The sequence below is a fragment of the Canis lupus genome, chromosome 6 (genome assembly GCF_011100685.1).
Source record: "Canis lupus familiaris isolate Mischka breed German Shepherd chromosome 6, alternate assembly UU_Cfam_GSD_1.0, whole genome shotgun sequence".
NCBI classification, from domain to species: Eukaryota; Metazoa; Chordata; class Mammalia; order Carnivora; family Canidae; genus Canis; species Canis lupus.
The window spans coordinates 14793015-14932551 of NC_049227.1; the positions used below are offsets into that span (position 1 = coordinate 14793015).

General features: G+C 55.4%; 4 protein-coding genes and 3 long non-coding RNA genes across 32 annotated transcripts in view; 3 read left to right on the top strand and 4 right to left on the bottom strand.

The window, feature by feature from the left end:
- Positions 1-8619: 8619 nt before the first annotated feature.
- On the top strand, positions 8620-21499 carry LOC119876360. Its single transcript, XR_005360672.1, has 3 exons — positions 8620-8857; positions 14552-14650; positions 20915-21499. It is a non-coding gene; the product is annotated as an uncharacterized LOC119876360 (long non-coding RNA).
- Positions 21500-24903: 3404 nt separating this feature from the next.
- GRIFIN (galectin-related inter-fiber protein) lies at positions 24904-26108 on the top strand. Its single transcript, XM_038539621.1, has 4 exons — positions 24904-25008; positions 25105-25264; positions 25581-25747; positions 25967-26108. Exons 1-4 carry the CDS (start codon positions 24923-24925, stop codon positions 25980-25982), a joined length of 429 nt encoding a protein of 142 aa, XP_038395549.1. The 5' UTR covers positions 24904-24922; the 3' UTR covers positions 25983-26108.
- A 1032-nt stretch (positions 26109-27140) lies between these two features.
- Positions 27141-33312, bottom strand: LOC111096237. Of its 6 annotated transcripts, none has more exons than XR_005360337.1 (5): positions 33163-33312; positions 32242-32370; positions 30383-30461; positions 29982-30042; positions 27141-28641 (listed from the first exon to the last, which is right to left on the bottom strand). It is a non-coding gene; the product is annotated as an uncharacterized LOC111096237 (long non-coding RNA). The 6 variants fall into 6 exon arrangements; XR_005360333.1 differs by having other exon boundaries at positions 29982-30098; XR_005360334.1 differs by having other exon boundaries at positions 29982-30157.
- A 69-nt stretch (positions 33313-33381) lies between these two features.
- On the top strand, positions 33382-44357 carry LOC102155053. The gene is made up of 3 exons (XR_005360673.1): positions 33382-33518; positions 41848-41923; positions 44152-44357. It is a non-coding gene; the product is annotated as an uncharacterized LOC102155053 (long non-coding RNA).
- Positions 44358-56383: 12026 nt separating this feature from the next.
- On the bottom strand, positions 56384-77874 carry CHST12 (carbohydrate sulfotransferase 12). 19 transcript variants are annotated; one of them, XM_038539624.1, is made up of 5 exons: positions 70749-71115; positions 64172-64199; positions 60923-61052; positions 60511-60583; positions 56384-58104 (listed from the first exon to the last, which is right to left on the bottom strand). In XM_038539624.1, the coding sequence occupies exon 5, from the start codon at positions 58019-58021 to the stop codon at positions 56762-56764; it is 1260 nt and encodes a 419-aa protein (XP_038395552.1). In that variant the 5' UTR covers positions 58022-58104; positions 60511-60583; positions 60923-61052; positions 64172-64199; positions 70749-71115; the 3' UTR covers positions 56384-56761. The 19 variants fall into 19 exon arrangements, with proteins under 19 accessions (XP_038395552.1, XP_038395551.1, XP_038395553.1 ...); XM_038539623.1 differs by having other exon boundaries at positions 64145-64199; XM_038539625.1 differs by having other exon boundaries at positions 60507-60583; positions 64145-64199.
- A 7785-nt stretch (positions 77875-85659) lies between these two features.
- On the bottom strand, positions 85660-130150 carry LOC489893 (kinesin-like protein KIF19). Of its 2 annotated transcripts, XM_038539642.1 has the most exons (20): positions 130034-130150; positions 129541-129621; positions 125588-125698; positions 123395-123482; positions 122381-122517; positions 122059-122184; positions 121230-121424; positions 118187-118339; positions 117492-117614; positions 115419-115542; positions 110532-110709; positions 108980-109163; positions 106699-106969; positions 106148-106269; positions 104450-104577; positions 100921-101026; positions 99953-100345; positions 98061-98190; positions 91855-91962; positions 85660-90531 (listed from the first exon to the last, which is right to left on the bottom strand). In XM_038539642.1, the coding sequence occupies exons 1-20, from the start codon at positions 130118-130120 to the stop codon at positions 90434-90436; spliced, it is 2943 nt and encodes a 980-aa protein (XP_038395570.1). In that variant the 5' UTR covers positions 130121-130150; the 3' UTR covers positions 85660-90433. The 2 variants fall into 2 exon arrangements, with proteins under 2 accessions (XP_038395570.1, XP_038395571.1); XM_038539643.1 differs by lacking the exons at positions 85660-90531; positions 99953-100345; positions 100921-101026 and having other exon boundaries at positions 91854-91962.
- Positions 130151-131341: 1191 nt separating this feature from the next.
- Positions 131342-139537, bottom strand: part of EIF3B (eukaryotic translation initiation factor 3 subunit B) — a 22568-nt gene continuing 14372 nt past the window's right edge. Inside the window, exons 12-20 of one of the 2 annotated variants that reach the window (XR_005360674.1) lie at positions 138711-138833; positions 137216-137294; positions 136318-136456; positions 134319-134444; positions 134140-134217; positions 133680-133788; positions 133316-133432; positions 132905-133007; positions 131342-132686 (exon numbers count right to left, since the gene is read on the bottom strand). Coding sequence is in view for 1 of the 2 variants with exons in the window: in XM_038539644.1 (XP_038395572.1) it covers positions 133329-133432; positions 133680-133788; positions 134140-134217; positions 134319-134444; positions 136318-136456; positions 137216-137294; positions 138711-138833 (758 nt within the window). In the remaining variant the exon portion in view is untranslated. The remainder of the gene's footprint in view (positions 132687-132904; positions 133008-133315; positions 133433-133679; positions 133789-134139; positions 134218-134318; positions 134445-136317; positions 136457-137215; positions 137295-138710; positions 138834-139537) is intronic. The other variant, XM_038539644.1, reaches the window with a different exon arrangement.

Below are 139537 nucleotides of genomic sequence, written 5' to 3' on the forward strand. Positions count from 1 at the left end.
GTGGGCATGCCCCAGGCAGCTCTGGGGTCATTCTGGGCAGCCACTTTGGCGACGGCAAAGTCAAGCAGGCAAAGCAAGAGCCTAGCAGCCCCTTTCTCTTCCCTGGGCAGCTCACTCCGTGGGACTAAGGTCCAGCAGGTGGGGCTAAAGCCAGTGGGCCCTCTGGACCATCTTGAAGGCCACAGATTCCCTGGCCGCCGAGGCAGGAGGTGGATCATAATTCCAGGTCCGTTCCGAGCCCAGAGCTAACAACTTGCTGGACCTACAAAGGGGCAGTAAGGGCTGAGATCGTTTCATAGGTAGAAGGCAGGGTCCTGCCCAAGGCCATGCAGCGGTGAGCATGTGTCTCCGGCCACCTGGGAGAGCAAGAATCTGTGGGATCAAACCTCCTGTGGGTCCCCAGCAGCCCAGGGGCTGCTGAGCTCCAGGACCCCCACGCAGGGTCTGCAGGAGGGTGGAGTGCTCAGGCTCAGAGGCAGGGTGGCGATGGTGAACGGGCCGCAGACAGAGAAGTGTTGGGTCTCTGCTCCCAGAAGCCACTCTTGGGCCTGACTCTTCCTGGCTGCCCCAGAATGCTCTTTGAGGGCCAGGAAACCAAGCAGGAGTGGGACATACTCAGGGGGAGGACCTGTGGGCTGGCAGGTCTGCTCCAGGAGGTGAGGGGGACAGGGGGACTTAGGGGCATTTCCCTAGGTGGCGAAGGAGTCTCAGCTCTGTCCCCAATACAGTGTGCTGGGCGAAGGCAGGTAGTTTTTCATCTCAGCTGATCCCCCAAACTGCAGGCCCTCTGTGGGGCTCTGAGGGTACCCTGGAGCAGATATTCAGGCCTGGAGCATCCTCAGGGCCTGGCCCTGCCTGTAGTGGCCGCCCCCACTCCAGTGTCATCCCTGCCGGCCGCTGCTGTCACTCTATCCCAGTGACCCAGTTTCCCTCCTTGTCTATGCCAGTGGGGCGGGGGGCCCTGGGGAGACAGTGTCCCCCTTTGAGGCGAGGGCGGCGGTGGATCAGATGTCCCGGGCAGGGCTGTCTGCTGACTAGGGGCAAGGGCCACGGCTTTCAGGTCTTCAATAGCCCAGGATTAGGTTCCGTCCCTGGGGGCCCTGTTGTGTGGCCATTGTGATGGCGTGGGAACGGAGGCATTCTGGGCCAGACAGGGATGCACCTCCCTGCCCACAGGAGCCCCAGCCTGGGGGCCGGCCCGGCATCCTCCAGGGTTGGAGCACATGCAGGCACGTGTACACATGCACACACAGCTACGCATCAACAGGGGGTCCTGGGGAAGCAGGGACTCGGGCTGGGCAGGCCAGCGTGCACACACACCGGGTCCTCAGGCCCTGCCTGGGGGAAGGCGTCCTTCTCCTCCGAGGCCTGGAAAGCGGGGCGTGGGCCGAGTTCAGGTGCTTCTCCTGGGTCTGTACACACATGCACAGCCATCCTCCCTCGGCCCTCAGCTCCTCCCCACCTCTCTGGAGGCTTTCTTCAGCCTCTTCTACTCCCTTTGGAAAGTCCTCCCCAGCTCCCAGCTCAGATTGCAAGGCTGTCCTCTGCTGTTGCTGCTGCTGCTGCTGCTGCTGCTGCTGCTGCCGCCGGAGCCACAGGCCGGTCCCTGCTGGTGTGATGAGAAAGCAGAGGGGGATGGGGAGGGGCTGCCACTCTCAGGAGCTGAGCGCCAGGCCCGTGGCCTCCCCTGAGAACAGGTGTGGGCACGAGTAGGACCCTGGAGAGAGGGCGGGATGCCTTGGCCACCGGGGCCTGAGCACGCCCCCCTCCCCATCACCCTCACCTTCCCTTGGCAGCGACATGGCATGTGGTTCGGGGGCCACTATGCCCAGCCCTGCAGAGAGGCCCAGCGCTGTCCTGGGGCCCCAGATGCCAGTCCTCAAGTGCACGGGCACGTGCCTACCTTCACACGTGCGGGTGAGCCCATGTGCAGAGCGTGCGGTACTGCCCCGGGGGCGGAGGGCCTGCGTGAGCCTGGGCCAGGGACGCGTGGTGAGCACGTGGGCACACGCAGGCGGAGTGGCCCCCGCGGCCCCGCCCCGGCTCCTTCCCTCCGGCCCAGCTGCCACCTGGAAATTGGGAGACGGCCGGGCTGCCTCAGCCTTGCTCCCTAGAGAGGCAGCCAGGCCAAGGTGGGAGGCTGAGGCCAGGGCGCGGCCCCGCCACGCGCTTCCTGTCCAGCGGTGGCGGCAATTTGGACGGAAGGTTGGCCCCACCAGGAAGGCGCTGCCGGAGAAGTGGGGCTTGTGGAGGCTGAGTCAGCTTCCCCCCGAGTGCATCCCGATCCTCTCCCAGGTCTTCCTCCGGAGCCTTCCCTGACCTCTGCTGCTCCTGCTATTCCCCAGACCCAGCTGATGGTATGGAGCCACCTCCACCTGCCCCCGGGCCTGCGTGGGGCCCGCAGCACCCCCAGGCTGGATCCCTACTTCCCCCAGAGACATACTCCCCATGTTCTCATTGCCCTACGGAGGGGCTGGGGGCGAGACAGCAGGCTGTGCTTAGGGGCGCCCAGCCAGCCCTGGGGAGATAGGGCTGGACGCCGGGGAACTTTCCTCCTGTTCAGGGGACCTCGTGACTGTGGCAGCCACAAACCCTTGCTAGACCGTGGATTCCACAACGTCCTTCTGTCTGGGCAGTGACTCCGGGCCCTGCTGAGTTTGGTTCTGGGAACGGAGGGGATTTGGGGCTGGGTGTCCCCTCCAGGATGGGCCTGGCCTGGCCACCCCCTCCAGATACAAAGAGAGAGGTTAGGGGCCCAGAGCTAGCCCATACTGAGGTTTGTGCAGGTGGCTGGGGAATCCTCAGGTCACCCTGCCTTCAGAGCCCTCCTGAGCAGCCACCAAACCTTCCCCTCATGTAGCTGGCAGCATATGGAGGCTGCAGGCCCTATGGTGGACCCTGGAGATGGAACTGGGAGCACAACAGCTCATGGTATCCTGGGGACCAGCAGACTGTAAGCAAACAGATGTAGCTCAGGTCAGGATCGACAGGGTAAAATAAAGGATGGGGACGGAGACTGAGCTGACCAGGGAACACAGTCAGCCTGTGTTCTGGACACACAAGGAGAAAATGAGGGAGGCAACATGTGGGCAGGGTGCAAAGGCACTGGGGTCGGCCAAGGCTCCCTGAACACTTGCTCGCCCATCACAGAACATTCACACGGCATGTCCCATGAGCCAGGGCTGTGTGGGCAATGGATGGGATCTCAGAGGAAGGTTGCCTTAGGCAGAGCCTGTTTGGGGTGGATGGGTGAGGCCTGGGCTGGCCACAGGGGGATGTCCTTCCTGGACGAGCTGGATCCTGAGGAGAGAGGGAAGAAGGCTCCCTATCAGGGGACCAGTTGGCAGGAAGGTGGCCACTAGGAGGGACCCGTGGTCAGGCTGCAGGAGAAGCTGGTAGCTGGTCCTGTGGGTTCCAGAGGCCTGGGCTGCTGTGAGCTCACCCCTACAACTCACCTGGACCAATGGGCTATGGGCCCAAGCTGGGACAGGAGTCTGTGGGACTTGTATCCCCGGAGGTTGTGGGGGGAGGGCCGGCCCAAACTGTCCCCTCTCCCAGGCCCCTGCTTCTCCCCGAGCCACCCAGGTTTGGGAGATGAACCTTTTCAGATCCCCCTGCCCCCAAGTTAGTGTCCTGGGGCTGCTGTAACAAATTACTGCAAACTTGCCTTAAAACTGATATTTATTGTCTTCCAGTTCTGGAGGCCGGAAGTCTCAGATCAAGGTGTGGGCAGGGGTGCTCCCCCTGGAGGCCCCCCTCCCAGGCTCTGGTGGCTGCTGGCCACTGCTGGTGTTCCCTGGCTCGCGCCTGCACCGCCTGCCCCTGCCTTCTGCTCACGCAGCCACATTCCCTCATGTCTCTGTGTCTACCCCTCTTCTTAGAAGGACACCTGCCATTGCTTTTAGGACCCACCCTCAACCCAGCATGACCCCATTTCGAGATCCTTCACTTAATTACGTCTGCAAAGATCCCTTTTCCAAAGATGATCCATTCACAGGTTCTAGGGGGGTAGGACTGGAGCTTATCTTTTTTGGGGGCCACCATTCAACCCAGGACCCCTTAAATGCCAAGAGCCTGGGAGGCTGCACCTTTCTTCACTGCCAAGCCCAAGCCTCTGCCGTTCACCAGAGAGCCTCAGACCACGGGGACCCCCTGACACAGGTGAGTTAGGAGGGGCAGAGAGCCTGCTTGATGGTGGAGGCAGTGGGCAGGCAGCCCGTGGTCCTCTCCTCTGCACAGGTGGACATTCAGGTGGCCTGCCTCTCTGCCCATTCCGGGGGCCCCAGGTACCTGCCTGGCACAAAGATGGGGGTCTGGCAAGCCCTCAACACCCAGTGCTCTGCTGGGCCTTCTCACTAGTAGCACATTTCTGTCTCAGCCTCAGGTCTGGGCATGAGCGCCGGGCAAGTGGCCACCAGGCCCCAGGCCAGCAGGGCCCAGTACCTGCCCCCTGTGATTGCCCCAACGACCGGAAGGCGCCTTCTGTCTGGCAATCACCTGTGCCAAGCACAGGCTCAGCTGATCCTCCAACGCATCTTTTACACTATGTGGAAGGCTGGAGTGACCTCAGCCGCCCGGTAGCAGAGACAAGACCAAAGCAGGGTCTGCAGGCCCCACACAGAGGGTGGCCTCCTTGGCCCTGAGCACTGGCCCCACAGCAGTGAGCCGGGACCACCACTGTCTCTTGTGAGCGCTGCTCCCAATTTCAGCTGCCCATGTGTGAAGTGGGGTGATGGTCCTGCACGCCCACCTTGCTCCCAGGAGCTGGGGAGGGGACCGTGTCCCTGGTCACAGATTGAGAAACTGAGGCCAGAAGGTGCTGGGCCTAGTCTCCGTGCCTAGCAAAAGCAGGTCGGGGCTGACCCAGGCTCCAGCTGGCCTACCACCTGCTGACCTGCTTCCTCCCAGGCCCTCTGGGGGCAGGCGGTGGGAACCGGCCTCGGCTCTGCCTCCCAGCCCCCAGGCGGCTGCCCCCTGGGAGACCTGGTCATTGGGCTCAGGTGTCCCGCACAGCCGGTTCCTCTGCCTCTTCCCGTCCTCACCTCTGTGGAGCCAGAGGGAGGGTCACTCCCCAGGGGCCACCAGTGAGGATGGCGGGCAGGCAGGGTGGCCATCTGGCTGCAGGTGGGCCGGGCCAGCTCTGATGCCATCTCCTGCATCTCCCAGGAGGCTGGGCTGCAGTGTGTCCGCAGTGACCCCTCCACTGCTCCTTCCCAGGACCCCTGGGCCCACCCCCTCCCCCCGGCCAGCCCTGCAGCCCCCAGCCTTCTGTGGTTCGGGTCCACTGGCTCAGGCAAGGGCTGTAGGCTGCAGACTGCAGCTGGCCAGATGCATGCTGGAAACACCCCCCTGTGAGGGGCCTGCCCTCCTCAGCTGCTGGGTCTTTTCTGGGGGGTTAGAATCCAGACCCCATTTTGCAGGAACTGGAAGGGAGGCTCCATGAGGTGGGGGCTGCCGCAGCCCACTCAATGCTCCACCTGTCACTTCCCAAGTCCATCTACATCATACCTGCTCCAGCTTACCTCAGGCTGCCTGGTTTGGGGAAACTGAGGCTGAGTGGGACTAGGTTGCTTTGTTCAAGGTGACTCAGCTTGTTCATCAGCGCCTGGGAGCCAGCTACAAGGGGTTTAAATCTTGGCTGTGCTGGTTATTAGCTGGGTGACCTGTGGTGAGTCACATGACCTCTCTGCACCTCAGTTTTTCCTGCTGTAAATGGGAATGATCAGAAGGCCCGCTCCACAGGGTGTTGTGAGGACCACATGAGCCACTGCACCCAGCCTGGCGTCCTTGCCACGATGGCCACCGTCACTGCCGGCCTTTCCTGCTGTGCCATGGACTCCAGCGCCCCAATCGTGTCTTGTTCAGCACCAGATCGCTGGGCCCAGGCCTGGAGTTAATGCTCAGGGAAAGTTCCTAAGTCGTGAGCGGAAGTTTGAGCCCAGACCTGCCTCGTTCCAGAGCTGTGGCCTCTCCAACTCTGGTTCTCCAGCGAGATCCCCTCCACCAGCCCTGCACCCCTGGTGGGCTTTCTCTCTGGGTCCGCAGGGGTGCTCTAAGGGGGTTGCCTGGACCTGCAGGATGGCAGTCAGGACACTGAGGCCAGGGAGGGCAAACCCTCAGAACAGAGGCACCCCAGGTTCGGTTGGTGCCAAGGAGCTTGGTGGGCTGGGTGGGGAGGCTGAAGCTGGGGTTTGGAAGACAGGAAGAAAGAGTGGGGGCGGGGGGCCTCCAGCCCCTGCAGGCGGGAGCTGAACCTGCTCCCAGGTGGGCGGGCCTGCCCCGACTCGCGCCAACCGGCACTGCTCCGGGCCCAGGCGCCCACACAACGGCAGACCCGTGTGCCCCCCGAGGGGCCCGTGCCAGCCTCCATGAGAGGCCCCACAGGGCGGGGACAGATGGAAGGGCCTTCTGTGCCACCTCCGCCCAAGCCTGGACTTGGTGGGGGGGAGGCCACCGCAGCTGGTGCCTGCACCCCCCAGCACAGCCGCCAGGGCAGCAGGAAAGCCTGCTCATGCCCGCCCCTTGCCCTCCATCAGGGCTCTCCTGCTTGGAAGAGGCCGCTTCCATGGCGCTCCAGCAGGACCTTCATTCATTCCCGCACTCACTCATTCATTCTGCAGACAGTCACAGGTTCTCTCTGGATGGCACTGGGCAAGTTTCTTGCCCTCTCTGGGCTGTGATGTGTCGCAGAGGGCCAGAGGTGCCCGACCCTCACGCGGGTCAGCTGAAGGCCTCTGGGAGGAGTGGGGGCCAGGAAGTACAGGGTGGGGACAGCCACAGTCCCTGACAGTCCAGCCAATGGCAGCTGCAAGGTTGGATCTTCCTCAGCCTCCCTGGGGAGTTCTGGAATCTTGCTCTCGCCCACGCACATGGTGGAGGGAGGCTTCCCCGCCTGTCCTCCCCCTCCTCTTCCTTTCCTTCTCTCAGGACCCCTGACAGTCCCTCCCCACATTGAGGGGCCCCATGCTGCCCTGTGAGGCAGGGCTGCCCCCCTCCGTCCCCGTGACAGATGAAGAAGCAGGCCGGCAGGGCCCCTGCCCACCCTCTCCCAGCTGGCCTCTCTGGCTGCGCCCCCCAGTGCTCCTCCATGCCCGCCTTTTCAGGGGCCTTGCCCTGCTTCCGCTCACCCCCAGCATGGCTCAGGCCTGCTCCAGATAGCTCCCACCATCAGGGGCTTCCCGGGGCCAGGCCCACGTGGGGCAGGAATCTGGGCAGCCCCCGTGGCCCTGGGAGCCGAGAGCCCTTGCGGTGGGAGTAGGTGGGCTTGGCCTGGGTCACGGGCCCCCCAAGCACCCCTTGCATCCACTCTACTGGGTGCACTGAGACTCAGAAAGCTGTCGTGGCAGTGGTGGGTCCGGCAACCACAGGCGGCAAGGCTTGGCTGTTGCTGCTTTCCCAGGTAACCGGGGGGAGGTCTTGGGATCAGATGTGAGTCTCTGCCTCCCCATAGGAGGCTCCAGCCCGCTCCTCCTAAGATGGTTTCCACAGCTGTAATGTGGAGCCAGTGCCCGGCCTTCCTGCCTCATGCAATTGCAGCTTGCCTCCAGAGAGCACGGTAAGCCTGGGCACCTGTGCGGGGATGGCGAGGAGAGACAGGCCAGGTCTCGCCGTGCACCAGTTTCAAGGGATGCTCGCCCCCAGATCAGGAGCCCCGGGCAGTGTCCATCGGAGCTAAGCTTCCCTTCCATCTGAGCCGGAGCCCACAGCGGGGCACTTTCTCCCGGGCGGCACCCCCAGGTGGTGAGCTCTCCATCGCTGGACGCAGGCAAGCAGGAGAAGAGCAGTGGAGAGCCACTGGAGGCCAGGCTCATGGAGTCCTGGGATTCTGGCTCCTGAGGACACTGCGGTGACATCCTGGGCTCAGTGAAAACCTCAAGTGGAAAGTCAGACCAACCCAGACTTGGGTCCTCCTCTGCCTCTCGATGCTGTGTGTCCTTGGGGGCTCAGGTGCCCCTTCTCTGAACTGAGAGCTGTCTGTGCTTTCATGCAGAGCGCCCGCTGCCTACCACAGGCCACCCGCAGTGTCCCTGGAGGAGCTGGCAGTCTGTCTGCACGGAAGGAGGGCCAGCACACGGGGTCCTCACAGCAGGGAAAACAGAGCCGGGGCAGGAGTGGGAGACGTAGGGCCTGTGTGTGGCCTCGTGGGGAAGGTGACAGGCTAATGGAGATTTGGAAGGGGTCAGCTGGGGTGATGTCTGGGGAAGAATGTTCCAGGCAAGAGCACAAACAGCTAGAGCAAAGGCACTGTGGTGGGAAGAGGCCCATTCCTGGAACAGCACGGAGATCATAGCAGAAGTTGAGGGAACAGGAGAAAGAGCAGAGATGAGGATCCCGCTCGAGGGTGGACAGACAAGCAGAGGACAGGGCCCCCCACTCCACAGGACATGAGCTGACTGACCCCTTGGCAAAGGGTCCCTTCCCGCCACTGGAGCTCCCAGAAGGGGAGTTCTGCGGACCTGGGGACAATGCCGGGCCAAAGGGCCAGGCTGGGGGCTGGATTTACGGCCTCCTCTGACCTCGGCAGAGAAACCAGCCTTGTTGGGCAAGGCCGAGTTACCCGCAACCAGCCTGGGGGTGGGACGGCCAGGATGAAAGCCCCAGAGAAAGGATTAGCCGTGGCCCAAAAGGCCACGCAGGGCGCCATGGCAACCGCGAGGCCACGGAGCCCTGGGAGAAAGGGGCCTGTGTTAACACCGGCACAGCCTCCCCAGTAGGGCTGGGGGCTTGTTAACCAGCTTACCAGGCGGCGCCCGGCCCATTGACATGGAAATCCAGACCTGCCATCCGTCAGCCCTGAAAAGGCCTGTCGGACCCTGAAAAGAGCCAGTGGAGGAGGAGGGGGCCCACTGGACTGCAGGTGCTGGGTCCCACCTTCTTCCCTGCATCCCCCCAGGCCTGCAGAGTGGAGCCTCTGGCCCTGTGGCCCAGGTGTGTGTGGTCCTGGCAGGGGGACACCCCGGCTTGAGAGGGGCTGAGAGTTACCCAGCCAGACACCCACTGGACAGGGGCTGTTACTGGGACCCCAGGGGGAGACCTGCAGGTGCTGGGGGCATGCCACGCCTGAGGGCCACAGAGTGGGGACCGTGGAGCCTGGGCAGAGCACTGGAGGCCGCCCCCACTGCCAGGCCGACCCTTCCTGCTGGTTCCACCTTTGGCTTCGACCCCAAGCCCTAGAAGTGACCTGTCCCTGGCCATGTGGTCGCCCTAGGCAGGGCCTGGGCTACGGGAGCCTTGCCCTCTGGCCTCCCTGGCTCTCTCCCTGGGGCATCCTGCCCGCTGGGCTCCTTCCACAGTGCTCTGGCCTCCCTCCTGCTACCGCATACTGGCTGCTCCCAACACCACAGTGTCTCCAGGCCTCACACATGCCCAGAAAATGTGCCAGAGTTATCTGTGGGGACAGTCCTCAGCTGGACGCAGGGGCAGCAATGTGCCTGGCCTTTGGGACCTGTCTGTGCTTGGGAGTGGTGAAGTGTGGCCCAGGATGGGGTGTGGAGACAGTGCTGCCCACCCCAGAGCAGGAGGCCCAGGCTGTGGCTGAGGAGGGGGAGACCCTTGCAAGCTGAGATGTGCAGAAATGCTTGGGCAGGCGGAGGGGAGGGTGGGAAGAGGCTGGGCAGGTGTCTAAGCCCCGCTGACATGGGATTACAGCCATCTGGAAGCCCCCTCGCTGCAAGTCTCCACCCTCTGGGCTCTGGGCAGGACCCGGGGAGCTGGGGCAGGGGGGTGGGCGGGCAGCTGGCAGCCTGGGCAGAGTGTCAGTGTCCCCGTCTGCGAAGTGGGGTGGTGGCATGCGTGGGCCCTGGTGGGGGGGCATGTGGAGAACCCCGGGCAGGGGATTGGGAGAAGGCAGGCCCAGCGGTCAGCCCCCAGGGGTGAAGCCTGCTCCTCGTGGCTGCGTCTGCAAGCCTCAGTCCCTGATCCTGGACACAGGCAGAGTCCTGGTTTCTGCCCTGTCCACTCTGGGGAGCGGGGAGGCTCCCAAGGGAGCAAGGAGCTGCTAGGGCAGCCAGGGAATATGGGCCCGGGAGGGTGTGGGGCCCCTGGGCAGCTTCTCGCTCCTGCCCCTCATGGGCACCCACCCTGACACCACGTCCTCTGGCTCCTCTGCGGTGCTGTCACACCCAGGCCCCAGCTCGGGTGCTCACACGCATCTCCCTCTGCTGATGAGCAGCACAGCAGGTCACAAGTGGTGGGGGGAAGCCCATGCACAGTGGTCGGGGAACTGGCTGGCGCCCTGGCCCCCACCCCCGCCCCCCCTGCAGTGTTGGGTTTCCTGGAGGCGAGGCTCCAGCTGCACACAGCTGGTGCAGGCCTGGGGGCCAGGAACTTGAGAAGGATGTGCCCCCAGAGCTACCGAGGAGGGGCCATAGGGGCCATAGGCGCCCTCCGGAGTCTCCGGCTGGGCTGGCCGGGCCTCCCCCTTGTCTCCCCCCACAACCCCCGATGCCATCTGCCTCTGTCCCTCCTCAGGGGGAAAAGAGGAGGGGCTGGCTCACATTCCTCTGCACACTGCCCACCCTGCATCTGGCCTTCCCAAACCTTCTTCCCCACCCCCCAACAGCAGGCCCTGTACCTGCTGGGAGGGGTCCCTCAGGCAGGCTGCAGCCCCTCCCTGCACTCAGAGAGGCAGCTGGCTCCACCCCCCGCCACCCCTGCCTGGTCTCCCTGTGAGTCTGTGTGCACCTTCGCCCAGTCTGCGTCCTGGGGTTCCGTCCTGGGCTCCCACCATGCGCTGGCTCAGGTGGCGCCCCTCCACTCCTCACAACCTCAGAGAGACCCTGGAACTGGGAAGGGGGGCAGGAAGGGGGTCAAGGAGGAAGGCCAGCTGGGCAGCAGGGGCACAAGTGCCAGGACAGAGGACTGGGTCAGACGGGCACCCCTGCCCCCAACCTGCACCCTGGGTGGCAGGAAGGCCTTCTGTGAAGAGGCCACAGGTCCTGTGTGTGGGTCCTGAGTGTGATCGCACCAGGAAGGGGATCATGCACTTGCTGGATCAGGGTAACGGTGTGTGTGTGGGGGGGGGGCATGACGGCAGACCATGAGCCAGGGCACAGGGACAGAGAGTGGTTCACACAAGACTACCCCTACTTTCTCCCAAAGAGAGGCTTTTAGCTGCTTGCTGTGAAGCCCAGGGATGACAGGAGAGTGAAAACAAGGACTGAGCCACGCTGGGGCAAGGTTCTTCAAGGGGAAGCTTGCAAGGATGGGGGGAGGGTATGTGCAAAGGTCCTGTGGCCAGAAGGCTAGAGTGTATAAACAGTAGATTAGGGGCTGGTGTGGAACAGAGGGGCAATACCCAGCCTGGGAAGGGTGGGCGGTGACCTGCTGCAGGTGGTGGGAGGTGGTCTTTCCCCTCTGTGTGCACACCCCTGCCCACAACCAGGCACCCATTCTTGACAACCCTGAGCCTGGAGTTGATCCAGGATGGGGGTTGTGAAGGCCACGTTTATATCGGGAACAGACAGCGGCACACATGGACCCAGGGACACACAGTTACATACAAAGTCATGTGACAGAGGCTCACTGGGCCGGGGACACAGCAGAGACACGCAGACATAAGCAGGCTGTGGGCCTCCCACGACCCCTCTCCCGCGTCTCCCAGCACACACCCCAGCCACCAGGCGGACCCCCTTCCCTCATCACCTCTTTCTCTGGCTCTTCAGCAAAGCAGTTGCTCGAAACTAGTTGAATTTTCCGCCTGGGAAGGGCCTGGGGAGGTGAGGAGGGGTGGGGGCTGGGAAGAAGCTTGCTCACAGGTCTGGCCCTCTCCGTCCCACCCCTGCTCCCACACCCGCCCTCCCACACCCCTCCCCTCCGGGCGGCTGGGAACAATGGACAGGCAGAGAGGACGCGGCAGCCCCCACCCTGGGCACAGCCTGAGTGGAAGCCCGGCCTGAGCCCTGGTCCTGCCTCCCAGCCGGACCCCCCTCCCCAGCCCGCCCGGCACTTTGGGCCTCTATCCCCCACCCCCTGCCCCCGCTACAAAGACGATTGGCATCTGAGCATGAACAGGGAGAGCGGATGCAGGGGCCAGCCTTTGAGATTCAGGACCCAACCCCCTGCCCACATGGAAAGGCCGGGGTGGTCGGGTGGCCCACCTGCTGGCCCCTCGTGCGGCAGCCGGGCCCTGGTGGCTGAGTGGGGGCTGCTGTTTGGGGGAGGAAGGAGCTGGTGAGGGCCCATCACGGCCCCAGGGCTTACTCTCACCACACAGGCCGGGCACATGTGTGTGCACGCATGTGCATGCTCACGTGTGTGTGCGCGTGTGTCTGATGGGCAGGGGGCCTAGAAGGAGCAGCCTGGGGACAGAGGGGACCTGTAACCCTCCCTGCCAGCTCCCCCATCCCTACCCACCAGCCTCTCTCCTTTCTGGACCCCAGCCCCCTCCACGGGCCACACTAGACAATGCCCCAGATGTGCGGAGGAGACCCCACCCTCCGCCGCCTCGTAGGTGTGAGGGGTGTGGGGGCTGCTTCGGCATCAGGGAGCGAGACGGGAGGCCCACACTGCTCCCCTGGGAGCTGCAGGCCGGCTGGGGCAGGGGTGCTGGGGCCCGGCCTGGGCACAGGATAGCGCATCACCCCCTTCCTCATTCAACAGCTGTGCCTCTGGCCTCCCCGGGTTCTGGGGGTGCGGTTGATGAGATGGCAGGTGAGGGACCTCAGGCCCTGCACCGAAGGCAGGGGGTGGGGGCCTGGGGAGGGCTAGAACCCCCAGGCTTCATCAGCATCCGCGTGGATGTGGGTGGGGATGTGGGTGGGGATGGAAACGGCAGATTCGCACCCTCTTGACGAGCTTGGGGCAGAGGCGAGGCCCAGGGTCAGGCACACACGGGGCTCAGGGCCAGGGGTCAGATCGCGATGCTGTGTCCTTCCCCCACCAGGTCTGGGGCTGGGCGGCTCCCCTGGAGCAGGACCCCTCAGCCGTGTGACCGGCGTAGACCTGGCTGGGCCCCAGACGCAGGGGTGCCTGGGCCAGGGTTCTTGGGCCGCCGCCCGCCCGCCCTGCCCGCCCCGGCCCCCAGTGACCTCTAGGATGCCCGCCGCCACAGCCCGCCTCCCTTCCTGTCCCTCCGGCAGCCCCGGCCCACGAGGGGGCACACCCGTTCCTGCCTGACTCTCAGAGGCCACGCGCCAGGGCCCGTGGCGGCCTCTCCGGCCTGCGCCGCCGGAGGCCACGTGGGGAGGCTGCAGGGACGCCGCCCTGGCCAGCGGCTGCGGGGCGGGCTCTGGGCACGGGTGACCACCGCTGCCCTGCTGGGACGCCGGGGACGGGGAGCATCTGACTCAGCCCAGCTGAGACTCACACCCACCCACCCACCTGTGCGCAGATCTACGCACCCACCGCTCACCCCACCCCCAGCCATCCACAGACACACACCCCTGGACACACTCACCCACAGCTATCTGCCCGCACACCCACACGCTCAGCACTTCTCCTGGGTGCCAGCGGCTCTGCTGACCCTGGGCGATGCGGAGTCACAGGCCCTATCACAGCGCGTCCTGTGCTAGGACCTCAGCCTGGCCACCCCTCAACCCCCAGGCACACAGAGGGAGGAATGCAGGTCCTGGGGGGCACCCATGGGGGTCACTGCCTGCCCTGAGCTCACTCCAACTGGACACCAGGGTGCCACTTTGGGAAGAGGTCCCTGAGGCCAGGGGAGGGGCATGAGGGCAGCATCCCGGGCTGTCACGCTGCACGGCAGGGGCTCTGTGTCTCTGAGGCTCCGAGAGGGAAGATGTGGCCAGAGAGGGAGTTGAGGGAGCCAGAGATGAAGATAGACAGTGAGACACACAGACACACAGTGAGACACAGAGACACTGAGAGACAGAGACAGTGAGACACAGAGATAGTGAGAGACAGAGACAGCGAGAGATACACAGTGAGAGACAGGGAGACAGTGAGACATGGAAACAGTGAGAGTCAGCGAGAGTGTGTGCCGAGGATCCCAGCCTCTGGTTTGGGGCCCCCTCGAGGAGCCAGGGAGCCTGGAGTCCCCTTGCTCGTCCCACTGGGGAGATAAAGGGGATGAGGCTGTGACAAGCGTGGTTGTCTTGGCAGCTGAGGCGAGATCCTCCTCTTGGGGGCATTTTTTCCTCATCAAATCATCCTGGGCTTGGTCCAGGGCCCTCTCCCCAAGCCCTGATGACCAACACTCCCCCACAAGACGCCCTGAAGCCAGCGAGGGGTCTGCTGGGGCCTTTCCCACAGCCTCCCTCCGGGACCCAGGGCTCGCCCCCGCGCTGAGCTCAGGAGGGGCAAAGAGGGAGCGCGTGCAGGTCAGCCGGCCCGTCATCCGTCCAGCAGGGCAGCCCCTGGGGCTGACGCCGGGTCTGAGCCCACTGAGCAAATGCCTCCGGACCCCACGGGGCAGGGCCAGAGCCTTGCTCTGAACCGAGGAAGCCACTCGTCTGTGTGGGGCGTGGTGACAACTGCGGTTTCAGGAAAGAGGCGAGAGGGACGGGAAGATTGAGCCGGGCAGAGTGGAGGCTCGGCACCCCAGCCTGGGCCCCCCACACCCACCGTGAATTTCTGATCCCCCCTCCCTTAGTGTTCTGCCCGAATGGACAGACAGACGAATGGACAGCTGGGAGGAATGGATGGAAAAGCTATGCCTGGCTGGCTGGACAGAGGGGAAAACAATATACAGGTGGGTCTAAGGCCGGAGAAATGCATGAGCAGACGGACAGACACACAGGAGGAGGATGTGGCAGGCGGACAGAGCCCCCCCCCCAAGATGTCTGGGTCCCCATCCCTGGGACTTGTGATGATGTCCCCTTCCATGGTGAAAGGGAAGTTGAAGATGTGTTTCAGTAACACTAGAGAGGGAGAGATGATTTGGGGTCCTGCAGGTGTCCCCCCAGTGCAATCACAAGGGTCTTTCGAAGGGGAGCCAGGGGACAAGTGCCGCTAGCCGCCAACACGGCAGGCGGGGAGTCGGGGGAGGTTCTTTTGTGGCCTCTGACCCTGTGGCCAGGCCTGAGCTGACAGTGCAGGCGGCTCCTAGAAGCGGGAAAAAGCTGCCTCTCTGGAAGGAACGCAAGCCTGCTGGTGCCTTGATCTCTGCCCGTCAGCCCCCCTACGACCCACAGAGCTATAGAGACCACACCCACGGTGCCTGCGTGCTTTCTGAAGCCACCCCGTGTGTGGTGCTTTAATACAGCAGTGATAGGAAATAGCACAGATGGACAGAAGGATCTAGGACCTACAGACAGGTGGAGGGGTGCCCCTGGGGCTCCTCCTGTGTCTTTACACCCAGATGGACCTCGGTGCTGCAGGCTGGACGGGAGTTTAGACACCCCGACTTCCAAGATAACCATAAGCCCTTGGACCTGTAAGACCCATGACCCAGAAGCTGAGCAGAGGTGTCCAGAGACGTCCAGAGAGAGTCTACAGGGCACCCAGTCTAGGCCTGTGGGGACCCAGGTGGCCCTCATGTGGACGGTGGTCGGGGGTGTTGAGGGCATGGGCATGAAGGGAGCCTCCACCTTCTCCCTCCTGGGACCTAATTCAACCAGCACCTCTGCGCTTGGGAAGGCGGCCTGGTAGGTGGGAAAGTCACAGGCCTCCCCCCAGCCGAGCCAATGCCACAGACCCCACGGGCCTCATTGAGCCCCCTTGAGGGAGCATGCGCACCTGCGTGCGCCCCCGCTCACCCACACATCCAGCTGGACGCCATGCAGGGGAGGGGCTCCGCCCTGCTCTGCCTTGAACCTCTGACCTTGGCCGAGTCCCTGGCCCTCCCTGGCCTTTGTCTCCCCATCTGTGGGCTGAGGAGCTTGGGCCCTTGGAGGGCCAACATGGGGGCGGTGGGCGGGCCCCCGCGGTCGTGGGGAAGGGGAGCTGAGGCCAGGCATGGGGTGGGGGGGGCGTCCGTCCTGGCCCTCGCTCATGTTTCTAACCATCAGGCTTCCTCCCCCGCGCCCCTCTGGGGAGGGACCGTAATTAACTTCTTCCTGTTCAGATCAGGAGTCTGTTTCCAAAAACATATTTCGAAGGATTATTTTGCAAAGGAAATGTTTTTGAAAGAATCTCGTGTCTGTCCCAGGCTGGGGAAGTGGCAGCAGCAGTCAGAGCTCAGAGGGGGCATGGGTAGGGGTGGCCCGGGGGGCCCGAGTGGCCAGAGCGAGCTGGCAAGCTGGCCCTGAGCCTGTGTGGGGTGGGGAGGCCAAGGGCAAGGTGGGCAGAGGGTCTCCACGTCTTCCCGCCCGCTCTTTGCCCTCTGCCTGCCCCAGGCCCCCCACTGCTGAGCCGGGGGCCCTACTGCACCCTTTCACTGGGGGGATTGGCTCCTCTGGTCTGTGTCTGCTCCCTGCTGGCAACACACCCCAATCTTCCCTCTCCACTGGGCCCTCTGCTGCCCCCTGAGGCACCCCAGGCTGTGTCCTCCAACCCTGGCCTTCCTCCAAGACAGGTCCCTGGTCCCCAGGGGTCAGGCGTCCTCCAGCCAGGTGGGGGCCTGCCAGGCCTGCCCTCCCATGTTCCATGGTTCCCTGAGGGCACCTTGCAGGCAGCCCCTCCTTGACCTTGGCCTTCTCCTGGGCATCCCATGGAAGGCCCAGGAGTTATCATGCAAGTGGTTTATGCAAAATTCCCACCATGGCCTGATGGGGGCTGGGGTGAGGGGGTGCGGGTGCTGACCGCCATGGGGCCCTGGAAAGCCGTGCTAGGTCTTCAGTAGGAGAGGCCTCTCTTCTCTGGGACAGACTCTGCAGAGTCCTGGCCCTGACCATGCAGACTCAGCGCCGGTCCGGGGCTGGCCACCTCCCTTCTGCCCAGGTGGCCTTGGTCTTCCCTCTGGATGGTTCCCCGTGTCCACTGTGGCCTCCCAGCGCCCAGCTCGCAGCGAGTTGTCTGGGAAGTGTCTGTTGAATGGATAGGTGGATCACCGGGACCTGGGTGGGGACTTGTAGGACAGACCCTTTCATCTCAAAAGAGCACCCCTTAGTTCCTTGTCCCAGAATCCCAGGTTGGGCCCTGTGTTGAGGAGGGCCAGGCTCCCCAGGCAGCCCCTCTGTGCCTCAGTTTCACCTCCCAACCTCGCCTCTGCAGGTGCCAACCCAGCACATCCCTCCCCGGCCCCAGGGCTCCTTAGGCTGTGGAAATTCCACAGGCCTGGCCAAGGCGAGCCACGCTGGTCGGACGACAGCCCCAGCCCCCTGGGGACCCAGCGCAAGGGAGAACATTGTGTCAGCCTGCTGGCCAGGCGGGAGGGCGGTGGCCAAGCGTGTGAAGGACACGGAGGGGATGGCGCCTGGTCAGCTGAGTCCTCGCCGGCCACTCACGTGCCGGGGTCTCTCTGCAACACCTGGGCAAAGGGGGGGAGGCGCGTGGAGGAGACAAGCCCCGCGGACCTCTGAGCGCTGCAGGGCCCAACCTGGTCACGCGGGGCGGCTGCCTGGTCCCGATCTTCCACCCAGGCCACCTCCCGCCAGACGCCACCTCCGGGCTGCAGCCTCCGTCCTCTGGAGGCCCGCAGGCCAGGGGCGTTGACAGGGCCGGGGCTCGCTGCCCGCGCCCTCCCCGCACCGCCCCTGACCCCACGTCTCCACACCGTCTCTGCGTGTTCCTCTCCTCTCCCCCGTCCTCATTCCCAGCCCCAGCCCGCGGGGGCTCCGTGGTGCTCCCAGCTCTGGGTTCCGGCACTCCGCCCCGCTGCAGATGTCCTGGAACTGGCGGGAGGTTATTTTGGGAGCTGGCGGCTCCCCTGGGCCTTTCCCGAGAGCCTTGGCGGGAGCGCTGGAAGCCAACGGGGGTCAGGCTGAGCGGGAGGGGGCATGTGGCGGCTGGGCTGGCCCGGACTGGGCTGTGAGGACACAGCGCACAGCCCCGACCTCCTGGTGTCTGGGGGAGACGAGGGCAGGCCTCGGGGGCTCCCTGGCTGTGCTCGGCCTGCGCCCACCGGAGAGGGCCCTGGAGTGGGGGCAGACCCAGACCGGCTCATTCTCCACCAGCTGGCCCTGCCCTGGGGGGGACACTGGAGGCTCTTCACGTGGCCCCAGGCTGTCGGTCTCATAGATGTGGACTCAGCTCACCTCCACAACCTCGCCTCACACTACCCCTGCCCCACACTCCCATACTCCAGCCACACCGGCCTGCTGGCTGCTCCCACCTCAGGACCTCCGCACCTGCCTGGCTCATTCTTCCCCGGTCTCCTTTTTCAACATGAGGTCTCAGGGCAGCAGTCACCTCCCCTGAGAGCCCCCTCCAGCTCTGGCCCCAGTGCCCCTACCAGTCCCCGCCTACCGTCTCTGTTCTGCACTGTTCCATAGAAGCAGAACGCAAGCCACAGATTAATTTGACTTTCTAGTGGCCAAGTTTGAAAAAAAAGAAGAGTTTATAAGGGGCACCTGGGGGACTCAGTCAGTCAAGCGTCCAATTGGTCTCAGCTCAGGTCTTGATCTCAGAGTTGTGAGTTCAAGCCCTGTGTGGGGCTCCATGCTGGGTATGCAGCCTACTTAAAAAAAAGGGGGGGGGCGTTTAGAACAGGTGGAATTAATTTTAATATTTTATTTAAATCACTATATCCAAAAATAATTTCATTTAACAAGTAATCAATATAAAAATTATTGATGAGGTTTTTTTTTTTTTTTTCACTGAGTCTTGTAAACCCATTTCAGCTGCTCAGTGGGTACGTGGGGTCAGTAGCTACCAAACTGGACTGCCCAGATCTGTGGGGAAACTTTCTTCCCAGCCTGTACACCATTTAGAATGTTCCATGCATTTGCCGAGCTATTTATTATCCATCTCTCCCGCTGCAACATATGTCTGTCTTGCCCCTAACAAGGCCATGTGGCGAATGGGAGGTGTGTGCAGTCTGCCCCCCTCCCCACGCCTCACCCCCACCCAGGAGGGGCTGAGCCTTCAGGTCACACGGCAGCACGCCGAGGCTCACTCTCTCTACAAAGTAGGGGCTTGAACCCACACCTGGTGTCCCTGACTCTGGCCTGCTGCCGGGGGAGGACCCTGGGGTCCCCAAGGCTCCAGCACCCCATCTTCAGGCCACCTGCAGCCTAGCCCCAGGGGCCCCACCCAGCTGTTTCTGATCTAATCGGATTCCCGCCTCCCCCTTCCTCGAATCCGGGCGGCTGCTGCTGCTGCGTGTTTTTAAACCTGGCGCAGCCTGCATCCCTGGAGGCTGGACAGCCTAGCGCCCATCTGGAGAAATCATCACGGCCCCCCCTCCAGGCCAGATGTCCACCCCCAACCCCGCCCTGCCCTCACAGCTGGCCCCCGGCCCCTGCCCTACCCACGGGCTCCCGTGCCTGGCTGAGGGCCCCAGGACCCAGACAGCCCTGCGGGTGGCCCGTCCGGACAGGTTGAGCCCCCTCGGAGATGGCTGCCATCGTGGTTGACTCGCTGCTGGTGGCCAGCCAAGGCCCAAGAGGTTCCCCCAGTCCCAGTTGGACCCCAACCTGCCCCATCCAGGGCCATCGGGGAGCCCTCGCCCTCACCCTGACCCCGGGGCCTCTGAGCAGCCCACTAGGGGCTCCTATGGCCTCTCAGGCACATCCTTGGGACTAGGCTCCCTCGTGACCCCGGGAAGATTGCTGGCAACAACGACCCACCAGGGACACATGCCCAGTGGTCTCGGTTTCCCCATCCATGAAATGGGAATGGAGATGCTCACCCAGTAGGGCTGTGAACAGATGTGCACGCCCTCTGAAGACCGGGCAGAGCCAAAGAGCGTCACCGTGGGAGCCGGGAAAAGGAGTGGGGGACCCTGTGGGAGGCTCTGTCCAGCCCCCGAGTCCTGGCCCCACCCCTACGGTGCTCTGGCTGCATGGACCTGGGCACATGCACCTTCCTTTGAGCCTCAGTTGTCACATCTACAAAATGGAATGTGACACAGAATAAGGGGGTAGTGCTTCTCTCCCAGGGGTTCATGAGAACTAGGGGGTTAAGGCCTGGTTGGCGGTGGGGGGGCGGCTCTTGGTAGACTTGGGTCCTGCCCCCCCTCCAGGAGAGCCTCTCTATGGGCGGCAGCCTCCACTTGCAGCCAGAGGCTCAGGCTCCACCAGGGAGGGAGAGAGTCCAGCCTCGCCTGCACAGTGTGGCATCCCAGTGGCCCAGACTGCCCAGAGCCTCACCTCTGTGCTCCCCCTTTGGGCCAAGGGCAGCCTTGCTTCTGTCCTCTGGCCGAGCATGTGGGCCATGCTCATTTCCCCACGTGGTAACCCCAGATGGAGAAACTGAGACCCAGAAGGGGGCCTGTCAGAAGCAGGTGGGTCGGCTTTGATTTGTAGGGTGAGGAGGGGAATGGTGTGGTGCAGGAGGGGCAGCCCTGCGGGTCCCTGCTGAAGGAGGCCAGGCCACGTCTGCTGAGTGTCCTTCGGCCGCCACTGGCCAGGCCATGCCAGCAAGAAGGGTGGCGTCACTGCATGGCTTTGGCTCCAATAAAATCTTATCAGCCCCCAAATGCCCCCAGGAGAGCAGATTCTCTGGGTGATAAGAGACTCAAGGGCAAGAGGCAGGAGACACACAGACAATGGCCAGGCACTGGGTGGGCAGCTTGGCCAGGAACAATGCTGGGCCAAATTAGGGGAGGGGTGGGTGGCGCCTGGCAGGGGAGGCTGGGGAGGGCTGGAACCCAGCCAGGCAGCAAAGGTGAGATGGGGACATGCCTTCCTCCGCCCTATCCTGGCCCTTCGTACTCCCACAGCTCTGCCCTCCCCAGGGCCTTTGCACATGCTGTTTCCTTTGCTGGCCACACTCTTCCCCCCACCCCTTCTCCTGGTGAGCCCTTCCTCTCCTTGGTTCAGCTCAAAGTCACCTCCAGGAAGTCTCCCTGATCCCCCGGTATCAGGTCAGGATCCCCTTATACCACTGTCACTCCCCAGATTCAGCTTCAGAACCTGATAATTGGATAATGTGATGTTGGATTTGTCATTTAATGTCTGCCCTCCTCCCTCAGACACTGGGAGCTCTGCAAGGGCACGGACCATGTCTGCCTATCTGCCTGTGAACCCGCTCAGGACCTGCCACATGACCGGTGCACAACAAACACGCGCTGAGCAAGCAGATGAGCAGCGGGTTGCTTCCCTCTCGGCAGAGGCACAAGTGGCAGGCACCCAGAGTGGCGCTAAGCGTGACAGCCATCATAGCCATGATGAGCCGAGCTCCCCAATCAGTCCCCCACCTCCCTGCCCTGGGCAGGGGGCCTCCATCCACATGGAGCCAGAGAAGGGGCCCCGTGGGTCGGGCTCAGACCCGCCTCCTCCCTACTGACCCCAGAGGGAACTGGGCAGCTCCTGGCACACAGCAGGGCCTCCATGAATGGCCTGGGGTTAAAATGACCTCGGCCCGAGTGAGAGGGCATTCAGAGGATGGAGAGAGCCAGGAGCGGTTTCTGGAGCCAGAGCTGAGCTGTGAGTGTGTGGTGGCCGGGCATAGCTGGCTGGGGATTCCAGAGGGCTAGGCGAGGGAGCACCAGGGAGTGGGGGACCCTGCTATGGTCTCCCTGGAGCCCTGGGGTCCTGGTCAGCCCCAAATCAGCCCTTCCTGGCTTTTGCGAGGCCCTACGAGGAGCTTCCATGGGGCAGCTAGGTGCCCACCGCCACCTCCGCTGCTGCCCATGCAGGTCCCTGGGCCTCGGTTTCCCCATCTGTGCAACGGCAGCACGGTGCCTCCTGACTGCCTTCGCTCCCCACGATGGTTTCCCTGCTGACCCAGAATGCACACTCAGGTCACAGCCCCAGCTGGGAGGGAAAGAGCCAGTCACTACGTGCCAAGGGCCAGCGAGTCCATGTGTCCCGGTTCCGGCGCTGCCCCTGCCCCCTTGCCAGACGGGGGCCAAGAATTTCTGTGAGGACCTCACCATCCCAGAGCGGTTCCAGATGTGGGCTGGGGATGGTGGGGGGTCACGGGAGGGCTCTGAGGGCAGCCTGGCCTGGCTCGAGCCCCCCAGCGACCTGGAATCAACCGCCCACTGCAGGGCCCTGCTGGGCGCTGGCGCCGGGGTGGGGGGCGGGACACGAGCAGATGGGGTGCTGAGAAGAGCACTGGGCTGGGCACCCGCATTCGGGCATCACCACGCCTCACCTTGGGCTCTGGTGGCTTCTTTCTGTCCTAGGCAGCTGGTGTCCTGATGCCTGGCTCCAGGGACCCCGGGGACGTTGGGCTGCCTTCCCACAACGGGAGGCCACGGGTCCTCACAAATTGTCCCAAAGATGTGTCAGACCCTTCCTGGGCCCACCTCCCTGCCCCAGGGCTGGGCCAGGCCCCCGTTCATACTGTGACCTCACCCTCCAGCACCATTCCAAGTCCTACTCATTCTTCAAGACCTTAGGTGCCGCCTCCTCCAGGAAGCCAACCCTGACACGCCCTCTCCCCCTGTCCAGCTGGGTGAAGATCCTCAGCCTTCCTGGGTGGAGACCCTGCTGTCTGCTCTCAGCTGCAAAAGTCAACAGCCCAGGGCAAAACCGCACATCCGGGAGGGGGGCAGGGGTGGCACCTGGACAGGCAGGTCTGTTTGCTCCCAGGGTCCAGGCCACGACGCCCAGCCCTGTTCGACCAGCAACCCCAGGGAAGGGGGGCACTGCCCACTGCTGCCCCCGACCCCTGAGGCCTGGCTGGGGTCCAACCTGGATTCCGTGACACTGGGGGGGGGGGGTGCCTGCAGGGCTGGGTCAGCCACACGGGGCCTTACTGTCCTTCTCTCCATTCCCTAGCCCCATCTAGGCCTTTCGGGGCCCTGCCGCTGAGAGCTTTGGCTGCTTCTGGCTCCCACCCCTCGTGGGACAGGTTCCAAAGCCCAGGCAGGGGAAGACCACACCCTGGCCAGGTGCATGCTCGTGCCAGGCACACAGGCGTGTGGAGGCCCAGAGCCCGCTTCATCCAGGTGGGCCTTTCTGGGGTCTCCAGGCTGGTGCTGAAGGGACCAGGGTCACCCCCTGCCCCCTGGAAGCTCCCTCGGCAAACTGCCATTGCCCAACTGGGGAGGCCGAGACTCAGAGACAGGCCTGCCCGAATCAGGGGCCCCTCAGGCCTCCTCACCCCAGACCAAGAAGAAGACTTGGGCCTTCTGTCCGGGAAGTCTGGGGGACAAGCCCCTCTCGCAGGCCCCCTGATGCCTGGCTGGGGCTCTAGGCAGCTGACTCCCAAGATCCCTCCACCAGTGGCCCCTGCTGACTGCAAAACAAGGTTCCTGTGCCCAGCCAGGGCTGTGGCTGCCCTGAGCCACCCTCCCCCACTGAGGGGACAGGCATGGGGGGCAGAGGTCAGCACTGCAGACTGGGACGGCTGAGCCCAGTGCACAGCTGGGAAGACCGAGGTCCAGAGGCTGCTAGTTCAAGCCTTCTCGGGACCCCTTAACTGCCCAGGTCCAGCACCCTGGGGACAGGGGCAGGGCTAAGCATCATCCTCCCGCTGGCCCACCATGGCAGGGCCTCCCTTCCCTGTGCCCTTGTGGGGAGGTAGGTGTGAGGGGTCTGCAGCTCCCGAACTCCAGGACGGCAGGGCTGGGTTGGGACTCTGCTCTGTAAGGCAGGTGCTGGAGCCAAGGCACCACAGCAGGAAGGCTCATGGGGCAGCACCTCTGCTGCTCGGGACTGCCCCCTGCAGGCCCAGGAGGACAGCAGCGCCCTGTAGCACCAAAGGGTGTCCCTTCCCAGCCTTAGCATCATCCCCTGAACCCCACCGCACCCCCCATGCCCGCTCCTCGGCCCAGACTGCCCCGCACTGGGGAAGGCCAAGCAGGATTTGCAGGGGCCGAGGGAATGATGGGGTTACATGCATCTGGGTTACCCCCGAGGCCTGGGCGTCCAGATGAGGGCCCGTCCACCTGAGATGCCCTGGGCAGGGAAACAGCAGGGGTGCCGGAGCCACACACACGTGCACTTGCACACGACACCTCACACACGCATAGGCTCACGTGTCCACAGACACTTGCTTGTCCACAGGATCCCGCACTCACCACATGCCCAGACGCCCACAGCACTCACCACACGTAGCAGCCCTGGTGCTCCACGGGCCCAGACTGGCTCTCCCTTGGGCCAGCTCCCTGGACAGTCCAGCCAGGCAGGACCACAGCTGGCCCCAAAGCCTGGGGAGACCCGGCCCATCTCTCCTACACACTCCACGGGGACCCCAGCCTGGCCTCCTCCCCAGCCCAGCTGAGAGGGGCTGAGGCACCAGGCCAGGAGGGGCGTTGGGGTGTGGGAAAGGCCCTCCCCCACTCCAACAGCCAGAGCCCTGGAATGTGCTGACCACAGCCCCAGCCTAATCCCAGCACAGAGCCCCATGGGGCCAGCTGAGCTGGCTGGAGCAGGGGAGGGGTGTGGGTGTGGGTGTGGGGCTGGGCTGGGGGGACACAGACTTGGCCCCCAGAAGGCCCAGGCAGTGTTGGTAGGCCTGCCCCCGCCACTTGAGCAGCGATGAGGGTTTGGGTCCCTGGGAGCCCAGAGGAAGTGGCTGGCGGTGGGAGGCAATAGTGCTTTCCCAGGACTCGAAAAAGTGAAGTGGGGGTGGGGAAGGGGGCCAGGGCCGGCCCCCCTGTCTCTGGTGCTTGAATGGTGCACCTGCTGATAATGAGGAGAGAAGCGGAGGGGGGGGGGGCGGTTAGGGGTGGGTGGGGGGCGGATCCGCCTGCCCACTGCCCCCGGGGTGGGGCTCCTGAACCCCGCCCAGCCAGCCCGGCCCACCTGCCTATATGCCCTGGCTCAGGCTCCCTGCCCTCAGGAGCTGGCGGGATGGCGCTGCAGGTGGGTGAGAAGGGAGCAGGCCCAGTCGGGGGACTCCCCAAATCCCCAGTGCTCCTTCCCCATACCTGCGGGCTGAGGGGGCATGGGGTGGAGAACCCCTACTGCGCTGGCATCCCTACCACCCTGCTCTGAGGGCTAGGGTCCCGGGGAGGAGCATGCGCTGGGGGTGAGATTGGCTGGGACCCCCTGGACAAGTGGCGTACACTGTGTCCCCCTTTTGAATGCAGTTTGAAGCCTTCTGTGCGGGCGGCCTGGCCCCTGGCTGGAGCCTGTTGGTCCAGGGACACTCTGACTCTGGAGAGGACAAGTAAGGGTCACCGCCCTCCCTGGGGCCCCCTCTCAGCCTTGGGCGGGGTGACTACCCACCCATCTGCTTTCTCACAACCCCCGTGACGCCCCCCAGGTTTGAGATCAACTTCCTGTCCGAGGCGGGGGACATCGCCTTCCACCTCAAGCCCCGGTTCTCCAGCGCCACCGTGGTGGGCAACACCTTCCAGGGTGGCCGCTGGGGCCAGGAGGAGGTGTCCAGCGTCTTCCCACTGGTGCTGGGGGAGCCCTTTGAGGTGATGCGGGCAGGGGAGGGGAGGCCCTTGAGGGTGGGGGGGCTGAGGGGTACCTGCGGAGGCGTCAGGGCTATCCTGCCGCTCTGTGGGAAGGATGCTGTGTCCCCGGCTTTACTGTGCGGGTTTTCAGGTAAAGGCCAGCCTAAAGCCTCCCTGCTGGGTGCGGGTGGGCACACCCCTCAGAGAGAGGGAGGGGACCTCTGGCTGGGGCTCAGACCTCCCATCTGGGGCCGACCTGCATGATGCGGCGGGTTCCACATGGTGAGGGGCCCCGGGCTCCGTGGCGGGCCGTGGGTCACCGGCCTCCCGTCCCCAGATGGAGGTCAGCTCAGACGCAGAGCACTTCCACGTCCACGCCCAGGAGCACAAGGTGCTACAGTTTGCGCACCGCCACAGGCCGCTGGCTGCCATCACCCGGGTGCAGGTGCTGAGTGACCACCGCCTGGCCCAGGTGGAGCTGGCCAGAAGGGACCTGAGCTGGTGGTAATGTATCTGTCCCCCTCCCCCGGCCGCACGGGGGACTTGGCTGGGCATCCTTAACCCCGGGACCCCACAGGCCCAAGCAGCCTGGGAGGGAGACCACAGGCTTGGACCTCTGCAAGCCCAAGGGAGCAGAGCCCACTGCCGGCATCCCACCCCCGAGGCTGGGCTGGGGTCTGGGGCGGGTTCTGGGGCTCAGGCGGGTGTCTTGGATGTTTGCAGGGACGGGGGCCACTGAGCTGTGCCCGAAGTCCCCAGAGGGAGCCTGGGCCATCAACCATTCCTTGTCCAGTGGAGCCCACCAGGGAGCTGAGGGGAGGGGGCTGTGGTTCTCACTCTACCTTCAATAAAGTTTGAGCAGGCTGCAGGGGCTCAGCTGCTATGGGGGGACCGAATGGGGCGAGATGGGGTGATGGATGCAGCCCTAGACCCCCCACCAGAGATGGGGTGGGGTTCTCCCTGAGACCTGCGTGCCCCAAAGGTGGTCTCTTTCCCTGGTTCCATGGGAGGGGAGCAGTGTCAGATGACACTAGATGATGGAGGGCTCCTGGCCAGCGGCCCTTGCAAGATCCTTGGGTACACACCCCTCTGGCTCAGCCCTTGGGGGAGCATCCTGCCCAGTGCAGGACTGTCTGCTGAGAGGTCCCGAAGCCTCCTGGCCCTGCTTCCTGTGGGCTGGAAGGAAGGAGCCTTTCCTGTTTCTCCTTGTCCCACCTGGATGTGAGACGTGCTCCCAGGCCTGCTGTGCGTGTGTGTGTGTGTGCATGTGTGCACGCATGTGTGAGTAGTGGGGGCAGGATGGGTGCAGAGGAAGGGAAGGAGCACTGGAAATGTGGTCTGGGGACAGTGAGCACAGCTGGCAGCCTCGCTGGCTTCACCCCACCCCTGTAACTACCATCCATGCATCTATGTCAGGCATTTGGAGGGCCTGGGTCCCAGCCCTGCTGCCCTGATGTGTGACCTTGGGCTGGTTCCTGAGCTTCTGGGGACACCTGCAGCCCTCAGCTCCTAGGGGACCGTGAGGCTCAGATGAGTGGGTTCAGGCACTTGTCACCTGCTGTAGAATTCCAGAGAGGGATCTCATCCCTGTACAGAAGGGACAGAGGCCAGGGTGGAGAAGTCAATAGCAGGGTGGGGCCCGCGGCCCTCCTGAGCTGAGGGGACATCGCAGCACCCCCACCCCCCCAGGTGAGACAATGGTGGCCCCAGACTCCAGCAGTGCGGCTTCCTTCCTGTCTCCTTGTATTTCCCTGCCTGTGTCCACAGCCCAGCTGGCCCAGGAGCCCCTGCCCCCCCGCCCCCGCCTGTGGGAAGCCTGGCCTTTTGTGTCCACTGGGAGGCTGGGGGCTGACAAGCCGACCTGGACCCTGGGAAGGCCTGGGGTGGCGGGAGGGGGGTCGCCTATGTAGCAGGGGACGGCGGGGGTGGGGCAGTTTCCTTCCACACCCTGGCCTGCGTCTGTGATCCGGCCAGGCTGCCTCTGCTCCCAGGGACTCTGAGCCCGGTGATGGGGGCATCTCTGCTCAAGGTGCCAGGCCCCTGCTCTGTGACCTAAGCTGGCAGCTCACGATCTCTGGGCCTCAGTGTCCCTCAGGCTCCCTCATGGTGAAGTGCTGTCTGCCCCATAGCCATGCAAGGTGGGAGGGCAAAAAAGAGAAGATGCTAGGCGTTCTTTCCCCTGGGGTGGGGAGTGGGCTGCACGGAACGGAGCGCAGGGACGGCCTGAGGCCCAGGGTCACACACTTCTTCTGAGTCTCCTGCGCTCTACGCAAGGGCCAGGCCTGTACCACCTCCAAGAACTCAGCCAGGTATGGAGAGCAGCACGCATCCTACAGATGTGAAGGGGCTCAGGGAGATTAAGTAACTTGAGGAGGCTTGTTCAGCAAATGAGGGAGGGAGCCCAAAATCCCAGGGCTGACAGATCCCACGCACAAGCACGCACCCGCGCACGTGCGGAGCTGAGTCAGCTTCGAATCAGCCCTCGGTCTGCTCTGCTCCGGTTACAAGCTGCCAGGGGCAATTCAGACCACAGGGGCGCCAGACCCACTGCATTCCTGGGCCTCTGTCTCCCCTTCTGTGAAAGGGGGCGCAGGAAGCTTTGAGCTCAGGGGCTCCTGCTGTAGGGGCTGCAGGCCTTGTTAGGACCCCTTCCCTTACTCCCCCTGCCCTCAGCACACCGTGTGGCTGCTTGTCTGGCCTGTCTGGAACTGTGTGCCAGTGCAGCTCTGTTCAGATGATACCTCCTCCAGGAAGCCCTCCCTGACCTCCAGTGGGGCTTTGCACCCTCTGCTTGTCTCTATTCCCCAACCCTATCACACTGCCCCTCCTGGAGGTCGGGGACCAGGTCTTTCCTCACCCAGCCCCCAGCACAGCTGGCTCTGGAGATGTTTGCTGATGAATAAGTGAACTAACGAATGGCTGCCTTGAAGAGAATCACCCAGAGCTTTTAACAAGCTAGAGACATCACCTCCCAACAGGGGCCACAGAATCATAAGGGCTCCAACTCTAATAAGCTGATCCCTGAAATTGAGAGATGGGAATGAGCCCAACCTCCTCCCCGCCTCAGCCCAAAGGCCCTGCACCTTTGGCTTCATCTGTCCCATTGCTTGTCCACCTCCTTCCCAACCCTGGATCTCATGGAGCCATCTCTGCCTCAGGGCCTTGGCACCGGGACCTCCCTGATGCTCTTCCCCAGCACTCAGCCTGGCATGCACCTTCCCACTACGCATCCCAAAGAGCCAGTTGTGGTTTGTGGATTTACCAGGTCACAGGTGTGCCAGACATCTGTCCCCACCGGCGGTCCACTCCAGGACATCGCTGGCTGACCAGGGCGTTCACCGCGGGATTCCTCACACCTGGGACAGGGCCTGGCACATCCTACCACCAATAAATATCTGCTAAATAAATGAATAAATGGCATCAGACCCCGCTTATACCCTTCTAGGGACAAACAGTTCACTACCTACCATAGTAACCCATTTCCCTGGTGATTGGAAGCAAATTCTAGGGCGGCTTAAATCTGCTCTTCCCATCTCTCTCTCTGTGCCATAGCGGCAGCTCCTTGGAAGGAGGCCACACGTTCCTCGATACCCTTCAGAGACCCTGAGACATCAATCAGCAGGATGGGGTGCTCTAGCCAGAGAAGTCCAATGAGGTCCACCAGGACAGCCCCCTGCTCCGGGCAAGTTGAGTCAGTCCATCAGAGGCTGGATTCCCCACTCAGTTATGTGTGTGTGTGTGTGTGTGTGTGTGTGCGCGTGTGCGTGTGTATGTGTGTGTGCACACGTGCACCTGGGCATGCTAGAGGATCCACTGGGCTGGGCCTATCTGGGGAAGCATAGCTGCCTCGGCCAGGAAGCAGTAGCCCTTGCACGGTTAGGTCTGTAGGCTTATGATGCCACCGGGCAGCCGAAGGTACCAGGCCCTCTGGACAGCCGAGGAGGGAGAGCAAATGCCCACGGGGCCACACGACTAAATGAGCCAGGGCGATAGGGACTGGTGCAGTCTGTGGCTAACAGGAAGGTACCTAGCCTACCATGCTCAGCTCCTTCCTCCTATCACAGGGAAGTGTGCAGATCTTCTGATTTTAAGAGATCTGAAGTTAATGCATCTGATATCTCTGTTTTTAAATACTGGCCTCCATGGTGAGACCTGAACCCAATATCAATCTCTAAGCAAACTGCCTCAGGGGCAGTCAGTTCAAGACCTCTGGTCTAAAGCCAACTTTCACCCTGCTTTGTCTCACTTGGACACCCCAGGGTGGGGAGTGCCTTCCTGCCCCCCCCCCCATTCCAGCTCCTTTCTAAAGCCTCTGGGGCCCCATGAGAAACAGACCACCCAGCAGAGGGCGCTCCAGACCAGAGTGCTCCAGAGGGCGCTCCGGGTTTCCCCTCACCCCAAATCCAGGTGGCAAAGACACCCACTCTTCGTTTCCGGGAATGAGAGCCTGGGCCCGAGGTGGAGACGAGGAGCATCAGGAATGGCCAGGCCCCCCACCTAATTGACTGCAGAACCCAGGGCCTGGCGCTGGGCTGAAGGATGGGATGCACCAATGCTGCGTGGGCCTGAACAATTCACCACCTCTCTGAGCCTCAGTTTCCAACTCTGTAGATGGGGCAGCTGTGAGGAGCGTATAGCACCTGCTCAGTGCAGGAGAATGGTGCCCACATGAGCCCCCCTGCTCCCTCCCTGCCAGGCCAGAGCTGCTCCCTGCCAGGATGTCTCCACACCCACCCACCTCCAGTGTCCTGGGCCTCGGCTCATTCATCTCTTCCTGCAGGTTGCCGTGTGTGCAGGGGCTGCGGAGGGAGGCTGATGCCAAGCTCTGACTCCATCTCAGCATGACCCTGGAGGGCTTGGGGCCACCAAGGCAATGTGTGTAGGGCTACAGTGATGCCTCAGTGTGCTTCCTCTCTGTTCAGGGCACAGGTGGCCTTGAGTGGCAAAACTTATCACCATCTCAGGCCCCCAGGGCAGTTTTTGTGACAGGGTGTGGGTCTGCCTGTCATGGGGGCTACCGCAGGTGTCTACGCCGGAGGTCTCACACCAGCTGGGATGTTGCTGCGGTGGTGGGGATGGCAGCCCACAGGCAGCAAGGCCTGCCCCAAGGTGGAACATAAAGAAGAGATGCATACACACCTGACTCTCCACTGCTGACCATCTCTGGAAGGGCTCGGGGAACCTGGCTGCAGGGGTGACTTGGAGCAGCAACTGGGACCTGGGGAGGGGGCGGCAGGCGAAGCGCCCTTCTCAGTAAGTGTGTATTTCTCCCCGGATATTTTCTCATGAAAAACTTCAGACATGCAGAAAGTGGAAATGCCTTTTAGGGAACACCTATTAAGCCGGCTCCCCAGATTCAGGGGGTAACACTTCACTCCATGGTTTCCTCCCTCCAACCTAAGTGGCCGACATCAGAACTGCACCTGGATACTCCAGCAGACATGTCCTTAACTAGCATTCACTGTCCTCTCATGGCTCTTCTCAGAAGCCTATTTTCCTCTTCTATAAAATGGGGTCATAGTTTTCTCCATGAGCCTGAGGGCTGTGGGGCCCTGGTGCTGCCAGGCACAGAGAAGGCCCAGCAGGGCAGTGGTGGGACCTGGATTTTGGCCTCAGCTCCCCCTTCCCACTCCCACCCTGCCCCCAGTCACTGGTCACCCTGCATCCAGAGCCTGGAGCACAGGGCGGTCCTCCCGAGCTCCCTCCAGACTCCGCAGGCTGCTGGCTGGAGCTGTCTTTTCAGCACCACGCAGAGCAGCCCTCCAGTCCAGAGGGCGGGCCAGCATGACCCTGAGGGCCACCCCCATCCCTGACCTGGGCAGGAGCAGCTAGTGCCTGGGGAGCTGGGGGGCCTTGGGCACCTGTGGGGTGGGGCTGGATGGAGAAGGAACCCTGGGCAGGAGGGGCACCCCCTGGAATGAGGGGTTTGGGCAGGGGTTGTGGCTTATACCTAGTGCCTAAGAGAGATCAAAGTGGGACAAGTGGGGACCCCTGGGTGGCTCAGCGGTTTGGCGCCTGCCTTTGGCCCAGGGCGTGATCCTGGAGTCCCAGGATCGAGTCCCACGTCAGGCTTCCGGCATGAAGCCTGCTTCTCCCTCTGCCTGTGTCTCTGCCTCTCTCTCTCTCTCTCTCTCTCTCTCTCTGTCTATCATGAATAAATAAATAAAATCTTAAAAACAAAAACAAAGTGGGACAAGTAAGGTGGGCGTGGAGGTTCTCAACATAGGAGTACCTGCCAGAGGATCATGTTCTCTCTGCACCTGGGCAGTGGGGTCTTTTCCCCTTGAGGGCACTCCTCTTGATGAGACCAAAAGGCTTTCCCTCTCTGCCGTCTCCATGGCCCCAGCAAAGCTAGGGGGTGGGAGTGGGGGCACAAAGGGAAGCATGGAACCCCTGTTTGCACCCTTTCTCTGTAGGGCAACTCAGGTCCAGCTTTGGTGCACTACATATGTCACCAGAGGAACCAAGCACCCTGATCCCCAGCTGACTGGGGGGGAGGGCACAGTCCTCAAGTTGGCATGGATCCCCCAGCCCTGGGTCTTCCTTCAGGAGGTTGAGGTGGCACTGGTGTGGGTGCCTGACCCTGGAGCTGTTCCCTCTGTCCCCCAGTGGCCTGGTGGGTCCTGGGGACGAGGTTTGTCAGGCTAGGGAGGTCCATGTAGGGTGGGCTCCATAGAGGACTGAGCCTGGGGATTCCTGAGTGGCTCAGTGGTTGAGTGTCTGCCTTTGGCTCAGTTTGTGATTCTGGGGTCCTGGGATCGAGTCCTTCATTGGGGTCCTCATGGGAAGCCTGCTTCTCCCTCTGCTTATGTCTCTGCCTCTCTCTGTATGTCTCTCATGAATAAATAAAACCTTAAAAAAAAAAGAGGACTGAGCCCGACTGTCAGGAATGGTGGAAGAGGGGGCGGGGGGCTTCAAGTAGGGGTGAGGATGTCTGGGTGGAGAAGAACACCTCCCTGCCCCTCCTCCTCCCCCTCCAGCTCTCCGTGCCTTCCTACCTCCTCCGGAGGCACTTCTGGAAGTTATGTCCTCCAGAGTCTGGGCCACTCCCACACCCACTTCCCTCTCTGCTCTCTCCCCCTCCTTGGTTGAAGTCTTCATGAGGATTTCAGAGGCTAAAGGCAGACCTGGCAGAGAGGAGGGCAGTCAGGGAACTCTGAGAGCTAGAACAGTGGAGTGGGGAATGGGGCCTGGTCCTTGAAGGCTCAGGAGAGCAGGTGTCCTTTCTAGACACTCAGTGATGACCTCACTTATCCTCACAAGAGCCCTATGGGGATGTCTTCATAGATGAGGGGACTCAGACACAGAGAGGGGAGGCATCTGCCTGAGGTCACACAGCATAACTGTGGCAGAGCTGGGATTGGAACCCAGGCCCTCTGATTCCAGAATCTTTTAGATATCTGGGTGGCTGCTGTTGGAAAAATACATATATTCAGTCCCATTTTTATTGTTTTTCTCCTTATTTAAAAAAATGAGGTCTTAGGTTTGCAAACATGGATTTGCAAACAAAAATTTTGGGGAGACTCTGCCCCCCATCCCTGGAGAGGTGTTGGTCACTCTGAACGTGGCAGAGGTCCCACACTCATGCCCAATGCTTCATGGGAAGTGGGCAAAGCCAGTGGCCGAGCGGCATCCAGGCTGTGAGAGAGCCTGGGGAAGCCCGGAGGGGACCCCATGTACTCTGGCCAGCTGCCTGGAACAGCCCGGAACTTGGAGAGGCAGCCTCTTTCCGGGAGCACTGAGGCCCTGCACCTTGTGGGGCCTTGCACTGAGGGTGGGGGTGTGGCGGGGGTGGAGAGGCTCCTTAATGCCCTATGGGGAAGGCACCACCAGCAGTACAGAGACCCAGGCCGCACTCTGACCCAAACCTGACTGTGCTTTCAGGACCTTGGAAACAGCCCCCCATCCTCATTTCAAACCTCAACCCCTCTCCAGCCAAGAGCTCCATTCCTTTTCGGTAAGCATTGCCCTCCCTGACAGCCAGCCATTCTAAGCCTGCTAGCATGGGACCAGTTCCAGCCCGAGGGACAAAGCCGTAACCAGGGCCGCAGGCCGGGCTGACCCTGGACAGGCAGTTGGCACTGCTGCCTTGCAGGGCCCCTCGCCATGGTTACAGCCCACCCGCAGTTCCACTCAGAGGCAGGCATTGTTTGGGCGCCAGAGTGTGGCAAGCACCCAGGAGACCGGGCTGGCACAATGGCCTTGGAGTGTCTTTGGCCATGGACGTGTCGCTGAGTGCTTTCCCACGCTCTGGCCTCTCAGCAGTCCTGGGAAGGTGAGTGCACCCTGGCTTTGGTAGATGGAGAAACTGAGGCCTGCAGAAGAAGTGTGTTAGGGAGTCAGGGCCAGCCTTGGATAAGTCTGTGAGTCAGGGCTTGCCACAACCAGGTAATGGGTGGGATGCCCAACCTTTGCTGGGCAGCACCAGTGAGATGACAGCATTACTATGACATGGATCACGAACACATGTGAGCCAATACTGGTGGCTTCACCAGTCCTCCCGCCCTCCATGCTCCTGTCCCCAGGGAGACAAGAGCACATGCTGCTTGTGCACTTTGTAGTCTCCAAACCTTTTCCCCCACTGACCACTCCGCCCAAATGCTCTTTTCTTGATTCTCTCCCTATAAACCATCACCTTCCTTAATTCCTTTCCATTTAGTGGGAGGGGACGTTGTTTTATTAGTCCCTTTCCAAGCACATGTCAACTTCCCTTTGAACCCTGTCATGCCCTCTTGTGCAGTGTGTTTCTGGGGTGTGGATGATCCTGGAATATGCCCTCCCATCTCTGGGAGGTACCCTGGAGGTACCTGGAGGGTCTTCTGGCTGGACCCTTCTTCTCACTGATCAAGATCATCAAGGACAGGCTGCTTGACGCATTTGCTTCCCAGACTTGGGTCTTGAACAGAATTTGCAAGGTTGAGGCTATTGCTTAAACCTGCTGGCTTGAAGGTACCACAAGTTCATAATCAAACCAAGGAGAAAAGCATGCGACAGCAAACAACCCTCACATATTCAAGAACAACGGGATCAGCAGCTCACTTCTTATCAGAAACAAGAGAAGCTGGTATAAAGAGTGGAATGAAATGGTCAAAGTGCTAAAGAGAAAAAAAGCCAACTCTCAGAATCCTATATCCAGCAAAACTATCCATCAAAAAGTGAAGATAAAGTAAAACCATTTCCAGGTGCAAAAAGTCTAAGGGAATGTGTTGCTAGCAGACCTGTCTCACAATAAATACTAAAAGAATTCCTTCAAGCTGTGAAGAACTGATACAAAGTGATAAATTGAGTCCATGGAGAGAAATGGAAAGCTCTGGGGATGTTGACTGCATATGTCAATGTACCAGACCACACACACACATCTTGCTGATGCTGTATATTGACAATAACAGCACAGGGCAGTGGGGAGAGACAGAGTTACATAGAAGCAGCAAAGTTTCTATGTTTTCCTGGAATTAAGTCAGTATTAATCAGGAGATTGTGATAAGAGGCATGTGCAATCCCCAGAGCCATTACTACAAGAAAAAACTAACAAAAACAGTTTTTAAAAAATCAACAGAGAAATTTAAGTGGCACACTAAAAAAATATTTATATAACATGAAAGAAGGTAGTGAAGGAGGAACAGAGGAAGAAAATAGATGGGAGACATACAGAAAGCAAATAGCAAAATTAAAGATGTAAACCTACCTGGAATAATCGAGTGTATATATTTGGTCTTTGTCGCTGGCATAGAGCTCCTAAAACCTTTGGAATTTCCTGATTGATGTCTTCTGTAATTCATAATAAGCCCCTATGGCCCACACCTGGGTCTATGCTAATGAGGGGACTCCAGATGGGGGAGTGCCCCGGACACCTCAAGAGGGGTGGTCCCCAGAGGAACCAACCCAGATTAGAGGGCTGGAAATTTCAGCCTTCATGGAAGACAGAGGGCTCAAGACTGAGTTTGTTTGGTTGTTTTGTTTTGTTTTGTTTTGTTTTTGTTTTTTGTTTTACTGAGTTTAATCATTACTGGCCAATGATTTGATTGGTCATGCCTAATTAGTGAAACCCCATCTAAACCCCCTAAACAAGGGGGTCTGGTGCTTCTAGGTGGTGACATAGATGTGCTGGGAGGGTGGTGCATCTAGAGGGGGCATGGAACCTTGGGCTACCCTCCGCCCACTCACACATCTTGCCCCATGCATCACCTCCATTTGGCTGTTCCCAAGTTGTATTCTTTATAATATGACTATAATCCTAAGTATGGTGCTTTCTTGAGTTCTGTGAGTAATTCTAGTGAATTATTGACCTGGAGGGAGATCATGGGAGCCAGTGAATGTGCAGCCAACTTAGATGGGTATGCAGGAAGCCTGGGGACCCTGGATTTGAAGCTAATGTCTGAAGTGGGGGCAGCTTATGGGAATGAGCCCCTCACCCATGGAGCCTGCACTGACTCCAGGTAGTTACTGTCAGAACTGAACTGAATTGTAGTACACTCAGTTGGTGTTGGAGGATCACAGAATTAGGTTGATAGATTCTATGTCAATAATTACGTTAAATGTAAATTGGGGCTTACCCACCCCAATCAAAAGGAGACGTTTTCAGGCTATATTTTCTTAATACTTAAAAAAATTAAGATCCAGTTCTATGCTGTCTAAAGACACAAACAGATGAAGGTAAATGGATATGTAAACAACAGCCACAAACTTGTGATAACAGCTGGGATGACTACATTAACATTGTCCCTGAAATGCAAGTCCAGCCCAGATGGCTTTACAGGTAAATTCTACCAAATACTTAAAGAAGAAATAATATAAAATCCATCACAAGATAAAGAATGAGGGCAACATTACCCTGATTCTCAAGTCAGACAATGACATCACAAGAAAACTGCAGATCTATGTCCTTAGTAACACAGATATAAGAATCCTTAACAAAATATTACAAACTGAATCCAGCAACATGTAAAAAAGATCCTATACCATGACCTGATGGAAATTGTTCCAGGAATGTGAAGTTGGCTTAGTGTTCAAAAGCCAATTCATGTGGGACGCCTGGGTGGCTCAGCGGTTGAGTGTCTGCCTTCCGGCTCGGGGTGTGATCCTGAAGTCCCAGGGTCAAGTCCCACATCAGGCTCCCTGCATGGAGCCTGTGTCTCTGCCTCTCTCTGTGTGTGTGTCTCTCATGAATAAATAAATAACAATTTAAAAATCAATTAATGTGATCACTGCATTAATTGAATAACAGACAAAACCCCAGATGATCATGTCATCTACATTCCTAGATGTAGGAAAAGCATCTGACCAAGATTAACATCATTGATAATAAAAACTCACGACATACTAGAAATAGAAGGGGATTTCCTCAAATGGATATAGGCATCTATGAGAAGCTATAGCTAGTAATTGTAATGATGAAAGACTGAAATTTTCCCCCTCTAACACTAAGGACAAACCAAGGATATCCATCATCCTTGTTGTTCAACATTTTGCTGAAGACGCTAGCCAGTGGAACAAGGAACAAATAAAATGAACTAAAACAAAAGAAACTAAATAAATCTAGATTTCAAAGGAAGAAGTAAAACTATCTTTATTCATGGATGGGATAATCCTTAATGTAGAAAATCCTAAGGAATCCCCCCCCCCAAGAGCTACCAGAACTAATAAACCAGGTTAGCAAGGTAGCAGGATATAAGATTAATATACAAAAATCAATTATAGTTCTATATACAAGCAGTGAACATTCTGAAAATGAAAGTAATTGTTCCATTCACAATAGCACAAGAATAACACAATGCTTAAGAATAAATGTTACAAAAGAAGAGTAAGGCTCCCATACTGAAAAGAACAAAACATCATTGACACAAATTAAATAGTATTTAGGTAAACAGAAAGACATTCTATACTCAGTTCTCTGTGGAGCGACCTATAGATTCAACACAATCTTTATAGAAATCCTAGGAGGCTTTTTGGGGTAGGAATTGAGAAGCTGATCCCAAAGTTTATATGGGAATTTATAGGACCTAGAATAATTGCCAAAACAATTTTGAAAGAGAAGAGCAAAGCTGGAGAACTGGCACTACATAACTTTCAAACTTGTGATAAAACCACAGGAATCAAGACAGTGTCACACCGGCACAAAGACAGGTATATAGGTGAAACAGAACTGAGAATCCAGAAATTAGCCGTTGTATTTATGGTCAGTTGATTTTCTTTTTTTTCTAAAGATTTTATTTATTTATTTGAGAGAGAGAGAGAGAGAGAGAGAGAGAGCATGAGCAAGGTGATGGGGCAGAGGGAGAAGCAGACTCCCCACTGAACAGAGAGCTTGATGCGGGACTTGATCCCAAGACCCTGAGTTCATAACCTGAGCCGAAGTCAGACGGTTAACCAAGTGAGCTACGCAGGTGGCCCTGGTTAGTTGATTTTCAACAAAAGTACCAAGAGAATTCAATGGAGAAAGGATAGTCTTTTCAACAAATGGAGCTAGAACAATTGGGTATTGCAAAAAGAGAGGATAAACCTTACCCCAAGCACAAGAAATCCCCTCAAAATGCTCCATGTAACAGTGAAAACTATAAAACTTCTGTAAGAAAACAGAGGAAATCTCTATTATCCTGGGTCAGACATGCCACCAAAAAAAGCACAGTCCATAAAAGAAAAATCGATAAGCTGTACTTCATCATAAGTTTAAAAAATCACCTCAAATGACACCATTACTAAAAAGAACAGATGAGCTATAAATGGGGAAATATGTATAAAGTGTACATCTGATAAAAGACTCATGTCCACATACACATTTATAAATAGAAAACAAAAGTCAGTAAGAAAATAACCTAATGTAAAAATGGGCAGAAGACCTAAATAGTTCATCAGAGAAGATATATGAATTGACAAGCATAAAAGCAAGATGTTCAGAATAATCAGTTATTAAAGAAAAGCAAATTAAAACCATGATGAGATCCCAGGACACACCAACTGGAAGGGCTATAGTCAAGAAAGACAATAATTCAGTGCAGGATGGGGAGCATTTGGAACCCTCATGCATTGCCAGCATAACATAGACAGTCAGTCACTTTGTGAAGCCTGGCAGCTTCTTTTTTTTTTTTTTTTTTTTTTTTAATTTTTATTTATTTATGATAGTCACAGAGAGAGAGAGAGAGAGAGGCAGAGACACAGGCAGAGGGAGAAGCAGGCTCCATGCACCGGGAGCCCGATGTGGGATTCGATCCCGGGTCTCCAGGATCGCGCCCTGGGCCAAAGGCAGGCACCAAACCGCTGCGCCACCCAGGGATCCCGCCTGGCAGCTTCTTTAAAAAGTTAAACATGAACTAATCATATGACCCAGCAATTCTACCCTCAAGAATCTACCCAAGAGAAATGAAAACATATGTCCACACACCGAGTATATGAATGTTCACAGCAGTATCTATATAACAGCTCCAAGCTGGAAACCGTCTAAATATCCATCACTGGGGAAAGGATGCACCAAATGCAGCCCATCCACACAATGGAATGCTATTCAACAAGAAAAGAATGAAGTATGGATCCTTGTGACATGGATGAGGCTCAAGAATGTGATGCTGAGTGCAGCTGGACATGGAGGACTTCTTATTGTAGGATTCCATATATAAAAATGTTTAGAAAAGGCAGATTTATGGACACAAATGCCAGGGGCTCAAGTGGAAGCAGAGGCTGGCTGTAGATGGGGTGGGGTAAGCTTTTGGTGTGATGGAAATGTTCTGAAACTGGATTATGGTGGTGGTTGCACAATCCTGTAAATTTTGTATAAGTCATGTACAACAGGTACATTTTATGTTGTGTTAATTGCATTTCAACAAAACTGTTTTTAAAGAAGTAAACATTGATTATTTTTGTATTATTATTGTATCTGTTTGTTGTCTCATTTTGTTGTGTTAAAAATACAATACCAGGGGAACCTGGGTGGTTCAGTCAGTTAAGTGCTCGACTTAGGCTCAGGTCATGATCTCAGGGTCATGAGATTGAGCCCTGCGTCAGGCTGCACCCTGAGCATGGAATCTGCTTAAGATTCTCTCTCTCTCTGCCCCTCCCTCCCACTCCTGCTCACACATGTGCTCTCTCTCTCTTTCTCTAAAAATATATATAAATACCATTTACAATCACTCAAAAAAAAAAACCCCTCAAAATGCATAGATGTGAATCTAACAAAACATGTACAGATTTCTATGCTAAAAACTGCAAACTGTGAAGAAATAAATAAAATAAATGGAAAGACATACAATGTTCATGGATTAGAAGGCTCAATGTAGGGAAGATGTCACTTCTCCCAAAACTGATTTAATGCAATTCCTATAAAAAATTCTGGAAATACTATTTTTTTTGTAAATACAGACACAATTATGCTAAAATTGACAGAGAGAGGTAAAGGACTTGAAGAGGTAACACAAATGTCAACAAAAAAAGTGAGACGAGCCCCTTTACCTGATTTTAATCCTTACTAGAGAGTGGCAATGACCAACACTGTGTGGGATTGGCAGAGGGCAGACACAGTGACCGATGGGAGAGGATAGAGAACTCACAAAAAGCCTTGTGTAAGTATGGCCAGCTGACTTGACAAAAGTGCAAGAGCAATTCAGTGGAGGGAACATTGTCTTTTTAATAAACAGTGCTGGAGCAATTGAATACCCACAGGCAAAAAGCAAACTTCAATCCACACATCAAACTTGATTAGAAAACCAACTCAAGGGGATCCCTAGGTGGCTCAGCAGTTTAGTGCCTGCCTTCGGCCCAGGGTGTTATCCTGGAGCCCCGGGATCGAGTCCTGTGACAGGCTCCTTGAGTGGAGCCTGCCTCTCCCTCTGCCTGTGTCTCTGCCTCTCTGTCTCTCTGTCTTTCATGCTGCCCTGCAGAGGACCCGCCTGAAGTTACAGGCTGGAAGCAAACATTTGCAAACCACATATCTGACAAATGACTCATATCTAGAGTATATAAGAACTCACAAAACCCCAAATGAAAAAAATCCAATTACAAAATGGGCAAAAAAAACATGTAGAGATGTGTCACTGAAGAGGATGTGGCAAACGGTGCCAGGATGGCAAGCAAACAGCACCAGCCACTGGGCAAACGCAGATGGAGAGCACCAGAGCATGCTTCTGCACCCACTACAAGAGCTGAAATGCAGCGTGTGACCACAAGCAGCACATCCGCTGTGGGGCATCCCATGGAATAGAGCCTGGGGATAGAAAGGATGAATCTTTTCCTGGCAATATGGCACTATGTGGAGTGAGAAACACTAACCTCAAAAGGCGACATACTGTATGATCCCAGTTAGGTAACATTCTTGAAATGACAAAGCCACAGAAATGGAAGCCAGACTTGTGGTCACCAGGGTGAAGGGTTGGCTGTACAACAGAGTGGCAACACGAAAGAGGTCCGCATGGGGATGGAGTGTCCTGGGTCTTGGTTGTGGTGGTGTCTCCACAGATTTACACGTGTGATCACAGGACATGGAAGGAGACTCACCCATTGTACTAACATCAACCTGCTGGTTTAGATCTGATACTATGATCACATGAGAGGTAGCCATTGGGGGAAAACACAGGACCTCTCTGTGCTGTGTTTGGAGCTTCCCGAGAATCTGTAATTATTTCAAAATAAGAGATCAGAACAACAGTGACAAAGCAATCCCTGATTATCCCAATTTCTGTGGGCCGGGAATTCTAGTGATATCACGTGGTGGCTCTGGCTTGGGGTTTCTCATGAGGCTGCCCTTACAAGGGTGTGAATGTTGGTTGGGGCTGCTGTCATCTGAAGGTCAACTGGGGTAGGAGGCCCTGATTCCCGCTGGCTATTAGTGAAGGTCTCTGGTCCTCAACCGGTGACCCTCCTTAGGGCCACTTGAGTGTCCTGACATATGCCGGCTTCCCCTAGAGTCAGTGACTGGGAGAGAGCAAGGACGAAGCCACTGTCTGGGGGGCTAGCAGGCTGCGGGGTGCTCTGAACCCTGGGAGGGGCTGGAGGGACCAGCTGACTGGGGAGCTCTGTTGTCGGGCTTTTTGCTGGGTCTCTCCTCTGGGGCTACTCTGTTCCCAGAGATGATGCTGGGTGGTGTGGAGGAAGCCTGTTCCTGTCTGTCATCACTGGGGCATGGGGTCCTCAGGAGCACACAGCACTGTTCCTTCCCTCTCAGGACTGGGCTGGGGAAGAGGTTGCATGGGGTTGGGGAGGGGCGTCTGGGGACAATCTCGCCCCCTGCATGCCCTGGCAACACCTCCTGTCGGCCCCTCTGAGGATTTGGGGGACAAGTCAGGCTGGTCTCGACGTTCCCACGGCTGTTGAGGGTTTGCTTCTGTCGAGGGGGCGTGTCATTACCATTTGTCGCCTCTGCTCTGGTTTCTAACATTTGCTTGCTGTCACATCCTCTCCTGTCCCCCTGATACCCGTGGATTTATGCCTGTAAAAATATCTTATTACTGTCATTCATGGGAAGCTGCAAAGGGAGTGAGAACAGGTGCACGTGTTCAATCACCATCTGTACCCCAGACATCAAAAAAAATTTTTTTTAATTAAATTTTGCTACAGTCAGTTTGGGTTGTTTGTAACCTTGATTGATCCAGGCAAAATTCCCACATCTGCTCTTCCAACAGGAGCTCGGAGAGCACTTACTCCACGCCAGGCCCAAGGACACAAGCAGAGATGTCACAGGAGGGGGAGGTCCAGATGGTGAGCTGGGGTGGGTCACACGAGGAAAGGGCTGGTCCCTGGTTCTGGGAGCTGCTCCTGAATGATGAGCTGAACTGGATGTAAGGGGGTGGGCAGACCCCACAGACGGCGGTGTGGTGCCTGGCGCGGTCAGCGTATGCAAGGGATAGCTGGTGTGGGCATAATCTGGCCAGGCCTTGGCAGTCGGGCTGAGGATGTCAGGGGCTCCGCAGGCACCCAAGAGTCTCTGCAAATCTAAAGAACATGTGCTCGGAACCCAGCTATAGGAGAGGCAAGTGAAAAGATCTGTGCAGAGGGGAGAGAAAGGAGGCAGGAGACCCCAGGGGAGACACCCCCACCCAGGAGCTGTGGACGTTCTATATCCTGGTCTGGGTGGCGGTTACACAGTAGACACGTGTGTGAAAACTTATTGGGCTGAGCATTTGGGATTTCTGCACTGAACTGTATGGACATGATCCTTCAATTGGAAAGTAATGACAATACTGCAAATAGCCCCGGGCGAGAGGTGAATTCATGCAGGGTGGGAGAGCCACTGGGCCAGGTTCAAGTGTAGCAGGAGTTTAGAGGTGCTTAGGGAAGGCTGCCTGGAAGAGGGGGCCTGGAGAGGACCCGTGGCTGCGAGAGAGCAAAACAGGTTGGGAGCCAGTGGGCTGAAGCCCCAGGGAAGAAGGACAGAACATTCTAGAAACAAGACACTGCTTACACAGAACTGATAGGTCCACACCAAGACCATAGCTCTGAAGTGCAGCAGGACCTTGCCCCAGAAAGCTGGGACAGGCCTTTGTTCCCCCAACAAAAGGACCCTCTGCTTTATCAAAGGGATCCCCCAAAGGGGGCTTCTAGCAGCAGCTCCTTGGGGTGTGAAAATGGGACTTGAGGGTCAGAGGCCAGGCAGAGGCAGCAACTCGTGGGAAGGTACAATAGCATCTGCCCCTGGGGGTCCCTTAGGTGGACAAGGGTGTGCTGGAGGGTGGACATGAACCCCCCAGCCAGGCTGGGCAGGGGCTGGGTCCTGCCACACTTGGGCGGCGTCGCGGACACAGCACATGTCTGGATCCACATGTGTCCAGGATGACCCAGGGCCACCTCCAGGATATAGAAGGCCCAAAGACAGACTCGGGGTGGTGGTCCAGGGGGCACGTCTGCAGGGCTTCAGAGCCTGGTGGAGGCTGAGCCCCACATCTCCTGGACACCCCCGCATGAGGAGCCCAGGGCAGAGAGTGCCCTTCCTCAGTGATGACAAGTGAGCTGAACCTGGGGTGTGAGCCCCGCACTGCCCTTCACTGTGGGGCTGGCCTGGGGGGAGGCTCCCCCCGCTTGCTTCACACTGTAGGTAAGGGGCCTGGGGCGCCCACTGTGAAGATGGCGGCCAGGGGGGTGTTCCGGGCCCGGGGTGACCGACGCCTTGCCCTCCGTGCGGGCCGTCCTCGCCCAGCCCAGCCACCCAGGGCTCCGGGGCCGGGCTGGGCACCTCTCACTGGCCCCGACAGGCTCTCCGCCCAGAAGGCTGCGGTCTGCTCCTCCAGGGGAGCCTCTAGGCCCTGAGCCCATCATTCCAGAAAGACTCACCAGGAGGTGTGACTGCCCAGCCCTTGACCAGCGAGCCCACACAGCTGTGCTTGCGGAAGCGCCCCTGGGCACCCCAGCAGAGCCGCTGACCGGCCGCATTTCTGACCCGAGGCTGCCCCCTGGTGGGAGCGCCGCCACCGGCCAGCCCAGCTCCGCGAGGCCCCTCCCAGGACCGAGGCCACCGGTCTGCTGACCCCCCATTCAGAGGGCCCCACCTCGTCATGTTCCCTCGTGCACAAGGCCGCAGGGTCCCCAGTGGCCAGCAGGAGGGGGGCATCGGCTCTGTGGAAGCGCTGGGGGTCATTCCCAGGGAAACCAAAGGGACCAGGACTATGTCCCCAGGAAGGGCGGCCCAGCAAAGGACAAGCCCCTGGAGCAGGTGCTGGACAGTGGCCTCACTGTGTGACCCGAGCCTCAGTCTCCACATACAGAACTCAGAGGCACGCAGCCGCTGAGCCCTCGCGGTGTGCTGGTCCCACCCAGCACGGGCTACAAGTGTAAAATGCACCCGGGGCACCCAAACCCCCAACCACCCAGAATATAAAATATCTCACAGATAGTTTTGATATGATTCACAAGTTGAAATGACAATATTTTGGATATACTGGGTCAAGTACATAATCAAAATTAATTTCCCCTCTTGCTTTTTGCTTTTGAAGGCAGCACCCCCCGCCCAAATATGAAATCACCATGTAGCTCAAAGCGTTGTGGAGGATTTGATCCGTAAAGCATGACAAAGGGCGGCCAATCCTGCTGTTACCAGCACAGAGTCATTGCTAAAAGGAGGAATTTTATCTGAAAAACTCATAGTAATTTTGCATTCTCCTCTATAATCTATCTGTGCTCCTTTTCACGAAAAACAAAATGTTTGTGTGTGTGTGTGTGTTTTTTAAGATTTTATTTATCTATTCATGAGAGACAGAGAGAGAGAGAGGCGGAGACGTAGGCAGAGGCAGAATCAGGCTCCATGCGGGGAGCCCGACGTGGAACTCCATCCAGGACGGCGGGATCACGCTCTGAGCCAAAGGCAGACGCCCAACCGCTGAGCCATCCAGGCGTCCCAACAAAATGTTTTTTTAACAAAACTTGGATCAAAGTCACCAGCTGAGAAAGATGTGCCTGCTTTGAATCTGTGGGTCAGTGACAGGGCTAGTGGCCGGGGGCAGTGGGGAGGGTCGGGCACACCTCAAGGCCACATGGCCTCTGTGAGTGCGAGGTCTCAAACCCGTGGGCCCTGCCCAAGCCCCAGCCTTCATCACACACAGGAACATCCCTGCCAAATGTGAGCTCAGCCAGCCTGGTGACAATATCCCCATCCCGGAGAAGGTGACTTGCCCTGGGCCCCCGCTCCCCCACACGCTCCAAGCTTCCACAGACAGGCCTGCATGGTTAAGGCCCTCCTCCCCGGGCACCCTGCCTGTTCCCACTGGCTGAGCCCCCCAGACACTTCAGAGGAGGCCGGGCACCAGGGAAGCCGGAGATGAGCATCCTCCCCAACCAAGGGGCTGAGCCGCAGAGGACACCCAACTGTCCCAGCCCTGGACGCCAGGCCGCTGAGCTCAGCACCCTCAGACACTCCCACCCACAGCGCACAATGGTCCTGGCCCCCACAACACACCCTCGCCCACACCTGCCGGTCCGATGACAGCCATCCTGCTGGGTGAGGGGATGGCTCACTGGGGTCTCGGTTTGCTGGTCCCTGACGAGTCCGTGATGCCGAGCAGCTTTTCTTGTGTTTGTGGACACTCCTGTCTTTGGAGAAATGTCCATTCAAGTCCTGTGCCCATTTTTGAATGGGGTTGTTTGTTTTTCTCTTGAACCTCAGGTCTCTGTTCTGTATACGCCTCCCTTATCAGATCTACGACCTACAAATATTTTCTCCTGTTCTCTAGCTGCCTTTTCACTCTGACAGTGTGTTCGACACTGCACCTCCCCCCTTGGCACACGGTCCACTCCAAGCCTTCATTCATGTGCCTGAGGAAAGGATCTGCTTGCTCTCTCTCTGTTTCCCTGACCACAAGCTGCATAAGGCACCAGCTGCCACCTGGGGTTGTGTTTTCTTGCACTTCCAGGAGTCCGCCAACTAGCCCCCCTCTGTCTAGCTGGAGCACACACACACATGCACACAGGCATGCACGCACACATGCATCATGCATGTACCTGCATGCACACACATGTTCACATGTGCACATCCATGCATGCACCAACACACGTGCACACATGCAGACACACAGGGGTACCCATGTGTATGCAGGGACACACGCACAGATGCACACCATGCAACACTCATGTGCACATTCATGCAGACACGCATGCACACATATGCACATGTGCATGCATGCACATGCATGCACACACTTGCACACACAGGTACACCCATGCATATGCATGCACACACATGCATGCACAGATGCACACCACACACACACACTCATGCGCACACACATACATACTCCTGAGTTTTGTGGCCAGGCTGCATGCCCAGGGGCTGACTTCACACCCTGCTAGAACACAGGGCTCAGGAAAGGCTAGGAAAACTGCTTCCAGTGGCCAATTCTTATATAATACACAAAGTGTCTCGTCAAGACAGAACACATTTTCATTCAAAACATGACCCGTCTGCTGAGCAGAGCAGACTTCAGCGCCTTCAGTGGCTGAGGGACTCCGATGGGCTCAGGCCCCCCGCAGAAAGGCTACCCCTTGTTTGCCCATCTGGAAAGTTCTTCAGGAAGTGGGGGCCGAGGCTGAGGCGTGGGGCTGTCGATCCCCCTAGAGCAGTGATGCATTGGTGGCCAGGCCGTGATTTCCACTCTTGCCAGCTTCGTGCAAGTTTTTCTTGGGGAAATTGAGGGAGACAAGACACAGCCACAGTCTTCAAGATCCAAACGCATCTAATGTGGTTGCGGCCACTGTTTTGTTCTGCGCAGATGCCAACTTCAGTGGAGGCAGATCTGGCTCAGCATTAATCCAAGATTGTAAACAGCCGATTATCCCACCAGGGAGGGGCAGTAAAGTAGTGAGCCCCCTGCCATGGCAAGTGTGCAAGGTGGGGCTGCCATGGACTCCGTGGTGACACCAAAAGCTCCCCCCACCCAAATATTTCCTTCACCTGTATGGATGTTAAATGTGTTTATTCTCTTGACGACTGTTGAGAGGGGCACAGTGGGTATCCCAGAAAAGCAACCTCTCAGAGAAGAGGGGAGCTGGCAGGTGAGGCCAAAGGAAATGACCCACAGAGCTCAGCCCTGCCCACAGGAGCCCACATCCAGTTCCATGAAGGACGTGGCACCAACCTCCATACCCACCAACCTCCCTACTGCCCAGCTGTTACCCCAGATGCTGTTCCGGCCCTTCCAGCTCATCTGGACAGCATGCCAGGAGGCTGGCAGACAGCAAAGGTAGAGAGGCTCCCAACCGGGCCCTAGGAGCCTGCTGGTCCCGGGGAGGCAGGCCCCAGTTCAGGGCCCCAAGCCCTCAGAGTGTCAGGCCAGGGCCAGGAGGCTCCATGGGCACCATCTTGATGGGGCTCAGCCTAGAACCTATGGCTAAAAGCCTGGAGGAGCCGTAAGTCCACCATTCTGGGCCCTCTTAGCTGACTCGCTCAAAGCTTCTGTCTTAGCTCCGTCCAGCACAGGGGCCCGTCTCCAGGCCAGGCCAGGCCAGGTAACGACCCCGCGTGTGAGTCAGCAGCCAGGCAGCAAGCAGTTCCAGCTCTGGGAGGAGAGGGGAGGGCGGGGACGGAGAGCCAGGGCTGTCTGGTTTCTCCTGGGCCGTGGGCATGGGGCTCCCGCTTCCCAGGAAGATGTCAGGATGTGGGGGATCGCAGTGGGCATTCACCCCCCACTGGGCTGATGCTCACAGCTATCTTTGTACCAGGACGGATTCCTCTGGATTATGCCTGTGAGGTCTGTTCCATGAGGGGCATCAGAACCGGCGAAGGAGTTCATGGCCACAGTTAGAGCAGGAGGCCTCAGACATCCTTGGCAGATAAGGACCCAACAGCCTGAAAACAGGCGTGCCCAGCTCTCCTTGGCTGCCGCCCAAGTGGTGTGAGCTCCACTGGACAGGATGTGGCCCCCAAATTAATTGGCACATTTGAGGCAAGACCTTCTTGGCTCCCTGGACGGGCGCTGCGCCCAGGGTGGGGCCATTCCCTGGGTGTGACGGTGCTGGTGTCCCAGCCACTCCCTCGGCTGGCGATGTTTTTCCTAACTGCTGGATTTTTCCTCTCTCCTCCTCTCTGTTCTGGGCCTCTCTGCCAACACTCTGGGTCACCCGCATCACTCCACCCCAGGACATGTGGCTGGCTGTCAGCTATATGCCCTTCCCACCAACTCTCCATGTTCCATCATCAACAGTGTGAGCACCAAGGCACCCGAGGCCATGCCAGTCCCTTCTAGCCAAGGGCTGGGCTTGGGTCGGCAACTCTAGAGGCTGGGCCTGGCACCGCAGACCCGGGGCCGACACGCAGACACAGATGGGCTGGGGGAGGGCCCTGGCTCAAATGCCTCAATGGCAGGCAGGGCTTCTAAGGGGGCCTTTGAAAGGTTTGGGAAACCCTAATGGGTTGGGGGTCAGAACATGTAGATCCTGGAGAGATGGTGGGATCCAAGCAGGTTACACAGCCTCTCTGGGTCTCCATTTCCCTTATCTGAAAACAGGACCAATAGTCCTGGCTCAGCCCATGACTTTACAAGAACCTTGCACAATGCCCTGAGTCCCCCCCACCCCCACCCCCATGCCTTTTTCCCATGCAAGTTGCCTTTCTTGAAAGAAACAGTCAGTCTTCAAGTCAACCTTCTTGGAGTCAGACACCCGTGGACAGGAACCCCGGAGCCAGCATGCAGATGAGGTCGGGTCGAACAAGACCTCTCACAAAGAGCCAAGGACCCATCAGCAGAATGCCCCTCAGGGTGGGCTGGGGGACCAAGGGCAGGAACTGGTGTCTGAGGACACACACTCGCCCAGGCCAGACATGAGTCAAGCTCCCACCTCCTGATGGAGGATGGAGCACACAGACACCCCCCCACCTCCCACCCCCACCCCGGCCAAGACAGGGATGGCCCTGCCTGCTTTGGTCCACCCGCTGCGATTCATTCGGTGCTCCGCCCCAGCCCCTTCCCAGAGCGCTGTGGGTGCTCTGTGCTTAGGGACACATTTTTGGAACATTTTGGAAGCAAAACACTTTTTGACCAAACCTTTTAGGAGCCCGGACCACTTTCAAAGCCAGCCTACTTGGAAACCCAACACTTTCAAATCCATTTTGGGAATCTGTGCCCCAAAGTTCTGAAACCAAAGCATTCTGGAAACCTCCCGAACGCAATATACTCTGGAAGAAAATGAACTGGAATGGCAAAAAATGGTTTCATCTGATTGTTTTCAAGCCCCCAAGCTTTGTCAATGGCAGTTTCCTCTAGAACTGTCCCAGGAAGGAGCCCAGGTTATTTGAACCAGGTGCACAGAAGTGCTCACCCTGCAAGGGCACACGCCATGCAGTAGACAGTGTTGTCCACATTGCAGGAGGAGTCTTGGATCCCACTGCTCTCTCCTAAGCCTCACCCCAGCAGCACCCACTCCTGACTCTCCCCTCATCCACACACTGTTGTCCTCCAGGGGCAGTGGCAGGGGGAACCCACCCAAAAGCCTGCACCAGGCTCTGCCAAAGCCAGGACCACAGCCCTTCTGAGCCTCATAATCCCTCCCTGTGTCCCAGGGCAGTGACATCCCTGTTTACAGAGAGATGGCTGAGGTGCCAGGTACTCCCGGCCCAACAGTGGTGTCACCCAGGACAGGTCTCCCAGGCTGAGGGTCAGATGTGCCTTTTGCCCCACCTGGGAGTGAGGGTGCTGGCTCCTCCTGGGGCACGCACAGCGTGTGATGTGACGGGTGAGAGAGGACATCTCTGCGTGGCCCCTGGTCTGGGATTGGAGGCCCATGTCTCACATCTCTGCCCATGCAGGGCAGTGGGCACAGCGCAAGCCAGGGGCCAGGTGGCGGGTGGGGTGGGGGTGGAGGACAGCAGCTCCGCCCTCGTTACTATAACTGCTTGCAGGGTTAAGGAAGCAAATGCACTAGGGAATAGCTGCTATGTGCACTTTCAAGTATCATCATCCGTAAGCATTTCTGGCAATAAAAAGAACTAAACTTCAGTTGTACAAAAAAATCAAATCCAAAATTACCACATGACCAGCAGCCCCACTCCTGGGTCTGTGCCCAGGAGAACGGCAAGCAGGGTCTTGAACAGTTATTTGTCCCCTGGTGCCCACAATGGACTTATTCACACAGCCAACAGGTAGAAGCCACTGGTGTCCACTGATGAATGAACGGATCAACAAAATGTGACGAGTCTGTTCACTGGACTATCATTCTGCCTTAAAGAGGAAGGGAATCCCAGCACATGCTCCAACACGGATGAAGCCTGAGGATGTGATGCTCGGTGAAAGAAGCCAGACACAGAAGGATGGATACAGGTGACCCTCAAACACCACGGTGGTTGAGCCATCTGGGGATGGACAGCGGTGACAACTGCACCGTATGGATGTTCTCAATGTCACGGATTCATGCACTTAAATGTGGCTGGGGTGGCGAATTTCACCACGTATATTTTACCACCGTTTTAAGGATTTTATTTAATTGAGAGAAAGAGCACATGGGTGGGGAGGAGGGGCAGAGGCAGAGGGAGAAGCAGACACCCCATTGAGCAGGGAGCCAGATGCAGGGCTTGATCTCAGGACCCCGAGATCATGACCTGAGCCAAAGGCAGATGCTTCACCCATGGAGCCACACAGGTGCCCCTATTTTATCACCATTTTATTTTATTTTTATTTTATTTTATTTTATTTTGTTTTTTTTTTATCACCATTTTAAAAGGAACTGAAATGATCACCACCAGGGCCACCCCCGGTTCACCCAAGAGAAAATACCCATGAGGTCAACATTTTTTTTTTTTTTTATTGTGAGAAGCCCATTCTCCTAAGCAGGATGGCCAGCCATCTAATGATGAGCAGCTTGACTGGTTGAAGAAAGGATTTTAAATGTTCCCACCTTAAATTCATGTAAGAAATGGACTCTAGTCCAGGGCAGGAGTCTGAGGCTGAATCCCTGCCCGGCCCACTGACCTGCTCCCCCGTGGCCGATCCACGGGGCCTGGCCCTTGCACCTGGGGAGGTCTGGGTGCCACCCCGGTGACCTGCACCACGAGGCTACCCACCCCGGGTCTCCCTCTGGGGCCTCAGAGAATTCCTGAGCCTCTGCCGACAGACAGGTCAGGGCACTCACCCAGCATGGGCCCTCATACTCTGAAGCTCTTTGAAACATTATAAGCAGAACATTGCCCTGAGACTGGAAAGGGCAGCTGTATCTCTGCTAACTACCCTGATGCTTGTAGAAGGTGCCCAGCCCATACGTCACCATGGCTCATGTGAGGGTTTCAAAATGCGTTTAGACAGACATAGTACCGCCCGTCAGGTGGTGACTGCGTGCAGCTGCAGAAAGAGAGGCACCAGAAACCTTGCTGGGCACCCCAGCTCAAGACCAATCCAGAGCCAGATGCAGAACGGAGCACATTTCCCAGACCTTCATCAGATGACTTATTTTATCAGATCTTCGTGAGTAGCGGTGCTCTTTGGAGTTTCGAGTTTACAGAAACCTTTTTACTCATGTGATGACTTGTACCATGCAGAAACAGAAGGAAACTCTGAGTATGAGAAGCTGACTCACAGACCAGCCTACAGACCCCTTTGCTGTGGGCACCTCTGCAAACCATCTGGGCTGGCACCACCTCCCTGTGCCCCCAGTGAAGATTCTTTCTCTTCACAGCTCAGCGGTGCTGTGCCCCCTCACATCCGCACCCCGCCTAAGTGTGCCCAGGCCCCAAAGTGCCAACAAAGTGTCGGACGCCCAGGCTCTAACTCTGAGTTCAGGTCACACTCCCCCTCTCCTTGAGAGCTATACCTCTCAGCTCCCAGCTCTGCAAACACCATGCACACGCTCACGGTCCTACCTGCCAGAAGCCTCCAAGCTCCAGCACTAAACTCCATGAAGTGCAGCAGGCGGACAGACAGGCTATGTTCATTCATCACCCACAAAGTCACCCAACAGATCCGTGACACACAAGCGTGACGGTGCCATCACCACGAGCAAATGCCATCCAGATGGCGCCCAGGACAGGGAAGTTGAATCATCTCCAGCAGGCCTGAGGATCGACATTCGGAACGCATCAGAGGCACCAGAGGGCAAGCAGAGAGGAGTTCAAACCAGGGGCCGCTCCTCATTAGCTTCCCTCTGGATGATGCGTGAAGAAATGATTCCTGAGGGAAGAAGTATCCCACAGTCCCTGATTAACCTCTCTGCTGGTTTGAACCGGTATCCCAGTAGGGGACCTCTTGTCCCTGGGTCTCGGTGGGGTAAGAGTGGGAACTGCTCATATCCACGTGAACCATAACCCACATGCTCAGAGCTGACGTGGCTTCTCAAACCTGACTTTATGACCCCAGTGTGATTACATAGTGTAGGAGTCAGGATCCTGTACGTTAGATGCCAGAGGTCCGGCTCAAAGGAGACTAGGGGAGCGGAAGCGTTCTGGCCCCACACCTACAGGTGGACCAGGCTTCAGGTGCACACCCTCTAAGGAGGTCCCGTGCTGGCCTCCAGCTCTCGCCGTGTGGTCTCAGTCTCCCTGCAGCTCTTCTAGGAGCAGCAGAGCTGCTCCCATCCCACCAGCCTGGCCAAGCCCCTTCCCAAAGATTTCCAACCACAAGCCCTGGGTCTGATGGGTCCACATTGGAGTGTGGGGTCTGCCTCTATAGAGCATGTGACCAGCCCACCAGAGCTCAGGTGTAGGGCTGGACGGCCCGCCCAACTCTCCTGGGCTAAGAGGGAAGCAGGGAGACGGGCTCTCTGACCAAGAGGAATGTGTGCTGGCAAAAGCACCAGGCATCTACCACAGGTGTCATTCATCTAAATTCATCGACAGATTTATTGTCTAGGCTATCCAAGTGTTATGGGGTGGGCAGAAAAGGATGTGAAGTTTATAAATGGACAATAATTACCACTGGAGAATGTGCTTGGGTGAGCGGACCCCCCTCGGGTCTGTGTGATACCTGCAAATAAACCGCCCCACACTGTCTGCCAGGAGCATCACGCCGCCCCTCTGAGCGGCAGCCCCATCCAAGCCCAAGCTGAGGATTAAAGTCCCTCCAGAGAAACTGAATGAGAAGGCTCTAGAGACGTCCGTGTGGCCCCTGACATCCCACCACCCAGAACCCTCCTTGAACTGCTCCCCATTAGCGGCAGAGACAGGTTAAAGCCCCACCTTCACCAAATTACAGGTACTGTGCACAGGTACACACTGACTTTACCAGGAAGAGGAAAAGAGATCCTGACCCTTGCTAGTTAGAGCCTGCTGAAAAACAGACTCAAAATTCTTCTAATAGCGGAAAATCCTCCCAAATAGATGGTGAAAGCCACACAAGGCTCCCAAAGTGTGCATTAGAAGCCATAAGTGAGTCCTTTGTGTCAATGCATGAAAACATGTATCATTTTTAGAGAAATGAGGACTGAGTGTCTGTCTCACACACACACACACACACACACTCACACATGCCTTGGGTGTTGGGTGAGTCTCCCCCACATCCCTCTCCCCAACTGTAAACAGGCACAGTGCCCTGGTGGCCACTGAGCCAGGGCTCAGTGAGAACGTGGAGAGGATTCTGTATCACGGACCACGGCATTATTAGGACAGTGGGCATATGTGTCGGCAATGGCTGGAGATCAGAGGTAAGAATCAGGTTTATGGAATTGTATGGCTAAATTATCTGCAATAGTTAAATTAACTGCAATATCAACTTATAAATTTTTATAATGTCTTAGCACAAAAAAAATATGGAATCAAATTCCTTTATAGGATGCAAGGAATAAGAGGCACCCCGGAAAGGGATGAGGTGGGGGCACCCCTCGCTCCCCACAGCCCGTGGAAGGAGGATGTTGGTGGCTGATGAGGACCTTCTCTGTCATCACATCCTGAGTCATCCCCCAGGTGGTCCCCAGGTTGGGCCTGGGTGGAGGCGCAGGAATCTGGACAGGTATGCGGATGCCACAGGAACCTGCTCCCACAGTGTCTGCAAACACACCCCTGACACCCACAGAAACTGGCCTGCAGTGTAATTATACACAGAACCAAGAATAAAGAAATGCAGATGTGAGCCCTGCCCTGAGTGAGCCCACCACCCAATGAACCTGACATTCGTCTGAACATTCTCAAAATAAACACATTTTGGTGAGAAACAACCACAAGAGGCAGATGCCACGCACCGTGCGGATGGTGGCTGAAGAGGTATTTCAGAACCGTTGTGTTCTTTAAACATTACAGCTCATTTCAATGAATACCAGTTATTCAAAATTATAGCACATGATTGAAGTCCACAGTGTACTTAATTAATACATGTGAAGGGGATCTGAGACCATCCCAAACATCATCTTGTTTTCCTAGGACGCTCTCTGGCCCTGGGACATGTTATTTCCCAGACACCGGTCCTGGTACAGTTTGCAAGTCTCCCCACCCTGATTCAGTTTATGAAGTTACCAGGTCAGATATGACTCAGCAATCCCACCTCTGGGGATGCACCCAAGAGACGTGAAAGCAGTGAGTCAAACAGATATTCGCACACCCACGTTCATGGCAACAGCACTCGCAACGGCCCAGAGGTAGAAGCAGCTCAAGCGTTCACGAACGGAGGAGCGGAGGAGCGGAGGGCACATCCGCGCGTGGAATGTCACTCAGCCTTAACGCGGAGGAAGTGCTGACACCTGCTACCACGAGGATGGATCTTGAGGACAGTCTGCCGAGTGATAGAAGCCAGAGGCAAAGGGGGAGACCCTGTAGGAGTCCCCGGAGTCATCAAATGCAGACGCAGAAGAGAAGGGTGGGTGCCAGGGGTTGGGGGGCAGGAGGAATGGGTGCAGAGATTCCCTCTGGGGAGATGAGAAAGTTGCGGAGCCCAACAGCCATGGTGGCTGCACAATGCTGTCAACGCCCTTAATGACCCAGAAGCGCACACTTACAAGTGGTTAAGAGGATCAATCTTATGTTCTATGTATTTGAAAACCATACAGCTATCGGTGGGGAGACGTTACCAGGTCAGGAGAAAGGTCTGTGTTGTGCTCTCCTGATTTCTTCCCCTTCTCTTCTGTCACAAGAATAACAGCAGCAGCTCAGGCGGGAGCTTATCTGGATACCGTCATTCCTCCCGTCTGTCCATCACCCCACCAGCCCCCTCAGTGTGGGGAAGCTGCAGTCGCCTGCTGACTGGCCCCCTGGCCACCCCCACTCTTCACCCCAATGCCACATTGACCCCAAAGCACCCAAATTCCTCCGTCCCCAAACCTCCACAGCTCGTTGCTGCCTAAGTGAAATCTCAACTCCCAGGCCTGACAGTCAAGGCCGCTAGACTGCACACTCACAACCCACCCACCGCCCTGGGGTGGCAGCGGTGCGCTCCGGCTCCAGGTCCTGGCTCCATCTGACCTCTACCACACGGTGTCCTCACTAAAGAGGACTGAGGAGACGTGAAATGACACTTGATCATGAAGGGCAATGAATGCCAGCGATGAGTACCTCCCATCCCCGGACACGCCCTGCACTTGTGCTCATGTGGTTTGCTCTACCGCGGATTCCGAGCCACACCCCATCCTTCCCACCACCTTTCTCGGGACGTCGGCCTTCATCTCACTCCTGACGCTTTGTCCTTGGAAGCCTTCAGCCCGCTGGCCTGGGGGTGGGGGGGCCTCTGCTCTCATTTCACACCTCAGGGTCACAAGGTCCCCTGAAGGCAGAGCCACCCCATCTGCCCGGTGACCTGAAGCCCGGGGCTCACAGTGCCAGGGACAACTGCTGGGTAAGCAGGCGTCCCAGAAGGTACCCAATGTGGTGACAGTTCCTCTCAGACTGGACACTTCAAGCCTGAGTACCTTTGCTGCCAGCTGTTTTACAAATAGGGAATCTTACACAATGGAAGGTGGATGGTTTTTTGCACCGTGGGGCCCAAGGCTGGGAGGTGGCACCCAGAGGTCATGGCTCAGACTTCTGTACCATCTGGAAGCCAGAAAGAGCAAGGACACCACACAGCAAGGAGATCTGGCACGAGTACCTCAGTGCTACTAGCTCCTTGAGAATGGGGCCTCGAGAACCAGATCCTACAGATTAAGGAGGCGAGGTCAAACTTGAGGCCACACAGCATGGCATGACCACGCATCTCCCAGCAACTACAGGGTCACCACCAAAATGGCAAATCCACCTAAATCAGATGTTTAGAAAGAGCCTTCCTGGAGCAGCCAACATGACAACCTTTGCCGAGTTGGGACCACCAAACGTGAGGATCTCAGTGTCAGTCACGTACCCGAGGGGGAAGGTCACCAGGGCTGAACCCAGGCCATCAGGCCTATGACAACAATCTCACCCCAGCCCCACCTTGCTGATGTCAGGGAACAGAGTCTCGAGATAGACTCCTACTCAAAGCATCCCTGTTACATCCTTACATCTGTGATTTATGACTTTGTGGTAACATCTGCAGCTAGTGTCCTGCCTCTGTGACTGTGACCTGAAGTATGGTCTCCAGTAGAAAACCCCTCTAACTGCTTTCCCTTCTCAGAAATACCACACGGTCAGAGAGCTTCTGCTCGCCAACGATCTGTCTGCTACCCTTTTAAAAATACAGGTGAGGCCTGATTGCAAGCGCCCTGTAGGGCGTCCTCTTGCAGTCTCAGGAATGTCTTCTTTGCTGAAGAGGACCACGAATATTCCCTGCCTTCACCTGAGAGACGTCTCTGAGGTCCACCTCTCAGAGCCCTGTACCGAGCACCTGCACCTCTAGCAGAATAACCACAAAAGCGGGAGGCAGAAGCAGATGTAACATTTACTCCATCCTCTCCTCCACTTTTCATATTAAATATCTGAAATATATTAATTTAAAAAAACAATATTAACACAGTACTCAAGGGATATAGGCAGTGGAGTAAATAGTAAGTCCAGATTGCAAAATCGTCAAGTGATTTTAAAAACCGGAGTGTGGGGATGGCTGATTCCTGGTGCGTCCAGCTGCCTCGTCAACGGGAGCAGTGTGGGAGGGACACAAAGCCATAAAAAAATATACGCGGCAACCCATCGCCCCATCCCTGGGAGGAAGGCAGCGGTGCGGCAAGCCCTTGGTCCGGGTTTAAAGCAACAACACCACCCCAGTTTGTCGTGCTGTCTGGGTCCGTCCCCTGACGCCTTCAGTCTCTAAGCAGGTGTTCAGGCTTGGGGTAACCAAAGAGGACAAAGTCCGCCTCATAGAGTTTGTAAAGCTGCTGCCTCCAGGCCAGGGGGATGGTGGCAAACCAGTCCTCCTCCCAGCTGCTGGCAGTTCTGTTCCGGTAACTCGGGGGGAAGTGTAGGACCTTGTCTACCTTGAGGAGCCGCAGGAGCTGGGCGGCGTCCTGGTCCAGCGTCTCCAGCTTCCCCACAAAGTCGTAGTCGATCTGGCAGGGGTGGCAGAGGCGGTGCACCTGCCTCCAGTGCTCGTTGAAGGGCGCCAGCTTCTCGGTGCGCGGGTCCAGCAGGTACTGGATGAAGTTGGCGAAGGACACCTTGAGGCCAGCACTGAAGGCCTCGCTGACGGACGCAGGCAGGCCGGTGCGGTTGGCGTACATCTTGAGCATGGGCACCGCGAACTTCCGATAGAACTCCTCGTTTTCCAGCTGGAACTTGCTGCGGAAGGCCGAGATGAGGCGGACGAAGGGGTCCCGCACGAACAGGAACTTGGTGTACTTCTTCAGCTTGATCTTCATCAGGTGGCGGGAGAATTTGCCATAGCGGCGCCAAAACTTGTTGAAAGTCAGGTGGGTGCTGGAGTTGTGCACATACTCCCGGGGGATGTCCAGGGGGTCGCGGTAGGGGGTGCCCCGGTCCAGGAGGCTCTCGCTCAGCACGATCATCACGCGCTTCCAGTTGGTGCAGGCCACCTTGGGCACGTAGCAGTAGATGACCCCGTGGCGGTCGTCCACGATGAGGTGGTTGAGCTCGTAGTTGGGAATGTCGTCGAAGGAGCGCTCCTTGGTGGGGAACACGAAGCTGGCGTTGGCGCACAGCCCCCTGAGCACACTCCTCCTCTCGGCCTGCTGCCCCCCTGGGTCTGGGCCCTGCTGGGTGTCACGGGCAGACCAGTCATAGCCCCTCACGCTCTCCTCCGCGTTGCTCAGCCCAGGCCTGCTGGATGCCGGCACGGAGGGCTGCTCCGGCCTTTTACCAGAAAGGGGGCTCTGCTTCAGGCTGCCGCCAAGCAACTTTTGCAAGAACGCATCCACGTCCGACGTGAATTCCTTCTCTGCCCCGTGCCCGGGGGTGGGCAGCGGCTCCAGGGGGTGCGGCCTGGGGAAGGACGTCTGCAGGTAGAAGTGCGCGGTGCCCACGTTGTCCCAGTACACGATGATCAAGAGGACCATGAAGACAGACCCCAAGACCAGCCACAGGCGGAAGAGCCGGGTTTTGGTCATTCTGTCCGCGGACAGGGCAGAGGCCCTTTCACCTGGATGCTCTCACGTCAGCTTCATGGAGACAGGACACTGCTCTCGGGACCCTGGAAAGGTAACACAGAGCCACATTAAAGACCACCGTCCAGCTAGGGCGTCCTCTTGTGGTCTCAAGATTCCAAAGGAAGGTGCTTGCCGAGGTCTCGGACTCGCTTGGTGCTCAGAGTCCCCGCCCTGCCCCTCACACCGCCATCCTCCTCAACGACTTCGGCTTTGTGAGGCCGCCTGCTGAGCTTCAGCCCCTCCGTGCAATATGACTAATGCTGCTTCTAACACTGCTGGAGGAGCCCAGGAGGATGCGTGTGGCCGGCAAGGTCACTGGAGATCCTTTGTCACTGAAGTGAACTGAGGGGACAGACCCTCATGCGTAAGAGGTGCTGAGGAGGAAGGAGAGGTTGTCAGCAAAACAAAAACACAAGGTTAAAATTGAATGCACGCTACAACTTATAAACATGCTAAAGACACCCCAGCCCTGAGAAAAATCTTTCACTGTGCACATTTAATGCAGATAAACACGTCAGTGACAGGCTGCTGTGTGTCGCTGATGTGTGCTGGGCACTGTGCACTGTCTCTGCGCCCCTCGATATGGAAAGGGCAGAGCACGTGTGAGATCAGAGGGGAGAGAGGGAGGGTCCACTGGGCAGCTAAAAATGGGTCCATGAGAGAGCTTTCCAGGCCTTAAAAGCACTGTCAGTGCCTGTGCAGAGGAGCCAGACAGTGGCAGAGCCATGGCTGAAGATGAGGAAAGGCTGCTTAATCTTCAAAACCAAAGGGCGCTGGGAGGGCAAAGGGAAGGCAAAGGGAGGGCAGGCATGTGTGAATGTCAGCAGGTGCTGGAACCACACCTGACGAGGTCGACCAGCCGGCCTGCTGGCTCAGAGGCAGGTGGCCACCCTTGTATGTGGGGAGATGCAGGCCAGACAAGGGATTTGTGGCTCACTTACAACTTCCACTGAGGGCTGTCCTTGACCACAGTCAAGGTCAATACCAGAAATGCCAGAGGACCCCATCCTTGGGCCAGTCCTGTTTGACAGATATGCTGAGCACCAACTCTGTCCCGAGTACTTCACAGGGAAAATGAGGCAGTGTCTGATCAGGTGCTGGGACAGAGAATGCTGTTTCAGTTGCAGGAAACCCAGGGCCGGGACACTAGCCTGCAGATGAGAGGACATGTAGTCATCACCTCCAGGGCCTCCTCCGGCTCCGCTTCTGGTTCCAACCCCGAGGGGGCAGCTCCATTACAGATCCGCCGACTCACTGCTAAACAACTAGAGAACCACCAGGCATAGGACGGCTCAGAAAGGACAGGCCAGGGACCTGGCTACTTGAGGAGCAACAGGAGGACGAGCTTGTGGGTTATTTACTGCCTGCTGCACGTCCCAGAGGGCACTGCCTCCAACCCTGAAGAGCCAACAAGCACAGGAAAGAAGTTCCAAGAAGAGCCTCCGAAGAGCCCAAGCAAAGGGCAGGCAAGAGTGGCTGCGGTAAAGGGCTGAGCCCACCCAGAGAGGCCTACCCTAACCGCAGCTCCTGGGAGGAGGCTCTGGGCCCCTGGAAGGCCTGCCCAGATGCGATGGTCTCTGTTTACTGGGGACCTAAGGCCACACCACAGCGTCTAACAATGTGATTGGGGGCTGGAGGAGCTCTGGGTTCCATGGTGGCAGCCCAATCTCCAGAGGGGCTGAAGATCGAGGTTAGCCATGTGGGGAGTTGACCCACTTGATGGCAAAGCCCCAGTAGAGACTGTGGACACAGAGACCTGGGGGGCGTACTCCACACACGCTGTCACACATCGATGCCAGGTGGAGCCGGCACTGTCCAGACCTCCACTGGGAGGGGACAACCCTTCCCTGCATCTCTTCCCCTGACCTGTAATCTGAATCCTTTCCTGCGAGAAACCACAATAGTGAGTACAACACTTTCCAGTGAGCTCCATGGGTCCTTGCCATGAATTATCCAACTTGAGGGTAGTCTTGGGACCCCATCCCTATTTACCACTGGTATGAGGACTGAGAGGGGTCTTGGGAACCTCACAGTGATCGAACAACAGAAACATCTTTTTGGAAACCCTTGCTCTACTTAAGCCAAACACCAGTGGAAAAACCTCCCCCACCATCACAGTTCTGCAGGGCCAGGCAGGAAGCCCATCTCCTCCACCTGGCACCAACAGGCAGAAGATGATGGTGCAAAGCAGGGGGGTCACACTGGGATTCCCCTTCCTTTACAACAGAAGGGCCCAGGGGGAAGCTGGGCCTCCCCTTCCACACCAGGCCATAATCACTGGGATGCACAGAGGTGGTAGCATGTAGGGTTAGGTGGCACTCTGCTTCCTGTCCCACCTCAGAATGGAAAACATTGGTCAAACATTAATCAAAAGAGGTCACCCATTGAGAGCCACCTGCCAGGGTCTGGTCCCCTGCCAGATCCCCAAGCGTGTAACTACACTTACCTACCCTTTTGCTAGGCTCTCTCCCCCAGAGGGCAGTCCTCCAAGCCACCAGCACAGCTGGCCCACCCTGCTGGAATCTAGATTCAGAAAGATGAAAAAAAATAAGCTGGAAAGATGGGTTGAAAATCAGAGCTGGACACTGAAATTAGGATGAATATCAGGCTGTCCCCCTAGCTCAAAAAGAATCAACTATACAAGACAGGGACCTCAGAGGTGGATAGAAAGCAAAAAAAGATGAGGAAGACAGAAGAGCAAATGTAGTGCTAATTTGTGTGAACACACATGCCTGTGGGTGTAGACCCAACACAGCTGGCCCCTGTGCCCAGTGCCGTCCTGTGACAGCAGCCCTAAGGAACAATGCTGGCCATCCTCGTGGGTCCCGGAAGATGTGAATCCCTTCCAGTGAGATTACTCACCTTCACCTCTCTGTTTTGAGGTCTGTATCTTGGACGTGGACTAACAGCCCCTTTCAGGAGGTAGAGGGCAAAAGACAAATGATCACACCCATGTTCAGTGAGTGTGACAAAACTCAGACACGAGTCCAGCCTAAAGAGAAAATGGATGCACTACTATAAAGTGGCCCAAACCCAGAATGTCCACTTTTAAGACATACCAGGAGCTATCAGTGCAGGCATCAGAGTAGACACAGCCAGAGCATGTCTTGGGGGTGCTCCAGGGAGAGCCCCTCCATTGCACACACGGACTTCTCCCTGGCTGAACCTCTCTGCATTTGTCTGCCTTGTATGCATTCGACTACATACCTGGGACCTGATGCATTTTCACTAAATGAACCTAAGACTTCAAGACTGAAATTTGGAAGCAATCTCCACCCACATGTAGCTTTTGTCTATGCTCGGTTCCTTTGGATTTATTTAAGATTTATTTATTTGGGGGAGAGCACGAGTGAGTGCATGAGCACAAGCAGAGGGAGAGGGAGAAGCAGATTCTCCACTGAGCAGGGAGCCCAGTGTGGGGCCCTGAGCTGAAGGCAGACACTTTACGTACTGAGCCACACAGGCACCTCCCTTTTGTTTTTTTTTTTAAATTCTTTCTTCTTTTTTTTAAGGATTTTATTTATTTATTCATGAGAGACACACACACACAGAGAGAGAGAGAGGGAGGCAGAGACACAGGCAGAGTGAGAAGCAGGCTCCATGCAGGGAGCCCGACGTGGGACTTGATCCTGGGACTCCAGAATCCTGCCCTGAACTGAAGTCGGCGCTAAACTGCTGAGCCACCTAGGCTGTCCTCCCTTTTGTTTTTTTAATGGAGAAAGTGATACATGCTCATGATATGAAGGCCGGCATACGAAGGATAGTATGTATGAGCTTTTATGTGAAAGGTGCTGAAATATTCTGGTTGCCGTCACCATCATCGGGCAGCCCTTTCTGAGTCCCCAGTGCTCTTAACGCACCCCTACAGAGAAGGCCACATGGCTGGGGGAGAGAGAAACCTGGTTGACCCCACCCTGCCACAGGCCAGGGCAGCATGCAGTGTTGTGTACATGTCACATGTGAAGGGAGTCACTGCGTCACAAACCATGCAAACCTTCAGGGTCAGAGGTGCCAGTCTCTGCCAGAGGGTCAGCAGAGGGCATCATGGGTGTGTGTGCAATAAAACAATAGCTCTAATGCCCTCTTAATGGTTACAATCACACAAAGTCACAGCCTGTTTGTAAAATTAGATCACAAACACCGTGGAGATGCTGCAGAGTCACCAAATCCTGTCCATGGGCACAGGTGCCAGCCACACACCAGGGACCGCGCTGAGTACTTAGAATGCTAAGAACCACGTAAGTGAATTTTCGGTTATGATGAATAATCCATAAATACAACACATAACATAAACAAATACCTCTGCTTATTTTCCAGCCAAGAAGTAGTACATGCACGTTGACAAATGCCAGGGCCCATGCCATTTTTTGAAAACTGACTCTCTTTACTAATAATTTATTTATTTGTTTGTTTGTTTGTTTGTTTATTTATTTAAAAGATTTTTTAAAATTTATTTATTCATGAGAGACACACACACAGAGAGAGAGAGAGAGAGAGATGCATAGACACAGGCAGAGGGAGAAGCAGGCTCCATGCAGGGAGCCTGACGTGGGACTCGATCCCTGGTTTCCAGGATCACACTCCGGGCTGCAGGCGGCGCTAAACCGCTGCGCCACCGGGGCTGCCCTCTTTACTAATAATTTTTTTTTCTTTACTAATAATTTAATATGACTTCAGTTTAATTGCAAGGAAAAGACATGGTCAATTATCTTTAGGAGCATATAATACATCAGATAATGTCTTTTTAATAGGAGCTGCCCTTTAAAGACCTCTCACCGTGTGCCAGACGCTGGGAGGAGCGTGCTACCCACACACCTTCCTTCAGGCCCTCTGCACATGACCTCAGGGCAGGGAGCAAAACCCTCCTACAGCTGAGGAGCCTATGGCCCAGAGGTGTCCCATCAACATCTGGATTCAAGCCTCACTCTGGAAGTCATGCTCCCATGGCGCTGCTACTGTTAAATGTCCTTGTTCTTCTGAACTGCTCTGTGAAATGTAAGTGATGCACGAGTGACGACATCTACTTAAAATAGTGTGATGCGCTTGGATGCATCTATGCACCCGCAACACCATCACCACGGTCAGAGAGTGAACATCTCCACCAACCCCCTGAGCTCATTTGTGCCCCTTCGAACCCTTCTCCCCAGCTCATCCCTCCCCTCCAGCCACTCCTCTGTTTTCTGTCACTTTAAATTAGTTTGCATTTTCTAGAGTGTCCTAGTAACAGAATCCCACAGGACAAGCTTTGAGACTCATCCACATGGTTATATTACCAACAGTTCCTTCTTTTCTGGACCTGCGTGGTACTCCACGGTAGAGAGCATTTGTATATAGTAGTCCTGGTAGGACACATGCACCTGACACAGCCCCTCCCCACCATGTTTCCCCATCTCCCCCCAGGGACTGAGGTCACACTACAAGTTTCTTCTTGTTCTAAATTCAATCTAGTGAACAGAAGGGGCTCAGAAGGATTGTGCTTCCTTAAAAATTCAGGTGCTGACAGGTGTGTGTTTGTCACACATGGGGGTGTGTTTCCTGGCTTCTCTGACCCAACAGATGCAGAGGTGCTGGTCCTGGAGGCAGAGGTCACAGCTGAGTGAGCTGTGGTCAGCCTGGTAGCCCTCAATGCTCCACAGGTGTCTGCACCCCAACAGAGGTGGAACAGATGCATCTGATGTTTCTTTGTTAACTGTTCTGAATGTGGTTCTCTGAGTTCAAAGAAAGCTTATTTTAACCAGAAGACGTTTAAAGTCAGGCTCCCTGCTCAGCAGGGAGTCTGCTTCTCCCTCTTCCTCTGACTACCACTCCCTCTGCTTGTGCTCTCTCTCTCTCATTTCTTCCTTATTTGGTGTATAGCACCTAACACTATAATCTTTTAGTCTTTATTATACTTAATGTTTGACGTTTTGTTCTTAGTCCATAAATAACCTACTTAAGTATGACTGGACACTCCGGCTGAAGTCCCATACTTCTCACTGTCTGACCCTGAGCCAGCAGCAGGTCACATGGGCATTCCCCCCAGGGTGCTTTCCTCATCCACACAATGAATCTACGGCTTACATTGTAAACAGCGAGTCAACTCACGTATTCATAATGAGATTTATAGCTTACGTCATGCAGACTGGACCACTCCGTGGACCTGTGGGTCATGGAAAGGAGAGTTCTCGTGTTAGGGGCCGGTCATCAGTAGGCATGGACTGCACTCAGGTAAAGAGGGTACCCCACCATCACCCAGCCCCAGGACAGCAGCCACAAACATCCCCAGAAGAAGGTAGGTGGCTGGGTAATTCTGACATATTCCTTCCCGGCGTTTTGTATTTAAATTTGTTTTTCTTTACAGTGAGCTTCGATTGGTTTTTACAATGAGAAAAGAACCATTTTTCCTTTTAGAAAAGACACACAGTAATAAAAAAAAATAAGGCATTAACAACAAAAGAAAAAATCAACCAACTGGACTCGATGCAAATTAGAAACTTTTGTGCATCAAAAGGCACTATCCACAGGGAAGAGTCCCACAGAACGGGAGACAATGTTTGCAAATCATGTAGTCTAATGACGGCTTACTATCCAGAATGAATGCAGAACTCATAAAACTCAAAAGAAAAAAACATCAAACAACCCAATTCAAGAAAAGGCAAATCACTTTAACAGACATTTCCCTGAAAATATGTAGACAGCCCATGAGCATGTGGAAAGATGCTCAACATCACTTGTCATCAGGGAAATGCAAATCAAGATCACAGTGAGGTACCACCTCACATCCATTTGGATGGCTCCAATGAAAAACAAAACAAACAAAACAAAACAGAGGCGCCAGACTGGCTCAGTGGGTGGAGCATGCAACTCCTGATCTCAGGATTATGAGTTTGAGCCTCAAACTGGGTGTAGAGCTCACTTTAAAAAAAATAAAATCTGGGATGCCTAGGTGGCTTAGCAGTTGAGCATCTGCCTTTGGCTCAGGGTGTGATTCTGGGGTTGAGGATCAAGTCCCGCATCGGGCTCCCTGCTTCTCCTTCTGCCTGTGTTCCTGCCTCTCTCTCCGTCTCTCTCATGAATAAATAAAAGCTTTAAAACAACAAAAAATAACAAAATCTTAAACAAAACCAGAAAATAAGTGTTAGCCAGGATATGGAGAGAGACTGGAACTGTCCTGTCCTTTTTTTTTTTTTAAGATTTTATTTATTTATTCATGAGAGACAGAGAGAGAAAGAGGCAGAGGGAGAAGCAGACTCCATGTAGGGAGCCTGACGTGGGACTCAATCCTGGGCCTCCAGGATCACACCCTGAGCTGAAAGTGGCGCTAAACTGCTGAGCCAAAGGAGCCACCCTGTTTTGTCCTATTAATGGGAATGCAAACTGGTGCAGCCACTGCAGAAAACAGTGTGGAGGCTCCTCAAAATATTAAAAATATAAATACCATCTAAAATTATCATATGATTCAACAATCCCACTTCTGGGTCTATAGTCAAAAGACTGAAAGCAGGGTCTCAAAGAGGTGTTTGTACAGCCATGTTCACAGCAGCATGATTCATAAGAGTCAACAGGTAGAAGTCACCCAAGTGTGCAATGGAAGGTAAACAGATAACAAAGTGTGGCAAACGTGCACAATGGAGTATCGCTCAGCCTCAACGAGGAAGGAAATCCTGGTACCTGGTATGATGTAGAGGAGCCTACAGGACATGATGCTGAGTGAAATGAGGCAGTCACAAAGGACAAATGCTGCATGATTCTGCTCATATGAGGTTCCTAGAAGAGTTAGATTCCCAGAGACAGACTGAAGGATTCCAGGGGCTGGGGAGGGAGATGGGGGAGGTCAGTGTTTAATGGGGACAGAGGATCAGTGTGAAAGATGAAATGAATTCTAGAGACGGGAGGTGGTGATGGTTGTACACAGCGTGAATGTGTTCCACACAACATGAACTGTACACTTAAGGGTTAAGATGATAAATTCTACATTCTTTTTTTTTTTTTTTTAATTCTACATTCTGTGTGTTTTACCACAATGGGAAAATTGGAAAAGACTGAATAAGAGCTAGAGCTTGGAGGAATTTATAAGAGGTACTGTTGAATAAATAAAGCAAAATGCAGGACAGGGTATAAAAATAAATATTTGAATAAAAGTAAATGAAATTTACAAAGACAAGGCAGGCCTTTAGTGGGGGAGCGAGCCATAAGTAACAAAGGTTATAAAGCTAGAGCCACAGCTTAACCCCAAACCCTGCACAGAAGCCCAACAGGCTGACTTTACCTGCAATTCGTTTATCAAACAAATGTTAAAAATGTACAATGAGGGGATGGGTGTGTGAAAACAAGACAAGTCTTTCCTGGGACGGCCCAAACTCCATGCATCTGGTTCTTCACAGGTAAGACTGGTTCTGGTGGCCTTGTCTTGCCCTGGAGTCCTGCCCCAGAACCAGCCTGGCTTTGGGGGCAACCCCTTCCAGGCCTTTGCAAACCAAGATGATGAGCTCCTCAACACGAAGCTGACACCGCTTACCGATGAGGCTGAGGCCATGGGTCATGTTTACTATCCAGGAACAAGGGCAGTTCTGTGTGTTGTCACCTCTAATCTCAAACAAGCCACAGAAACAGCAGTTGTGGAGACAAGGCAGGTTGAGTGTATTAAAGGGCATGCAGGGGACGCCTGGGTGGCTCAGCAGTTGGGCATCTGCCTTCGGCTCAGGGCATCGTGATCCCGGGGTCCTGGGATCGAGTTCCATATCAGGCTCCCCGCAGAGAGCCTGCTTCTCCCTCTGCCTATGTCTCTGCCTCTCTGTGTGTGTTTCTCATTAATAAATAAATAAAATCTTTAAAAAAATAAAACATAAAGGGCGTGTGGGAGCAGTGCCTGAAAGGAAGGGACTCTGCTGCTTCAGACATGCATGATCATCAGTTCACAGCTCTTCAGGGGTGCAAAGAGCAAAGACAAGAGGACCACATGGCATCGCCAACAGGTTTTACTTTTTTAAAGGGAGTGGGACATGTGTGTTTCTGGGCCAGGCACAGAAGCCGTAGAGCCAGGAGCTTGGGGGACACTCAGCGGCCTTCTGAGAGGAGGGTGGCACAGTTGTGGGGGAGCCAGGTGAAGACTCAAGAGCCCTCTGGATGCAGAAGAAAGTCAGGGAACACCACTGACCTTTAAGTAATACTCGTTCAAAAAATAAAAGCATTATTTCCAAACATGAATCTCCCATGATGTCAAAAAGCAGTCACCAAAAAGCCTTATAGGAGAGGAAATGATTTACAGCGGCCTTGCTGCAAGGCAGTCTCAGACTTCTGCCTCCAGCAAGAGAATGGACAGCAAAGTCTCACCCAAAAGCTTTGCCCCCAGGGGGCTGGTTTTCTGCAGCGGCTTTGTCAAAGACCTTGTGAACACTCCTGATACAATTAGGCTTCAGGTTAGGTTTAACCCAAAAACAAGGGGGCTGTGCGGAAAGAGGTGTTTCTTAGCTCAGGGTGGGGCTGCTAAACATTCCTCTTCACCCATCCATCAAGGCAGGAGCCCCACCCCGGCTGCCCATGTAAGGCTGCTGGTCTGAGGGGGTCTTCACACCCACAGTGGGCAAAAATCTGGGGGAAGACAGGGCAGTCCGGGGCAGACAGCCTAGGGCTGAGCTCCCTCACATTCAAGTGTATATCAACCTTACCTGGGAGAGCATACCACGTGGCCAGACCCATGTGAGGACCTGTGTAAGGGCCCTTTTCACACTTCCATAACAGAACTGATGACCATGGTACAAAAGGTCAAGAGGTACGTGCTGACTGATTTTGCATCCCTTCACCGAGCAGTGGGCGGCCCAGAGAGCTAGTCACACAGAATTCAGGGTGTTTCTGCATGAGATGGACGTTTCATGTAGTAGACTAGTCAGGCAGATGGCCTTCCCCAGAATGGGTGTGCTTCACCCAATCTGCTGAAGGCCTGAATAGAACAAAAAAGGTGAAAGAGGAGAGAATTTCCTCTCTGCCTGTTTTTGAGCTGGGATTGGAAGTCTCTTGCCCTCAGGCTTGGACTGGGACTAGAATTTAACACCACCAGCCCCAGTGGGTCTGAACTTCTCAGCCTCCAGGATTGTGAGCCAATTCCTTAAAATAAAATAAATCTCTTTACAGACCCTACAGATTCTGTTTTCTGGAGAACCCTAATATGTATATTTGCTTTGTCACTTGTACTGGGATGTATGTGTTTACTACACATTAGGGAAAGAAGTGATTGAACCAGTGAGAAATGAACAGAAAGTGTTAAGAAATGGAGGGTGCCTAGGTGGCTCAGTCCAAAGAGCTGAGCATCTGACTTGGTTTTGGATCCGGTCGTGATCTCAGTCAGGGTAATGGGATTGGCCCCGCATCAGGCTCCGTACTCAGCGTGGAGTCTGCTGGAGATTCTCACCCTCTTCTTCCCCCTCCCTCCACTCATATGTATGTGCATGCTCTTTCTAAAAATAAATCAATAAATCCTAAAACAGAAAGTGTCAAGAAATGGATATAAAGTCATTGCCACAGTGAAAAGAAATGTCAAATGCAGAGAGTTTCTGCCACTATCCAACATGAATGTTCCAGAGGGAGGGGTTGAGATTAATTTTTCCCCCTATAGATATCCAGCTGTTCCAGCACCATTTGTTTAAAAGACCCTTCTTTCCTGATTAAAACACTTTGGCACCTCTGTTTTTCCTTTTCTTTTTTAATCAGGTTTACTGAGGTCTGGTTTACATACAGTAAAACTCAGTCTTTTTAACTGTAGAGTCCGATGAGTTGGCAAACATACACCACTATTAAGATACACTGCAATTAAGATCCAGAACATTTCCATCACTCTCAAAAGTGCCCTTCTCCTTCCCCAACACCCAGCTCCAGGCAACTACTAAACTGTCTTCTGTCCTTGGTTCTGCCTCTCCTATAAAGTCACCTACATGAAACCATGTAGGATGCAGGCTTTTCACTTCATAAGATGCTTCTGAGATTTGTTCCAGGTTGTTGCTTGTGCCGTTGTATGTTCCTTTTTTATGGCTGAGCAGTATTCCATTGTATGGACATACCACTGTTTATCCATTTACCAACTGATGGGCTTTTAGGTTAGTTCCTTTTGACCATTATGAATAAAGCTGAAATCAACTCTTTTTGTATACAGACCAGATTCTCTTTTTATGCTAAGGCTTTTTAAAAGTCAGAAAAGTTGGTATTAAAAAATATCAAGCATATTTTTCAGTTCCTAGATGGTTCTATAAGAATCATAAAAGTAGATATACTACAAAAATGCTCAGGGACTCTATTTAAAGACCAATCAAACTGATCATCAAAATATGATATACAAAGCTCAGATTACTGATGATTTTTCAATTATTCAATTTTAAGGCTCAAATGATTAGAGCAAGTTTGCAGGATACAAAGTTAATACAAGTTAACTACTCTCCCGTATATCAGCAATGAACAAGTGGAATTTGAAATTAAAGGCACAATTCCATTTATATTAGAACTCCCCAAAATAAAATATCTAGGTATAAATCTAACAAAGTATGTATAATATGTATGGAGAGATATTCCGTGGGTGGGGAAAGACTCAGTTTGTCAAGATATCAGTTCTCCCCAACTTAATCTATAGATTCAATGTGATCCCAATCAAATCCCAGGAAGTTATTTTGTTATTATCAACAGTTTCTAAACCATATATGTGAAGGAACAGACCCAGATTAGCCAACATAATCCTAAAGAAGAACCAAGTTGGAGGACTGACTCCCCAACTTCAAGAGTTATCATAAAGCCACAGTGATCAAGATAATGTGGTATTGGCAAAAGAACAGAGAAAAAGATCAATGGAAAAGAACAGAGAGCCCATAAATATAGTCAGCTCATCTGTAGCAAAGGAGCAAAGGCAACCCAATGGGGCAAAGATAGCCTGCATCAATCATGAGTGCTGGAACAGCCAGACATCCACATGCAAAGATAAACACATGTGAAAGAATCTTGACACAGACTTTTCTGCCTTCACAAAAATTAACTCAAAGTGGATCACAGACCTAAACGTACACTGCAAAACCACAAAACTCCTTAGAGGATCACAGGAGAGAACCTACATGACCTTGGGTGTGGTAATACCTTTTAGATATAGCACCAAAGACCAGATCCATGAATGAAGTAATTGTCCACACAAAGATGTGTACAGGAATGCTCACCGCAGCTTTATTCAAAACAGTTACAAACTGAAAACAACCCAGAGGTCCTTCAACAAGTGAATGAACACACAAACTGTGGTGTGCTTGTTTGGTGGAAATCTACCCAGCAATAGGACAGAACCAGCCACTGATTCATGAATCAGTACATGCAACAACATGGATTAACCTCCTGGATATTACGCTGAACAAAAGAACCCAGACACGGAAAAGTACATCCTACATGATTCCACTCACAGGAATTTTTCAAAAGGCAAAAACAGTGACAGAAATCACAGGATACAAAGGGACAGTAGAAAACTGGGTGATGGAAATGTTACATTGTATTGGCGGCAGTGGTAGTTACACAGGTGGACACATTTGTCCACATTTATTGAACCACACACTTAAAATGTGTACATTTTACTGTATGTAAATTATGCCTCGATACATCTGATTTCAAGAAAAAAAAATGTCAGCAGCCTGATTAAGTCAATCTCTAGAAGTTAAACCTTTCCGACAGAACATCACGAACTAGCTCTCACCAGTTTCCGTAATACAGGATGAAAACACCAGCCATGAAGTTCTGCAGACATTCTGGGGTGGGCCCAATCCAGTCTCTGTCAAGCCCCCTGGGACATCACCTCAAGTCTGAGTTTCAGCTCCTCGCCCACAAGACAAGATCTACCAAGGTCTTTCTGCTAACCAGAGCCGAGAACATGAACATGATAACATATAAACTATTTTGTAAAATATTAAGCCTCTCTCTTCGAACTAGGCCACTGCCTTATTTATTTTCCTATCTTTATTGGGCCCTCAAATATTTGTATTCTATAAATATGACGTTATTTTGTTATTATTCATACTTTCTACAAATAGTTGATTATCAGCAAAGAAGTCTCTATGCTTTCAACTGATTGTATCATAATTATAACAATGGCTAATATGTTTTCAAAAGTGATATGGTAAGGTCTTAGGTACATTACTTTATTTGATCCTCATCCTAACCGTGATAAAACTGGGGCAAAATGTTCAGGAAACTTGCGCAAGTCTGCAGAGCTAGCACCTGTCCAAAGCTGGCATTTGAACCCAGGCAACTGATTTAGGAGCCCACCTTCCCAACCACTCCCTCCTACCAGCCTCTACAGTAAATATTCCATGCAGAATTGGTTGGGTTTTAGTAGATGCTCCATTTTTTTTTTTAAACTTTATTTCTGGGAGAATTTGCTTCTTGTCCAAATAACCAATTTTTAAGCATTAAATCAAGTGACATGAACTTCATTAAGAAGTCCAAGAATATTTCCAGTTTTATTTATTTATGCAACTGGCAAAAAGACCAAAAACTACCCACTTCTTTTTATTATTTTTTTTATCTTTTATTTATTCATGAGAGACACAGAGTGAGAGAGAGGCAGAGACACAGGCAGAGGGAGAAGCAGGCCCCATGCAGGGAGCCCCATGTGGGACTCGATCCCGGGTCTCCAGGATCACACCCCGGCCTGCAGGCGGCACTAAACCGTTGCGCCACCAGGGCTGCCCAAACTACCCACTTCTTTTCCAGCTTTGCAAGACGATATAAAGCAAATAATTCAGTGTAGCTCCCATCACTGTAGTCAACAGAAATTTGTAAAGCTTCTGTGAGTGGTCTCAACATTTACTCTCTGCTCTGTGTCATCCAGCCCTGCAATTGCCTCTTTGGTGCTAGATTAAAATCCCCATGGTAAAACAGATTTTCACTTGATGCCATCAGCCCTGGGGTTTATTTGTTTATAGAATTAATTCCTTTGTATTCAGTTAACCCTGAGAACTACATCTGACAAAGAATCCACATAAAAATAAGTAATAAAGGGCAGCCCCAATGGCCCAGTGGTTTGGCGCCGCCTTCAGCCCGGGGTATGATACTGGAGACCCGGGATCGAGTACCACATCAGGCTCCCTGCATGGAGCCTGCTTCTCCCTCTGCCTGTGTCTCGGCCTCCCTCTGTGTGTGTGTGTGTGTGTGTGTGTGTGTGTGTGATGAATAAATAAATAAAATCTTAAAAAAAAAAGTAATTAATGGTCACATTGATGAAACGGAAGGTTGATGTGCATCCCAAAAGACCTGAATGAAAATCAAGCCCAAAGTTGGCCTTTGAAGTAAAGTAAGTTCCCCTAGGAGCTGGGTGCAGGGCATGGAGGGCAATCCACTCATACTGGTCCCGAAACCCCACTGATACCTCCCTGTAGACAAGTTAAGGCATGCATACCAGTCCCATATTCCCAAACTTCAACCTCTTCGAAGAAAGGTACTGTATCTGTTGTACCTTCTACATTCCTCACAAGACTCAAGTATTTGCTACATGGTATTTGACTCTGGAGTCCAAATGAGCACTCATTTCTCAGAGTTAAATTAATTCAAATAAATTATTTCAAGGGAAAATAATGATAATAAATTTCACCACAATGAGTTTAAGAGCTTGCCTGGAGCTTTATCTCTGAAATATACCCAGACTCTAACCCTCCAATCACTGGAGCCTGATGGCTTCCCACTTCCAGTCCTTACACCGGCCAGTGACAAGCCCTACCTGATGGAATCCCACACTCATCTCTTCCTCTGCCCTCCCTGTCACCCGCACTGGCCCCAGTCCAGCCACAATGGCCTCCTTGCTGTTCATCAGCTTCTGCTGCCTGGCCCGCATCCACTGTCCTCTGCTTAGGCAGGCATGCCAGGGGAATCTGGCGGCTCAACCCTACACTTGCTTCTGATCTCTGCTCAAAGCTCACCTCATGGGCGAGGCCTCCCCTGGTCACTCCTCACGCTGTACGACCCATCATCCAGACCTGCTTTTTCTCTGTGGCATGTGTCATACCTCCACCATTTCATGTTCTCTGGCTTATTTGCTGTCTGTCTGCACTAAAATAGACACTTGAGAAGGCAGGTGGCCTCAAGGCTTAGAACAGTGCTTGGTATACAGCAGGTACTCAATAAAGAACTGTTCTGCTCACAAAAAAACAGATACAACTGACCCTGATTTTATGATTTCCGAAACTGGGTGACAGGGAATCAACATTTCACAATAGCGCTCTTTCTACTTCTGAATGTGCTTTAAAATCCCTCCACAGTAAGTTAAAGGAAAAGTAAAATAGCTAAAGAAAGCCCTCCACTCCGACATGTGACCACAGCCAGGAGACAGGATACAGAGAACAAAGACAATAATGAAGAGGAAATTAGGAACAAGTAAACTCTCCATGATGAGGAACAGGGCGGGTACACCAAACACAGGCGAGATTAGAGCCTCCTCATCCAGTGAAGCCGGAAGCCTGGTGCGGCTGTCTTAATTTTTATCAACGTTAGGCACACACGTTTGTGTGTTAAAGGATGAAACAGTGTTGGGGAATTTACCACAATGCACAGCAGCCCCCTGTCCCTTCCCCGTTACCCATCTCCACCCTGCTGGCTGAGGCTCGGTATGGGCCTCCCCCTCGGGCAGATGGTAGTGCAGTGTCCCCCCCAACCCCACCCACAGGCCCTTCACACACCCACATCCCACTCCTCCCACACCGTCTCCAGACAGGCACCTCATCATTTCAATTAGAGCAATATTCCATGTTTACATAAATTATTATCATTGTACAAAGGCTGTTCACAGCTGAGCCTTGCAGTACACCGTAATTATTTCTCTTTTCCTGCACAACGGTTTATTTTCCCTGGAACTAATAACAGTCTGTGCTCTCATTTGCTTTGTGTTCCATGGACTCATCACGAGTCCAGCCCCAGCTCTGCCAGCTGTCCACATCTCTTCCCCAGCTGTTCCAGCACATCAGCTGCCCTTGCCCATTTCACTTCCCCCAAAACTCTCCCAGGGGCCTTCTGCCCCACTCAGGTATGCACGCTGGCCTCCCTACCTTCTCCCAGGTAAACCCCACCTCCTCAGGCTGGGTCCTTCTGGACTCACCACCTCATTCAGGGAGAGCACGGCTGTCACTCGCCGCCTTACAGTACATGAGATGTGAACTTCTGGAGCATGCCTGAAAAATCTCTTCATTCTACCCTCCTTTGCCTGAGTACAGAGTTCGAGGCGGAAAATATTTTCCTTTGGAATTCCGAAAGCCATGCTCTCTTGCCTTCCACCTTCCAGTGCTGCTGTGGACAGGTCCCCAAAGCGTTCTGCTCTGTTCCATGGTGTCCTGCTGGTGGCCTGTTTTTATTCTTTTTCTAGAAGCTAGCACAATCTTCCTTGTCCCCGAGTTCTGAAATTTCACAACAATGTGCCTGGGAGTGGGTGTGCACAACTCTCTCCATCCGCACTCTTACTACCCAAATTCTGAAACTGACAGCCTCATGCAATTCCAAATAAATCCCTTGTTTCCCCAACTCTCACTCGTTACTGTGGAAACTCGGCATCCCTCACTGCGCACACCTGCTCCCCACACTACAGGGACCCACATGGGGAGCCAGAGAGACGGGGGTGGGGGGAGTGAAGGACACCTGCCTCTGCACCCAGAGTGATGGCCACCTGGGGGGCCCTTCCACACACAGTTCTGGTTCTAGGAAATTCTCTCACATCATTTTGTGGACGGCCTTGTCCTCTTTTTTTCTCTTCTTTCCTACTGAAATGGGTTATTCAGCTGTCAGACTCCTGATCCTATCCTTTCTTCTCTCGCTTCCCATCTCTGCTTTTAGGCTTATCTTCCCCAGCTCCTCAACTGTCTTTCACCCACCAACCGAGCTTTTTATTTCTGCCATTGTGTTTTTTATAACCAAGAATTCTTTTTTGGTTGGGTGTTCCCCTCACTTTTTTTTTTTTTTTTTTTTTAATAGAGCAGTGGTCGGCTTGTTCAGTCCTCCTCCTGCACACCCTTCCATGGCCGGCAAGTGGGTGCTGGGGTCTTTACCTTCCAAATCATTTTCACATGTCCTTGTTTACTGCCCCTACTTAAGAGGTAGGACACCAAAAGAACTTGGGAGCTTTTGAGCCCCGGGGAGAGATTATAATTATGAGCTTCATCAGTGAGGGATCCACCTGGGCCTCCTTCCTGGGGACCCCCTTATGTCACTATTTCTTGGTCCTTTCTCTTGAGCTACTTACACTCCACAAAGAGTCTGCCACTCCTGCCTGGAGAGAAAAGTGCCAACTGGTGGAGTTCTGGGAGCCACGGACTCCACTCACTGCATCCCCTTGTGTTGGGCGTAGCAGCCACCCCTCTCGCCTACCCAACTATGTCTGGCATTTCCCTCTCCTCTCCGAAATATTTGTCAAGTTCTCTAGACAGTTACAGAAACCACCACCTTGGTTAACTGCAGGAAGGACGGAGTTGCTGTGTCAGCTATCATGAGGCCCATCTACTGGCGAATGACTGGAGAACCAGCAGCCCTGGCCACAGCCACAAGACACACTAAGTAGGTGTGAAACCAACTGCTATCTCCTAAAGAGAAAGAGAAGATTTAAAAATCGAAAATAAGATGTAAGTTGTGTTTTTTTTTTAAATGATAAACTAGGTGCATCTGTTTCAGCAGTATCATGAAACAGCCTCTCCTCCACAAGGGCTTTTGAGCCTCCAGACCTTTCTAGAAGAGAATCACCCCCCAGCAGTGATGATATGCAGTCATGGCCGTATACTGCAGGCTTGGTGTCGGCCATCCGACACACTTCTCTTCCACCACCTATCCCTTCCTGGCTCATCCTCCCCAGGCTTCTGCCCCAGAAACTCTGTCTATGAGAGGGTGTCTCATCCAAGGTGGCCCACGAACAACACGAATTCTGCAAACCTAAAACCCAAATGCCCCTCCACGCCCGCTCCAGCACTTCTCATCACAGACACCAGCTCTGTCCTCGAAGCACCCAAAGTGAGAAACCCCAGTTCTGGTAGTGTTTTTCCTTTCCCCTTCACCACACCCCCCGGAGCACCATCACCCTGCGGGTTCTCCTGCTTGCTCCAATCTGGTGACCCGCTCCACTCTCTCGGCCTCGGTCCTGGAGCCATTCCCCCTACAGCTGTACCCAGCTCAGTCTGCAGCTCCCCACACCCTGAACCCGCCCTCCCCGTTATCACCTGTCTACTTTCGTGAAACACAGCCCTATCACATCCCGCCCAAAACCTTGACCACGCCCTCACAGGAGAGCAGGATAACAGCCCAAGCTCTAGAATAGCATTCAAGACCCTTCAGTAAGAAATCTCTTTCCAGCCTCAGCTTTGACCCCAATCCTCAAACCTTCTCTCCCAGTGAACACAGGGGCTTGCTGCCACCGCACTCCCAAACACCCCACTTGCTTCCAGGTCCCTACACACTGCTGCCTCCACCTGCCATGTTCTCTCCAACCTTTACTTGGCCTTCAAGGACCGCCCCCAATCCAATACGTGGTCTCCACCCTGCGAAAACTCCACACCACGAAATAAACTGAACTCTTCCCCGTTTCTTCACAGTCTGCAAATAATGACCTAGATGCACCAGTCACACTGTATGATAACCAGCCTAACCATAGCAGCAGCAGCTAGCCCAGCCTGGCATCTTGCAAATAACGATCAGAGGCTGCGTGTTGGCTGAACTGGTGAAGCGCGCACACAGTAACAGCGAGCGCTATTGCAGGCCTGCAAAAATAAACCCAAAGTCCTGCAAACTAATTTGCAAGACAACGGAGCGCCTCGCGCGTCCCCGCAGACAGTCTGAGCGCGGAGCAGCGCCGCCTTCCCGCCCGCAGCGCGAGCAAAGCCCCGGGCGTGAGGGCCGCCGCCGGTGCGGCGCGCAGACTGCAGCCCGGGTGTATCAAATCAGCCCTAACACTCTGATCCTGCACAGTGCACGTCAACTGTTTCGGTGAGAAACAATGTCCCGAGGTCCCTGTGGGCCCCCGGCCCCGCAGACGGCGGCCCCGACTCACACGCCCCGCGCCAGGCGCTCACCGGCAAGGGCTGCACCCGCGCCCCGGGGCAGGACCCCCACAGGGGCGGCCGCACGCCCCGTCCGTCCCGAGCCTCCCGCGTCCCTCCGAGCCCGGGCGGAGGGTAAATAATTTAATAAATCGCGGACACACTGTAGCTCGTTGTGCTCGCGCCAGCGGCTCGCCAGGGGTGCCCGGCGGCCAGGAGCCCGAGCCGGAGCTGGAGGTCCCCCTGCGCGCGGCCGGGGCACGGCTTCCCCTCTCCGGAGCGCAGGGCGCTCTGTCCGAGCTGAAGGTCCCTGCAGGACGGGGAGGCCCCCTCCAGGCCCCGCGGCCCCGCAGCGGCCGGCCTGGGGTCCCCGGGGCGGGGCCGCGCAGCGCAGGCCGGCGGGAGGTGCCCGCAGCCCCGGGGGGGTGCTCCTGGGGTCTCCCCCCGCCCACCCCGAGCACTGCGGCGTGGGGCCCGCTCCCCGCACCGCCGAGGTGGCGTCCACGCTCCCGCGGAGCCCCCCAAGGGGACCGCGGGCGCGCCTGCCGGGCGCCCCACCCGCCGCCGCCGCCCTCCAGCCCGGCCGCTCGGGGGCCCAGAGAGGGTGCGAGCCGGGCCAAGGTCACACAGCGGCCCGCGCGGGGCTCGGCCGGGGGCTCGGCCCGGGGCTCGGCCCGGGGCTCGGCGGACCCGCCTGCAGGCTGCAGGAGGAGCCGGGGCCCGCCCGCCCGCGCCCCCGCCCCCCGCGGGCTCAGCTCACCTCGCCTCGCCTCGCCGCCCGCCGCCGCTCGCCGCCCGCCGACCCTCCCGAGGCCGCCCCTCCTCCGCCGGCCCCGCCCCCGCCGACCGGAGCCCCGCCTCCCGCCCCACGTCTCGCGAGATGTCGCGGCTCGCGGAGGGGCCACGGAGGCCGAGGGGCGGCCTCCCTCAACGCGCCTGCGCCGCCCGCTCCCCGCCCGCCCTCCCCAACCAGTGCCATGTGGCGCCGTATTTACGACCAGCGACAGGCCCCGCCCCCCGGCGCCGGGAGCCCGCCCCCTTCCCCAGCAGCCAATCCGGTCCTGCGGGCCGCGGCGTTGGCTCCGCCCCCGGCGGGTCCGGGCTCGGGGAGCGCGGGGAGGCCGCGGCGTGGGGCCCTGCGGGGGTGGGGGTGGGGGTGGGTCCGGGTCCCTCTAACCTGCGTTTACCGAGCGCCTGCTGTTTACCCCGCTCGTTCGCGACCCCCACAGACCAATGGCAGAGGCGACGCTCCCGGGCCGGGGCCTGGGCGGGTGACCGAACCTCCCCGAGGTCGTCCCGGGTCCGTCCAGGGGGTGGTGCCTTCAGCCCTTTGGGGTAAAACACGCGTAGGATCAACCTCGCCCCCTTCGCCGTGTTTCGTGCGCACTCGCTGCTGTGCAGCCATCACCAGCCACCCACAGCGGCTCGCATCCCTGATGGCTTGTGCGGTTCCTCGCGGTGACCGCGGACCGCCTCCGAGGGGAGGCTCTGCCCTCACCCCTGGCCCAGTGGCCAGTCAGTCACCACGGGGTCCCGCCTGCTGGGGCCTGGGACGCCGCAAGGCCAGGCTTCTCCTAACGGGAGGGACAGCTCACAGACAAGTCCACCAACCGCTTCTCTGCGTTAACCGTGGTCAGCCTCTCCCTGCTTAAAAACAAAACCGTACCCTTTACCCTCTCTAGCTATCACCTCCTCAGCTAACACCTCAAAGCACTGGGTGCTCCCTCCACAGCCTCCCATATCCCTAGGTCCCCTTCACTCCACTCCCCGGGAAGAGGGCCCCTCCAGCAGGCAGGCAGGGCTGCACAGGACGGGATGGCACGGGCAGGTGCACACAGGGTGGGGTGGCCCAGGGCAGGTGCACACAGGGTGGGATGGCCCAGGGCAGGGGCACACAGGGTGGGGTGGCCCAGGGCAGGGGCACACAGGGTGGGATGGCCCAGGGCAGGGGCACACAGGGTGGGGTGGCCCAGGGCAGGTGCACACAGGGTGGGGTGACCCAGGACAGGTGCACACAGGGTGGGATGGCCCAGGGCAGGTGCACACAGGGTGGGGTGGCCCAGGGCAGGTGCACACAGGGTGGGATGGCCCAGGGCAGGGGCACACAGGGTGGGGTGGCCCAGGGCAGGTGCACACAGGGTGGGGTGACCCAGGACAGGTGCACACAGGGTGGGATGGCCCAGGGCAGGTGCACACAGGGTGGGGTGGCCCAGGGCAGGTGCACACAGGGTGGGGTGGCCCAGGGCAGGTGCACACAGAGTGGGGTGACCCAGGACAGGTGCACACAGGGTGGGATGGCCCAGGGCAGGTGCACACAGGGTGGGGTGGCCCAGGGCAGGTGCACACAGGGTGGGGTGACCCAGGACGGTGCACACAGGGTGGGATGGCCCAGGGCAGGTGCACACAGGGTGGGGTGACCCAGGGCAGGGGCACACAGGGTGGGGTGACCCAGGACAGGTGCACACAGAGTGGGATGGCCCAGGGCAGGTGCACACAGGGTGGGGTGGCCCAGGACAGGTGCACACAGGGTGGGGTGACCCAGGACGGTGCACACAGGGTGGGATGGCCCAGGGCAGGTGCACACAGGGTGGGGTGACCCAGGACGGTGCACACAGGGTGGGATGGCCCAGGGCAGGTGCACACAGGGTGGGGTATAGGGCAGGATGGCACAGGGAAGGTACACACAGGGAGATGGGAAGGTAGTGGTTCCATTCTCATTCTTAAGTTGGTGGTAGGCAATGGATAAGTCATTTTACTAACAAGATCCAAAACTTAAGATATTTATTTCACCTGTTTTGTTTTGTATGCATAATAACTTGCTCAGGCTGTCATAACAAAGCACCACGGGCCAGGAGGCTTAAACCACAGAAAATGGATCCCTCTCAGTTCTGGAGGCTGGAAGTCGCAGGGGCTGCTTCCTTCTGAGGCTGCAAGGGGCAGTCTGCCCAGGGCTTTGCTCTTGGGCTTGTTGGCCATCATCTCTGTGTCTCTCGTTTTGCTTCTCTGTTTCTGTGTCCACATTTCCTCTATTGTAAGGGCACAGTCACACTGGATGAGGGCCCACTCTAATGACCTCATCTTAACTTGATTTCCCTCTTCAAGATCCTATCTTCATATAAGGTCACATTTGAGGTTCTGGTGGTTAGTGCTCCAACATGCCCTTTTATGGTGAGGACAGTTTAGCCCATAACAGCATTTATGAAAAATCACATAATAAACTTTTATTTCCTTTTAAATATTTATTAGAATGGTTAAAATCAAATTTTAGGGATCCCTGGGTGGCGCAGCGGTTTGGCGCCTGCCTTTGGCCCAGGGCGCGATCCTGGAGACCTGGGATCGAATCCCACATCGGGCTCCAGGTGCATGGAGCCTACTTCTCCCTCTGCCTGTGTCTCTGCCTCTCTCTCTCTCTCTCTCTGTGACTATTATAAATAAATAAAAATTAAAAAAATAAAATCTTTAAAAAAAAAAAAAAAAAACCTGACCATGGGGATCCCTGGGTGGCGCAGCGGTTTAGCGCCTGCCTTTGGCCCAGGGCGCGATCCTGGAGACCCGGGATCGAATCCCACGTCGGGCTCCCGGTGCATGGAGCCTGCTTCTCCCTCTACCTGTGTGTCTGCCTCTCTCTCTCTGTCTGTGACTATCATAAATAAATTAAAAAAAAAATTAAAACCTGACCATGGACAGCCCGGGTGGTTTAACCACCCAGCGATTGAGTGCCGTCTTTGGCCCAGGGTGTGGTCTTGGGGTCCTGGGATGAGGTCCCATGTCAGGCTCACTGCATGGAGCCTGCTTCTCCCTCTGCCTGTGTCTCTGCCTCTGTGTGTGTGTGTCTCTCTCTCATTAATAAATAGGTAAAATCTAATAAATAAATAAATAAAACCTGACCGTGTCCAGCACTAATGAAGATGCAGAGCAACTGGAACTCTCCTACATTGCTGATAGGAATGCAAAATGGCTCAGGCCCTTGGAAGACAGTTTGGCAGTTTTGTAAAAAGTGAAACGGAAATCTACCATACAAGCCAGCAAACCCACTCCTAGGTGTTTATCTAAGAGAGATGAAGACTTCCATTGCACAAAAATGTATGGATGAGTGTTTTTAGTGGCTTCTTCATAATTGTCAAAAACCAGAAACAACCCCAAATTCCTTTGGCTGGCAAATGAACAGATAAACTGTGGGACATCCCTACACTGGGATGCTAACTCAGTGGTAGAAAACCACTTAGAAAACCATCAATACACCCAACAACACAGATGAGCCTTAGGTACTCCACGCATGCAGCCAATCTCAAAACAGCGCATACCCTGTGATTCTGTTTAGATGATGTTCTGGACGTAGCGAAACTACAGCGATGGGTGCTTTCTGGGGCTGGGGTTTAGGGGAGGGTTGACTACCCAAGGGCAGGGGAAGGTTTGGGGGCTGACTGCACTATTTAGATTTTGATTGTGGTGCTGGTGGTCACATGGCTATGTTTGTCCAAACTCCTAAAACTTCACATTCAAAAGGATACACATTGTGACAGTAAGTTATATATATTCATTTAAAAAATCATTTTAAATTTTCTCTAGCCAGGATTTTCCTGATTATGAAGAAATGGTGCACGATGAAGATGAAGTCATTTACCCAGGGGCCCTGTATTCAGAGGTGCTCAATTAATGTTTCCTCTAAGGCAGCAATTTCCCAACTATGCCCTGAAACAGTGGCCTGCAGAGGGGGTAATGGGCACCCTCTCGATAAGATAAAAGTGTCCCCTGGTCAAATAAGAGTGGGCCCAGGAAATAACCGTTCAAATGATTAATAACAGCCAGACTTCTCAGACCGTTTGCCAGGATAAAGCATGCTGCGGATTTTAAGGAATTTCCCAGGAGTTGCCCCATATCTGGGAGGGTTGATAAAGGTTTGTTTGGATTAAACGGAGATTCACATTCCCAGGAGCCACCATCTCACCCTGGCAAAGCCTCACTGGGACTTTAAACAAAGCTCCCAGGCCTTTTGGTGAGGGCCAGGACTCAGGCTCGGGAAGCGGGGCAAGGGTCTCAGCTGGCAGGACCTGGAGCTGGGCTGGAACTAGCCCTTCCCTGGGAGGGGGAAGGGAGTGTGCAACAGCAGAATGCAGCCAGGTCCCCTTTAGAGGCAGTGAGTTGTGCCCAAACCAGATGGGGGTGGCGGCTGCCGGCCACTGTGAACGTGCTGCATGCCGCCCAAGTGTTCCCTTTAAAATGGTTGGTTTTTGTCTTATGTCAGTTTCACCTCGATTGAAAAAAAAAAAAAAATCAAACCAAGCCCAAACCCAATTCTTAACCTTAGCTCTGCACCAGCATCCTTACCCCCTCTGACATAGCTACGTATTCTCTCCTCGTCCACAGATGGGGTAGCAGAGTCTCAGAGAAGTGAAGCAACTACCCAGAGACACACAGTGGCGCAAGTGGCAGAGTCAGGCCCAGAAGCAGAGTCTGGGGCTGGGGAGCCGGAGCTGCACAGGCCAGCTGGAGGGCACCTGCTGGGAGGGGTCTGTGAGCAGGCCAGGTCCGCCCTGGAGCTTTCATCTCCCCCTCCTCCAGGCCCTGGGCGCCTTCAAGCTGGTGGACCCCAGCTGTCTGTCTGTCTCCACAGCAACTTGGTTGTGTGGCCCACCTTCAGGGGCCCCTGGCCCCCTGGTGCAAAGGCTGCAGCCTCCCCAGGCTGACACAGCCTGGCTCAGTCTCCGTGTTTTGGTCTGAGTTATCTTGGTGTCCCATGCCGCCTGCAACTATTTCTGGTTTCATAACCAGCATTGCCACAGGAAAGAGAAGATGCTGTGGCTTGGGCAGGAAATGTCATCTGCGAGTGATAGAGGCCGCGGGGAGATTCTGAGTGCTCGCTGGGCTCCGGATTTGGTGGGAGCATCCATGAGGGAAAAATGAGAAAACAAAGCAGAGGTGTGAGGATCGCAAAGTCCACCTATATCTTTGCAGGAGACAGGAAAAATCCCAGGGTGCAGATGCCCGAGCCCCCCTAATGCATCCTGCACGCGTGCACCCTCTGCACCACCTCGGTCTCACTGCAGTTTTGGTGTCCCATGTCTTACTGGGTGGTGTGGGCCATCCAGAGGTGGCAAGCCCTCCCTCACCCCGCCAGGGGTGCTGGGGCGATTTCCCAGCACCTGTGCCTCCTTGGCGGGCCTTCTAGCCTCTCTGGGCCCCCAGGTCCTTACATGGATGATGCTGGAAATAATAACCCTCACCTCCTGCGCTGGTTATGCACGAGAGAGGCGATGTGTGTGGAGTGCTGACCCCTGACAGCATTTGTGCAGGGAGACCAGCCAGGAGGCACTGCAGGGTCCCCCTGCATGGGGTGGGTGTAAGAGAGAGGGTGGGAGAGGAAGACTGGGGCATGGAATGAGGAGGGCAGGCTTAGGACTGGCTGGTGGAGGGAGGGGGCAGAGGGGCCAAGGGTGTGCCTCTAAGAGAGGTCAGAAACACTAGAGAATAGTCTAGGGCCCAAACCTTGTGCCCTTGGTCCTGTGCATGCCGAGCAAGAAATGCACAGCTGTCGAGGAGACACAAGGATGCTTTCATCTTAAACTCAGGGAAAAGGGGTGCTGGCTGGAGATGGGAGCATCTGAAGTGATGTCAGTGACGGCCAGCACCCCAGAGGTCTGCCAAGCCCGATGCACCTCACCCCAAACCCAGTCCTGGCAAGCCTTCTCAGCCGCCTGCTGCTTCACCCTCCTGGTTGCTGGAATGGCCAGTAGGGGCAGATGCCACAGAGGCTACATTTCATTCAAGGGACAGCAGGAGCCCCCAAAGGGAAGGAAAGGGGGCCCCTGGAGGGCCAAGGTGAGGGCACCCTGGCTCTGGTTCATGGAGCCTGAGTTGCACTGCAAGAGTGAAACCAAGCCCTCCAATTCCACCTGGTAAAGGCTACCCTGGAGTATGGACAGGAAGCTTGAGGACCCTGGCAGGGGGAGAAGCCACTGGCTGAGTCGTAACAAGCCCTCATGTTCCACACACAGGCTGATCTATGCAAAACCAGAAAGAACAAGCCAGCTCGGGGAATGAGCCTCCAGCCTCCTCGTTCTCAGGAGGGAGCCAGAGAGATGTTAGCCGTCCTGCCACCTGGTGGCTTCTATCACCAGTGTGACAAGGGTCTTGTCCCTGCTTGCATGCCTGCAGGCTCACTCCTCTGGGCCACTCAGACTTTGTGTCCTCTGCTGCAGGGAAACCGACCACCATTCCCCAGCAGGGTCTTCCCTGCGCATCTCTCTCCAGGCCGGATTCTTGAATCTGCTCCCCTACCTCCCTTTCCTCTTGCGGCAAAGGCTCGAAACAACACAGAGCTGAGCACAGGATGTTTCCAGCAGGGTCCCCTCGCTTGCAGGTTCAGCCTCCGCCGCCCTGTAGAGGATGCCAGGACCCGGGGTGCAGTCACTGAACAGTGTCCACCCTGCAGGCAGGCAGGCGGGGGCAATTCAGAAGTCTTCACGTGTCCTCCGTCAAAGCTCCAGCGCTCGATAGGACCTGCTGGTTCTCTGGAATGCCCACACCTCCGCCCGGACTATCTTAGTCCGTTCCTGCTGCTACAAGGTAGCACAGGCGGGAGGCTTATCAACAACACACATTTACTGCTCACGGTCCTACAGGCTGGAAGTCCAAGACCAAGGGGTCGCATGGCCACATTCTGGGGAAGGCCCTCTTCCTGGTTCATGGCCAGCACCTTCACGTCATGTCCTCACATGGTGGAGGGATCTGGGGAGCTCCCTGGAGCCTTTTCTATGAAGGCACTGGTCCCATTCATGAGAGCTCCTCCCTCATGACCCAGGCACAGTGACCCATGACCCATGACCCAGAGGCCCCACCTCCTCATACCATCATCACTGGGGGTCAGGATTTCAAAGTATGAATTTTAGGGTGACACAGACATTGAGGCCATAGCACCTCCTGATGTAGCTCAGGGCTTCTGCTGTTTACTGCATTATGTTATCAGAGCCAACACCACCAGTCTGCCCCAGGGCCTTTGCTCTTGCTCTGCTCCCCACCTAGGCTGTACTTCCTCTAGGAGGCCTTCCTTGACCAGCCTCTCTAAAGTAGCCCACCAAGCACTGTGGCCCTGCAGCTTGATTTCTTCAGAGTGCTTACCACTCATTCTCTGCCCCCACCTCCTCTACAATGTGGACTCTGAGACGGCCAGCATGTGTCTGCCCAGTGGCAACTGCATCCTTGGCACTTATGCCTACTGGGGCTTCACTTGGCTCCCTCCTTGAGCCTCCGGATTCCTTTCCCTCCCTAACCCACCTGGTGCCCTTGCACCACCTGGACCTTGGGCCGCAGGCAGAGGAGAAAGTTGATGCTCTGAGCATCACAGCAAACCTTCCAGGAAGGGTGCCTTCCACAAAGTCAGGGGCGGCACAGAGCTGCCTCCCCTCTTGGGAGGGGCCCCGTGGAACAGACCAGAAACTGGGGGAGAATCCGTCTGTAGAACAAAAAGAATCCATTTCCAGGGCTGAGGCTTGCTCCTTCCTCCCAGCTCCACCCTCCCTCTGATCAGTGGCTTGGGCCTCACAAACGGAGCACGGGTTTCTGTCTTTGTGTCGGGAATTCTTGGAGAAATAATTCACCACCACCACATTTGCATACGTTATATAATTGTCATATAGACATAAGAGCCTATCATACATGCTGTTCTGAACCTCTATTGGTATATTTCAGAGAGCTGCCCTCCCCAGCATATAGAACTATTGTTATTTTTTAAAAATAATTCCTTTTTTTTCCCACATGAAGTTACAGGAAGACAACAAAGATCCAAATGCATAGAAAATGCATGCAATGAAAAGGAGTCTCCTGCCCACCTGCCCCTGAGCCCCTCACAGTGACCCGTTCCCAGGATTTCCTTCCGTGGCCGTTCCACGTGGCACATACCGGTGAGGGTAGACACACAGGTGTGCATATGTGACATGGATGGCAACCACAGGATCTCACCAGGTTCTCAAACGGTAAAGGACTCTCTAACATGCTCATTCCTTGTCCACAAGCCTTCAGCCCACCTTCACCGAGCCGCTGTGAGCCACCCTTGTGTTTCTTGCTTGTGAACATGCTGTGACTCTCTATTGCCCAGCATATCCTGCCTGGCTTCCAGGGGTCACAAGGGAAGAGGCCACACACCCTGGGTTCAAATCCCAGCTCTGCTACCTGGGCATGAATACCCAACGTAGTGCTCCACATCCCCAGGCCATAAGCTGACGACAGCCCCTAGGGGCTTGCAGTGAGGTTAGGGGCTGGATAAAGCTTTACCCTCTCGTTTCTTTGACATCTTGTTTGTTTCAATGCCTGCATTCCCTTGCCTCGATTGGGGCCCAGCACAGGCCCTGAAAAGCACCTGGATGGCTGCTGTGCATGTGTACACATATGCACATCTCCCAGTGTGCCATGCTGGCTGCGGAGGGACCAACCTCCCACCACACACAGCTGTCCCAGGTCAGGGCCTCAGCCCTGCACCTCCTGCTCTCAGCGCAGTACCTGCCCACACCTGCTCCCTCCCACCCTTGTCCCTCCATCCCACAGCCATCCATGGGCACCTGCTCGGGGCCAGGGAGGACACAGAGATGTAAGGCAGGGCTGGTCTGTTGTGCCAAACGTACAGTGATGGGGACAGTCGTCATGTGGTGGGTGAGTGCAGTGCCAGGGGAGGCTCTGAGGTACCTGGCCCAGCAGGGAAGAAGAGGAGGCCTCCTGGGAAAGGACTAGAAGGTGGCAGAGAGGGTGGGGAAGGCTTCCAAGCAGAGGGGACAGTGTGAGCAACAGCAGGGTGGGAGGCGGGAGACCGGTTCATGGGGGTGTGCACACGTTTGTGCATGAGAATGTATGCAAAGGATTTTTTTGTCCCAGATGCCTCTGGCCCCCAGGCCTCACCTTGGCCTTAAGCTGCAGCCTGCAGACAGATCCAATGTGGCCGAAATGTAGTTTGCTCTGAGTTTTGCATCAGAGTTTCCATTCTCTGCCCAGGGACTCCTCTACTGCTGGGGATGGGGAGAGAATGCTTGGGCCACTTGCAAACACAGCCTAAGGCAGGCCCAGTGCCCCCAGGATCCCCTTCCCTGGTGCTTGGGGGTCGATTCCAGGCTGGTAAGCAAACTTCACCTCCTGCTGCCCACAGAGGCACCATGGTGATACCCATGGGCATGGTGGCTTTCTCCCTTCCCAGTCTCACATGGTCTGGCCTCCCTGCTCCCCTGGCATCACCTCCCAAAGAAGCCACCTGTGTCCTGGTCTTGTGACAGCCTCTGCAATTGTGGGGACCTACGCTGAGACACTTCTTAATGGGTTATTTTGTGGGAAAACTGGGAAGAGCATGCACCCAATTGTTAAAGGGGATTTACCTCCAAAAAGGCACAAGGTGGGGAAGGACATTCTTAATGCTCCCTTTATGTAATTTTCTGCCTTTCTAAAGTGGTGAGATCACAGTGTGACCTTTCTGACACAGGTGCAAGTTCTACAGTCACATGAGCTCAATGCACCCAAATACAACCCCTGGGGATACTCAGATGCTTGTGTTATTTTTCTCAGTCATTTTGGGTTCAAACTGGGCCAAATTCAAGATCCTCCCCCTCCTCCCACCTCCATCACCTGGGTTGACCCTGAGCTCAGGGGCCTCCCCAGCTGTCAACCGCTGGCCCAGAGGGGCTGTGAACCTCTCCACCCTGGCTCTTCCTGGTCCTGTGTCCCCCTACCACCCCGGGACAACAAATTTTACATGTCCATGTGGCTGGGCCATGGCACTCAGATGTGTGTCAAACATTATTCTGGATGTTCCCATGTGGGTGTTTGGGGGTGAGATTAACATGTGAATCAGCAGACGGCCCTCCACAACGTGGGTGGGCCTCATCTCACCATCTGAAGGCTGGACTAGAACAAAAGCCTGAGCTTCACCGAGGAAAAGGGATTTCTGTGGCACTTCCCTGGGCCTCTGGCCTGCTGGCCCACCCTGAAGATTGTGGACTCGCCAAGCCTTCGCAATTATGAGCCAGTTCCCTAGACCAAGTATCTTCACACATACACATACCCCAGTAGTTCTGTTTTGCTGGAGAACCCTAGTACACACACCGCCCCCCATGAGATTGGGATACCACCCCTACTCCCCCGATATAAGTGCCTCCTCAGCCATCTCTCAGATGCCTGGGCCAGTCCATAGCCTACCGGTCTACAGCTCTCTTTGTGGCCCACCTTTCCACCCAGCTCAAGGCAGGATGAAGAAAGACCAGGAGTTCCTTCTGTATGTTCACACCAGCCTAGGAAGAACTTGGGGGCCCTATTTGACACCACGTCCTACCATGCTGTCATTTCTAATCTGTTGATGTCATTTCACAAAATTACCAGGGACTTCTCTGGCCACAACTTGCCAACTGCCTGGGCTTCCCCTCCTTGATCAGCTAAGACAAGGTGAACGTTGGATACACATTTATTCCTCTCAAGTTCTCATCTGCAGGTAGGGTGTAACAATGCTGAGAGGCATCTCTGCTCCTTCCAGCTTCCCACTCCATCCTCCTGAGGGCCGGCCTTTGTCCTCAAGGCCTCTGTCCTCAAGGCCTCAAAACGGTGGCTAGAGCTCCACCCATCACATCCAAATTCCAGGCAGTATGATTGAGGAAGTGAAGAAGGAAAGAGGCATGAGGAAAATGCGTATTATCCTTTGTGGTGAAGATTCCTGGAAGCAGCTGCTTGCATCCCATCCGTCACTTGTTTACATGGCAATATGCAGCCACAAAGGAGGCTGGGAGATACAGTCCTTATTTTGTGAGCTGTTTGACTAGCTAAAAATGAGGGGTTCTATTATCCTGGAACAAAGTGAGCAGATATAGGGGGCAACCAGTAACTCTTGCCCTACCCAGGATCTGGGGCCAGGGCAGGAAAGCAGAAGTCATCCTTGTCACCCAGGCTCAGCATTTCCCCCAGGGAAGGGGAAGTGAGCATCAGAGGGTGCCCCTGGCAGGTCTGCACCAAGCAGACAGCAGAGCCCCCAAAGATAAGTGGGACCGACCTCCCCAACTCCACACACTCTTCCAGAAGGCCCAGCAGCTCCTCCTTGACCGCAGGTCCTACGATGAGAGGGCATGGCATCTGGCATCCAGCTGTGCAGTTTGCACACTTATAGGGTGTCTGCCATGTGCCAGGCATACACAGGTCCAAGCCAACCTGCTGACTGCTCAGGCCGTGAGACAACAACACGCCTCCACCTTCCAGCCCTAATGTGCTAACAAGCTGATTCCTAAAACCCATAGATTCCACTGGATGCTGCATCGGAGGTAGCTCTGGTCCCCATGGCCTCCAAATGGGGATGCCTCTGAGAGCCCGAGATGTAGGCAGTGGTTTGAAAGCCACAGCAAGCGCTGAAAGCACAGCTGGAGAAGGCGATGATTCAGCCCTCCACGGGTGGTGCTCAAAGTTTCCCGGACTTTCCTGTCTTGACAAAAGATTAGGACCTCGATTTCTGGGTTCCCAGTTTACACGGGTGGCTTCATGCTCCTTGACGATTCTGCTTCAATGTCCTCCATGCTGTGGTGTGTGGGGACGGACATTACAACACAGTGACAGGATGGATGGGTCACGAGAATGGGGAGTGTTCTCATGCTTCCCCAATGCAGGCTTCCCCCAGAGCCTATGTGAACATGGGGACAGGATGGTGTCACTCTGCTGGCCAAGGCCCATGGGGCGTGAGGGTGAATTTGAAACATCAACATGCCAGGCCATGATACCCAGGCGTTTCATCAAACATCAGCGGGCAGTGGTGCTGTGAAGGTGTTCTTCAGATGAGATTAACATTTAAATCAGTAAGGAGAGGCGCTTTGGTGGCTCAATGGTTGAGCATCTGCCTTTGGCCCAGGTTGTGATCCCAGAGTCCTAGGATCAAGTCCTGCATCGGGCTCCCTGCTTCTCCCTCTGCTTGTGTCTCTGCCTCTCTCTGTGTCTCTCATGAACAAATAAATAAAATCTTTAAAAAATAAATACATCAGTAAGGAGATGTCGGGTTCAGCAGAGGACCTGCCGCAGTGTGGGTGGGCCTCGCCCAATCAGGTGAAGAGTGAAACCATTCTCCCAGAGCAGAAACTGTGGGGTGGAGTGATCCTGGGAATATCACTCACAACTGGGAATGACCCAAACGAGGCCTGAGGCTCCTCCTGAGATGTCCTTCAGAAGGGCTCTGATGTTCCATCAACGGCCTTCCCTCTGGCACGGTTGGTGAGGCAGCCGTCAGCACAGAGAGCAGTGGGAAGCTGGCTGGCTGCCCCCTGAAGTGTCCTTGCCAGGGCTCCGTCTCTTGAACTCAACTCCAGGGCAGAGAGAGCCCTGTGCCTGGGGCCGGCCTCTCCGGCCTTCCCTCGCATGCCTGGCCTTCTGGCTGACATCCTCACTGTGGCCTTCTCGGCCGCTTGCCGCTGCCCCGGGGCTTGCGGGGCGTGCTGGGAGGCAGTGGGCTGTGGTGTCGGCCTCCACTATCCGTAGACCCTGCAGGAGTGGGGAGACTCTAGTCCGTGGTCGAGGCCGGTAAAGCCAGGGTCCTGACGGCTGGGTCCCTAGGTGGGTGTCCTGGTCCTGGCCTCAGCTGCCAGCCAGACTTGACTCAGGACCCACGTGGGCATTCCTCCTTTCTTAGCCCCACCTGTGCCGGGGTCCCCTGTGGGACCGCACCTCCCCAGCCTGGGACCCCGCTCCCCTGCACTCTGCTCACACAGGCCTGTCCCCGGGACCCCCTCAGTCACTTTTTCCACCTTAGTTGACACACGCAGTTGGAGTGGGGAGTCATCGGGAGGATTTCCCATCCCTCACACTGTTTAAACTGGCCTAGGGGCAGCCTGAGTGGCCCAGCGATTTAGCGCTGCCTGCAGCCCAGGGTGTGATCCTGGAGACCCGGGATCGAGTCCCACATCAGGCTCCCTGCATGGAGCCTGCTTCTCCCTCTGCCTGTGTTTCTGCCTCTCTCTCTCTCTCTCTCTGTGTGTCTCTCATGAATAAATAAATAAAATCTCTAAAAAAATAAAAAACAAATAAACTGGCCTGTACCGCTGGCCCCAGGGCAACAAACACTTTTGAGACCCTTTCCCCAAGAACCCTTGAAAAGAGGGGCATGGTAATGAGGAGTTCCTGACCTATTCTGAAACAGTAACAGGAGGGAATAGGTTAAAGGTACAGTAAGACAGATCCAGGTTAGATCAAAGAAAGGACTTCCCTCCCTGGTGGGCTTTAGGCCTACTGCTGATTTATACTCCTCCTTCCAGATGCCGGGTTGTGTGCTGGTGTGGAGGTGGGGAGGAGGGCAGGAAGTGCTGCCAGAGGGAGTCTCCCATCCCCAGCAAGGATTCAGGCAGCACATGCCTCCCAGGCTGGGGTGAGGATTACACGGAGGAACGCAGATGCTAACACGGCTTAAACTGTCTCTGGGATTCAGCATTAGTGTCATCAAGACACAGGAGCAGAAGAGGAATAGGATGCGTCCTTTGTATTTTAAGGTTAACACTCAGGCCTGACAATGTTATGGCCAAACTGGCACTTTCACGGTGCCTCAGGCAAATGTGCAAAATTAGCACAACTTCTCTGGGAGGTTGTTTTAACTCTCGATTACACGAAGCAACCAGTGTTGTTTCTGAATGAAAGCCGCGGGCTGGCGCGGTGGGTCTGCCCGTGTGCTAGACCTGTGCCGTCCCATCAAGTGGCCAGCGGGCGAGCGTGGCTACTGAGCACGTGGCAGGGGCAAGTGGGGAGCGGCAGGGCCGGTTGGGGGGTGGCGGGCAGACAGGGACGCGTGAGCCGTGGGATTGCTCAGGCACTGACCTCGGATGTCCCGGGGCAGGAGTGGGGCCCTGCTTGGGCCCGGGCTGCTCTGCCACGTGGCGCTGGGGAAGGTGAAGCTGACCTCGGGCATCTGGAGCATCTTCTCGTCTACACGGTGAATGGGAGAGGAGAGGACGTTATTTTAGTGACCCCCCACCCCCCACCCCTGTGAGGCCTGAAAGGAAACAATGAACAACTGGTGCAGGGCACTTAGGACCTACAGGCGCCCAGCGGGCTCTTTGGTGAGGCTACCTCGTTTGTACCCCCTACAGCCCTGTCCTTTCTGGAACATCCTATCCCCCCCTCCCCCGTGGCTTTGGTCCCTTTCCCTCCCCCAGCAACCAGCTCTCCTCTCCCTCTCCTTCCCTCTCCTTCCCCTGTTTGCTGCGAGCAGCCACGACACAGCAATGGGGAGGGTTTCCTGGTTTACCGAGCAGAGTTTAATCAGAAGAGGAAGCAGCGAGGGAGCAGGTGTCTCCCCCAGACCCCACTGGGTGCCCAGGTGCAGAGGCCGCCCGACAGCCTGAGCTCCAACCCCCAGCCCTGTGGTCAGCCCTGTCCACTCTGTTCTCTTCCCAACACCTGCCTGCCCCGGGCACCTATGTGCCCTGTGTCCCCACGAGAGGGGGGCAGGCTGAGCCCGCTGCTGCTGGGAGAATCGGGGAAGAAACAGGGAGTCCAAGGGTCTGGCTGCTTCCTCTCTCTCTCCTGTCCCAGGAGAGGTGACAGCCTGATCCCGCAGGAGCAGCACAGAGACTCAGGACTGTCTTGGGTGGGGATGCAACATGGAGTGGCCCTGATGGGAATCGGGGCAGTGGTCTCCCAGAAAATTAAACGGAGAATTGCTTTGTGACCTACAGACCCACTCTCAGGTGTTACCCCAAAGACCCGGAAACAAACGTGTAAGCAGACAGCCACATGCCGATATTCACGGAGACTGAGAGGCGGAAACCACCGATGGACCTGACACAACGTGTGTCATGCGGCTGAAGGAATAGTCCTCGGCCACTGGCCATTCCAGGGCACCCGTGCTGCTGCTGCCACAGCCCAGAGGGGGACGCCCCGTGCAAGAAGCCAGACCCACAGCCGCATGTCATGGGAGCCTGTTTGCAGGAAGGGGCCGGAACAGGCCGACCCTGTGGACCAGACGCACATCAGTGTTGCCAGAGCCTAGCCAGGCGTGGAGGGGGAGGAATGGGACTCAGGGTCTTCTTTTGGGGTGATGAAAGGTTCTGGAACCACCCAGTGGTGTGGACCCACCACACTGTAAACATAGTAAATGCCACCGCGTTGCACACGTTATAACGCGGAGTTCTGTGTATGAGTTTTACCGCAGTTTGAAAAGAACGTGGGTCGGACTTGAACAAGGCTCCTGACCAGCACAGGGAGACGCACACGAGCTGGTCGGGAGACGCGACGAGAGAAGGAGGCCAGAGACCCAGCGAGCCCAGCGGTCAATGTGACCGAGCCCTTGGCCTCGCGGTGTGGGGGCAGCCGTCCATCTGTCTGGCCATCCATCTGTTGTCTGTTGAGCATCTGTTGTATTTACCAGGCACACAGAGCCTAACGTCCCTGCGCTCAGGGAGCCCGCAGAAGAGGGTCAACAGGAGCTCGCATCCAGCAGCAGCCACGGGGCGGGGTGGGGGGGAGGATGGGGCGCTGTGGGCACTGTGGGCGCTGACATGGTGCAGTCAGCGAGGACAAATGTCCAGAGCGGCCACATCAGGCGCTGAAGGCGGGGATGGGGGGAGCCATCTGTGTCCAGCCCCTCCTCTCACAGGAGAAGCTGGACTTCTACATTTTGTGCACGATGTGACTTTCACATGATTTTAAACTGCGGTGCCAGTTGACCAGTCTCCTCCAAGCTCAGGGCCGGGCTTGGCCTGTCGTCACTGCTTTAGGGATGAACATCCCTAGCAGTTCTGAATGTCAATTAAGTAGTGCCTGATCGGGGGGCAGCAAGAGCTCCTCATCTAGAGGAATCAGATCACCTTTTAGGATGGTTTCAGGACAGGTTTCATGCTCCCCGAACTAGCTGGCAGAGAGCATGGGGAAGACAGACCCTGTGCTCGGCCCAGGACAGGGATGAGAGCAAAGTGCAGGAGCACCTGTGTGGGCTCAGGCCTGGGCCGCCATGGACGGGCACAGGAGTGGCTGGGGTGAGCTATGCTCCTTGCCCATCATTCTGTGAAATGGGCACATACGTGGTAGGGTTTCTGCAAGTGATAAATGAGGAGATACATTTACATCTCCTGGCATCCATGCCCTGTCCACTCGGTGATGGCCATTCTTCCCCCATTCACAGGCCTCCAGGACTGTGGCTCAAAGCTGCACACCCAGACGTGATTCACGGCAGGCATGAATCCAGGGCCAGTGACACCACTGCCCTGAACAGAGAACATGCAGTCACATTAAAACTGTGAGGGTCTCGGGGATCCCTGGGTGGCTCAGTGGTTTAGCACCTGCTTCCACCCCAGGGTGTGATCCTGGAGACCTGGGATCAAGTCTCACATTGGGATCCCTGCATGGAGTCTGCTTCTCCCTCTGCCTGTCTCTGCCTTTCTCCCTCCCTCCCTCCCTCCCTCTCTCTCTCTCTCTCTCTCTCTCTCTCTGTGTGTGTGTCTCTTATGAATAAATAAAATCTTAAAAAAAAAACAAAACTGTGAGGGTCTCTTGGCCCAAGGACCCTGCCCCAGGGGAGCTGCAGCCTGTGCAGACGCCATCAGTGGTGACCCACAGCTCCCTGCACAGGCCAGAGATACAGAACACCCGGGTAACCCTGGCTTCCTGCAGGGCCTCCTTGGACACCTGCCAAGGACACGCGTGTTCCTCCCCCAGGCAGAGACATTCAGGCCCAGTGGCGGGACCCCGGGAGCACCAGCCCTGGCTGCACCATCGACACGCGGTGTGGGCCTGGAGACATCACTTCCACTCAGTTTACCCGTTCAACCAGCGGCTGAGCATGCAGGAGGACCACTGATGCTAACGGGCTCTAACTCTTCCATCACAGAAACACGCAGCTGTAGAGGGGGGAGCCTCTGTGCCCCGTGGGGCTCTGCAGACATAGTCGAGAGAAGGGGTGCCCACAAAGCAGGGCTCAGCACCTCCCCCAAGCTGGGGGCTCAGGCTCTGCCCCCTTCTCACCAACTGAGGGGGCCAATACAGTCCACTCTGGTTTCTTTGGAAAAGGCTGGTTTCTTTTGTACACAGACATGGGGAAACGTGCTGAACTCGTCTAGCCGTGATGCGCAACAAATACTCTGTCATCACAGACAGAAAGCTCTTGAAAGATTCATGGGTGAAGTGGCACGCTCTGGGATTTTCTTGAAACCTCTCCAGGAAAGCAAATAACAAACGAGCAGATGGAAACGTGTTGCGGGAGCACAGAAACAGAATCAGCAGAGGACAGCCTGCTGCTGGCGCCGGGATGGCTCCACCAGAGGTTATTGTACTCTTGTCTGTACTTCTGGGTACATTAGCAATTTCATAATAAAACAGTGGGAAAAGCAAACTCCTTTTTAAGTCACCCGTAGAGCGCACCTGGGTGGCTCAGCGGTTGAGCATCTGCCTTCGGCTCAGGGCATGAGCCCGGGGTCCTAGGATCGAGTCCCACATCTGGCTCCCTGCATGGAGCCTGCTTCTCCCTCTGCCTATGTCTCTGCCTCTCTCTCCATGTCTCTCTTATGAATAAATAAAATCTAAAAAAAAAAAAAAAGAAAATCACCCATAGAGACAGGTTCCAAGGAGCTTGTCTCCAGGGGACGGGTGATCACAGGATCCCAGAGACTTTGGCTACACGGTTGACAACTAGGCCTCTCCGGAGATGCCCAGCGCCCCCCGCTCCCAGGCAGGTGCCATCACCGGGCCCCTCCCAGCAAGGACCTGGGGCATTGGCGTCCAGCATGCCTGGCTGCCTGACAGGAGGAGAGTGGTGGGCACACGCCCAACCCTGCACTTCGGAGTTCCCATGCCTGACGCTGCTGTGCTCTCTGGGGCAGCATTACTATTTTATGAGCACGTAAACAAGAAGATAAGTAAATAAAAGCTTTTAAAGCGTCAAATCCCATATGGCTAAAGAACACTTTAAGTGGCGGTTTTTTTTTTTTTTAAGTGTTTTTTTAAGGTTTTGAAGTGCTATTCTTGCAGGCCTGCGTTGCTGCCAGCAGTTCCAGGAGCTGAACTGAGAAATCACAGGTAAATCTGAATTCTGTCCCCAAGATCAGAGATTCCTGAGAAGGTTGAGAGTGTGGCTATGAACCAGGTTGTGCCAAGGTGCACACCCACCAGTGAGACACTGTGTGGCCGTGCACACCACTGCCATGGTCTTCGAAATCTACAGCGAGGGCCGTAACATGCCCGCAAAGAATAAAGATAACGAAACAAGACGTGAGGGAAAGCACGCAAGTGTGGTTGAGAGTTAGGCATCAGGTCTGTCGCTCCCAGCCGTGTGACCTTGGGGAAGGCCCTGAACTCCTGTGCCTCAGTTTCCTTCTCTGGACCATGGGGACAGAGCCACCATGAGGACAGGTGGGCTGACACCCACCCAGTGCCTCACACACAGTAACACTGTGCAATAGTGAGCTCTGATGACGTGGCCAGCGGGATAGGCCCTTCTGTGGTGAGGACTGGCCTGCTTGTCAGGTTTCTCCAGCCCATATGGGACTAATATTTTTGCAAAAATAACAATAATGAATCACTAGAAAGACTAATTGGAAAATTTTTAAAAGACAGAAGGCAGGCCATTTACCACAAGTGGTCGTACCGCCAAACTGCCACACGCCTTTCTAAAAGCTTGGCCTTCGGGATGCCTGAGTGGCTCAGAGGTTGAGCGTTTGCCTTTCACTCAGGGCGTGATCCTGGGATCCAGGATCGAATCCCACATGGGCTCCCTGCATGGAGCCTGCTTCTCCTTCTGCCTATGTCTCTTCCTCTCTGTGTCTCTTGTGAATAAATAAATAAAATCTTAAAAATAAAATAAAAAAATAATAATAAAATAAAATAAAATAAAATAAAATAAAAGCTTGGCCTTCTGGGCAGCCCAGGTGGCTCAGCGGTTTATCGCCGCCTTCAGCCCAGGGCGTGATCCTGGAGACCCGGGATCGGGTCTCACATCAGGTTCCCTGCATGGAGCCTGCTTCTCCCTCTGCCTGTGTCTCTGTGTCTCTCATGAATAAATAAATAAAATCTTTAAAAAAAAATAAAAATAAAAGCTTGGCCTTCTGTTGCAGGCCAGGGACAGTTTGTGGGCACCCCTGGAGGAGCACCAACACCTCCACTCTACTACATCTACTACTGTGATATGCCAGCAACACACTGTCCCTACAACAGGCGTTGGTGTTCACGCTGCTGCTCACCCAAAACAAGGCCACCTCATGGCCACTGCTTCTGGATGGTGGATCCTATGGGTGGTTTTCTTCCATTTATAATTTTATCTATATTCCAAAGTTCTCACCATGAGCATGTCCTGTACTGTAACAACCACAGGAGCTAGAATTCAAACCTAGACCAAGACAGACTGCACACAGGCAGCCTGCCGTGTTTTTAACCACCATTTCAAACTGTTGGGGTGTCAGGGTGTCAGGAAGGGCCAGAAGCAAAACAGTGCCCCTGGGAATGTTTGTTCTCATGAAGCCAGTGGCCTTGGTCCACTCCCTGCACCGAAAACCTGAAACTAACACCAAGGAGCAGACAGCTGGTAACGGCCCAAACTGTCACACTTTCCAAAGATCTACCCTTGGCAGGAGGCAGAAGGCACAGAGTCTTTTTTTTTTTTTTTTTAAGATTTTATAGGGGATCTCTGGGTGGCACAGCGGTTTAGCGCCTGCCTTTGGCCCAGGGTGTGATCCTGAGGACCTGGGATCGAGTCCCACGTCGGGCTCCCGGTGCATGGAGCCTGCTTCTCCCTCTGCCTATGTCTCTGCCTCTCTCTCTCTCTGTGTGTGTGACTATCATAAATAAATAAAAATTAAAAAATTTTAAGATTTTTTTTATTTATTCTTGAGAGACAGAGAGAGAGAGAGAGAGAGGCAGAGACACAGGCAGACGGAGAATCCTGCAGTGAGCCCGATGTGGGATTCGATCCCAGGACTCCAGGATCACACCCTGGGCCAAAGGCAGGTGCTAAACCACTGAGCCACCTGGGCTGCCCAGAGTCTTAAGACACAGACGAAGCCCCAGTATGCTGTTTTGTTTTTTTAACCCTGTACCTGTGTGGGAACTGAGGCTGGGTTTTATCTTGGAGGCCGCGGGGACGGGAGGGAAGAAGCTCTTTCCAGATGACTTGGTGAGCTGCAGGACTGCTGGGGACGGCTGGCTCTCAGCCCCATGCTCTGCTGCCTGCAGGGACAAGCACAGGGTGGGGAAGGAGTGACATGTCAAGGTCATGTTGAGCTGAAGCCATGCATGGATTAAATACCTACTGTGTGGCAGACTGCTACAGGCCATGAAGGACCTCAGCGGACAGAAGCAGAATTACTGTTCATGCTCTCATCCAACCCCCAGAGAGGAATGAATGAGTGAGTGAATGAATGAATAAGTGAATGAATGATCCTCTGCTGGCTACTGGTTGTCTTTCCTCCCCATTTTTAACTCTCAGTAGCCCCAGAATGGAGGTTTAAATGGTTAACATTTAAATAGATCGACTATTAAAAAAATAATAAATAAATAAAATAAATAGATAGACTATTGAGTAAAGCAGATCTCCCACTGCTGGGTGGATGGGACTTGTCCAATCAGTTGAAGGCCTGGATAGAACAAAAGGGCTGACTCTCCTGAGAGTAAGGGATCCCCCTCCTACCTGATTGCCTTGAGTGGAACTTTGTTTTTTTCCTGCCTTTGGACTTGAACTTGTCTCTAGCTTGCCAACCCCGGTTCTGGAATTTGTCAGCCTCCATAAATTATGTGAGCCAACTGCTTATAATAAACCTTCTTCTCTGTGTATGTATGTGCATGTGTGCATGTATGTTGTGTGTGTGCCTATGAGTGTGCATGTGTATGTCTATGTGTGAGACCTGTGTGCATGTGAATGTATGTTTGAGTGTGTGAGCATCTGTGTCATGCACACACACGCACATCCTACTGGTTCCATTTGTCTGCAGAGCCCTCACTGGTATCCTCACCTTCTGACCCCTGCTACAGTCCTACCGTTAATCCTACTGAGTGATTACCAGAGTGGTTTCAGTGTGAATCAGCAAATGTCTACTGTGGGGCTGGCAGGGGTAGAATGACATCTGTCTGGTCCCTGGCCACCAACCAGCTTGCCCAGAGAGAAAATTGCTCACTTCCTCCAGTTTATATAACCAAGTATAGGACAGAAAGAAACCTCATCAAGGGAACACCACTTCCACACAGATTGGAACCCGTGCCAAACCCACCCTCTCCCCCATGCGAGTATAACTTCACACCACCGTGATCATTATGGCCAGCAAGGGATCAGTGTGGCCAGGGAGCAATCAGTGTGGAGCTCTGCTGTATGCTAGATTTTGCTTAAATGTTGTTGAGAGTTCAGAGGTCAACATTGTCCAATGTCCCAAGAAGTTAACTAGACATGAAGAACACTGCCCACAGAGGGATGCTGAAGTGGTCGGAAATGAAAGACGACCTCTTGGCCATGGAACAGGGAGCAGACAACCGTAAGTGGCTGCACAATGGGACTGCGCGTGGAGCTCAGCCCTGGCAGTGGGAGGCCGTGAGTGCCAGGCCTGGTGCCAGGCTCTGGTTGGAGAGGGGCACCTTGTGGTGGGCAGTGCTTTGCGACTCACATGGTTACTATTTAGTGACATGCGCTAGAACCAAGTGATGTATCTTTTCAGGGCTAAAATTCGAATATCATATAGACACTTGAGAATTTATGAAAGAATGTTAAGGGAGGAAACAGATCAGGAGCTGGTGCCTGCACTGTGACCTGCCTACAGAAACCATGCACACATGCAGCTTCCTATTAGGAAGGGGTGGTGGGGCTGGGTGTCCTCCCTCCAACTACTTTGCACCTGGGGCCCTCCTGCATCCACTGTAACTGTGGGAGCCAGTCCCGACCCCCACCCCACCGTCCCAGCTGGACCCCAGGACTGGGCGAGGTGGCCAGGCAGTGTCCACCCACCGTCTGCACGCTCCAGGTGAGGGAGGGTGACCGCTTCCTCCTGGCCTTCCTCTCCGTAGAACAGTCCCTGCCCGGGCTGGCAAGGAGCCACCTCCTGTCTGCTGGGCTTGGGTCTGGGGTGACGCTGGCCTTCGGGGCCCTGGAGTCCGGGGCCACCTCCTCCAGAAGGCGGATGGAGGAGCGGCCACCGCCACCCTCGCGGTCCTGTGCTTTGGAGCGCCGGGTGGCCGCGATGAGGGCAATGCTCTTGGTGCTCACGGCCATCTCCTTGAGGGCCTGAGCGCTCAGGGCCAGGCCACCAGCCTCCGCTGCCACCTGTGAGGCGCCCAGGTCCCGGCCAGTGGGGGAGCACAGCTTGGAGACCAAATTCTTCACACTTAGGGAGCTCGACTGCTACAGGGAACCAGCAGCAGGGATGGTCAGACAGCACTGGGCCACTCCGGTTGGCCAGCCCCAGGCTGGGTCCCTGAAGCTGACTCATGGCTAGTGACTCAAGGCAAGTGGTTTATTCTTAGCAGCGGGGGGGTGGGTGCAGGGTGGGGGTAGGGGAGGGCCAAGGAAGGTGCCTGAAGAAGCCCATCCCTGGATCTGGGACACCCAGGAGGCACTCCCACGGGCAGAGGGCCCAGGGCCTTTACACACCACCTGGGGTCACAGATAGGGCCTCCCCCAGGGGACTGGAGCTTTCCAGAGCTCCCGCTAGGGCAGAGGGCTCCCTGTGGGGCAGGGGTTGTCCTCAGCACAGATCCAGAGTGAGCGTACTAGTAGTGATCACGAGACAGGCAGCTTTCTAAAGGCAGTTCACAGGAAAGGCCCAGAATTACTGACATAGAGGTGTGAATATTCACATCCTCCCCCTACCCCCAAGCCCCATCACCTGTTGTGGCCCCTCCCCCCACAGCTCTGCAGGGGCAGAGGAGGCCTCACCAGAGCCCGGGCCCGGGCCCTGGTTAGGGCTGCACACCAACCTCGTGAGATGGAGGGGTTAGCAGGATGCGGAGGGACGGCGGGGGCAGAAGGGAATCTTGCTTTCCCAGCGTTTTTGATGGTGTGCCTTGTGACGACCTGTAGCCACTGTTGTGGGTGACACACAGAGGCAGCTGCTGAGCCAGCAGCAAGGGCCCCTCGGCCTTGTCCAGCCGAGGAAAGTAGAGCCTGAACCCCGGGGTGCCACAGCCTGTATCAGGCCAGGGCAAGTGGCATCTGTATGCTGCCATGGTCAGAGGTCACACTGGGCACAGGAGCTGAGTCCCTACCAAACCTGAGGGGGCTGCAGGAACCCCGAGGTTGTAGTCAGCTGGACAGAGAGGGCATCTGGCATCTGACATGGGGTCAATCTTGTAGAGGACAGAGGCCCTAACCAGTGGGTACTGTGCCAACTCTGAGGGGGGCAGGGTTCGTGCCAGAACTGGGCTGCAGGGACATCTGGGTGGCTCAGCTGTTGAGCGTCTGCCTTCAGCTCAGGGCGTGATCCTGGAGTCCTGGGATCAAGTCCCACATTGGGCTCCTTGCATAGAGCCTGCTTCTCCCTCTGCCTGTGCCTGTGTTTCTGCCTTTCTCTCTCTCTCTCTCATGAATAATTTTTTTTTAATGTTAAAAAAAAAAAAAGCACTGGGCTGCAGCATGTCCAACTGGTGTTAGATCAGCAGTGGTAGAAAGAGAACAGGACAAAACGTCTAAGCTGAGGCCCGAAGGATGGCGATGGAAGAGCTATGCTGAGTGCTGGCAGAAAAACTTGCCAGGGACAGCACGGGCAAAGGCCCTAGGGCAGGGAGCAGCTTGGCACAGCAAGGAGAGGAGGTTGGACCAGACACAGAGTTTGCCCAGGACCCATGTGGAAGGAAGACTTGGGTCGTTAGAAGGGGAAGGGACCACTGATAACCTTCCAGCCAGAACTTCCCCTATCCTATGGGTCTAGTCTGTAAGAATGGGGTTTTCTAGCAGCTTCCCATCAATACGGGTCATCAATGACTATATAAGAACAAAGTGTCATGCATCATACCCAGGCTTCCTGATGAGTGTCCCCATGCCCCTGACCTCTGCTCTCCCATCTTCGAGATTGGAGTGGTAATATGCTGAGCTGCTGGGAAGACCACAAGCGAGCTCAATGACACGGGGTGTTCAAGCACTGTGCGGATCAGGGAGGCCTCGGGGATTCTATCTGCAGAGCGCAGGGCTCCCTAACACCGTGGCCAGGAGCCCAAACTAGAGACAAATGCTTGGCCTGTGTTTCCTTATGGTGAACCTCCAGCAAGCTCCTGAGCTCCTCCAATCCTATTTCCACCTGTGGAATGAGACCACCTATGCCCTCCCTTCCTCTTTGAGGTGTGGTTATATGGAGGTACGATCTGTGGAGCAGTGGCAGCCTCTTTGACCCAAAGGGGAGACACTATTTGCATGCCAAGGACACGGGCATCATCAAGTCATTTAAATAATAGCTCCAAGTCCACTCATCCTCCAAATTCTCATCAGACAACACACCCTATTTAGATCAGGTCGTTCACATTGAAAATTCTCTTACTTGCAGCCAAAAGCATTCTGAATCGGGACCAACAGCAACAGGAAAGTTGGAAGGGGTACGGGGACAGAGGCCCAGCTCTGGCCCGGAAGTCCTGCTCACACGCGAGGAAGCTGACCGGCTCCCATCCCCCACCCGCTCACATTAGGCTGTCATCATCACGGCAGCTCTGTGTCATGTCCCCACTGTGTCAGGCACGCACAGCCCTTCAGGGAGGTATCATGGAACCCATCTAGACAAAGGGCGCCTGAGGCTCAGGCCAGCCAGCCACTTGACCAGGATCCTGGGGCGCGGATGACCGGCATCCCCGGGACTCAAGCACTGGTCAGCCTGACATAAAGCCTGGCTGCCAACTACCTGTGGGCAGGGTCCCAGGGACTCCTCCCTACTAGGAACCCTGTGCCGGCCTTAGCTGTTGCCAAGGGAACCAGCTTGCACGCCTTAGCTGAGGCAGCGGGTGGCAGCAGCACACCCTGTCTGCCGGGTGACACAGCTCCTCTTGTGCTGTGCGGAACATGGACCAGTGTCCAGCACATGGCCTGCAGGTAGCTTGGCCTGCTGTGTGGCTACCGTTCCAGCTGCTGCAGCAATGGCTCTGCAACAGGCAGGGAGAGCCCACTCCTCTCTACACTGAGGCCTGAAGGTGGGGGGCTCACTTCGCAAGCGACCTACAATCAGCACTGTGACAGTGTGGGGTCGACACCCATCTTCTCTAATCACTGGGCCAAGTGCAAGTTCAGATAGGTGTGAGCCAAGAGCAGGAAGGCAGCATGGGCCCAGGAGCAGGTGGACGAGGCATCTAGTCTCGACTGGGGGGATGGGGCTCTTTGTTTTCATATGCACATGCACATGTTACACACATGAAACACATGACACACACGCAAATACGAAACATGCAAACATGCACACACGAAACATACACACAAACCATACATGTGCATATGCATACACATGTATACACAAACACACATATGCACATATGTGCATGCACCGAAGATGGACCCTGGTGTTCTCGTTCCCCCAAAGGGCATGGATCAAGCCTGGGCATTGCAGCCAAATGCAGCATCCAGGCCCTCACTGCACCCTGATTTAGACAAACCAGCTGCCAAGGTATTGGGGGCAACCCTGGAGAACTGTGACCCTAGGGAGGATAAGAGGATGTTGAAGATGTGTCGCTGATTTTGCTAGGATGCTGACTGCATTGTGGTCACAAAGGGAGGAGTCCCAGCTGCAGAACCTGCATACTGACATACTGGGGGGGAAATGTCACAATGTTTGTGACCCAGGTGACCACAGTGACTTGACCTGAACTGTGTCCTCCCAAGCTCTGACACCCTGGTGACTGTATCCGGAGAGGGGTCTTCGGGAGGTCAGTGTGTGGGGCCCTGAGGACACAGGACCGTGTCCCCCAAGAGAGGAGGTGCACGGTCTCTACCACACGAGCCTGGATGCGGCCGTGTGCTCCTTGCCAGAGCGACACCCCGCCACACCTCCGTTTTGGACGCCCAGCTCCACAACTGTGAGAAGTAAGTGGCCGCGGTGAGACCCCGGTCCTGGACATTCCATCAGGTCAGGCAGCCCGAGTGGCTCAGACAAGGACACAAACTGGCCAAATGCTAACGTGAAAATCAGGGGTCGAGTCAGTGAGTGCTGGGTTTACTGGTCTGTTCTGGTGTTGGAAGAAAAGTCAACAGAAGAGAGGGGAAAAGCATTGAGGGTGGGACACAGCGGCGGAGCATGAACAAAATACACGTAAAGTGAAAATGGCCTTTCTGGCAGCCCACTCCTGGCCTCATAACCACCCTGCAGAGCTAGCGCCTCCTGGGATATGTTTATTCATCTTAAGCAATGTTAGATGGACTTCCCGAGGGGAGGCTCTGCAGCCGGGACCCCCAGGGCCGGCCTCTGGTCCCTACTGCTGCACTCCGCCAGCTGAGGGCACGGCAATGCCCAGTCGGAAGAGGGGACAGTGCAGGTACCTGTCTGTCTCCAGCAGCATGGGTGGCAGCTCGAACTGGGCGCCCCATGGGAGGTCCTTCCTGTCGTCCAGCTGGTCTCGGCTGGCCTCCTCCGGCGGCGGCGGGGATGTGTTCAGAACAGAGCCATCCTGGGGCCAGAAAGAGGAGCTGAGGGAGGCGGCACGGACTGTGGACACAGGCATCATGCACAGATCTGCGAGGGGCCACAGAAATCCGCCTGGCCACTATCGCTGGAAAGAAACCACCCAGCAGGGAGGCTCACCTCTGACTGGGCCTCCCCAGCACAGAGTCCGAAAGGATGCCGTGTGCACAGGCAAGCACCAGGGAGTGTCAGGGAATAGCCTTGACCCTTGAGTGAAAGTGGTGCACAGGCAGATTGCTTGTTGTCAGAGTACCCTCGAAAGCCCGCACGCCCTCGAGAAGCCACACAGAGTCACCACGTGACCCAGCAATCCCACTTCCAGGCTTATAGCCAAAGAACTAAGGGCAGGGACTCAAACAGATCTTTCTACGTCCACGTTCATGGCAGCGGTACACACAACAGTCAAGAGGTGGACGTACCCCAAGTCCATGGTGGCATCAACACAAGGCCCGTCCACATAGCGGAGTATCTCTCGACCTTTTTTTTTTTTTTTAAGATTTATTTATTCATGAGAGAGAGAGAGGCAGAGACACAGGCAGAGGGAGAAGCAGGCTCCACGCAGGGTGCCCGATGCAGGACTCGATTCCAGATCCCTGGATCAGGCCCTGAGCTGAAGGCAGACGCCCAACCACTGAACCACCCAGGCATCCCTCTCTCGGCCTTAAATAGTAAAGACGTCTTGACACCGGCCACCACAGGGACAGACCAGAAGGGTGTCGTACTCAGTGAAATAAGCCAGTCATGGAAGGACAAGGGCTCTCAGGTCCCTGGGGTCATCAAACCCGTGGAGACACCAAGAAGATTGTGGTGCCAGGGGCTGGGGAGGGGTTGCTTAATGGGGACGGTTCTGGTTTAGTGTAATACTTTTTATAAAGAAGTGAACCTGAGGGTGTCTTGGGGACACTGACACAGTCCACAGGAAACACAGGAAGAGCAGGGGTCCAGATGGGGACACAGCCCCTGCTGGCAGCAGCAGACGTGGGGAGCCCTCGGATCGGGGACCTCTAACCAGGGGTGGGACATGGCTTTATGTACTCTTAGATCCCTGGACACCTCCCCATGCCACATTTCTGGCTACTGCCCCTCACCCACTCTGCCTGAAGCCTGGAGGGCTCCCCTTTACTCTCCTGAGAAGGTGGAGCAGGGGGGCAGGGGGCCGTAGCTGCAGGCAGGGGTGCAGCCAGTGATGACAGCCTTTGTCTGAAGAGTGGATGCAGAGCCCTGCCCCAGCCCTCTTCCCTCAGGAGTCCCCAGAATTGGCGCCAGATGCCACCCACCATGCAGGAGACTGCCAGCATGCCCTGAAGGAGAGCTAACACACCAGATCCAGCCAAGGCTCCCCAGAATGCCGTTCCTGGGGTCCCTGAAGCACCACGGTCCACCTCACGCTCAGCTCGGGAGCGCCTCTGCTAGCAAACCTTCAGGGCCTCCCCAAACCTCCTGGAAGCCCGGCCACTGGCTTGGCCACCCAGTGCTGCTGGCTCCGGCGCCTGGCTCAGGGCTGGGTGGGGGATCCCTGAGGGTCCCCTTGCGGTGCCACAGTCCACGGGACTCACCCGCAGGGAGCTGGACATGACGGCGTGCAGCAGCAGCAGGCGGTTCAGCGAGCCCGCGCCCAGCTCCCGTGAGTACAGGCAGCGCCGCCTGGCCAGGGACTCCGGCACAGCGATGCCAACCCCTGCGGAGCCGGGAAAGCAGGCGTGGGTGACAGCCCTACTTGTGGAGAAGATGGTGTCTTCTTTTTTATGGACGTTTGAAGGCAAATAGTCCAAACTGATGAAGGAGGATTTTCTAGACGGTGGGGTTTCCATATGGGGTCTTTCAGTTACCCTCACTGCCCCCCGGATGGTCTGTGCCATACATGCCATGTGTGTGCGTGTGCCCGGATCCCTCACACTAACCAGCACACCTTGCACACTGTGCTTGGCTACTCCTCGCTTACCTGTACACCTGGAGAGGGTTTCATAACCGGGCACAGGGGCCCGGGGACAGGGGAGGGCTGAAGGCTGACTGCTGTCCCCCCCGCCCCCAGGCCACTGGGGACTGGGACTGTCCCCGACCATGAGCAGTGCCTCGTCCCTCTGGGGCTGGGATGGGGCGGCCTCACCCTGAATCAGCTGCCACTGATCCTGGATGAGCTGCTCACAGAGCAGCCGGTGCTGGTGGTAGCGCTGGATCACAAAGTCCTTCTGGCACATGAGGTTCCTCCGGCACAGATTGTTGGCCTGCAGCTCCGTGTTCTCCACCTCCAGCTCGTGGGCCCGGCACAGCAGCCGTAGCACCTCCCGCTGGTCCTCACTGATGACCTGCGTGGGCAGCAGCTTCTCCAGCTGTGAGGCCTTCTTCTTGGCATTGGCCAGGCGCTGCTCCAGCCCAGCCTGGCAGAGAGACCAGGGGTTCAGGACAGGTGCCTGGGGCCTGTGGTCCCATGCGTGCTCATCCTTGTGGGCTCAGCTTTGCAGCCTGTACCCATGAAAACATGATGTGATCTATGGGCTCAGGGGACATGTGGCCATCACCCTGCACTAACCACGTCCTTTATTTTCTCTGTTCTATTCTCTCATACCTGGGACCTCACCGACCCTGAAGGGACTGACCCTCCCAAGTCTAGCTAGTTCCTGAGGATCCTGAACCACTCACCCAGGGGCGCACTTCTCAAATGTACACCAGCCAACCTAGTGCCTGTACCCAAACTCCCTTCCTCCATGGGGCTCTCATGCTCTGGGCCACTGTATCCCTGCCCCAATCTCCCAGGGACCAGACAACCGGGACAACCTCAACCCCAGAGCCCACCAGAATTACTCAGACTAGCCGGTCCCCAGCCTGCTCATCCTAAGCCTGCTCACCCCACCTCGCCCCTCTTTCTTGCAGAAACCATAAACAGGCTCTTCCCTACAGTGTCCCCCCCTCTGCCTCCTGACCAGCCCTGGTGCTTCCCCATGTGGCCCCACATGGCACTCCATGCCCTCTTCTCCTGGAAGTGTGACTATGACCATCTTTCCAACGGTGGTCATCTCCTGGTCTCCTGGCCCTCCTGTGCTTCATATTTTCTATGAACATGTTGCATCTTAGAACACACCCCAGGACTCATACCTCCCTGTTGTCTCCACTGTGGGAAACCAAGGCTGCAGCCAAGGCTGCTGGGCGTGCCCACCCCCAGGACCATTGTCCCAGACACAGGCAGGATGACAACCACTGGTGAGGCCCAGGAGGACGTGCTCCAGCCTTTCACTCTTCTTCTGAGGTTGGGAGGGGGCAACTTTGGGAGGAGTTGGCTCAGCCCCCTGGCATGGCCCTCCTCCCCTCTGCCTGAGGTCCTCCCCACATGGGTGGGGAGGGTCCCGGCACACTGACAGCTTAAGTCACACAGAAGGTCTTTTTCATCTTTATATCCCCAGGCCTGGCATGGAGTTGGACACTTAAAACATCGATTTGTTCTTGATTCACTGGTTAACTCGCTAATGGATGGACTCATTTTCATGCTACACTACATCTCAATACCAATATTTGACTCTTGAAGTCATGCTCTCTGCTCATGCACATTATTGGTTTAAACAAAAGGCATCATTCTTATTTTTAATATTAGAGGACTTTCGAAGGGAGATCCCATAATCTCCAGGGGAGATGCAGCAACAGGAGGAGCTTCTCGGCTAGGCTCTGTGGCTCTTCACCGAAGTAAGTGCCCCCTGCTGTCAGCACCTGGACCTTAGCAGATGCTTCCTCCATGAGCCGGAACACACCCCTGAGCACTGAGCACTGAGCACTGAGCAGGCTAATGTTAATGTGCTGATCCAGTGGCTGCTCCAGGGCACTTCCCAGCTTTGCAGCCGTGCCAGCTCTGCCCTTTCTCTGAAGCAGGACCGCAAAAGAATGAGCTACCGCATTAACAGCTCATGGAAATAGCCAGCTCTTCTCAGAAACAGGAGTGTTAGAGGCTTCTTTCCCCAGGGAGGAACCGGGCTTCCTCTGGCCCTTGCCCAGGTCAGGAAGACCTGAGCAGGGGAAGACGGAGTGAGATGCCCCCAGAAAACATGGACCAGGTCAAAGCGCTTGCCCATGAGACCCTCCAAGCTGGAGGCTTTGCCTTTAAGCTGCCTGTGCAGATGGGCAGGCAGGGGCTACCCGTCTGCACGGCCACTGCTCCTTGGTCCCCCGGGGGCTGGTCCTCTTGCGAGCTGACCCTTGCCACCCCCTGCTGCCATCACTAGCATGAAGGGCATGGACTCTGCAGTCAGCCCAGGTCACATCCCCAGGGGATGTGGAACCATTTATCTCTACTTCCTGAGCCTGGCTCCCATCTACAGGCAGGTTGGTTGTGGTAGGCCTGACCCGGGGCACTGTGTTCACACCGCTGATGTGACCACACATGGGCAGACCCTCCTCCCCACCTTGAGGGCTGCAGTTTTCCGTTGCTCAGCCAAAAGCATGTTGACTTCCTCTCTGGCCAGAGCCACCTCGTGTGGCTCCACAGACTCGCCCTCATCCCCGTCTGCATCAGCCTCTGCTGGCTCCTCGTCCCTCTCTGACGTCCTCTCCCTGTGTGCATGCTGGTGGGTCTTCTCACGCTCCCAGCTGCAGCCGCAACAGAGGGGTCAGGGGTCAGGGTGCAAGCCACGCCAGGGCTGGTCTACCCACAGGCCTGGGCATGACAACTTCCACCTGATGGCTTGTAAAAACTGGGCACAAACAAAAATTGGAAGGAAATAAAGAGGCGGTGAACATTACACAGGATTGCTGAATGATTAAGCACGGGACTCTGCTGCCTCCAGCCCACCACCCCCAAACCCGGCTCTGCCCAGGGGGCCTCAGGCCACCTGTATACAAACGTGCCCCCACTGAGCCTGCTTTCCTCAGCCGTGGGACCCGATGGCAACAGTACACCTGGGGCTTTGAAGGTTAGCTGTGATGACCCCACTCGGGGCAAAACCTCAAAGAGGATGACAGGACACCAGGCTGGGTGTGAACTGCCACGGACACTGTGGGGTAGGGGGACACAGCAACAGGTGGACAGAGAGCCTTTCCTGGTATAAGAATTCCTCCAGTGCAGATCTCACACTGTGTGTATAATTAAGAAAATAGGGATCCCTGGGTGGCGCAGCGGTTTGGCGCCTGCCTTTGGCCCAGGGCATGATCCTGGAGACCCGGGATCGAATCCCACGTCGGGCTCCCGGTGCATGGAGCCTGCTTCTCCCTCTGCCTGTGTCTCTGCCTCTCTCTCTCTCTCTCTCTGTGACTATCATAAATAAATAAAAATTTAAAAAAAGAAAAGAAAAGAAACAGGAAGAAGCAGGAAGAGGAGAATGTGGGGAGGACAAAATAAGAAATGGGCTGGGGCCCCAACACTCCATGTTAGTTACCGTAAGCAGGGGAGCCAGGTGTGCTAATTTGTCCGGGGCAGGACTAGGCACACCAGCTGTCCCAGCATAAATAGCACCCCTCACCCTCTTAAACACATCCCACTCCAGATGACAAATTGCATGGCCAGACCCTCCATGTGTGGTCAGTCTATTCACAGTAGGTGCAAATAGCAAGTATATGTGGATGGGTAGATGAGTCCTGGCCTAGTGGGTGTACAACCTTAGATAAACCCACATCCCCTCTGAGCCTCAACATCCTCTTATGTAAAATGGGCTTAATCCTAACCTGCCAGGGCTGACTCTGGACTCTAGCTTGAGACAAGGAAATCAAAGGGAACTGCAAGCCTTTCCCCATCCGGCCCAGCTTAGCAACAGGGGCAGGAGAGCAGGAAAGGATTGGGCCAGGAATTCTGCCTAGGAAGAGAGGGTGCCCTTCACTAAAGTCCCCTTGGGAGACCTGCAGGAGGTAGAGGCTGCACAATAGCAAAAAAGGGCTTTCCCAGTGGCCCCTTGTGTCCTGGCTGGCCTCCTTGCCCTGTGCAGATGCATGGCATCTGGGCCCTGGGTGAGTGGGCACACTCACTCTGCAATGGTGAGCAGGTGGCGGGACGTGTCAACATGCAGCTCGATGTTCGTGTTCTCCAGCTCCACCAGGCTGCGCCGCATCTCCAACTGCTCCTTGAAGGCTCCGATGAGCTGTGCCCGGATCTTGTTCATCTGCAGGCGGCTATCCTCCTCTCCATCACTGGGGGGGATCATGACTGGGGGCAGGAAAAGAGTTAGTTGCACCAGGAGCAATGCTCCCTAAGCCAAGGTGGAACTCAATGCTTGTAGTGGTCTGGACCAAGAACTCTATACACATGTTTGGATGGATGAGTGGATGGACAGATGATAGATAGGCGGATGGATGGATGGATGGATGGGTGGGTGGATGGATGGATAATGGGTGAATAATGGATGAATGGATGGGTAGATGATGGATGGATGGATGGATGGATGAATGGGTAAGTGAATGATGGATAGATGGAGAGATAAATGTATGGATAGGTGGGTGGATGGGTAGATGATGGATGGATAGATGGATGGATGGATGAGTGGGTAAATGATGGATGGATGAATGATGGATGGATGGATGGATGGATGGATGGGTGAATGGTGGATGGATGAATAGGTCGATGAAAAATGGATGGATGAGTAGATGATGGATGGGTGGGTGAATGATGGATGGATGGAGAGATAAATGTATGGATAGGTGGGTGGATGGCTAGTTGAAGGGTGGATGAGTAGGTAAATGATGGATGGATGGATGGATGGATGGATGGGTGAATGATGGATACATGAATGAATGGGTGGATGAATAATGGATGGATGGATGGATGGATGGAGGAGTAGATGATGGATGGGTGGATGGATGGATGGGTGAATAACGGGTGAATAGATGGTTAGATGATGGATGGATGAATGGGTGGGTAAATGATGGATGGATGGAGAGATGGAGAGATGGATGTGTGGATGGGTGGGTGGGTGGGTAGATGATGGATAGATAGATGGAGAAGAGCGGAAAGGATGGATGGATGGATGGCTAGATAATCCAATGGATGGTTTAGAGGGCCTCTTTGCCTGGTTTGGGGTCAGATTACCTGGATTTGCATCTCAGGAATCCAAGGAGGGGTGTGTCTGGGTAAGCCGTCTGAGCTCAGACTTCACTCACTTCCTCAGGGAAACCCTCTCAGATTCTCAATCTGGGTCCACCTGCCACTTGTTCTGATAACATCCTGCCTTCTTCTTCACAGTCCTCTGCACATTGGTAATTGATAAACATTTTGTGATCCATGTTTGGCCCCTGACTTTCCTACTAGAATGTAAGCTTCACAGAGCAAACTAGTTTTGTCTTTTTGTTTCCCATGTAAGCTCCTACCTAATAGTTGTCCATGGTTAATTGATGGTATTCCCTGACTGCCCCATGGTAGCTCCACTCTGACCACACACAGTCTGTTCCCCTGAGCTGGAGGGCAGTGGTCAAGGGGCACTTTTTCCTTAAATGCCAAGCAATCTGAGATGGGCAAAATGAACCATGCATCTGAATACCTGACCATTGTAGTCATTAAAACAAGATATGGGGGAGTAGTTGGTACCCTGGAGATGCTCATAATGCTCTTGGCAGAGACGTGCACACCAATGTCCCACTACTACCCCAGGCATGCCACAGCAGGACCCAAGGGAATCCCATCATGCCCTCAGGGCTCACCATGAGACCACCAATCCCTCACGACACTGCCTGCCTTCCCAGTACAGACCACCTAGGGCCATTCCCAATAATTAAGAGGCCATAGGGGTAAAGGTCCTTACAGCATGCCTCCCTGTTCAGCACTGACTCCAAAGAAGTCCAAGTGTCCTGGTCACCACCTAACTTTGCAAATTCTCTACGACAACCCCATCTTTCACCCCCACTCACCCGCCAGCCTTCTGTTGACCGCCTGGGAAGCAGTCTGGCATCAAAAACAGCCCCTTTTCTTTGCAGACTTCCTTCACCCTTTTGTTCTCACAGAACCCTGAACCAAATCACCTAAAACAAATAGGCACCCATGTGCCCAAGGAGACTAAATAACTAGAAAGCCCCAAAGTGCCCATCAAAGGGGATGAGATCTGCAGACTCTAGTGGAATATTCTGCAGCTGTTGGAGAGACTAGAGAATGGGGCAGACCCATTGCACAGGCCACCAGGACACACCACTGGGTGAGAAAAACAAGGTACAGAGCAATAGCCATAGACTAATGTCATTTTATGTCAAAGCTTAAAGTCAACCCCCTGCCCCATGGACATATATCACATAAACCATGCATCCCTATCTGGACACATCCGTGTCTACCACGCTGCACAGAACACAATCCAGACAGGTTCACGTCAAATGACAGCAGTGACCTCAGGGAGCTAGTGAAGGAAGGATAAACTACGGGCAGCCCAGGTGGCCCAGCGGTTTAGTGCCACCTTCAGCTCAGAGTGTGATCCTGGGGTCCTGGGATCGGGTCCCACATCAGGCTCCTTGCATGGAGCCTGCTTCTCCCTCTGCCTGTGTCTCTGCCTCTCTCTCTCTCTCTCTCTCTCTCTCTCTCTTCTCTCTCATGAATAAATAAATAAAATCTTTAAAAAAAAATAATAAACCTACAGCCAGTGCAAGGAAGGAGACAACAAAAGGCCGGAGGAAGACTCAACAGAGCCTCTCAGCAGTGCCTCCGGGATGCCATGGCTACTGTCCCTTCTCTGTGGAAGATGCTCACACCTGGCTCTGGAGTTTCTCCTCACCACTGCTCTCTCAGTTTTCTTGGTGACTCCCAAATCCTCCCAGGTGATCCAGACACCAACCTGAGGACCTGAGCTCCGTGACCTCCTGTTCCTGGGGTACCACCTTCATGGAGTCCCCGGACCAGTCACTGGTGTGGCTACGGTGTCAGGGACCTGCCAGCTATCACCCCCATCCCTTCATACAACATGCCCTCAATTTCCAACTTTTAATGAGAGTCTGAAAACCCCTTTTCCCAGCATTTAGTACAACTGCTCTTGTATAGGAGCTTAGAGGACAGAGCCATTGGTAAAGCCAACAGTCAGAAAATCCACAGGACAAAGGATTGTGTCTTCAGTAGGAATCAAAAGGAAAACCACAAAAAGGAAGAGGGGATGCTCATGGAAGAGAAGAGGCCACATTCAAGGTGTGGCCGGATGACACCGACGGGCTTGTTAGAAGCTTGCACCCCCACCAACCATCTGATGACACCACAGACATGGACACATTTTCTAGCCATGGAAAAGGCATGTAGTTTTGTGTTGGTGGAGTCTCTGTTTCATAGGGAGTACGTACTCTCGTATCTCTCAGTACAGTGGTATGATGTCTGGAATTCACCTCCAGATGATGGGATGGGGGCAGCGTGGGGAGGACACAGCGAGTGAGCCTGGTGGTGGCTCTGGCTGGGGTATGCCATTCTTGACTTCCTCCTCAGCAAGTGTTGGAAATTCCCATAATAAAAAATGTGAGCAACATGCCTACGTGGGGTCTGGCTACACAGATGGGCCTGCCCAGCCTCCGTAACCAGAGTCAGGGGGCACATCAGTATGCTCATCCAGACCTCCACCCCCACCCCATGATGGGCACACTATGGTCCCCCAGCTTCCTGGGCACAGGAGAACATGGGCCTCACAGTGGATCTGGAGGAGTGAGAGCGCTAGGGCACAGAACACGCACGCTCTAAGTTTGAACAGATGCCGCCAAGCTGGCCTCCCAAAGACACAGGGTAATTCACATTCCCAGTAAGAGTGTACACATTTCCATCTACGTACTGTATTTTATATCATCTGTTTACTATTACCTGACATTTTAACTTCAGCCAATCTGATCAGTGAAAATTATTTCAATGTGTGTCTGTTTCCTGATGCAATTAAGAATCATTCCCTATGGGCACCTGGGTGGCTCAGTGGTTGAGCATCTGCCTTTGGCTTAGGGAGTGATCCTGGGGTTCTGGGATGTAGTCCCACATCGGGCTCTCCGTCTGCCTGTGTCTCTGCCTCTCTCTCCATGTCTCTCGTGAATAAATAAATAAAATCTTAAAAAAAAAAAAAGAATCTTTCCCCGTTTATTGGCCACTAAGAATTCTTTGAATCATCTATTTATTCTCCCAGGTTTGGCTCATTTGTTCTTTCTTACCGATTTTCAAAAATCCTGTATTTGTTATGGCAAAGCTTATCTTAATCAGGCATAAGAACATGTATGGATGCAGGTATGTATGTACATATATATACATGTGTGTGTGCCTGACTTTCTTACTGGTGCTTTTAAAGATATCTTTTTAACTTACTGATTAATTTTATAATTTTTGGAGAAGTTATGATATGCTCACCCCTAAGGAAGGTCTACCCTAAGACTGGTCTGGGGAGAAAGGGAGAATGGAGAGAAACTGTGTGATGGACATGGGATCTGTTTGGGGAGAAGGTGGAAATGCTTTGGAACCAGATGGAGATGGTGGCTGCAGAACACTGTGGACTAGACAAATACCACTGAACCATGTACGCACTTGAAGACGGTAAATGTTAAGTTGTGTGAGCTTTGCCACAGCAAATAAACACAGATTTAGATGCTGACATTAGGGGAAGCAGAGAACTCTCTGTACTATTCTGCAACTTTTTTTTTGTAAATCTAAAATTATTCCAGAGTGGAAGATTCTGTTTTTAAAGAAAAACTGATCTGGGGAGAAGGGAAAAACAAGAATATGGGAGGGTGAGAAGGAGAGGAAAGGTAGAGGAGGAGCTGGGGAGAAGACAGGGAAGCCAGCCCCTCCTTGCCACCAGGGGCCCAGAGACGGCAGGCAGCACATGGTGGGCTGGCACCGAAGGCCACGCCACATGCCCTGGGTGGGGTGGCGCAGCCACAGGGGTCCCAGGAGCTTGGCTCTACTTTGTGCTTCACAGACACTGGGTTTACCTCTCTTCTCCCCCTCCTGCTTCTCAATTTTGGACTTGAGGTGCTCGATCTCCCTGCGCAGGTCAGAGATGACGTCCGTGTACTGTGCAATGCGGTAGGACACGTTCAGCAGATTGCGCTTCACCTGGTGGATGGGACACGCGGCAAAGGTCAGAGCTTGTGGGAACCGTCCTGCTGCGTGACATATTCACACCACAAGGACGCCAGCACATTTCGTTGGGAAAATTCAGATTGACACACCTCAGCCTTGAAAAGAGAGGAACCTTGCCACCTGCCACCACAGGGATGCACCCTGAGGACGAGAGGACGAGTGACACAAGCCAGACACAGAAGGATGGACATGGGGACCCCACCCACATGAGATCCCGGCGTCATCAGACTCCCAGATAGAGAGTAGACGGTGGGGCCAGGGTATCAGTGTGTCACGGGGATGGTACATTCCGGAACCAGACGAGGGGATGGCGGCTCAGCAGCAGGAATGTGCTCGGTGCCCTTGAACTGTTGTTCACTGAAATTCATTAAGATGGTAAATTTTCCGTCATGCATTTTTTGCCAGTGAAGAAATTTCAAATGATCCATCAAGAGTCTTTTTAAAAACCCTCCCCGTGGGTAACCACTGCGTAACTTTGATGTGTGCCCTCCGGATCTTCCTCTGTGTGGTTTTACTCACATATATACATCTACAGAGACATAGAGGGGGAGTTTCTTGCTACAGGTTTGGCTTTGGTTTTCTATGTAAATTATATCAGACCAGGGCTATTATTTTCTTTTTTAACATTTGTTTTTTTTTTTTTTTTTTTAAGTAGGCTCCACGCCGAATGTGGGGCTTGAACTCACAACCCTGAGATGAGAGTCAACATGCTCCACCTACTGAGTCAGTCGGGCACTCCCCAGAACTTTTCTTCTTTAACTTGCTTTTTTCATCCGGTGATGTGTCTGGGAGGCCGTCTGTCTGCCCCATTCTCTCCAACCGCAAAGCGGTCCATGGGAGGGACGCACCAGTTTGATGGCCCTGTCCCCTTTGACGGTTACTTTGGGGCTTTCTAGTGACACAGCCTCCTGGAGCACTTGAGCCCAAGCTTCTCTTTGTTGAATTTGGAGGGTGGAAGTCCTGGTCATGAGGCACAAACACCTCGTTTGACAGTCCTGAGCCTGCACACCCAGGCTATCCCTCACTCGGGGCCCGGTGTCCTCGACTGACCCCCTGAACTCTGTCTTCTCCACCGCTCTTCCTTGCAGCACCCTGTGGCTCTCACGGAGAGAGCACTCACAACAATTGGAAGTGACACACTTAACTGTGGGAGGTCATATTTGCCATCTGCCTCACCCCATAGCTAAGCTCAAAGTTTGGCTGAAAGTAGAGTCTATCCTGGCACCTCACTCAGAGCCGCACGGTGGGAAGGGCTCATCCCTTGTTTGTGGGCAATGATAACCACAGCCAGTGACACCTCCCCTCGCTGACCACTAGGCCTGTGTGCCCTGGGCAGCGTACATGTGTGGTGTCCCTGCACCTGCATACAGCCCTCGGAGATGAATCCTCTACACTGAACACTACAGTGTGGCCAAGCGGCACAGCAGCTCATGCAATGAGCTGCAGCCAGGCTCTCTGGGTGGCAACACCAACTCTGCTTGGGCCGAGAAGGTTGGAGAAGTTGCCCTCTCTCCATGCTTCAGCTGCCCAGGCTGCAAAATGGAAAGATAATAGGCCCCTCTTCCTGGGGAGAGGGTGGCGATAAACTCAATCAAAACATCAAGGGCTCATAGTGTGCCTGACAGCTAAGTCCACATCATAAACACCCCGAACCCCAAGACTGCGGCCTCATGAGGATAAAGGGTCTTTGCAGATGTAATTAAGGATCTTGAGATAAGGTCCTCCTGGACTTGGGGGCCTGAAACTCAATGCCAGTGTCCACCTCAGAGACGAGAAGTGGGACAGATATGTCAGGTGCCCAGGAACTTAGCATGCTGGGAGCCCTGGGGTGGATAGGAGCCTCCCCTAGAGGCTCCGCAGGGAGCACTGAGTTAGAATTCAGTGAGTAGGGAAGCAGATGAGTGAGCACATGGGGGCCTCACCCTTGTCTTGATGTTCTTTGCCCTGTAGGCATACAGCAGAGTGGTCCGAGACTCCTCGAAGTACGTGCTGGCTGGGCTGATGTGTGCGATCATCACGGTCCGGCTATTCCCTCCCAGGGCATCCTGTGCAGTGGAAGGTCCGAGCTGGGGGTAAGGGGAATATCTCCCTCCCATTCCAGCCCTCTGAGGTTCCTGCTCCAAGCCCTGAGCATGGCAGGTGATGCCAGGACCAAGAGTTTGGTACTTGGGGAGGGGACACTCAGACAAAGTGAGATCTGTTCCAGGCCCACCCCCTCGGACTTCTGCTCTGATGAGAACAGATTAGATTGAGAAGCCAGATCTACAGGGACATTTACTTATTGTTTTGACCATTTGTTCACCTTCACCCTTGCTACAGCATAGAGGGGACAGTGTCCATCCCAGAATAGGGGGGGGGAATATCTCACTGTCAGAGCGTCCAAGATGGGACAGACAGCCTCAATAAGGTAGTGAGCTCCCTGTGGCTGGGAATATGCAAGCCCAGGCTGGCCCACGCCCACACTCAGAGGGATGGAGCTGTCAGACAGTGACCAGTCACGGTTTCTACAATGCTCTCCTGCCTTCAGGGGTTCCCAGTGGGGGCGCAGTGCTCAGCCCCAGGTCTGGGCCTCCCTCCTGGCAGGGAAGCCCCCAGCGATGCTGGCCCATGGCTGTACCTTCAGCAGGCGTGTGAGCTTGCTGTCTCGGAAGTTCACGTACTGCGCCCGGCTGCCGCCCTTCTCGCTGAGTGCATTGATGCAGTTGCCCAGTGCCAGCAGGGAGCGGTTGATGTGGGCACCCTCCTTCATCCTCTTGCCGCGGTTCTGGGTCTGGGTGGGAGAGGACGAGGTCTGGGCCCGAGTGGCTCAGACAGCATGCACTGGGGCCCGGAGGCGACAGGACTCTGTGTGGGGCACTACGTGGCTACAAGAGGGAACACAGCAGAGCTCCATGCAGATGGCAACGGTGTGCTCCTCATTAAAGGAGATGAGACCCGGGTTAGAGGGACATCCATGTATAATAACCCCACTTGTACGAGGCGCAGACGGGCGTGTGGGTTTCGCCATGCCAGAACTTTCCTCACCTTTGGCACAGGGGCTCCCTGTCCTCACTCTCTGTGGCCCTGTTTCCTCCATCACTGGGCCTCCCTAGCAACTGCCCTGCTCTCTGCCGTGATCCCTATCTTCCTGTCCACTCCCCGCTGGATCCCAGGCTCTGCGATGGCCAAGTGTCTCTGGGGCCCAGAACCCTGGCAGTGCCCAGCTCACAGCAGGGGCTGCTTGAAGGAAGATGTGTGAGGGAGCCAAACTGCCCTCGTGGTGAATACTTCCAAGTGCAAGCACGGTGGGGACTCTTACTTTCTTCCCCTGATCCCTATATTCCATATTTTCTGCACTGTGTTTCTAGTACATGTGAAATCAGGAAAAAAATTTATTTTTCTCTTTAAGGGCATGGATTTTGAAGTCAACCTGGAGCATGGTTTGAGAATCTCTAACAGATCTCCTAGTCTGTCCCGTCTTCCTCTTTTGCCAAAAGGTGCAATCTTGGGATCCCTGGGTGGCGCAGCAGTTTGGCGCCTGCCTTTGGCCCAGGGCGCAATCCTGGAGACCCGGGATTGAGTCCCACGTCGGGCTCCCGGTGCATGGAGCCTGCTTCTCCCTCTGCCTGTGTCTCTGCCTCTGTGTGTGTGTGTGTGTGTGTGTTTGTGTGTGTCATGAAAAAATAAATAAAATCTTAAAAAAAAAAAAAAAGTGGGAGCTGGTGCAGGGCAGCACCGGAGCTGCTGGCGTGGTCAGAGCCAGGGCAGCTGCTCACATCATGCGTCCGTGTCACAAAGTTAGGGGGCTTTCTCAGAGACCTCATGCCCTGTAGCACAGTCTTTTCTAAGTGATTTTCTATGAAGAAAATCGCGAGTGCCAAGCAGATTGTAAAACTAGCCCATGTAGGCCACTTGAATATACAGCTGAAACAAAACCAAGGCCCAGAGAGGGGCAATGGCTTACCCAAAGGCACATTGCAAGTCAGAGCAGAGTGAGAGCAAGGACTCAGACCCTGGACTCTGTCCCTGCAACCCTGGCCATCTTGTCCCAAGGACACAGCCAGGCCCAGCTAGACCAGGCCAGAGTCCCAGACCTCCATCACATGGGGCTTCACCTGCATGACTCGTCCGCACCCACATCTGTCTGTGTGCCAACTGTGTCCTTTATTATCTGAACACTGATGCTTTGACAACTGACATCCTTGCGGACCCTGGAGCGACTGCCCCCTCCCAGGATCAGGCAATTCCTGGAGATAAGGAACAACTCATCTGGAGTACCCCTTTCAAATGCAGACCACCAACCCAGAGCCCACACATCCACCATCCCACTCTGGGCCACTGTCCCCTCTCCTAAAACCCCACAGGGACCAGACAACCAGGGCAGCCCCAAGCCCCAGAGCCCACTGGAATTACTCAGACTAGCCAGTCCCCAGCCCGCTCACCTCTCCCCTGCCTTCCCCCAGAAACCATAAGCAGGCTCTCCCCCACAGCATCACCCCCTGCCTCCTGACCAGCCCTGGTGCTGCCCCATGTGGCCCCGTGTGGCATCCCGTGCCCCTTCCTCTTGGAACTGAGTAAAGACCATCTTTCCAATGGCAGTCAGCTCCTGGTCTCCTGGCCCTCCTGTGCCTCACATTTTCTACAAACACATTGCATTTTAAACCAGTCTGACTCTAGCAGCTGGCCAGGCCCTGCTCATTTTAGCAACTGGAGCACCAAGCCAGGCCCAGGGCAGGTCAGCGAATGGATAAAACAACTCAGTGATCAAAAACTGGAAGACAAATATCACAGCAGCAGAAGGCAGGGATTTGGGCAAAAGGCCCCCAGGTCCAAAGCCTGGACCCACCGCCTAACACGGCCAAGTCACAGCACTGCCAGGTCCCAGCTCCACATTGCTGCCCACCTTACACTGTGCTGGGGGTTACGTGGATCATATCAGCTAAGGGCCGTTTGTTGATAACATTACCATGTGGACACTGCCTCTGTCCAGCCCGGCCCTGGGCTGGGTCCTGCCCTCAAAGAAGGCTCAGGCGCCTGGGACAGCAGAAGATAAGCTGCCCTCTCCCAGTGACAGGTGCCACAAAGGACAGGTGAAACAAGAGCTCAGGGACAGGCAAGTAGGACCCTCAGCAGGAGTGTCGGGGCCATCAGCCAGGTCGGTCCACAGTAAATTGGGCGCCGTCCTCCCAACAGCCATGCTTGACACACACTGTTCCCTCCACCTGACACGCCCTTCCCTGCATCCCACCAAACTCCTAATGCCCCTCTCAGGCTCAGCTCTAAGACCCCACCCCACCACCCAGCCCTCCTCTGGGCTCCCACAGCCTCCACGCAGACCCTGAATCTCAAAGCACAGGCCCACCTGTGCCATAATTATCCACTCACATAACTCTCTTTCCCCAGAGGCTCAGAGCTCCCTGGGTCTGGGTGATGTTCACTCATCAGGAGAGCCAGCCACGCAGGAACCGTAAATTTGTAAACACTGGCTCAGTGGACTTGGCCACTCAACACGCATTGAGACTCCCTTCACTCTATCACTGGTTAATGAGCGATGCCTGTCTGGGCCAAGCACAGCTCTAAGCACTGAAAACCTGTTGGACAAGGAGGGGCAGCACCTCGCTCACAGGCCACAGGTGAGTAACTGTGGGGAGGTGGGAGGGGTGGGAGGGACGTCAGAGAACCTGCGATGCCCGCTCTGAGCCTGCCAGGTCCACCATGAAGAGCTTCCCAACGCGCACTTCCTCCACCAAATCTGGGCCACGGCTCCGCTGGCGCACGGTGACCTGCAGCACGGCGTGGGAGCGAGAGGATGTCTTATTGGTGGCCGTGGGCTCCTGCGTGCGCTGCCGGTTGCCTTTGGTGAGCAGCTGCATGATCTGAAGACACAGGTGGGGTTGGGTGGGTGGTCGGGGCCCATGGGAGGCCACATGCTCCCTCCGGAACCACCCAATCCAAGAGAGGAGCGTTGGTCCCTTGAACCCTCTTGGACAGCTCTTTGCCAACAGAAACTCATCCAGTGGAAGCAATTTCTGGTTTGCAGCACAGAGTGACCAATTAATCCTCCGTCAACCAGTCCAGCAGGAACAGACCATTGTGGACGCTTGTACCACCCTCCCTCTGCTCTGTGCATTGCAGACACCGCCACTGGATTACCCTCCTCTTCCCCACAGAGCCAGGGGCAGTCCCAGAACTTTCCACCACAGAACCCCACAGTCGTATGGGCTCGCTGGTTGGCAGGCAGGCTGAAACCTGTTTGTGCACAAGCCACCATGGGAACCAAGCCAGCGAGCCGCAGTAGAGGGAGGACAAGCAGGAAGGCTCCCTGACCCAACCCCACAAGGGATGCTGCTAAGGGCATGGTGGTCTATCAGCGATGTCTGCTCCAAGCACAGCCTCTGTCACCCCATTAGCCAAGAAACAATGCGGGGGGGCTGCGTGTGCAGCTCTGCTGGTGAGCTCTGGCGAGGGTGGCTGCCGAGGCTGAGGCCTACTTCCCTCTGTGACCCTCACCTCCTGGGCGTTTGAGGTAGAGACCTCCATGATGCCTGCGATCTGGATGCTGCCCCTAGAATCTTCTCTCAGGTCCAGAAACCCAGAGGATGGGTTCAGGAGATCTCGGATCACTTCATTATAAATCTGGGAGGAGAGACAAAAGCGGGAAAGAAAGTAGCTTTGGTGCAAAAGCAGGGCAGGACTTAATGATCACAGGGGCCTTGCATCCCCAGAGCAGTCTCAGATGCCCGGAGGGCATCAGGGGCCACACACAGAGGGCTGTAGTGAATGGTTGCACCCATTCATGGATGGGGCAGCCGAGGCAGCTAGGCGGGCTCACCTCGAGGTAGGACATGGACACGCTGCAGTCTGCACTGTCACGGATCTCCTCGATAGCCCGGAAGAGGTCGGCGAGGGTCTGCAGGTAGATCCCAGGCTCCGCGTCCATCCCCAGCATGGTGTAGGTCTTCCCTGCACCTGCGGCGGACACCCACCACGGCGGGCATTCCTGAGGCGGGCTCTGACTCGCCTGGACACGCGCCCCTAAGAGATGGCTCATACCTCCTCTACGTTGGCCAAAGGGTCCTGAACACTCAGACATGCTCATCTTCCATTTTGGGAACAAGGAAGAGTCTGATGGCTCCTCTGTGGGAGAAACCGTGGGCACGGGGGCACCGGGACCATCGTGTAGACGCAGGCTGAATAGTAAGGGGAGCAGGAAAGACCACGGGGTGTGTGCCCCTCCCCCAGTTCTGAGACATGGGTGCTATTCCTACAATAACAGGAAGAGAGCTGTCGCCAAGGACGCCTCTCTCCCCTGTCCCTGCTCCCAAAACCCAGGATCAGATGGCTCTTCCTCTGCCAGTGCCTGGCACACAGTAGGTGTTTGCTAACATCTACTGAATGAATGACACCGACAGGCTGTGACTCTGGGCAAGGCGCATCTCAGGCCTTGGTTTCCCCATCTGCCCTGGCCCTCTGCGATCACAGTTTTCAGGAAACAAGAGGTGGCGCAGCTTTGTGGACCTCCGTCAAGCCTTCTGGGAGCTATGGACAAGCCTGTGGGTCCTTGTGGGCAGCAAGGTGCAGGTGCGGCTGGGTCCCCATGCACTCCTACCAGCTGTGTGACCTGGGGCAGCAGCCACTGTATGTCTCTGAGGCTCAGCTTTCTCGTCTGTGGGAAGAGGATGACTCTACCTGGACTTTGGGGCTGCTACAAGGATGGAAGGAGCCAACAGGTACACGGAGACCAGCGCAGCACTGGCTGGGCCATGATCAGTGCTCCGTCCGCGCTGGTAGGGACAGCCCCGAGGCCACCAGCCCTGCCCCCTCCTGGGACGCTGCTAGGCAGTACCTGAGGGGCCATAAGCAAACACTGTTGCGTTGTATCCAGAAACAACACCTTCCACTAAGTGCTGGGTGGTGGCACGATACACGTCTTCCTGTGGACGGACAGAAGGACAGACAGTGGAACAGCGGCCCAGCCAGAGCCCAGGCGATGGGCTGCTGGAGAGGACAAGTATGCGAGGTCTGCATGCGCCAGGGACTCTCAGGAAGAGGCCCTTCCAGACACAGCATGGGCTCCAGTCCCCGTCCACCGCTGCCCCGCCCCACGGGGTGAGACGGGGCCAGGCCCCTGAGCAGCCGCCAGGGAGGCTGACACGAGAGTGCAGAGACAGCTCCGGCATGAGGCCTTACACGTGTCTGGTGCTAGGCACTCACGGGGCCTCTCCATGGCTTCTCAAGAACCTAGAGAAGTCAAACACAATGGCTGAGACTGGCAAGTCTGTGAAGAGCATTAGGACTCCTCCATAAGGGACAAAATCGAGGCCCGAGCATCTCAGGCCACGAGAATCCCGTGTAAGCAGTGCCTAGCAACAGGTGTAGTAGTGAGCTCCCTGCCCAAAGGGACACCTCCAGGAGGGTAGGCGTGGCTGGCTCCACAGAAATGACAGTCCCACCTCCTCTGTCCTTCCTGGGTGCCCATCTGGACCCTGCTTCTCCTGTCCCTGAATGGTCCCGCCAGCCCTGGCTGGTCACACGGCGCAGAGCAGCTGGAGATAGTATCTGAGCACCAGCACTGCCTTCCTCAGCTCTGGACTCATACCCTCAGAGACTGAGACCTGGCCCTGCGATTAGCTGTGACCTCGCACTAGAGGATGGGCTCCAGAAGCCTGTAAAACAGGGACCATATGGCAGTACGTTTTACAGGGTTGCTGAGAGGCTGGCAAGACCATCGAGGCCATGCCTGCAAGGACAGCCCGTGCTGCTGACCAGGGCCCTCCTACTTCCAGTCCCACGGAGGTCTTCCGTCCTCTTTACACTGTGGTCGAGTCCCGAGGGAGGGGGACAGTCCCAATGCCCTGGGGTGGCCAGTGTGTCTGAGATAGGTCCTGCTCACTCGACTGCCAGGACGGGCAGGGCTGGGCTGAAGACGGCTGCGTCCTCCCTGCCGCTCCTCCCTCCCAGACTCTAGTCTGACTCGCTCCTGAGTCTGACCAGGAGAGCACAGCAGAAGGAACGCCACGCCAGCTGTGGGCCAAGCCCTGAGGTCTGGCGGCTTTGCTTTGCCCACATGTGGGCGCTCCGGGTGACAGCCCCAGTGAGCTCCAAGCCACCAGCACCCAGTGATGGCCAGCGAGGGGCCTTCAGGTGAGCGCAGCCCCCTCCCTGTACAGGATGAAAAGCGGCTGATTCCTGTGGACCTGGGAGTCAGGAAAGATGGCAGGGCATGCTTGTCTCCCATCCTGGCTTTGGGGACGCTGGCCCGCTGCAATCGAGAACCAGGAGAGAAGCAGGAGCCCGTGGTTCTTTGGCGGTTGAGGGTGTGGTGCGCAGTGCCAGGGGTCTCCGCCACTGGATTGGAGCAGGGCTGACAGCAGCATGTCCTTGACTTGGCTGGGTCTTGGGCCACACGTTCCCCAGAAAGCATCACCCTGACATTGGCAGGTGTGACATTCCCACCGCTGAGGCCCGGGTTTACATCCAGCTCTGCCGGACTCCCCAGGCTCCCCTCATAGCCTGGGGTGATGAGACCCCTGTCACTGGCCAGGTTCAGGTGACCTGAAGGCCACCTGAACAAACCACTCCATCCTTGGTTTAAGGGTGCTAGGGGGAACAACTGACGCTGAGTCCAAACTCCCGCTGTCCATCTGGGTCTCTGGAAGGGCCAGCTACTGCCTGCCCCAGCCCCGTGTCGCCTGCTGCTATCACAGCTGGCTCTCCCTCCTTCAGGTTCCAGCTCACCACCATACACCTCGCTGGGCCCCCCGACAGTGCTAATGCATCACCCACCTCCTTCACTGGATGGGGACCCCACCTGGTTGTCTGGATGGACCAGTGAGAATGTGTGTGAACCCCAGGCCCCCTGGGATGACCCAAGTGCCAGACTCCTTGTTCAGCAGGGAGACTCCTGTGACAAGTGCTAGAGAGGACCACCTGGCCATCACATCCTCCCCCAGGGGCTGCAGGGTCTGGGGAGGACACCACAGCCAGCCTGGCCCAGGGGGAGGGGTTGGGGTGGGGGCGGTGTTGGGGCGCAGGTTACCTGTGATGCGTGCTGGTCGAAAACAGTGTCGAAGATGAAGGTCTTCTCCCGAGACCGGTGTGTGCGCAGCGTGTCCTCGGGGTCCTCGCCGGGGTCCATGAGCACCACCATCTAGGGGCAGCGGGAGGGAGGCCTCAGAGGAGGGGCAGCCCACAGAATCAGGGCTGGCTTCCTGCATTTTCAAGGACCCCAGGCCTGGCCCTCCCTCCACGATGCCTGATGCACTGAGGTCTTGGTCTGGGTCCGAGGAGGGCTGCAGGCCTCTCTCTGCAGGGGACTTGGGGGACTCCACCCCCAGGCATCCTCTCCACTTCCTCTCCAGGCTCCTGCACCCCTCAGGCCTGCTGCACTCCCCAGGCACCCCTGAGTGTGCATGCATGCCCCACCCATCTACCCACCCCGCCCCGCTGCCCCCAGCTCTGCAGCCCCCTCTTTGCTTCTCCAAGTCAGCACATGTGGTGGCCCCCTCCTTGGGGCACTCCCATCTCACACAAATTATGTAATTATGAAGCAAGGTGTAGGAAGGTCTCTGGGGGACCAGGAGGTTCAAAGGAGACTCTCCCAGGGGAGGAGGAGGTGGGGCAGGGCAATTAGAGACCAATCAGCTCTGTTTACTACAGGAGGAGCTCCAGGGCTGGTGGGGGGCCTGGGGGCAGGGGTAGGGGTGGGGGAAGCCCTCAGAGCCTTGAGGGCACACTGGGCAGACCCAGAGCCTGGCACCCCTGCAGCCCCCCACCCCGCCATCCCCTCCCTGGGTCCACAGCTTTGGAAACAGAGACCTTGGGAGGCAAGGGCTGCCCAGAGGTTCCTGGGGACTGGGGCAGGGGTGCAGGGAGCAGCCCCTGGGGCCTGCCCCGGCTTCAGGCCAGCATGATTTCCATGACATAAGCTGAACCTGTTAAACTTCATGTTCTTCTTCTCCATGTAGTCGTGGAGAGGATCTCAGGAAAGGGACTCAGGGGCCAGCCCTCCACCCCATCCACATAGTTCCCGCCGTGTATGCTCGCTGGAAGCCAGGCCAGAATCCTGGAGGAACTGGGCATCAGGGCAGGCTCCCCCCCGCCAACCCTGGGCTCTGTTTTTCCATCTGTAGGATGGACGTGGTAACAGAAGACACTGTAAGGGGTACAAGCGACCACGTGCTCAGTGTCCAAGAAGCATCAACTGCAGTAGTTCTTATACCTGAGAAACTTTTTTTTTTTTTTGCTATAGATAACATCATTTTTAAAAAAGATTTTATTTATTTATTCATGAGAGACATAGAAAGGCAGAGACATAGGAAGAGGGAGGAGAAGCAGGCTCCATGCAGAGAGCCCAATGCGGGACTCGATCCCAGAACCCCAGGATCAGGCCCTGAGCCAAAGGCAGACGCTCAACCACTGAGCCACCCAGGCGTCCCTATAAATAACATTATTGAGAGAAATCAGCCAATAGTGAATGCTTGTGTGGATTGGGTAATATCAGTAGTAACTTCCTGACTCTGGTCGCTGTACTGGGGTCACAGAATATTCCTGATTTTAAGGAATCCATATGGACATCTCTGGGCATGGAAGGGCATGATGTCTCAAGCAGCCCAGTGACAAGGAGTGTGTAAACACACAGAGAGAGGAGGATGGAGCAGACGTGACCAGGTGCCGCCACCCACCCCCAGCACCGTGGGAAATGTGGCTGCAGACATAAGAGATCTTATGTGGGTCTCACCATTTCTGGCTAGTCTGAAGTCAGGTCAAAACACAAAGTTAGGGCAGCCCGGGTGGCCCAGTGGTTTAGTGCCGCCTTCAGCCCAGGGCGTGATCCTGGAGACCCGGGATCGAGTCCCACGTTGGGCTCCCTGCATGGAGCCTGCTTCTCCCTCTGCCTGTGTCTCTGCCTCTCTCTCTCTCTCTCCCTCTCTCTCTCTCTCTCTGTCTTTCATGAATGAATGAATGAATAAATAAATAAATAAAATCTTTAAAACACACACACACAAAGTTAAAAGGAAATGTGAACATGTCATAATGTGGATGAGCCTCAAAACCACCACACTGGGTGGGAGTAACCAGACGTGCAGCCCACGCCCCGCAGGACCCTGGTCATGTGAAACACCCACAGCATGCCGACCGCAGGGGCCTGGGGCTGGCGGAGGGCATGGGGGGCAGCTCAGAGGGGGCAAGCCTCTTTCTGGGCAGGAGGAACCATTTGGAACTGGACAGAGGTGGTGTCTGCACAAGGATGTACATGTCCTAACAGCCACTGAGTGGCTCACTCTGAAACCACGAACCTTATGTTATAGGACCTCTCACTTTAGTGTGCAAAAAGTGATCTGTGTTTTGTGCAGCACAGAGGGAGGAGGCTGTGGGAACTGGGCCCCAGCTGGCCTCTGAGGGACCCTGGAGCAGAGGGTAGAGCAGATGGACATGGGGGAAGGGAGGGTGGAGAGCGCCCGGGGGCCCCGTGGATGGCACTGTCACCCTCGCACACACAGCCCCACCTCTGCCAAACAGGCCAACCAAGTCACAATATCCAAGGCTTTGGAAGGACCGCGGCCGTGGGTGATATGAAGTTCCAACTGACTAAAGCCATTTCCCCTCCCCACGATCCAGAAGTGTCCTGTTTCCCTAAAGTCACTGGATCCTCAAAGCCAGGGATGTGGGAGACATTCTCACCGTGAACTGCAGGAATCTCTGGGCAGCGCTCATGTCCATGGAGCTGCCCGGGACCAGGGCCCACAGGGAACACCTGTCACATGTGGGTCAGTCACCTCCCCGGGATGTGGCCAGCAAGGCCTCCAGCATCCGGTAGGACAAGAGTCACCGTGGACAGTGGGGACATTCCCAGGCCAGTACTGAGGTTTGGGGACCAGTGATGCTATCCTGAGAACCTCTGTTGATTCCAGCAAATTGTTTCTGCCTTAGAAGTTATTTAAAAGGGTGCTCCCTTCCTCCTCTGATGTGTGTTAATCTGTTCCGTGCACAGGGCAGCCCTACCCCTGCCTGCCTGCCCTGCTCCAGCTGGTCACCTGGCCCTGCGTGACACAGGAACAGCCAGGGTCCTGAACCCTCCATCTATCTCCTGCAGCGTCCCGACCCCCAGTGCACTTATGGCACGAATGTAGCGAGATCAAGGCTGCTTCTGAATTAAGAACACGTACACTCTTCACACCTGAGCCAAATTCTTTCCTGCACAACTCTGTTCCCGCAGTTTAACGACCCTCGATCCACGAATTCAACACTAGCTCTGCAGCCTCTGCCCAGTGCACTCCCAGATGTCTGCACAGCTCGGACACTCCAACCATCTCCTCTTCCCGCAGCATGCTCTGGAGCTCCCCACCTGCCAGGTCAGCACTGGGTATCCCCACCTGGTGGGGAGCACAGCCAGGGCTCCCCAGCATCCTGGTCCTGCACCTCTGAAGTGCAAACCTACTCCCAAAAGCTACATTCGATCTCCCATTAGAGCTGCCCTTCTAACGACAAATGGAAAAATCCAGCTCACCTGACAAAAATCTGTCTTACCTGACATGTGGCATTTATTCTGGCATGTGACTCCTTGGTGCCAACGCTTCTAAACTGCACAGACAGCTCAGCATCTGGGATGTTTCCAAGGAGCAGGGATCCCGGCAAGCCCCGCTGTCACCTGCCCCTCCTGCCCCTATGCCCTCTGAGTGACCCCTCCCCGGGCCTGGGTCTCCCTCTCCTGCCTCCTCTAGGCGCTCTGCTCAAGGTCTTAGAGCGCCACCACCTTTGCCCTGCTTGCTCCTCTAGGACAGTGAGCTCCCCGACACTGTACATATTTCTATCCAGCATCCACCCCCACCCCCGGCTGGAAAGGAACGCAGTGGGGACAGGTCCCTGTGTCTCTCTCACCTCTGGCCACTGTAAGCATGCAGTATTAACACTTCTCAGGTCAGGGAAGTGCTTGCAGAAGGTGAACATCAGAACCCCATGGACACACACCCTGTGCCCTCGCGGCCTCACCTGGTCCCCCACTTTGTGGGCGATGACAGTGGCCCCTTCTTCCAGTTCCGTGTCACTGAGTGGGCGGATCCGAAGTGCTACCTGTAGGCAGGACACCATGGCAGCAGCCTTCCGGGGGTGCCACCAGGCTGCTCCCCATTCTCCCACTGCACCAGGGACCCCCTGCTTTACAACAGGGGTCTTTCTGTAACCAGCCAATGGGTACAGAGCAAGCCTGGGGCCTCAACTCGCCCACCACCAAGTGGGCTGAAGTTCCAAGGCCCCCAGCAGATGGGTTTTACAGCCTCCGGGGTCTAGAGGCTGCTGGGGAGTGAGATCATGGGGTAGGGGGTGAGGAGGCAGAGAGGGAGCAGAGGCAGGGCCCCCGACAGGGACCAGCAGCCCTGAGACCTAACCTGTGCCAAGCAGGAACCTGAGGCAGTGGGCCAGCAGGAGGTGGCATCAGGAACCCACGGCCGCAGGGCCCTCAGGGGATATAAGGGAGGATGCTCACCATGAGCTGCTGGTCCTTGGGCTCCATCTCTCTCATGGCTGGGCTGCCCCGGCCCAGGGAAGGGCCGGTGGTGAGGCCAGAGGGCATGATGCGCTCCTGCTCTCCTAGCAGACAAGGCGATCAGTGTGCACGCAGTCGGCCTCCCTCCCCTGCCTGCCCTGCCTTGGTGACGTCAGCAGGCCCCAGGAGCCCAGCCAGTCCTCAACTGTCTGCACACGTGGGACTGCACACGTGGCTCGGGAGGCCCCAAGCAGCTGGGTGGCCCGGGCTCTGGTGGACACAGGACAGCTGCATGCTGTGCACATGGGGTCGGGCTCCAGAGGTAGCCCAGCCTTCACATCTATGCCCTCACCTATTGCCTTGGCAACCCCAGGGTTCCTAGATTGCTTCACCTGGTCTACAGGTGAGCCTCAGAGCCACAAGGCTCAGCCCTGGAGCATTTCCACAAAAGGGGGGCCAATACCACCAGCCAACATTTAACAAAATTAATTTCAACTATGAATGCTTGTCCTTCTACAGTAACCTTGAAGTGACCTTCTGGTTTCTGTTGAGGATGTGCTTTTTAACTGCCTTTCCCAGGCTGGCTGCCAATCTGCACCACACTCTGGGCTGGAGTGGCATCAACCATCAGCTGTGTGCATGGACAGGGAAGCCGCAACACCGGGACCCACAACACAGGCCGCCCCCGCCAGGTCATGAAGCAGCGTGCCTGCCTTAGGAGAGCCAGAACAGTGCACACGCTGCTCCTACATTTGATTAAAGACATGGCGGTCAGTCTGACAATACGGTAAGTTCAAACCCAAGAATTCCAACTTGGGAGATTGCAGCATTGAGCTAGAAGGCCCACAGAGGCCAGTCCAGAGGCAGGCACCAGGCCTGAGCTCAGGTGACTCCCTCCAAGTCGCCATGGCTGTCCCAGCCTGCTCCTGTGCTCTTATGGACATCAGGTCAATGCTAGCTCTATATGACGTCCCCACTCCATCACTGAGGCAAGGGGACAGACGAGATCCTCCCACCTAATGTCCATATCACCCTTCCACAAAGGCTCTGGGCTGACTCACAGGAGGCTGCCAAAGGAGCCCAAGGATCTGCTTTCCACACAAGAGCAAACACCTACAAGTCCTGCCAGCCTCTAGAGACAGGACCAGGATGGCAGGCCCACACAGGGAGCCGGGAACTGTGCCCACCCCAATGCCCCAGCCAGAGGAGCCAGAGTGCAGGGGCCACCCCAGCCCAGCCCCGCAAGATGGGTCAGGCCATCTCTCTGCCCGGGAAATTCATTTCTACAGAACAGAACAAGCACAAGCATTTCAGAAATCCTTTTATTAACAAATTATGTAAAACAATTACAACTAGCAAGTTTAAAACAATCAAAAGTAAATTTTTTGAAAACTCTGTTAAAAATGTGTGAGAATGACCAAAGCCTGTACCCTCCTCTTACCATCAAATGTAAAACCTAGGTCTTGGCACGATGAGGTTTAAAGGACATGAGCACACACACACACACACACACAGTGGACCCCACACACCAATGGGGCATCAGGACAGCAATGACTGAACAGGGGCTGGAGTGCCAAGTGTGCCTCATGGCCGGGCCCAGGCCACAGCAGACCGCCTGCCTGCTCCTCCAGCACAGCCCTATGGGGCAGGGACTGCCAGGCCCCTCCAATCCCACAACACTTCAGGCTCATGCGAGCCCTGGCTGGTAAATGTGGTGTGCCCGTCCTATGCTCTGCTGCTTCCCAGACGAAGAGTCAGGCTCCCGGAGACAGAAGTGGAGCAGCAGAAACTTCATGAGGCACCAATGGGAAGCAGAGGTTCAGGTTACATTGACTCGTTCAACCCTCTTTTCAGAATAAAGTTAAATATTCAGAGGACCACGTGACAGTGGCTAAAGTGACAATTCTCATAGACTTTAAACGTGTAGGACTCCAAGAAAAAGTCTAGAGGGATTTTTCTCACCAGGTGAAAAGAGCATGGAAAACAAAAACAGAGTATTTTTTTTTTGCACTGATGGGACTGTGCTCAGCTGAAAATGCATGACCTTACGCAAGGCTGGAGGCCTCCCTCCTTACCAGGTCAGCCTCGTGGGCAAGCAGCAGGCGGGTGTGCTGAGCCCTGAGGGCCGCCATGGTCAGGGCAGGGACTACAGGCACCAGATTCAAGGCCGCTATCTACGTTTAAAGAGAGGAGAAAGACAGTGTTTTCATACAGGTTTGCTTTTATTTCCACACTCAGCCCGTTGAGAGAACCTGGCACAACCTGAATGGCACCAGGACACTGTGGAGTGCTGCCTCCCTGTTGCGTCCTGGACACAGCCACACTGGCCCACGCACACGGGACAGACAAGTCCTTGAGGGGAGACGGCTCGGCTGTGCACTTCAGGAGGCCGAGGGGCCACTGTGGCAGTGCACGAGAGTGTGAGTAACAAACACTGGTGGCGTGATTTTAAAAACCCCAAACAAGAAAAAATTTAAAGTAGTGCCTTCCATCCTCCCCTGCGGTGGAGACCAGGGGTTAAAGGCACAGTAATGTGTGGAAGATGGGGGAGTCCGGGAGCACAGTCTAGAGCAAGAAAAAGCACAGGTGAGAATTCAGGCATTGTGCAGGCTTCTCGCAGGACAACCTGGTTCCAGCACAAGACGTGGGGACACTGCAAAAAGGAAGCAAGTGTTCAGTCTCTGCTCCATGCCTTGACAACAGGAGGCATGTTAGCAACAACGACCGCCGATGATGCCCCCAGACCATCTCAGAAGGCAAAAGAAAACCCCAAGCTCTGCTTCAACCTGATGCCCAAGGTGAATAGGAGCAGACGCCCCGGGGGAGCAGCCTCAACAGCAGATAGTTTATCTGAGGAGCTGTCATGCTCACCCGCTGGCCGCCCTGGGCACGATGGCTCTGGGTCCTCCTCGAGCGCTTACTGAGAAGTGTGAGTGCCCAGCCTTGCCGGACTGGCTTCTGAAGGCTCTCGTCTCTGCTGGGCACACCAAGGCCCTCTCACAGCCAAATGCCCAGAGATGGTTCGCAGCCAGCCTCCGTCCTCCCCCCAGCCCTGTGTCTTAGCCACACTCAAACCCCACTTGCTAGGTGCTTTGCTACTTTCGGAGAAAAGCTCCAGCTCTGACAGCCTGGGTGTGCACCGGACCCTCTGTGACTCCCACACAAGGGTCATATGGACCCCAATGCCATGAATCTGGGGGTTTCCTCACTCAAGGGACAACACAACAGGGGAGAGAGAATACCCACTAGGGTACTGCTCATCCCTGTCTGAAGAGGCCTTACCCCTGTGCTTAGGTCACTCCTGATTTCCCAGGGGGATGATCTCCTCAGTGACGAAGAACTCGATGGTCTCCTCTTCCCAGTCCTCCACGTTGCTGTCCAGCTCGTCGGTGTCCACGCCTGCAAGTAGGGGAGGAGGTAATGGGGTGTGTGCACACACATGCACACCCACCCACCCTCGTCAGCTGAGAGCCCAGAGTGATCACAGTAAGGTGCCCCGTGGGCGTGAACCTGCAACCATGGGAAACTCTGTGCTCTGACAATTTAAGGGTCTTTATGACACTTAACTGGAAAACTCACATAACAGGGGAGAAACACATTTTCACAGAGACGTATTCTACTATGCACATCCTCAGCTAACAGTTACCTCCTCGCAATTCCAGACGTTCACTCTTCTGCTCCATGTAGAGCTCCTGGGCCATTTTCCGGTATTTTCGGAAATCTTCCATCATGGTGCGTCTCCTCTCCACCAGTTCCTGAGCACGGAGTTGGGGAAAGTCATGGGGATGACAGGCCCCTCTCCACCACGGGGAGGGCCATGGCCAACAGTAATGCCTGCTGCAATGGCTGCCGTGAGGACCCCTCTATTCACAGAGGCTTTCAGGTCAGGACTGGAAGGACGTGCTCTCTTCCATCCCCTCAACTCAGGACCAATCCCTCCCGCATCTGGATGGCCAGCCACCCAGAGGTGCAGTAGGGTCCCACTAGTCTGTGTGCACGGCAGCAACACAGCAAGCACCTGCAGCAGATGAGCAACCCCCACGCAGACACTGCCATCCCCTCAGGCCTGGTGCTGGCCCTTCCCTCAGTCGTGGGAGGAGGCTAACCTTTGAGGCTTTGGATTGGCTCAGACGATCCTTCTGTTCAAAGATCTTGGAGTATTTCTTCAGATCCTTTTTAATTTGCTGAAACAAAAACAAAGATGAGCCACCCAGAATTTAAACATTCAAAGCAAGAACCACAAATGAGAAGTTCCACATTCCCTTGACCCCAAGGGACCCTAGACCTTTATCTGATCCTGGCTCAGGAGCGTGGGGGGCCGAGGTCTCCACAGGAGCTGGCAAAAGCGGTCCTTGTTGTTCTTCTGCAGGAGGCGTCCTTGGAAAGTCCACAGCCAGTAAGCGTTGTCCACCTGCAAGAGGGCAGAGGCGCAAGCACTGCTCAGTGCCCTGAGTCATGGCAAGATGCAAGGCTCCAGGCACCTGTACCCTCACAGCACCAACCAAAACAAGCATCTCCTCCCGGTAGTCTGAGGGCCAACACCTGACAGTGCTGTAGGTATCTGGAAGAGACCTAAACACAAATCTCTGCTTCCCAAGCCTGCATGCAGCAGGGGGAATGTAGTCCTTAAACCCAACAGGAAGACACCGTGCACCGTGCAAATAGCAGCAAGGACGGGCTCCCATAGCACGGGCTCTTTACTGGCCTGCAACCGGGAGCTCAAGCCAGAATATACACTAACCATGCCACGTAACACACCGTTTAGCTCAACTGGCATCTTTTCCATGGTGACACTTTCCCAAAGAAGCAGGATCTGAATTTACATGCTGGTGTGATCCTGTTGCAGACCAGCACTTTAGGAGTGTGTGGCATCTGACAAGAGCTCAACATTCTAAGAGATTTCAGCAACAGGCAGCACCCAAACACGTGCAGACATGCTCAGGAACAATCAGTGTGCTATTGCCAACATACAGATCATTCAAGATGCTGTGTTCAGTGGGGTTTGCTGAGCCTGAGCTGCTCTACATTCCTACGTCCTTACACAGAACTGCCCAAGCTTGAGCTCTCGGGTGCACAAGCTGGTTCAGGATCAGCTCAGGATCTTGATCAGCGAGAAACAGTCACTAAACGTAAAAGAGGACTGGCAGAGCAGTGGGCGAGGGAGCACCGCTGCAGACACACCAGCACATGCACACACAGAACGGGCTTTGTACACACGCTCTCGCGCTTATAGAACATGGCAATTCTTAAGTTTTTCAGATACGGACATTTGAGATTAAAGAAACATATACACACAGGTGTTCACAGCCTTTCAGGAGCCCTGAAGGTAGTGGCCCTCCTCTGGTGGCTATGTGCTGCTCAGTCACCCAGCAAAGCCAACTAACAAGGACCACATGCCAGGCAGAGCCACAGAAAAGGCCCCTGGCCACACAATGCTGTGCCCTGGCAGCAAAAACAAGAAAGGAAGGGGTAATAAGTACTGGGAAAATCCAGAGTGGGCAGGCTGAGTGGCGTCCCGTGGCAGAAGCACCATGCGCACAGGAACTACATTCCAAGCAGAAGAGATATACAGAGGCCATGTATGGTCAGGCCACACAAGCGGAGGGAGCCACAGAGAGTCTACTGAGCCGGGCACCTGATAAAGGGGGTCCAAATCGCAACCTTCATGAGGATGAAATAAAGAGTGTGGATGGCAAAGCACATCCTCCTTCTGCCTCCATCCAAGCCAGAGAGGCCAGTGAGGGAGTGAGTGCTCAATGGTGGGTGGGGGAGAAACTATACCATGAAGAGGTCCCAGGCCCCGGCACAGAGGAAAGGGGCCTGGGCACAGGCTGCCGTTGGCCTAAGACATGCTCCGACTTAGTAAAGAGATACCAAGTAATGCCAACCAAGTCATGAAGAACTGGCTGCCTCACGTGCGCTGCTGAAGGGCTTTCTAATATTTTATTTATGAGAAAGACAGAGAGAGAGAGAGAGAGGCAGAGACACAGGCAGAGGGAGAAGCAGGCTCCATGTGGGGAGCCTGACGTGGGAGTCGATCCCAGGACTCCAGGATCCAGGATCAGGATCAGGATCACTTCACCCCTGGGCTGAAGGTGGTGCTAAACCGCTGTGCCACCCAAGGAATCCCCTCAAGGGCTTTTTGAAGCAGCTGGGCAGGGCAGCAAAGAACAACTAACAGATCACCAGCAGTGCCCACCCCAAGGAGACCCAGGAGAAGGGGTGACACCAGGCCTATCACAGCCAAGTCTCACACTGCACCCAGGCTACACAGGACCCCATACCTTATGGCTCCACCAGGACACAGAGGTGACAACGTAGCGTCCAGTAGGGTCCCACTCCACGTCAGAGGCCATGTAGTGCTCTGCAATGTTCATGACTGTACAGTCCGAGGTGTCAACAAAAGCCAAGGCACCATTCATACTGGGGAGACAGAGCATGGTCAGCATGCACAAAGAACCCCATCTATGCATACACCATCATGGTATCCTGCTACTTCAAGGCTCTAGGGTGGGCTTGGGAGCCTCGGGCATTCCTTGCCTGCTAACTCATCATTAAGGAGGAAGTGATCCAGGACCCCTCTCTCTCCTAAGATTGTTGGGAATGGAGACGTGGAAAGGATACGTGGTAGAACCATGAGTGTGTGGAGTAGTTTTCATTGCAATTACCTGAGGCCAAACCTCTAAAACACAGTAAGCATCACCCATAAAGTCAGGAAAGCGAACCATTGCGTGTTCTGTTAACACACAGGCAGACACAGGATCTTCATACCCCACACGCTGCTGAGATGGCAGGAGAGCAAGGAGCACAGGAGGGTTAGCACTGCCACAACTCATGGTCACACTGCACAGAGACTGGCTCATAGCCATCTGCTTAAACAGCCTTCCCACAAGAGAACCAGAGTCACTGCCCTCCAGAAAAAGGTCTTGCTCAACCATGAGGAAACCACAACATTCACACGTCTTCAGGGCACAGACTGAAAACACTTGCAAAGGATGGCTTACGTTGACCTGGTTTTGGCCTAAACTCCCATCCAAAAAAACACCTGTGTCGGTCCTTCCATGCAAGAACACTCAGTGTGGAGGAACCTCCGTGACTCGCGGGGCCCCAGTCAGGGCCTGCGCAGTGGCCCAAAGAGCGTTGCTGACAATGAGCAGATGGCACCAGGCAGCAGAAACCCACCTCCTTAGGCCAGCCAACACGACAAACTGTCCCTGGGGGCTCCAGAAGATGGTATTTGCCTGCTGCTTATCAAACATTTCTGAAAACAAAGAGAATGTCCGTTAAGTCTTTATAAAGTGCTGAAGCCGGGGTGCGGCCAAGACTCTGCCCTGTGCGTGTCTACATGCGTGCGCCAGACCCACCTGCTGCCTGTGAAAACGACTGTGGAAAACCCATGGTCTGAGTACATGTTAAGTTGTGAACTACGCTTCAAGAAAAATGAGAGAGCAGGAAATTCTTTTAAACTATGCTACCATTTATAGCAACATTTCACGTTCAAAACCATCTGTTTCCCAGGGAAGCTCGACAGAAATCACTGTAAACAGTCACGAGATCTCTATGTGAGGGCGAGTAACCCACAACCCCGACCAAGTACAGAGACATGAGACCCAAAACCCCAAGATCTATTCTTCCAGTGACTCAAACACCTTTTTCAAACTTTGGAGTCCTAAACGTTTGAAAACCATCTCTCCCTCTGTCCTACGAGGACCCTGAGGAGCCCCCCTGGAGAGTGGACACTTAACGCTTAGGCTTAAGTCCACAGGTCTCCACTTGAGGACACAAAGTAAACCCCCCAGCCTGATGTGGGCCTGCAGAGGATCCGTGGATGGGCCGAGGGGGACAGAGAGCTGTGGAAAAGTGGCACAATTGGCAGGCAGGATTCTGAGACTACATTGAAGGAGAAAATTCTTAATATGTCCGTGAATCACCACAGACGTGTTAGCAGGACACATGTGGTCATCCCTTCAAGGCGGAGGACACAGAGCAATCAGGGGTGGAAGGCACTTCTACACCATTTACAAAACCGCTTTCTAATCAGAGACCAGTATGGTGGCCTGTTATGGCCCCTCTTTCCTCTTAAGTCACAGGGAATGGATACTGCAGTTTTGTGACAGCCAGCCTGTCTCCCACAAACACTGTTGAGCTCCTGGCATTCCCTCAGGATAAGCTCAGCACCCAAGCTGTCAGGTACAGGGACACACTTACCATCCTTCCCACAAGGAAGCCATGCACAAAGGGCCCAAGGTGGCACAACCGTGTCCATCACCTCAGTCCCCACATGACAGAAATGCTACGGCTCAGTGAGGACCTATTTCACGCTGAGCTCTGTGGGAAGGACCCAGGATGCCCCGGAAGAGCCACTGCGGGCAGGAGGTCAGTGCTCACAAGCCCTGCCCTGCTAGGGGAGGCCAAGGAACAAGAGGAGCCCCCCTTGCAGGCAGAGCAGAGCACAGTGGGGACGTGGGGTCCCCAGCCCAGAGACAATAACTGTGGCTGCAAGAGGGCAAGTGCCTCCTCTCAGAAACCCCCTGTGAAGGGCCCAGCAGCAGCTCCCCAAGATCACTGCCGGGGTGGCCACCATGAGGAAAGCCAGAGCTCAGGGGCCCTCTTGGCTGTCCCGAGGCCCTATCCATCCGTTGTCTTGTGCGCCCCTCAACAGGGTGAGGCTACTTACTGATAAGCTCAATCTTCCCGTTGTTCTTCACGTGGTAGAAGGAAACGGATATCCGAGGAGCCTCCCCATGCAACACGGCAAACTTACTCCCGTTCGGCTCCCAGGCGAAGGCTATGATGGTTTCTGTAATCACCAGAGAGTAAGCCTGTTTGGTTGTTTAACAAAGTTAACTATTGTCCCTGATCAAACATTCCTGCACAGCCTTCACTACTCAACCAGAGGAACGCCCCAAATTCTTAAATTCATTAAAACAACACAGTGGGCCTAGGAACAAAGGTGCAGGACTTGCGTGAGACCACCCGGGCCCAACAGGAACACAGCTGCAGGGTGCCCCGCTTGTTGGTGCTCGCCACTGTGCTCAGTATAGGGCTCCTCAGCCCCCCAGCAGCTAGCAGGATAGGTGGCCAGGCTTGACCGTCGCTCAGTCTCTTCTCCCCCTCCCCATTGTCCTCCTCTCCCTTGCAAAACAGAATACACAACTAAAACACAAAACACAACCAATGACACAGACTCCACTTCCCACCTAGAAGTGGCAGCACAGCACCCTATCAGTTTTTAGAGACCCAGAATAAAGCTCTCGTCAACCGAGAACTTGTCACAGGAAAAGCCCTTCTGTGGCTGGCCACTGAAAGCGTCCTGAAAACCCATTCCCCGCACATGATCTTAGGGGGAAACTGGCCAGGACCACTGCTCCTCTGCAAGGCAGATCGGGTGAGGATATGAAGGGGGTATGGGCCATGTCACATGGCGGCCAAAAGGGCCAGAGGGAAACTGGAACCAAGAGGGGGGTGTTTAGGCCTGGGAGGCAGATGGCACACATGGTCAGG

What these genes read in the sequence shown, in the direction of transcription:
- GRIFIN (XM_038539621.1), top strand. Translation starts at nt 24,923, where the DNA reads ATGCAGTTTGAAGCCTTCTGTGCGGGCGGCCTGGCCCCTGGCTGGAGC. An exon ending in TCTGACTCTGGAGAGGACAA is followed by an intron (nt 25,009 to 25,104) that starts GTAAGGGTCACC and finishes GACGCCCCCCAG; the next exon opens with GTTTGAGATCAACTTCCTGT. An exon ending in TGCTGGGGGAGCCCTTTGAG is followed by an intron (nt 25,265 to 25,580) that starts GTGATGCGGGCA and finishes TCCCGTCCCCAG; the next exon opens with ATGGAGGTCAGCTCAGACGC.
- CHST12 (XM_038539622.1), bottom strand. Translation starts at nt 58,021, where the DNA reads ATGACCAAAACCCGGCTCTTCCGCCTGTGGCTGGTCTTGGGGTCTGTC.
- LOC489893 (XM_038539642.1), bottom strand. Translation starts at nt 130,120, where the DNA reads ATGCCCTCTGGCCTCACCACCGGCCCTTCCCTGGGCCGGGGCAGCCCA. An exon ending in TCGACCAGCACGCATCACAG is followed by an intron (nt 123,483 to 125,587) that starts GTAACCTGCGCC and finishes GTCCGTCCACAG; the next exon opens with GAAGACGTGTATCGTGCCAC. An exon ending in TAACCCCTCCATCTCACGAG is followed by an intron (nt 100,346 to 100,920) that starts GTTGGTGTGCAG and finishes GGTTCCCTGTAG; the next exon opens with CAGTCGAGCTCCCTAAGTGT.